This window comes from Heterocephalus glaber, unplaced genomic scaffold (assembly GCF_053883595.1).
Source record: "Heterocephalus glaber isolate CG9 unplaced genomic scaffold, H.glaber_assembly_v1.0 deba00001258, whole genome shotgun sequence".
NCBI lineage: Eukaryota > Metazoa > Chordata > Mammalia > Rodentia > Bathyergidae > Heterocephalus > Heterocephalus glaber.
Genome location: NW_028258228.1, coordinates 154,880 through 262,387, shown reverse-complemented (window position 1 = coordinate 262,387; position 107,508 = coordinate 154,880). Strand labels below are relative to the sequence as shown.

General features: G+C 46.1%; 1 protein-coding gene and 1 long non-coding RNA gene across 11 annotated transcripts; one reads left to right on the top strand and one right to left on the bottom strand.

The window, feature by feature from the left end:
- Positions 1 to 5,230: 5,230 nt before the first annotated feature.
- On the bottom strand, positions 5,231 to 97,849 carry Marchf8 (membrane associated ring-CH-type finger 8). 10 transcript variants are annotated; one of them, XM_021252460.2, is made up of 9 exons: positions 87,427 to 87,442; positions 52,048 to 52,277; positions 50,815 to 50,994; positions 22,093 to 22,143; positions 11,862 to 11,944; positions 10,791 to 11,639; positions 9,510 to 9,690; positions 8,001 to 8,148; positions 5,231 to 7,810 (listed from the first exon to the last, which is right to left on the bottom strand). In XM_021252460.2, exons 3-9 carry the CDS (start codon positions 50,914 to 50,916, stop codon positions 7,506 to 7,508), a joined length of 1,719 nt encoding a protein of 572 aa, XP_021108119.2. In that variant the 5' UTR covers positions 50,917 to 50,994; positions 52,048 to 52,277; positions 87,427 to 87,442; the 3' UTR covers positions 5,231 to 7,505. The 10 variants fall into 10 exon arrangements, with proteins under 10 accessions (XP_021108119.2, XP_012924914.2, XP_021108122.2 ...); XM_013069460.3 differs by lacking the exons at positions 52,048 to 52,277; positions 87,427 to 87,442 and adding an exon at positions 97,490 to 97,752; XM_021252463.2 differs by lacking the exons at positions 52,048 to 52,277; positions 87,427 to 87,442 and adding an exon at positions 87,711 to 91,404.
- LOC110347541 (uncharacterized) lies at positions 53,073 to 57,387 on the top strand. The gene is made up of 2 exons (XR_002392229.2): positions 53,073 to 53,281; positions 55,444 to 57,387. It is a non-coding gene; the product is annotated as an uncharacterized LOC110347541 (long non-coding RNA).
- Positions 97,850 to 107,508: the final 9,659 nt, after the last annotated feature.

Genomic DNA, 107,508 nt, shown 5'->3' with positions numbered 1-107,508 from the left:
GGGCACTTGTCTTCTTGTGAGGCAAGGATCACAGCTCCTACTCGGCCAACCTGGCGTAGGAGGAGGTATGATGGAGTCCTGGGGCACAAGCCCCTCGGTGCAGTCTTGACCCTGAGACATCTACAGGAGAGCCTGAGATCAGCTGCTTCCAGCCAGACTCCCTAGATCCAACCCTGGTGAGAACTTCTCATCACCCTGTGGACAACCTTCAGACACATGTTCTGAATGTCTGGCCATGTCAGAGGCGCTAAACTCCACATTCCACCTTCGGAAGCCATGAGGAGGGACAGGAAGGACAGGGAAAGAACAGGAGGAGATAAAGGCAGAGAGGTGGGTCTCCTGGCCAAGGAGAGGGGAGCCAGGGTTCCTGGGGAATAGGAGCTTAGCTAAGCCCCGCCCACACACAAGGCCTACAGCTGGTGGGGGTGACAACAAGGGTGTGGGCACAAGCAACACAGTGTATCCAAGGTATGCAGCTGAGGCCGCCCATCACTTGTTCCACCACTGGATATCTGAGTAGCAGAGCTCATTGCTGCCCCAGGAGAAAGAGTCCCAAATTCTGTCCATAAACTCTGCCCCAACTCCTGACCCTAAGCCATGATGCATGCATACAGTAAGCTACACACAATCCAACCTAGGATGCAATAACCTTAGTCCATCTGTACTGCTACAAAAAAAAAAACCAGACAGGCATGGTGGTACACACTGGTAATCCCAGCACCCAGGAGGTTGAGGTAGGAGGATTGCCATGAGTTCAAGGCCAGCCTGAACTACTCAGGGAGACCCTGTCTCAAAAAACAAAAACAAACAAAACCCTGCCATCTGGGTAATTTATAAAGAATAGAACTTTATTTATTACAGTTCTGGAGGCTAGAAGTCCATAAAAGTACTGGCAGGTCCAGTGACTGGTGAGGCCTGGTCTCTTCTTTCAACAGGGGACCTGGTATGCTGTGTCCTCACAGGTGGACACTCTCCCAAGCTTCTTCTCTAAAGGCGTTACTTCACTCACTCAGAGGGAGCCCTCGTAGTTTCCTCGTCTCCAAAGCCTCGCCTCCTACCATGCCTTTGGGCTGTAAGTTCCAATGTAATGACTTCTGGAGGGACACACACACACACACACACACACACACACACACACACACACAGACAAACCACAGTGCAACCAAACTGAGATGTGAGGTCTGAAACCATTTTCAGTTTAAATTCAACCAAGCTGACAGCCTTCTTGACAACAAAGTCAACACTCTGGAGAAAGGTAACAGAACTCAGAATCTCTACCAAACAACATTCAAAATAGCCAGGACACAATCCAAAATTACTCAACAATACTATGAGTTAGGAAAATGTGATCCACTCTCTCGAGAAAAGAGTTAAGACAGACTAATCCCAAGAAGGGCAGATGTCATCCGCAAGCATTTTTTAAAAAACAGCTTTTATGTTTGTGCTCAAATTGAGCACCATGAATTGAGCACAATGAATTCAGCAAAGAAAATGTGCTCCACTTTATGCAAAAATAGGATATATCAGCAATAAAACTGCATTATAAAAAATGGGGAAAGAACAAGAGGAGGAGTAAAGTGCATGCAAATTCTAAATCTTAAAATATACAAGGAAAAACAGCTGAAGGGCTGTAATAGCAGCAGAGATGACAGAGAACCTGAGCTAGAAGACAATCCACAGAAATGATTCAATCCAAAGTACAAGGAAGAAATTTAAGTAATAAAGCCTCAGAAATCTATGGGACACCCTTATCATTATCAGAGTCCCGGAAGAAGAAGGGAGATTAAAAAAAAAAAAAAAAGGCAGGGCTGGGGATTTAGCTCAGTGGCAGCATGCCTGCCTCACAACCAAAAGGTTGAGTTCGATCCCCGGTACCAAAAAAAAGAAAAAAGAAAAGAAAACAGGGCAAAAAGTTAGAGGAGATAAATATGGCCACAATTTCCCCAAATTTGGTGAAATGCATAAATCTAAAGCTGCCAGAAACTCAGCAAAGTCCAAGTAGAATGAATAGGAAACTACCTCATTCTGTGAAGGTTTTGTTAGAAGCACAATTAAACATTCTAAAATGGCTTTGTTGCCCAAAAGCCATCTGATGTGAAGAACTCTATATTTGTTTGTCTAAAGGGACCTGGAGTAATTATATTTTGCTGGCAACAGAAACATTCTTTATTCTTTGCAGGTTCCTCATCAAATCTGTAATTATGCAGTTTCTGTCATCAATAAAACAACTTAAAGAAAAAAAGAATGAATAGAAAGAAAACTACCTATATACTTCAGAATCAACCTGCTCAAAATCAGAGTCAAAGATAAAATCTTAAAAGCAATGACACAGAAAATATCAAGGAACAAAAATGAGTGACAGCCAACTTTTCATCTGAATCATCAGAAACAAAATACAATGGAATAGTATTATTTTAAAAGAAGTAAAAAGAGAGGGAAAAAACACTGACCAATACAATTCTGCCACCATCAAAAATATCCTTTGAGAATGCAAACAAAAAGTTCCAGTAAAATAAAATTAAGAGAACCTACTGCCAGTTGATCTACAGTACTAAAAATGCTAATGGAAATTGTCCAGGCTGATGGGAAATGACTCAAGGTGGGAACACGGGTCCTCAGAGGGAATTAACAGTCCAAAATGGGGAATGTAGGGTGAATGTAAAGGACTTTGCCCTTTTTAAAAATTTTGTGGTTTTTTTGCCCTTCTTAATCCCTCAAATTACACCTGCCCATTTAAACCAAATACTGTAGCACTGTTGTGTGGCACCTATAATGAATATAAATTCACTTTGTAGGAAGACAGCACAAGACAAGTGGGTATAAGCTTACTGAGCTACAGGGATTCTGAATTTTATGATTTTACATGTGTATCAATATACAGTAATAAGACTAAAAGTCTAACCTTCTCTATCACCCCTAACCAGCATTCCATTCCTAGGTATTTACTTGAGAGGGAAGAAAATAATCACAAAAATATCGGTACAAAACTGTTCTTAGCGTTTGTATTTGTGATAGCACCAAACTGTGAACAGCTCAAGTATCCAGCAATAAGAACATGGAAGAGAAGTATAGCCTACAGCAGAATACTACCCGACAGGAAAAAGTACAAGCCAACTCCAAGTCATTATGCTGACTGGTAAAACTCTCCATGAAAGACACTGTGTATTTCCGCAAAAGGTGCATATGCGGTAGGCTCTGTTAAAATTAGATTCTAGAACAGGCTAAAACTTATCTCAGAATGGGAGATGAAGGCAGGTGCAATTGAGAAGAAACAGCAAGGAATTCCCAGGACTGAGATAATGCACTATATTTTGATACCAGTTTGGGCTACATAAGTGTATATATTCATCCAACCCGCTAAGGTGGTACACTTAAGATTTAGGCATTTCAGGCTGGGGATTTAGCTCAGTGGTGCCACAGCCTGCCTCACAAGCACAAGGTCCTGAGCTCAATCCCCGGTACCAAAAAAACGGTTTATGCATTTCACTATACAATTACCTAAAAACAAAAAGCACAATTGGCAAATACTGAATTCTACCTACTGACATGGCTGGAGTGCGTTACAGCTGCAATTTACTCTGAAATGCAAAAACACAAGCTAATAGTGATGAACATGGAGGTGTATGGCAAACCATACAGAGGAAAATATTATTTGGGGAGCACAGGTTAGGGGTATGTGTATTCTCATTACACTATTTAAATGTTTTGTGTTTAAGAATCTTCATAAGATGTTGAAAAAAGTTACAAAGCCCTACCTAAGTGAACATGACAAGGAAACAAAAAGTATACATGAGAAGAAATAAAATATCAAAACAAAAAAATCTGCTAAAACTGCTCACTTTGGCAGCACATATACTAAAACTTATAAGCAAAACTTATAAGCAACTATAGCAGCAAGGCTACAGGATGCAAGGTTAATATACAAAATCAATCACTTTCCTATATTCCAGTAAGGAAGACATGGATGTACACTCTACACATACTCAACATGGATCACAGACCTAAATGGAAAATGGAAAACTATAAAATTTCTAAGAGATCGTAACACCAGGGGAAATCTAGGTAACTAAGGGGATAGATAGCTATGACAGGAGCAAGGACAAGAAGAAAGAGACCAGGTTCCCAGACTCCAGCAGGACAACCCAGTGGCCTCCCTCTGGGCCTACCCCAAGATCCACAGCTCCTCCTGATAGTGCCCTCCGGGGACCAAGCCCCACACACAGCCTTCAGGGGACTCAATCCACTGTCAAACCACAGCAATGGGCAAATGTCTCCTAGAAAGGGCCACACAGTAAACACTAGGCTCTGCAGACCACTCAATCGGCTCAACTCCTTCCTGACCTGTGCCAGGTGGCAGGAAATTAGTAGGAGGCCATGAGTGCCCACCATGCTTACTCACTGGACAGTGCATGACAGAAGAGCCACCCCTGGGCCCCGTGAAGCCTCGATCACCCAGCTGATATTAGGGCAGAAGGCCACCTGGAGTCTCTTCAGCCAAAGTCCTAATTTTTATCAGGTCCCCAAAGCATGGCCGCATCCTCACAGGACTGGGTTGCTCTGAGCCCGGGATATTCTGCTGGCCCTTCCTGGACAGACTCAGAGGCCCTGGAGCAGCCTCCCCTGAGCTCTGGGCTATAGCCACAGCTCCACAGAGCAGCCTGCAAGCCTCCCCCAGGCTCCACACAACCAGCCAGAGAGCAGCAGGGCAGAGGCACCAGTTCTTGGCACACCAGCCCGAGGACGAGAGCACTACCACACCTCAGGGAAGCCCACGCAGGCCAGGACACTCAGCCTGGCAGAGCAGAGCTGCTGCGGCAACCACGCTGCTGGGCATGGGCTGGGCCATGGTGCAGACACCCGGGTGTGGCAGCAACAACCATGCTTGGATGAAATGCCTCCCTCTTACTCCCCTCATGTCCTCCTGGCCCCCACAAACCCGGTTTGAGGAACAGGCCAAGGAAACTGGGCCGGGGATACGTGACATTCCTTCCTGGTGTTCAAGCAGGAGGAACTTGGCAAAGGGAAACACCCACAGCAAACTCCTTAGTGAAAAAGGCTTTATTGCTGCAGTCAGATGCACGGACTCCCTGCACAGAGGGTTACTCAGGTGATAATACTGAGAGACAGTGAAAATACATAAAGGATACAAAAGTAGACATTTAGATGGCGAGAAATTTCCTAAGAAAAATTTCCAAATGTGAAGTGCCTTTTAGAAAATACACCACACATGTCAGTGTAAATTTGGTTTTTATTAACAATCAAGTTTTTATAAACATTGCATCTAAATACGTACAGATCAGCTGCGCACCTCGAACAATTCCAGAAGAGATAAATGCTTCTATTTCCCTGTGTCTGGGTCCTTCCTTGGGCTAGACAGGAAAGTTGCATATTGGAAATCAGATCCAAAGGGAGGAGCAGCAGCTCCCAGGTGTCCGCCCAGCGGTGTCCACAGCACCAGGCAGACTCACCCACAGGCTTGGGTGAGGAGCCAAAGTCAGAAGTCTGCCAGTGGTGCTGGGGCTGCAGCGCTGAGTCGGACAGGGCCAGCAGTGACACCCTGAGCCTGTGGTCTCCACTTTCCTGGCCCCGAGACCCCCTGAGCTCAGCATTCAGTGTGGTTTAGCCAAATAGCATCCTCCACTGAATCCAGGTAGAAAGGAGGTGAGATCAAGGACAAATACCACACCCCAGCACTCAGGAGGGCAAAGGCACCCACAGGACATGGGCAGAGCCAGGCCCCACCCTAGTGGGCAGTGCAGAGGGCTCCATGGTCAGAAAAGACAGGGGTGGCCAAGGCCCTGGGGTCGGGGAGGATGTGGGCCCCCTTCGGCAGAGTGGCCAGAGAGGAGATGGCGCCGGTCTTCCTGACAAGGGAGAGGCGTTCTGGCTGGACACGGGCAGGTACACCTTTGCTGTTGGGGTGCCAGGCCCCTCACTGCACACGCTCCTGGTCCATGGGAGTCTCAGAGCTTTCCAGGGTCAGTGGATGGCGCACCAGGGGGCAGGGCTCACAAAGTCCCACTAGAGGGAGGCAGGGCAGACGTACGGGACTCAGGCTTTGCGGGGCAGTTCCTGGGGTCTGGGCAGGGCTGATAGGCTCAATGCCCTGAGTGGGCAGCCTGTAGCTGCCAGGTGTCCCCGGGCTGCGAGGGACGTGGTAATTGCACTTTGGGCACAGTGGGCACAGGCACAGGCTGGAGGTGGCCAGGGAGCTGAAGGCAGATGACCTCAGGAGCAGCTGTGGTCAGCACCTGCCAAGTAGGGGGCAGCTCACCCTGCAGGATCCCTCCCCGGGCAAGCCCGCCTGTTTGTGAGGTCCCTGCCGGGAGGCTGTGCAAACAGTAGTGCTGGCAGTGGCCATGGCCCAGAGTGCGTCCTGGGCCTCTTGCTCACGGTGCAGGCTCCTGGCTGCCTCCCCAGCTCACTGTCTGCCTGGCACTGGGACACCTCGCTCTGAGAACAGTCAGGCAGACTTTTTGAAAGGACAAGGCCACCTGAGGTGGTGGTTTTGGTTTTGTGTCATGAATGGTGCCAGAGGGAAACCTGATGATGGGTGAGGCTGAGCAGGCTCAGGCTCTGGAGGACCCTGTCTGCCCAGTCCCTTACGGCCATGCTGGGGGGGCGGGGGTGGTGATGCAGTGGCCCTGGGTAGTCTGTTAGCCCCTCTGGGCCCTGCAGCAACTCCACACTGCCCTGGGGCAGGTACCTGGACCACCGAGGCACACTGGCCCATCCTTTCCTGCAAAACCAGCAGCAGCCAGAGACCTCTGTCCCTAGTCTCAAGGACATGATTTAAACACTCAGCTGTGTTGAAGTATTCCCTTCCTCTCCTCCTATTCTGCCATCCAGAGCCTCTTTTGTCAGTGCCGACATAGAAAAAACACAGGTGGCCCTGGAAACAGATTCCAGGCTTTAGGAGCCCGGTCGCTGCCACTGAGCACCCCAGTGCCCACCAGCGCTGTCCACGTATCATGTGCCACAGGGAGGAGGTCCCCTTCTTAGAATAAATAAGGCAGAGGTTTTCGGATCTACTTCCACGTGAAAGATAACTAGAGTGATGAAGGGAAGATTTCTACATGTGATGCTTTTTAGTGTCAATCCCGCTAGACACATTATTAAAAAATAAAGACTCTTTTGTAAAGTGCTGCTTGTTCAGGGAATCAGGCGCTGTGGGCTCAGGGTGCGGCTGGGGCAGGGCAGGGCTGTCTCCCGCCGCACCCCACTCCAGCTTGCCCCTCGTGTTTGGCATTTTATTCTTCACCCTGTGGAGACCACAGGCAGAGCTGAGCCATTCCCCCATGGTGGCCCCTGGGGCCTGCCACTTTCCCACCCCCAGGCAAAGGGGATCCTGACACGCTGGTCACAGGACGGCTTCTGATCACTGAGGAGAGTCCACTGAGGCCAGCAGAGCTCATCGCCTGCCGACTCTGCTATTAGAGGACAGGAGAAAGGTACACAGTTGGCAGTAAACAGCATCCTTCAGCGTCCCGCAGACGTCCAGAACGTCAGACATGGATGATCTCTGCCCCGGTGTCCTCAGGATCTGTGCAGGAAGAGGAGTTTGTGTCGGAACGACAGAGTCCATGTCCATCTTTATTTCCAAAGCTGGCCTCTGTTAGTGCAGATTTTTCAAAAATATTCTTTTTGCTTGTTTCTGGACAGTTTTGAACATAGATCACTCTATTGTAGGCCTTGAGTCTCTTCCACAATTGCAGGTACACTTTGCACTGAACATACATAAAAAGAAGTCCTCCGGTGAAGCCAATGGCCACGACCACCAACTTAGTCCAAAAGGGCCACTCCAGGATGCCTGCAAGGGGGAGAGGCCATCAGCCGCCAGGAGACTGAAGCGGGTACAACCTGACCATCACTCTTCCCCACCACAGGCTCTCCCACCGTGAGTCCTGGGATCCCATCCTCTGACTGACTTTTTGAGACCTTTACCTCCAGCAGCACAGAGAAGCCCCTCCCAGCCCGTGAGCCACTCTCTGAGCACCTACCTGTTGCCTGCCCCTGCTTGATCTCCTCAGCGGTGCGGTCGATGAGCACATAGAGGGACCAGACCACGCAGGTGATGGCGATGACGTGGAAGGTCACCGAACACATGATCTTCCTACGCTCACTGGGCGACATCTGCAGCTTTTCCCACTGGAAAGAGGACATGTGAAGTGTAAGCCTGGGGCGCAGAGGGCAGGGCTGCCCGGGGGTGACGGGGCCACAGGTGACAACTGCTCCAGCTGGATGAATGTGCCCATTCCCCACAGCAGTCCTTGGAAAGCACTCACTGCAGCTGGGACCAAGCACTGCCAAGGCCCTGTGCGCTGGAACCCTGGGACCATGGAGCCAGCACTGAGCCATCTGTTCCTCCTGCTGTGACATTCAGCAGCTCAAAAGACACAAGACTTGGACCTCAGTCCTGACCCAGACCTGCATTTCAAGTCTCGAAGGCACACCAAGTGTCACGGCCAGGTGGGTGAGAGGCAGGGACATTTGCTGATCCTCCACGGCCCCAGCAGCACAGCTGGGAACCAGGCTGACTTCCTGGTGCAGCCAACTCTGCAAGGAGCAATTTCTGATTCCAAGTAGCGGAGTTTCTTTTTCACTGTTTCCCAGCCAAAAGAAAACACAGAAAAGTGAAGAGGACGGTTTGCGCACTCTGCAAAGCCCTGGCCAACACAGGCCATGGCACCTGTCCAGCTGTTTTGTGCAGATGAGCTGATGGCAATGCCTCAGGTTACCTGGATTGTCCAGGTAAACTCACCTGAGAGCCATTCCAGAGCAGGTACCTACCCAATACATTCCAGACCTTTACTGAGACAGAGCCTTTGTCTGTGCCTGTGTTCTCCAGCACTGCTGACTGCTTCCTGGGGGCTGACCCCAGCACAATCCCTGGCTTCCTCCCGAGACACAGGCTGTCCTGCATCCTGCTACTGCCCAGGACCCCAGCCTGGGCCTCACCCTGAGACCAGCCGTCCCCACATGGCTGGCAGAAGCTCTTCTCCATAGACACCTGTCTTCTCTAACTCTTTCACTTTGCCTACAGGGCCCACGCTCCTTCCAGAGCCACTCAAAACTGAGCATGTCTGCCCTGGCCCCCTCAGGCCCAGGTAGGGCTCTTCCCAATCCTCAGGCCCCACACTGTCAACTCCGACCCACTGCGCCGGCCTTGCTGTGGGCTGCTACTCCATCCTGTGAGTCCCGGCAAGTGGTTACTAAGTGCTCTGAGGCAGAACAATCTTTTATTTTTCAATGTGACCACGCTGGGCACTCAAGAGAGATTATTACCAGCATTTGGATGAACAGATACCACTGTTCTCCCCTCCAGGAGGGAAGCAGGGTCTGGGGCCCGAACACAGCTTCAGCCCCACCCCAGCAAATTCTCGTCCCGGTGTGGACAGACACAAGGTGTGCAGTGCCAGGCTGAGTGCTGGGGGAGACACTGGGCTCTGAGAGTCAGTCCTGGTAGGTGTGGCAGGACGAATACAGTTAAAGGCCCGGAGCCCTCCTACCTTCCGCAGTGGCTTCAGCCGGGTCTCCATGACAAACTCGTACTTGCACAGCTCACAGCAGCGCGCGTCAGAGCTCTTAATCCACTGCTGCAGGCAGGCCTGGTGCACGAAGTGCAGGCTGCCCGTGCAGCGGCACGGTGTGATCAGGGGGCTCTCGCCATCACCCTCGCAGTGGCAGATCCTGTAACAGGGGAGGGAATGGTGTCTCTGTGGGGAGGCCATGCCAGGCGGGGCTGCGGCCAGTGGCCAGTCCCCCAAGAAAACTGAGAAATAGCACAAAAATGACCATCAGCACGGACACACACAAATGAAAACAGCAACTAGAAACTAAAGCTTCTCGTTTACCGCACTGACACAGTAAGTCAGACAGGCAGTGTGACAGATGGGAAAGCAATGTGACAAATGGCAAAGCATTCACACTGAGAGCCCCCCAGAGATGAGTTCAGGCAGCAGAAGGCATCGTCTAGGACACAGGGGTCAATGAGAGGCAACTGTCTACGTAGCCAAACCCACGGCAAGCAGGAGGTGATAACACATGCTTCCCATGCAGCTGCCCGCACCCCACGGCGTGCCAGCCCTTCCTGCCCCTCTCCTCCGCCCAAAACTCGCCACGCAGTGCTGTGGTGCCACCAAGTGGGCATTAGCCTTAAAGTACAGCAGGCTGTCACTGAGGACCCCATGGAACTCAGGCCAGCTTCTGAGAACAGGGCCCTCTCCCTGCAGCCGGGACAGGTAGGGACACCCATGCTCACAGCAGCCGGGCTGGCCTGGCTGGGTCTGAGAAAAAAAAGTCACAGCTGCTACCAATGGGGGAGCAGGAAAACTGGCAAGTCTGGGGCCACATGAGGTGCTGAGTGGACAGGGTGGGTGCTGTGAGGGCCAGGAGCAGTTCATGGGGAGGGGGGACAGGGGATACTGGGGAGCAGCTGCTCCCCACTGATGGGGGCACAAAGCACAAACAGCATGGGGGTGGAGAGCACATGCTTGAAACAACCAGCAGGGCAGAAGACTAGAAATACTATCTTTTTCTTCCAATCTCTTTATGCAAAAGTCTACTTATTTTTAGATGCAATGAGTCATCTTGGCCTTTAATATGTGTAGCTTCTTCCTCGTTTAAAACGGGTTTTCTAAATGGCATCAGGGCTCTGCATCCTGGAGAAGACCAACGAGCCCACACCAGCTAAGCTGTTTCGGGCTCTGTTTTCTGGAAACTTCACATATTAAAGCCAGTGAGGCGGTGGTCCAAGCGGGGCTGGCTAGGTGCACTCCTTGCACACCCACCTGCAGGCGTCCCCAGAGGTGGACCCGGGGGAGGCTGGGGGCAGCTTTGCAGACTGGGGTGAGGGGCAATCCAGGTCACTGTCCTTTTCCACGGAGCAGAGGGGCGCCCGCAGGATGCTGTTCTTCAGCCTAGCGGAGGTGCTGTCCTCAAAGACATCGTCGTCGCCCATCTCAGCGGAGCAGAAGCCCGTGCTCCCCGCCAGCCCACTGGAGGAGGGGGTGGCGTGCAGGTGGGCAGCGTGGGCCTCCAGATCGTGGAACCGGTGCAGGCTGCTGGCGCTCGAACCCCGGGACAGCGAGAGCAGGTAGTGGAGCAGGCGCCGGCTCCCAGGCGTCATCGCCTCACCATCCGCCTCCTCCTCCCAACGGGGTCTGTGGTCACACCTCCTGCCAGCAGCTGCCTCCCAGACAGCTGGCCGGGGCCCAGCGAGGGGCGGGATGCACGCATATTTGGACCGGACAACAGGAGCACGGCTTGGCACTCTCCATCCCTGGAGGAGGAACCTGCTGGCCCTGAGACTGGGGCCTGGGGCCAGGGCCAGCTTCCCTTCCGAGCTGCTTCTTCCCACAACGCAGGCACTGTCCAGGCCGTCTTGGCCCTTCACCCCCACATCACTCAGGGACTTGGAGAACTTCAGGGCTCTTCTAGCCCTGGTGCTCTGGCCAGGCTTCCAGGCCTCAGCCCATTCCAGGCCTGAGGGGTTTCTCTTGGTTGCCTGCAGTATGTCTTTACAAACAACTGTCACAGTGAGCCCTGATGTCAGAGAACTCTGGCAGGGAGGAGCTTTCAAGACAACAGCAGACCGCACAGGACTATGGTGACAGAACTCAGAGAACACTGCGCTGGAACTGCATGCAGAACAGTGGGATAAAGCAGAGAGTGAGACCATTTCAGAGAGCAGTCACGGTGATGGCATGAGGCCTGTGTGGGGCACTGCGCAAACAACACACAAACTGGACCGACTGTGAGACCATGGGCAGAACCGCCTAGCACACAGAAAACCGAGAGCCTACCGACAGTGCTGATTTGGGACTACACGGACCGTGGTGGCATCTGAAGCCAAGTGTTACCTGCAGATGTCCTGGTTGGATGGTGTGACAGAAGTGTGAGAGAAGGCAGACACCAAAGCTGATGAGGACGGAGGACTCCCAGCCTGCAACAACATAGCTGGTCAGTGTTCAGGGAGGAACAGGGGCAGGAACCCCTCCTTCCGGGCAGCAGTGGGCAGGGAGTCACCCAGCACCCACGATCCCCTGCCCGGCTTGGAGGAGCTCACACCAGGGTCCTTGAGTCACTGAGAACAACCAGTCGAGCCTTTGCTCCTTATCTGGTGACATCTGGAGCCACAGGCATCACTCCAGGCTCCCACAGTGGCAGGGCAGGGCCATTTATTTCCTAAGCACCTAAGGCTAATTAATTAGACCACATGAAGTCAGGACAGCAAGCACACTCGGGCTCTGCCCGTGCCTGCAGGCACTGCCTCGAAGCCAATCTGCGTGTGCCCCGTCACAGCTCCCTCTCTACACGCCTCTAGACCACAGGGCACCAAGCCACATTCAGCCCTGTCCCAGAATGGCTGATCAAAGATGCTCCCAAGAGCGCCAACCTTGAGATCATGAATTAAGACAACTGAGATTTAGAACAACATGGAGAAAGAGCCTACAGGACAGAATGGGCCTCCGAGGGGTGGTGAATAAGCCAAAATTAGGAGATCTGAACGAAGAGGACAGCACAGTGATGGGGAGACAGAGAAAGACAGGAGCTGTGCACAGGCACAGCTGCGCAGGCCACCCAAGAGGCACCCAGTTCAGCCAACAGGCCTTGTTCTCTGGCTCTGGGACCTCACACCCTCCTAGGGTCACATATCAAGTGTGCAGCTGGGAGATCCTGTCTCTGTGCAAACACCACGCGCACCCCTGCACCAGCCGAGATGGCACAGGTGGGTCACGGGATGTGGAGGCTGCGAGAGGCATGGAGCAGTTGCCCACGAGACTCGGCAGAGCCCTGCGGCCATCTGTACACCAGTGAGCAGGAGCATGTCTGAAACCGTGATGCACGGCACAGCAGTCTACACACTGTGCTCACGGGCGTGTCGCTGCCTGTTCTGTGCTTCCGTAGGGTCCATAGTACAGAGGCTCACACCAGGCTCGCCACATTCGAGTGACAAGCTGCACGACAGCACAGGCGGCTGTGATGTCAACAGGCGACAGCAGTTTCCCAGCTCCATCAGAATCGTAATGGAGCTGCTGCTGTGCATGGGGTCAGTGGTTAACTCACATACTGTCACCCACCTTCGCTCAGGAAAGTTAGCCCATGGGACTCACTTCCCCCAGCCCTGCTGCCTGGTGAGGGTGCTCCACCTGGCCCACAGCTGCCCACCTCTCTCGGTGCCTCTCAGTTGTACACCTACGGACCTGTGGCTTTGGTCAGGTGGAACAGCCACCACCAGGAACCCCTGCCCCTGCAGGGTCCTTGCATCTGCTTCCTACTGCTCATGCCAAGTTAAATATCATTTAAACCCAAGCGATCCACAAAGTGCCTGTTAACACGCTGATGCATACACTGACATCACCTGGCACTATGTAATTAGAACATATCTGAGTCACTGAAGAATCCATGTTTATCTTCTAACTGCACATGCACATGGACACTGGGCATTTACAGTTAAGGGATTAACAGTCGAAAGTTCTTAAGAATCTAAAGTTATTCAGGGACATGAAAATGACATCCCTCAAATCACTATCACCAGCACTTCTGAAACAGAGGAGAGGGGTCTGGGCGAGGTGGGAAGGGTGCTGTGGCAGCATCTTTTCCTTGGGGCAGCCATCCCTGGCTTCTCCCGGGCACCCTGAGCAGAACACAAGGCCTCCTGGTATGGGGCTTTCCTGCTGACCTTTGCAGGGGTGCAGAAAGCAGGAAGCACCCCCAAAACCAGCCTTTCCATCCCAACACTTAGCGATGCTAAAAGCCTTCATCAGCTTCCTGCTCCCTCCTTCGCGTCTGACAGTAATTAGCTCTGCTCGGCACCCTCAGGCTGGTTTACAATGCACAGCAGAGAAGCCAAGGTTGCCATGGCCTCTCCACAGGCAGGATGGGAGGAAGGTGTGTCCAGCCTTGCTTGCCCTTGTCCCCCATCCCCGAGGAGCCGTGACACTAGTGACCTATCAACAAGATCCCAGAGACAGCCTGACCCACAGGAAAGGGAGCCCCACAGCTCCCCTTGGCCGTGGAAGCCAGAAGCAGCACAGCCCGAGGTCTGCGCCACCTTGGCTGATCCTGAGCACCTTGTTCCCCATGGGGTCAGATCTCACAGGACCTGATGGCCGTGGGCGTAAGGCAAGGCTGTTCCTGATGGGAAAACCCCAGTGTGCTGAGAAAACTGGCCCTATTCTGGGACCCTCCTGCTGACTCCCAAATGAGACTTTCTAGTCATACGGGGAAGGGAGCAATCTCATGGCCAAAAATGTGTGAAAATCCCATTTCCTTAAGATGTTGTAATGGATTCTGCCACAACAAGGCCCTGAGTGCTGTCCAAGCCCAGTCGCCTTTCTGGAGCTCTCAGGAATGGCATCATCAGACATCGGTGTGGTCGCACCGAACACTCCCAGGTCTTTCTCACTGGTTCACCATCCAAGATGTGGGGAAGATGTTTCCCACAGATCCTTGAGGGTCCTGTACCCCCTCCTCCCTCTGGGGTGGGGGCCTGCAGCCCTGGGAGTGGCGAAGGTGACATTCCTTGGGCCACGCCTTCCCTCAGTCATAGTCATCAGCCACAGTGACAGTTCCCACTGGGTGGCAGGAAACTCCCTCCCTTCACAGCCTCCTCCTCCACCCCAGCAGCCTCCCTTCCCTGGGCCAGCAGAGCTGGGTGTCAACAGTGGACTCAGGCCCCAGGCCCAGGACACTTGTGTGTGAGTTCCACCACCAGGTACAGGGCTGCGAAGAGCAGATCAGTGGGACTAGGGTTCAGGACATCAAGCTGATGACCTAACTAAGGAAAATGGAAGGGTGTACACAGGGCCTTCCCAACATGAAGAGACACTTCTCCCACAGTGAGAAAAGCAAATTAACCACAATGAGATACCATCATTAGCAAGAGAAAGTAAATAAAGTAATGGTGACATTGGCAGCAGTGTGGGCAAACAGGCAGGCTTATGCTCTGTAAGACCTCCACAGGTCAAGCAAGCAAGAGTCTCAGAATCAAAGGAATTCCTCCCTACCCGGCACCACCAGGTCTGCGTAGCCCAGGCTGAGGCCACACTGCAAGCTGGTGAGGCAGCGGCTACATCTACTGGATGGAGGAGCAGGCTATCAACAGAGAGGAGGGGCACAAGCAGGCAGAGGGTTCCACAATCAAGAGAGGAGGAGCCTTGGGGGTGGGGGTGGGGGCGGCCGACTACGTGCAGGGCCATTACCTGAGCTGAGCAATATTTCCTACACAGAAATTCACTTAAAGGACAGTAGGTGACTCGTAGTTTAAAAAGTAAGGCATGGTTCAAGACTGTAATCCTAGCACTCTAGGAAGCTGAGGCAGGAGGATCACAAGTTTGAACTCAGCTTGGGCAACTTTGCAAATCATGTCTCAAAAGTAAAAATTTTTTAAATTTTTAAATGGCCTGAGGATGTAGCTCAGTGTGAAGGCCCTGGGTTCATTCTCCAGTACTGGAAAAAAAAAAATTCCAGAAGCACTATCAGCTCCAACGACTGCTCAGGTCTGGGATAGCAGGTCAGGAAATCGGTCTTGGGTGTTATAACCTACTTACAAAAGGGAACAGAAGTCAGTAAAACAGAGGCGGCTGGACTGTGTGTGAGATAAGCACGAAATCTTCAGCGGGAGCTGGGTCTTCCAGCTTTGAGTGAGTGAGCTAGATTTCAAAAAAAACTGTCTTGGTTACCATGGATCATGGTCACTGCAAGCCAAGTCACCGCTGAGTCATTCTCCAAAGAAAACAAAGCATCACAGGAGCAACAGCAGCATCAGAAGGTGGGGTCCACATGGAGCTCCAGGACAAGAGGGCTCCCCTGTGTGAGCAGCGTCTGACACCTGCCTGCGATTGCCGTGGCTGCGTCACAACTCACACACTCTTAGTGGGTTAGAACTACACACATCAACCATGGCACAGGTTCCAGGGGCCAGGAGTCAGTCACAGTGTGCCAGCTTCTCTGCTCAGGGTCACCCTCTCCCAGGGTGCTGGGCACAGCGCATTGCCATACTCAGGATGGTGGCAGAGCACAGTCCCTGCAGTTTCGGGATAGAGGCCCTGTTGGCTGTGAACTTGTCCCATCACAGGAGCCTCCCCACCTCTGGCTGCTTGTGCTAGAATCCTCTCCCTTCCCCTTCTGCCACCAGCCAGAAAAGACTCTCTAAGTGTTGATTCTAGATGAGCTCTCTATTCCAAAGTCCACCAAGCTGTATACACAGCATGATCACAGAGTGACTCCAGGTTCCGGCTCACAGGACAGGAGATCTTGGAGGCCCACATTAGCAACCTGCTCACCAGACAACCTTTTACTTGTGCTTCCTGCTCAGGAGGTTGCTACCAGTCACTGTCCCCGAGCCAGCTGAGATCAGAGACCTGCACCTCCCAAGCATCAGCAGTGAATGACCTTGCCTGGGTGTCCGGCATAGGGACACATGTCTGAGGTGACGTCTCAGCACACTCTCTGCTCAGACAGAAGTCACTCCATCCAAACCAAGGCTCTATTATGAGAGCCTGATTTCTATAAATAAATACCCAATTGTACTCAACTTCAAAACTGAGCAACAATGAAAGGAGAGGCCATTCTGGGGCTGTGCTGATAAATACATGTTGACTCTTGCTGAAGGGCTGTGCCAAGAATGGGAGCCCACAAAGGCAATTAATTACGCTGACCATTAAAGACCCAAACAGGCACAATATAGGATTCATGGAGGAGAATGCACAATACTGCTAAGGCCCAAAGGATTTCCATTATAAATGAGCTCATTAGCATTTTAGCAAGTAGCACTAATGCTCAATTCTTTTCTTTTGTGGGTTTTTAGAGGGAGGTGGAATTACATGAATAGTGATATATGCCCAGCACAATGAGGGGTGCATGTCACATCATGCCAGACTCAAGGGTGGCAGCTGAAAGGACTTTCTCAGGGCTTGAATTCCCAAGCAGGGCTCCATGCTATAGCTGGAATCTTGAAAAATTGTGTTTTCAATAAATTACACAGAAGGCAACAATTTCTGAGCAAAGATGGTGTCACTTCATAGGGCCAGAAACTATGGAGGCAACCGTGGGAAAGTCCCAGACCCCACCAGCAATCCCAGCTTGTCAGGGAGTTCCCACTCTAAAGGATCGTTTCTTACTGTAATCTCCTTTCAATGTTTAACTTTTCAAATGTAACCAAAACACATCTTCATTGCCAAGAATTCTCCTCTGAGAGACTTCTGGGTTCAGGCAAAGCACTGGCTTTTGACCCCAAAGTCCTCGCTGTGCTCTGGGACCACGCCACCAAGCAGGGTTTAATCATTTAAAAGCTGGGTCACAGATCCACAGCCCCACTGCACCGACCGGATAAAATCTGAGGAGGTGGGAACACAAGCCAGGCCACGTGGGCCGTGACACAGAAAAAATAGGCTGTTCCCACCTGAGGCCACCACACCTCCAACTCACTCCCCTCACCTCTGTGGCACGAAAATGAGTCTCTTCTCTTCAGGATTTTGTTTTCAGTATGAATGAAGAAACACACACCCTGCCTTACATGTGAGCCACATAACACCTGTGTCTGGTCCACTGGGATTCAGAAGCAGAGTGCAAACCTGGCCCTGACCCCATGCAGGTCCAAAGGACCCTAGACAGGTTCAGCCATGTCTCATTCATGCCTCAAAGCAGCAAGAAATGTAAACTGTTCAAGGCCTCAAGGCAATGTGCCTGTCAGACAGAAGAGCAGGAGTGAAGTTCTGTGCTCCTTGAGCACGGCCAGTCTGGCTACACCTGGAGCAGCTCACGGACCCAGGTGCACAGATTTAATGATGCTGGCTCTGACATCATCATGGGGGCACTGCCCCACAGCTGCTGCCAAGCTAGGGCGCTCTTCGCCCCACCTTCTACAGGGCAGGTTCTGTGACCCTGGACCAGGTCCACTTCCAGGGCTGGAGGAGGCTTCCTGGGGTGGCACCTGCTGAGCACGACAGGCCTCCCTGAGCAGTTCACAAGGCAGCAGAAAGCTGGCCCTCAATCAGCTGCTGGCCACCAACAGGGCCCAAGGCAGTCCCAGCGGGAGGATGTGTTCAGTGTCCTTGGGGAATTGAAAGGTCCCCAAAGGACGTCAGGCCAAGAACTCACAGAGAGCTGTAGCCAACAGATCTCAGTCTCAGGCACCACAGTGGGGACTCCGACAGCCCTCAGCCTTTATTGGCCCCTGGGGCACTGAGTTCTCCAGGAGGTGACACCCACAGTGGAGATCAGGACAGCCCCAGCCCTCACTGTGACCACCATCTCCCTACTGTCCTCCTGTCCCACCACCCCAAGCAGCCCTTCTACTCTACCTCAGCCTGTCTGCTGGCCCCCCCATCCCATCTGTCCTCCATTCAGTTCGAAGCACCATGTCCAGCACAGTAGAGAGCTGGACAAAACCTGTACTCTTGTTGACCTTCATAAGGCCACGAGAACCACCCTTTCTCCACGCCACAGAGAGGGTACATCTTGCTGGGGAGAAGGCCAGGCCAGGGGCACAGGACACAGCACTCTGGGCAGGTGGCCACCTCGCCCATGCCTAAGCTCACTACCCTGCTGCACCCCTGCCACCCACAGTCTAAGATAGGAAGTGAACTGCCGGGACCCAGCTCCCCAAGTCCCCCTTGTCCCCAGAACTCTGGTCATGGGGTGGCATCGGGAGAGGGGTAAGCTTAGGTGATTACCAGAAGAATGATTTTGTAAAAGTTGTGTCTTAATTTGGAGACAGAATCTGTGGTGACAGCAAGGGGATCCAGGGGAGGGGGAGATGGGAGGAAGGGGAAACGGAAAGGGAGAAGGACCCAGAGGAGCATATTCACTAGTTATTGCAAACATACACTCATAAAAATTTAAACAAAGAGAACTAACCAAATATGTCCTTCCATATACAATGACATAAAATTCCAAGTTCTTCCAACTGGGCAGCGGCACAGGAAGCACGTGAGGAGGGTGGGTAAAGGCGGGGCAGGGCCACATTCCATACCCAGCCTTCCACAGGTACGTCCCTGCTGCCTTGAAACATTTTTCATTTTTCTACACAGGCCTCAGTATCGTTACAAACTGTGTAAGTGCTATAAAGAGAAAGAACACAATACCTTCGATTACAGAGAGGGCAAGGCCTGAGGGAGAAACAGGAAGTAGCCATTTGCTGGATAAGGGCTAGGGAAGGCCTCTTGCAAAGGGAAGGGTGTTATGTGGCTTGTGGGCAGGTGAGGAGGAAGGTGGTCTGGCCTGGGTCCTCCAGATCAGGGTGGCCAGGATGTGAACCCAGGGGCCAGGGCCTGAGACCAAGGCAGGGAGTTAGAAGGCTGTCAAGTAGAGGAGCACTGAGGATGGGCAGGAGAAGTATCAGGTTCCACTGCTTGCTGTGGGTGGAGGACTTCCTATACGTGGTCAGCTTCCTAGGAAGCTCCTGCACGAGCAGAGGCCTGGCCCGGCAGGGCTGGGGCAGCACAGGAGATATGGGGTTGGTGTCAAGGATTAGCCCAGCACCTCACAAGCTCGCACTGCACATACAGGGGTTGCTGATCCCCTGCTCTGAGGCTCAGGGGAACGAGACCTGGCTCTGTGTCCATGGAGCTTAGGCGTGGGGTGAACCCATCCGTTGAAAACCTAAGTGGCAGTGAGTGCTATGCTGAAAATACATGTATAATAGTGACTGGAGACTATTAGGGGTTAGGATGGACCACTAGGCAGAGGTGACAAATTTGATGAGATTCGGGCCCTTACACAGAGGCTCATCAACACCCAGTAACATTATTACTACTAACAATCAGCAGCGGGCAAAGAATGCAGCAGAGCAGTTTAAACATCGCGTGTGCTTCTCTCGATAGCGCTCTAGGGGGACTGACTGCAGCAGCCCACTTCACAGACAGGCGAGTCCCACAACCCCACACCCCCAACATCTGCCAACCAGCCTGCTGCCTCCTCTAAGAGCCACCTGGATCTCAAGGCCAACAGGGGCTTCCCCAGCACACATAGGACACTGGGAGCACATGGAGGGCTCACTGTCACCTCTTCTCACCTGTGACCTGAGGCCAGTAACACATGGCCGGCAGAAGCCCTGGGGGCTGAACCTGGCTGCAGGAGCCTCCTGACGGAGACCATGAGGATGGACGGATGCAGGGTACACTGGTCTGTCCTCTTTCCCTGACTTTTGCTCTTGAGGCTGTGGAGCATCTGCTGCAGTATGTCAGGACAGCAGGTGCATGTGATAAACGCTGAAGCAAGAACTGCTTCCCAGGGAAGTTGTCCCACACAGGACCCTGCCCTCCCCCAGGCCACCACACCTGCCTGGCAACTTCACACAGGGGACCACCCTCAGTGACATGTGCACATGGTGCACTAAAACAGCATGCTGTGGCTCCTGGGGAGTTCCCCAGGCACACACCACTCAGCAGGCACAGAAAATGTCCAGGCACAGAGAGCATGAGGAAGATGTATGGAAGGAAGAGGAAAAGGTTCCTGCTTTGGTGCTCCACCAGCACTAACAATGCTCCACTGAAGACAATGGGGCCAAACCACCAAAGGTGACTAGGACTTGACAAAGTGTGAGGTCTGGTTTATTGGCTCCCGCAGAGCAGGAACTGCCATGATTCTGGGCAAACATTATCTCCAAGACTCACACTACACTAAAGGCTGCATTACTCCCCTAACTTATCTCACCAGGAAACAACCTCCTGACATTTTAAGCCAGTGGTTTACCAATGATTTTTAATGTACAAGGAACTTTCCTTCCACACTTCCTTCAATGCTTCTAAGTGCATATATAAATATATAAGCAGACACTGTTTGAGGCCCAGAACAGTGACCTCCTTCAGAAACTGCCTCAGTCTCCAGATCAAGGCAGGGCCCTACTACTGTGTGCACCGAGTACCCATGGGCCACCTGCATCGGCACTGGCCACTCTGCCCAGGCTTCGGTGGCAGCCAGCTCCTCTGAAAGGTACAGGAAGAAACTGAACATTATCCAGAGAGCAGCGGCCTCCATGTTGGTTCCAATGTGCGGCATTCCTGGTGGCAGGCTGTTCTGGGAAGGGCAGATGTAAATGGATGGGGACACAGGCCCACACACACACACACACACACACCCCAGATCTGGAGGGAGTGGTCTGGGAGACGACGGTGGAGCCGGGAGCCCAGGACCATGCTGTAAATGACCTGCAAAGTCATCCACTACAGATTGGTCTTTCGATCCAAAACTAAGATTACATGTATGCTTAAGAACAGGTCAGTAAATGTCTTGTGGGATTTGCGAGATTCTTTTACTTTAAAAAATTAAGGTGCTCTTAGTGAAATATCTGCGTAGTTAGTAAATTAAAATGGTGCGTACAGTAGCTGTTTATCTCAGGACATCGAAGAGGACTGAGATAGTAGACAGGTCTGTCCACTGTTCCAGTCTTCCTGTGAGGATCTGTGTCCTGTCTGGCTATATGACAGAGACATGGGGGTGGAGAGAGGTCCACACCTGTAAGGAGTCTGCAGGGCTGGGGGTAGGCTGCAGGAGGAAGTGCCCAGGAGGCTGCCAGTGCTCCCCCAGGCCCAGCTGTGCGAGGTCAGCTGTGTCCCTCTCAGCCAACAGACCCCTTGGTCCTCACGCCTCATATTCCTGCCAAGGCCTCAGCCCTGGTGTCTGGAGGCCGCGCTTTCACCTGAGACCTGCGGTAAGCAGGAGGGTGGCAACATCCTAAGGGAGATGGCACAGAAAGAAGAGCCTGGTACTGGACAACTTCTGTGAGAACACAGCACAGGACCACTGGCCTCCAGACACCGTATAACCATAGAGATGATGTCTATGTCACCACAGCTGGCTCTGTGTCAAACACATTCCCAACTGTGGTGACAGACTCCCTGGTGACAGAGATTTCTCCTGTCACAAAGTACATGACTTCTTAGAAGAAAAGGAGTTTTCCCTGCAAGTCACTTCTCTTGATTCACTAGGAAAACATAAATGTCCCCCACCTCAGGTGGCCCCAGGGCAGACTACAGACCTGACCAAGAACCCTGCGTCTTTGGAAGACAGGAGTGGAACCCCATTCACAGTGTAAGGCGACAAAGACTCCCAGGTACCAACATGACAGCCGCCTGGTAACTCTACCTTAGAAATGTTGCTTGAATGACTCATGGAATGTCCCAAAGTCTTCTCATTCTGCAAGAAAGCCAAAAACAGGTGTTAAGTATGGAGCTTTAACTAAGATGTGGAATGAACAAGTACCTGACCACAAAGACCCCACAGACCAATCATGCTGTAACTATAGACTGTGCCTAGCACAAACCACCCTGCTGACACTGGAAAAAAAGCAATAAAGAGCCCCTCCCCTGAAGAACTCAACAGGACGAGAACAGGGGTTTGGAGCTAGCTGCAAAGCAAGGCAGTGGCAGCTGTTGTGATGCAAACTCAGGTGAGAATCACTGCAGGGCGGGGAACAGTGTGGGACACATGGGGCCGGTGCTGGACGCTCAGCGCGACATCACATTGCTTTCACCTCTCCCCTCCTCCCGGGCCCAGAAATCTGGGAGTCACTGCGCCCTCTCACACTCTCCACCCCATCACAGATCCCATCCCACTTCCCTCCTCTTTTGCTTTTACCATCAATGTCCTAGTCAGGCTTCTCCTCATTTCTCACCTGGAACTCTGAGTAACTTGCACCCCGCTCTTTCTACTGTCGGCGGACCTCCTGTTGCCTGCTAACCTGCAACCTCTCTTCACAGACTGACGCCCGGGCCCCAGTGCCTCAGAATGTGACTGAGACAGTAACATGGAGATGGGCTCCTTGCAGAGGTGATCACTGGGGGACCCCAATGCAGGTCAGCCGGTGTCCTTGCAGGATGCAGACACGCACAGAGGAAAGGCCGTATGAAGATACAGGGAGAAAACAGCTTCAGAGAGACTACCTTCACTGGGGAGTTCTTGGTGTGAATGCTCAATATTCCTACAATTCTGTGGAGAAACCAGCTCTCACGTAGTCTAGCGCTGGCACTACTACTGTAGCAACGAATGTCTTCTTTGTCTTTACAAAAATGTGTTGGTGCAACTAAAAAGTTTTAGCTTTATTATATTTTTAAATTGTATTTTATCTTATTTATTATATTCTTTCCTTATTTTATAAATCTGAATAGGAAGAGAGGTGCAGGTCTCTGCAAGTGTCTTAACACAGACCTTCTGTTAAGTGTTTGGCCCCAAAATCAGGTCTGTTGGTCTCAAGCCAGCCAAACAGGTACAGAGGGAAGAATACAACTCTAAAGTGCCTCAGGGTGCCAAGAGAGCGTCACCAAAGACCACAGACCACTCACCCTGCCACCCACACCCCCTCCCCGGGGTAGAGAGGCTCTGTCCACAGCACAGGTAAACTGGGCACCACTCAAGGCTCACTCGTGAGTTGAGAATGTGTTACAGATGAACAAAGGACACTGGCCAGATTTTAGCTGCATCTACTAAACTAAAGCAAGGACGCCAGTAGCCTCAAGTTATCAGTACAGAAAATGAAATTCGATGCCTCATCAGAGACCCTCCTGACATCTACCAGCCTACTAGCAACAGATGTGGGGCAGGGAGAGGCCTCACTACTGAGCTACATAACATTACAAATCCAGATTGAGAGCAGAAGTTGCTCTTTACCCACATGAACTTTAGAAATAAACGTGAGGATGCAAACTTTTATTCTGCTTTTTTCATTAGAAAAAAATCTGCTGGTAACATTAAAAGAAGTACCCAGCCCCAGAAGACACAGATGTTCTACAGCTGGAACCCTGCCCACATTTAGGGCTACTTCTCCGCTCTTAGGCACACCCAATACACGATCCTCTCGCCACTGCATCAACACTGCTATTTGTAGGGAACAGGGGAAGGGGACGTTACCAGAACCTCTGCAGTGAGTCCTGGTCTCCTGGGAGCCACGGCAGCACACAGCGAATTACAGGAAAGGTAGAACAATGAGACTGAGAAGAAGCTGAGCTTTGGGTCTGATCAGTGCTGCTCTGGGCAACAAAGACAAAAGCCCCTAGCTTACCACACCTTTTGTTCAGTACCTTGTAACAAATGACTTGCAGAGAATTCAGTACATCAGGAGAAACAAATGTAACAAATGACTTGCAGAGAGTTCAATAGTTCACATTGGGATAAACAAGGTGTAACAAAAGGCTTGCAGAGTTCAGTACATCTCGGGTAAACAAGATGTTAACAGTCCAAGAACAAGGAGGAACTGGGCAGATGTTTGTTCTCCCAGGATGTTTTCAGCTCCCAGGATGTTTCTTGTCCTGGAGAATCACAGCATCACTGGATCACTGAAGTCTCAGTTGTGACGGGAGGCCAAACTGGAGTTATTCTGTAGCTGGGCTGTAGGCAAGAGAACTAGGCTAACCAAATGATTTTTCCCTAGAATTATGTAGCATTGCTCCCAACAGCTATTGAATCTTCCTTTACTAGGAATCAACTGAAGAATCTAAGACGTTCAGGGCCACAACAGAGCTGTTCAGAAAGCAAATGTCAGACTTCATTCCAGTCAGTCATTTGCTCCCCATGTATTTACCATGCAACTACTCCGTGCAAATGCTCATGTCGAGCACAAAATATGACAATACCCAGTCTGCTCCCTGGCAACAGGCCCAGTGGTGGCCAAACAGCACTGCGCTGAAGCGGGTGTGGAGGAAGAAGGCACTCTCCTGTGGTCAGAACGGCTTACTTCTGATACAAAGAAGGAAAGTCTGCCCAATATATGGCAAGAACTGGAATCAGGCTCCCAAAGAGAAGAGTTCAGGTCTAAACTAAGCTTCAATGCCCAAACCCTAAAACCCTCTGCCAATTACTTCTATAAGCTCTTTCTTTAACACATTCATTTGCTGACTGGGGGAGGCACTCCCTGCTGTGTCATCCTCCATAGGAGGCACCAGGAGAGCCCCACTTCCCTGCTGCTTCTGAGCCCACATCTCTTTGGCAGCAAACATGAGAGCTCCCAGAATACAGCCCTGTGCATCCACTTCTCCCCGCTGTCTCCCTCAGGCTCATGTTTGCCCCACTCGTGCACATACTCACTCAGGCTCCTACTAAAATAGAGCCTGAGGGCCGTGGATTTAGCTCAGTGGTTTCCCCCCCTGCTGCGCAAGCGCAAGGACCGGAGCTTGATCCCCAGGACCAATCAATCAATCAATCAATCAACAAAATAGAGCCTGAGATACATCAGGTCTGGGGAGCACGGAGACTCTGACAGAACACGCTCCAGCCCCAGGGCCCCTTCAGAATAATCCAGAAGGGCTAGGACTCATTTTTTTCAAAATGATTGTGACTACTGTTAAAGTAAACTTCCAAGTAATGCTCACGAGTGAGCTAATACAATAAATCCATCAATCAGGAAGCAGATACACAGACTGGGAAAAATCAGTCAGAGGGTGAGAAACAGAGTTGTGCTAATGTAAGAAGTTACCAAATCACTTCAAAGAGAAAGAGAAGCTCCATGGGAGGGTGTGGGTGTTGCACAATGTGATCAATCCCACAACATTTTGCAAGTTCACACCTGGCTCCAACAGAACCTTGAGAGTAGAACCAGACACAGAACCCTGCATGGAACACAGACACCTCAAGCACGCCACAGAGCCGAGCCAAGAATGATAGAGGAGACAACACCGAAGCAAGCGCAGAAAGCCTGGTAAGAGTCACAGGACGGAACGTCACTCAGTGTCTCTGCCAGCAGCAGTCATTAAAACCAAGAAGCAAGCAAAGCAAACTCCACGGGCAATCAACATGACTACCTACCTCCCATACCCACCTCCCTTCCCACCAGCAGAACCCATTCTACCTTCTCGCTTTCCCACACTAATGGCAGGTGGGGGCTCGGGATTTAGCTCAGTGGTTTCGCCGCCTGCTGCGTAAGCGCAACGACATGAGTTCGATCCCCAGTACCAAAAGGACAAAACAAAACTAATAGCAGGTGAGGGGAACTATGTGAGAATATTCTTCCTAGAGAAATTAACTAGAGCCTTTCCAGGAAAACACTGTAGTTCCTCATACAGCACCATCCATTCATCTGGAATCGCTCCTCCCTCATCCAGCCTGGAGCTCAGCTGTGATGCCAGGAGGTGTGACAGGGACTTTGGAACCCTAGAAGGAATGTACATAGAAGTCTCCAACATTTTGGTCTCAGGGCCCCTCTATACCATAAAATCTTAAGGATCCTGCAACTCTTTGTTTAGGTTGTATTTATTGATACATGCCACATTAGAAGTTAAAACAGACAATTTCTTCAAGTGGGTTATCTCTTAGTTCACTCAGCATTAAAAATAATAAACTCAGTTAATATAAATAACACTGAAAAATATTTTCCCAAAGAAAACATTCTGAGGAAGCAGAGTGGCTCTATTTTATATTTTTGTAAATCTCCTTATCACCTAACAGAAAACAGCTGGACTCTCCTATCTGCCTGTGTACTTACTCTGCTGATCTGCTGCTTTTGTGGGGACCCATTCAGAACCGCAGAGATGAAATGAAGATTGTTTGAAACAGAAGACATTTGAGATTCTATAGATTAAAAAACTTTCTCCATGTTCCCTTATCCAACCAAAGGGAGAAGTTTCAGGCAAATGAAGATGCCATTAATTCCCTCTTCAAGGATTTACTAGTGTTACAGTTTGACTTAAAATGACCCCAAAAGGCTCTTGTGTTCCAAGGGGAGGCCTCTGAAAGCTGGGATTCACCCACTGACCAGTCACGGGTGAAGGTGCTACCGGGAGGTGGGGTTAGGTTAGGGGAGGTAGGTAGGTCACAGGGCATGACCCCGAAGATGGGTGCTTCTCCCTGGCCCCTTGCCGTCCCTGTCCCTGTCTGTCTGTCTGTCTGTCTCTCTCTCTCTTTTCCACCTGTCATGAGGTGAGTTTTTCTCTGCCAGGCCCCTCTGCCATGTTTCTGCCCTGGGGCCAGCTTACCACAGACTGAACCCTCAGACACCATGAGGCAAAATAAACTTTTCTCTTTTAAATTGTATATGTAAGGTATATAGTCCCATCAATGGAAAAGTAATACAGAAACACTGAATTTTATCCTTAACAACAAAAATTGTTACTTCCTCTTCTTGAGAACACCTGTCCGTGTCAGAACAACTATAGTTTGACTGCCAGTCACTCTTTCAAGTAAAAATTGTATTCTATTTTTCAGAAAGTGGCTAGTTCAGCTATTATTCAGTCATCAAGGGCTTTACTTTGAAGCAACCCATTCATCTATGTGGTGGAAATGCTTCTTACCAGATCTGCAAAGTGGTAACAGACTCCACACCGGAGACAATGGTCAAATGAAATGACACACATGGAACATGAGCTCCAGAGGACACAGCTTGTTACAACTGTCCTCCAAACATCCAACATGTTAAATAGAGATGTAAGACAGTAAAAATCCACCCAAACCAACCCTTTAGAAATGAGCAAGCATTAAACAAGTCCACAAAGAGATACACCACGGAGAAAAAGGAGTGCTAAGCATTTAGTGCTGGGCATCCCACATGGCAGCAGGAAAAAAATCAGGACAGACAGACACCATGAGGGCTGGAGAGGCGACGAGGGACAGGGAAGACGGGAACCAGCACAAACAGCAAACACAAAGTAACAAGGCACCTAAACCTGCCCTATGGAAGAAAACCTCATAAACCTAGGGAAGGACGGATAGAATCTGTGGCCCTGAGCTGCTCTCACTCTGCCAGAGGCTCTGCCATGGAAGACAACAGCAAGAGGAAGGGGCTGCGTGCCAGCTCCTTCTGAGCCAGACTGTATCTCCCACATTCCCTGCGCCTAGCTCCAAGATGCACAAACCTGAGCCTGGGTGTTCTTCTTCAGCCGGTGCCTACAAGGCTAAGGAGAACCCCTATGCCATGCACCAGCAGTCTGCAAATAATGGGGCCATGTCCTCAATACCAGCTGACAGAACAGGGGTCCCACTGGCTCCCGCCCTGTGTGAGGGCCACCTGTTCTCTGCCAACTGCAGCTGAGCCCAAGGCACAGGAAGGGCAGGCTGAGAGGAGCAAGCTTCTGCATCTTTCCAAGGGAAATAAAGCTGTTTGGAAGAGAGTAGGTGGAAGCTAAAGGCCAACAATGCTTCACTGGCGGAACAGCCACTGAAGAGCAGGGGCCAGGGCCCTGTGGCATCCCATTGCCACAGCACGTGCCTCACCAAGCACACCAGTTTGTGCAGGACAGGATCCAAGAGGTGTGGCTCTGACCTAGCCTGCACAACTGGTACAACATGAAGCTGCCCAAATTCCCCCACAACCAGCAGTCCTTTTATCACAGAAAGGGCGGGGACGTGCACTCACACCAAGAGGAAGCAGAAGGAGCAGAGCAGCATCCTGATTGCCACGGAGAAAGCATCTGTCAACAAGAACGGAGGGCCCTTTTCTTTTCTGTGTACAATAAAACCTTCCCAGAGTGAAAACACACTGTATTCAGTGAGGAGCAGTTAAGACAGGCCAGTTGCCCCATGAGGGCAGCAGACTAAGTACAAACCAAGCAGAGGTATACTAGAGAACACCAGGGAAAGGGGCAGCCACAAAAGCCTTCCTGAGTTCAGACAAAACTTCACCACTGGCCTCACAGACAGCAGAGGGATCCAAATTCAGGTACCTCAGACTCTGGGGTATTTTGTGCACCAAGAAACTGTCAAAAAAGAACAGACAGGGCTGGGGATTTAGCTCAGTGGCACTGCGCCTGCCTCAAAAGCGCAAGGTCCTGAGTTCAATCCTCAGTACTGGGGAAAAAAAAAGAATGGACATTTAAGCCAGCAATTATTAGACACTAAAAAGAAGGTGTGATACTGCAGGGACAGGGGTTTGTAGATGAGAAAATAAAACAGGGGCCTCCTTTGGTCTTCTATCTAATCCTGACTAGAAAGAGTTAAAAACAAACCTTACTACAGAGATTCCCCTAGGAAGCAAGTCAAAGACAGGGGTACAAAAAGAGAAAAACCAGAGAAAGGTACCAAAGATTCTGGGACTTCCACTAAGAGACGGCTCCCTCCAAAAAAATCTGACAGGCAGGTAACAGAGAAAAAACCAAGTACACAAATGTTAAGCTACCCCACCTCCAAAAGAATACAGGAGAAGCGGAGGGGGGTGGGGGTGGGGCTAAGGCAGTGAGTACTCACACCTATGCACTAACATATACACTTATATACATGTGTGTTCACTCTAGTGTCACTGTATTATTCACTCTAGGGTGTTCCAGAGCACAACAGACATTCACACGCCCCCTTAATAATTCTAAGCTAACCAGGAATAAGGTACCCCCCTGCCAAGTAGCCATCTACCTTTAAGATAAGATAAGGCCTTAAAAAGTAGGTCAAGGACAAGTAAAAAGATAGAAAACAGGCAGGGAATTTAGCTCCACGGCACCGTACCTACTTTGCAAGCACAAGGTCCTGAGTTCAATCCCCAGTACCAAAAAAAAAAAAAAAAAAAGACAGAAAGAAGCTGCACACAGACCACTGGAAGAAATGATGTTAGGCAGAGGTACCCTGTTATAGCTTGTGTCTAGATGCCCTCCCAAAGCCTCATGCAGTCATGGGGGGCGGGGGGGGGGTTGCTTTTCAGAGGTTGCTGGATCTAGAGTGTGGAGATGGGATCAAGGGCCTGTGATTACTAAATCAGTTCACTGATTGGTTTGGCTTAGTTCTGGCTAGGATTAAGGGTGTGAGTGCTACACCCACCCCTTGGGCAGGTAGTCTGCATAAAATATATGAGACAGAAAGAGGGTTAATGTCCTCTCGCCTGCCTGCCTGCCTGCTTGCCTTGGACTGTTTCTCTTCTGCGATGCCCCTCTGCCATGCCACTCTGCTCTGGAGCCAAATAAACCTGGACGGAAACCTCTACAAACTGTGAGCCAAATAAACCTGTCCTCCTTTACCTTGGGTGTTGGGTATTTTGTCTCAGCAATGACAAAAGTAACTAAGACATGCCCAGAAGCCAATCCAATTACGGCAAGTTCCAGGCTAAGGACAAAAAGTCCCTTACTCGCCTATAAAACAAGCTAAGAACAAAGACCTCACAGGTCCTTCATCTCAGCACCACTGAGCTACATCCCTGGCCCTACCCTGATTCTTTCTTAGCAGAGTAGCTATCTATCTTCTTCCACCCCCTTCCTTTTCCTCTTTACAAATAAAGTATCTTCCTTTCAGTTAAACCTTGTCCTTCTAATTTTTTAATGGGGTTGAGTTAGGGTTCCGGTGGGCTGCTTAGTCAACTGCAACAGTGCGCCTCTCAGAATTAACAATACCAACAGAGAAAGAAAGCATTACAGTGAGATAACAGAAAGAGTAAAAAAGGGGATTGCAGAAAGAAAAGTAGGGGGGAGGCAAGCACAGTCATCCCAACTGGGGCCTGTGCACACCTAAGACGGTCCTGCCCCTGGAGAAGCAGCCCTGGAGGCCATACCCTGTGCCCACACCCCAAGGGCAGTACTTAAATAAACAACAGTAACCCCCAGGATATGGGTGGGGGTAACTCAGAGATGCCAGAAACTGTTATCTGAAATGTTTAGTTTTTCCTTTTGTGGTGCTTAGGATCAAATATTTAATTTAGAACAAAAAGGGTAGCAAATTTTAACACATGCACAGATAGCAAAATTTGATCTAAACAGAAAAAACAGTAGATAACTGAAATTGCCCTTGAGAGGGCCTAGATAAGGAACTTCTTAGCACACAAAGGCTTCAAATTAGCTACTATAAATCCGTTCATAGAACTAAAGGAAGTCACACTAAAAAAGGAAAATATAACATATATCAATTAGAAACAGCAATAAAATGATAAAAATTATTAAAATGAACACAGAAAGAATGAAATTGAAAATTTTAAGAACTGAAAAAATTCACTACAGGCATTCACAGATTTGAGCTCGTAGAGGAAAAAAATCAGCTAAATTTCTACCTTGCCCTAATTTTGTTCCTCTCTGAGGACAGAATGCCTGTAGGCCTGAAGCTCCTTTTCAGGTGGACAGGCCAAAACTAGTTAGCTTTAAGGTGGCTGCCCGAGTCCTGACAGGTTGACCTCTACCTTCGTTCTAATCCACCTGGATGTTTATAATACACTCACCAGTGTCAGGATGGTTAACAGCTGCCACTGATAATGACCAGAAAGAACCATAAAAAGGGCAGAAAGAGGTGATACTCAAATTTCAAAAATAAGCTATGAATATTCCTTTCCTAGCCTATCCCTCCTCTCTATTTCTTTTACCATATATCTATAGCCTCCCAAACCCAACAGGTTGAGAAGTTGATATCCCATTTCCAAGTTTTATATCCCATTTCTCGTATGCTTGGCCTAGAAGAGAAGTCTCCTCTGCTGTCCAATCGGCACTCAGTCTTGTCACTGATTCCAGAATTGCAAGAGGAAGAAAGGAGCTTGAGGCAACTACCAAAAGGAAGGGAAAAAAGAAAGAGAAAAACAGCAAAGGGGACGACCTACATCCATATACATCAAATCAACACACTAAAAAACAAACAGAAAATACTGACAGCAAGAGAAATGATTCCTCATGTAGAAGGAAATCTGCAACCCCAAGTTAACAGCTGACTTTTCACCAGAAACTATGAAGGCCCAAAGACAAGAGGAAGCCACAAAAATCCTGAAAGAAAGAAATGTCAAGCCAAGTTTTATATCTAGCACAAGCAAGCTTCAAAAACAAAGAAACAGAGTCATGCCTAGAAAAACAAAAGCTGAGGAGAATACATTATGAGAAAATATACCTAAAAAGAATACTAAAGGATAGGGATTTAGCTCAGCAGTTCCGCTGCCTGCCTCACAACCGCAAGATCCCAAGTTTGATCCCCAGGACCAAAAAAAAAGACTACTAAAGGAGGTTCTTCGGGCTGAAAGCAAATAATGCCAATTAGTAATCAGAATGCACACAGAACAGCAAACAATGCCAGTAAAAGTAATTATGTAGCTATAAATGGCAATACCTTCCCTCATTTCTTCCCTTCAATGATTCAGAAAGGAACTGTATAAAATATGTATGCATTGTGTTGTTGGATCAATAAGACAGAAAAATATACTTGACAGTAAGGAGATGGATGAACTAGTTCACAGCTGTGTTGGTATAAGGAAGTCACACCACAGGGAGGGAACATCAATCCACAAAAATAAAGGAGGAGAATGAGAAATGATTAAAATAAACTATAAACATACACGTGCTCTCCTTTTTTACCCTTTTAAAGACAAAGTCATATAAAATAACTACTGCAATGTATTGTTAGGTTTGCAACATACATAAATATAAGGTGTGTGATATTAGCTAAGAAAGGGGAGGAAGACATAGAGGTACATAGAAGAATGACCCATATCTAACTGGTTCGTATCTTACTGGGATTAAATCAGTAAGAATCTGAGGTAATTTAGTAAGAGGAAAATGTATGTTGTAAACCTTTAGGCAATTTAGCAATCTAGTGGGCGGGCCCTTGTCTCAAAATAAAAGTCAAAACCATGTACTAAACTAAAATCAAAATGGGTCAACAATCTCAGTGTTAAAACAGAAACAATCTGATGGAAGATAAACTAGTTACAGCACTTGAAAACATAGGCATAGACAAAGACTTCCTGAAGAAAACCCTGATTACCCAAAAAATAACATCAAGAATCAAAATATGGGATCCTATCAAATTGAAATCTTCTGCAATGTAAAGAAAGCAACCAACGGATTTAAGAGACAATCTACAAAATGGAAAAAAATTCTGCCACCCATTTCTCAAGAGGACTAACATCTAGACTGTATAAAGAACTCAACAAAATTAGACTCCCCAATATAAAAGATCCAATAAAAAATGGGCAAATGAAATGAACAAACACTTCTTAGAAGTACAAACGGCCAATAAATACAAGAAAAAATGTTCAACATCCCTGATTAGAGATGTAAATTAATATTTAATAGATGTAAATGTAAATTAAAACAATGAGATTCTATCTTACTCTAAAAAGAATGACTATCATCAAGAAATCAGATAAAAACAAATGCTGATTAGTTGGGGGGAAGCCCTTCTACATTGTTGGTGGGAAAGTAAACTAGTACAACCAGTATGGAAATCAGTATGGGGATTCCTTAAAAAACTAAAAATACAAATTCCATTCAACCCAGCTATTCCCCTTCTAAGTATCTTCCTGAAAAAGTCAAAGACATCATTATTACAGAGATACATGCATACCCCTGTTTACAGCAACACAATTCACAATAGCTAAGAAGCAGCCTACATGCCCATTAACGGACGAAAGGATAAAGAAACTGTGGTATTTATGCATAACAGCATACTACTCTGTCATAAAGGATAAACTTGAGTCATTTGTAGGTACATCTGAAATGCACCTGGAGAGCAGAATGTTAATTGAAATAAATCAGACACATAAGCTTAAATGCCACATTTGGTTTCTCTCATATGAGAAACACAAAATATAAATAAAGAGCAGAGGAAAGGATAAATAATAGGAAATAGGGAGACAGAACTTTCTTAAATGGTAAAGGGATCAACACATGGAGGGTAGGGGGAAGGAGGAGAGAAATAAGATGTGTCATGTATGTGTGCCAACTCCCCACAAAGAATGTGGTCAGTATGTACTGCAAACATGTACTAATAAAACATAAAAATTTTAAAAAATAAGCTAAATGGTAGACAAATCACATCAAAGCATGAAATGTGAACAGATTAATAATCAAAAGAAGAGTTATTAGAGTGGATAAAAACAAAATTTTGTTGCTAAGTATAAGACACACTGTAGATTCAAAATTATAAAAAGAATTAGAGTAAAAGTAAAGAAAATGATATGTAGCACAAAAAACAAACCATGAAAAACTGTAATGAATAAATTATTGTCAGAAAGAAAGACAAGGAGGTATTACAGAGTTTGAGGGAAACTTTTACTATCAGGTCAATACATGATGCAGCTAAGAATTCTAAGCAGGGGTGCACCTGCTACAAGAAGCCCCGGGCTGAGTGAGATGAGTGAGGACAGACACACGACACTCGGATAACAGAATCCCATGCCAGCAACAGACAGACTAGGCAGAGGGACCCACAGGAGACCTGGGCAGCACCACGGAGCAGCCTGACCTCAGGGAATCCGACTGCAACAGCAGACAGGCCCCCAGGGTGGGCCTCCTCGGGACACAGGCAGGGCACAGCCCTCCCAGACCTCATGAACATCTATGGAGGGCCCAGTCTGACCACAGCAGGTCAAGAGAGCCTTCTCAAGTGCAGGTGGACTGACCCAGGGGAGGCCATAAAACAAACCTCAACAAACTTATGACTGATTTCTGAGTAGAAGAGAGTTAAATTTGTGTTACTGTTATGTTAATAAAAATTAACACATACACAACTTGTAGAAATTAATGAATTCTACAAGAATGGTCACATTCAGAAGAACTTACAAGAAAACCTAGAAAACTGGGGCTGGGGATTTAGCTCAGTGGTTCCACTGCTTGCCTCACAAGCACAAGGTCCTAAGTTCGATCCCTGGTACCAAAAAATAAAAAAATTTAAAAAATGAAAAACAGAACAACTTAAAATAAATCTGTATCAAAAAATAAAATAAATTAAATTTTAAAAAAGAAAGAAAACCTAGAAAACTTACTTGAGATGAATAAATGTCCATATCAGTAAGGGAAGGCCCAGAGAAGGCAGTCAATGTGCAAGCTCTGAAGAGGGACCTCATCAGAAACTATTTTCTGGCAATGTGACTTCAGGCTTCTTGCCTCCAAAACGGTAAGAAAATAAGTTTCTGCTATTTAAGCCACCAGCCTGCAGTCCTGTGTTACAGCAACCTGAACAACTGACACAGACACCTTCAAAGGAAACTGCAGGTGACAATGTACAATAGCTGGTGATGCCAACTGAATGATTCCTTCCTAAATTACGTAACATGCCAGGGATGTCTGTGCTCACCAACTTGTAAAGTTTGAAGGGGGTAGAATAAAGCACATAAAATTCACTACTTTAACCACTTTCAGGTGTACAGTTCGGTACTGTTAAGTATATTCACACCGTTGTGGTACTAATTCCACGTTTTCTCAGGTATTCTGTCACAGCCACAAAGAGCTAATGCAATATTCCTGACACATTCTTGCTATGTTCATGGCACATTACATCTAGCTGTGTCAAGATTTTTTTCTGTGTAAAGTTTATGCTCGCTTGCTTTTACAAATCTGGTTATTTTTAGTAAGTGTTCATTATGATGTTTGTGATTATTCTGTCTACAAGTTTTAGGGCTGACTTTCTTTACTGCATGCCACAGAAGCATGCAGATTTCCCTGTTGGTTTTATTTTTCTTGAAATAAACTCTCATCAGATTTTTCATTTTTGAAAATTATCAGTAATAAATGAACTGTTGCCATATTAGGTCTTCTCTCATCCACAGATACTCTGTCTACTTTAAATGCTCTCAGGGCCCTCGCACTCAATTACAAACCACAAAAGTGTGTCACAGCCCCAGGGAAAAGACCAGGCCAGGGATTTGGAGGCAAAGGCTTCAGTTGACATTACTCAAGCAACTGTGAGGCTACCCATACACTGAGGCAGGCTTCCAGCCTCCTACCAAGAAGAGGGTGGGTGTGTGAGAAATGCTCACTCTGACCCAGTGTGTCTAAACTAATTATATACAGCTGAATGTACTGAGGAGGGATGACTGTCATTTTTATTTGGAATATTGCTGATGCTGTTTCAATGTTCTATTACTTTTTAGACATATAAAGAAGCCCTTTTCTCTTCCTTCTTAAAGCTATCAATCACGCATAACAACTCAGTAAACTCCACCTTGGTAAACTGAGATGTAACACTTGTAAATATCTTATCCTCCCTGCTTGAGCCCTCTGGAACCCAGCAACTTACTGAATATTCTTACTTTCATGGCAATACAGTTATCTGCATAAGCTCAATAGGTTCAATACATCTTCACTAGTTCATAACTGAAAACAAGTTTTCCAACGAAACTCACATTTGCAAACAACCCTCATCCAGTCCGATATAGGCAGATACATGGCAAGCACTTAGGCTTACTTTGCAGGTTATGCCTGCCACGGTTCTGTGGAAAAACAGGGGCAAAGGCACATGGCTGCCACCTTACAGAGTAAGGAAAGCCACTTCCTGGGAGGTTCAGGAACCTTCGGTATTGGGAGACCTCAACAAACAAGTAGTTCATATAGGTACTACAGGTCAACCTGGTAACAAGTCCTTAGCTGCCTAGCCTCAAGACCACAAGCAAACTTAAGAAGCCCCTGCCCCACCCCCTGCCCTTGGCAACAGACAGGCCAAATCTGATGCTATTTTGTGGTCAAGAGTAACTTTTGCATAGCATTACTTTTTATCAAAAGACCCTGTAGGAAAAAAAAATAATGTTTCAATGGAAAATTATTTGCAAGTCTTTGTAAACTGTAGATACTTGACAGATAGATAAATTCTGAGTGATGTTAACTGACTTTAGGCCCACATGGAAAAACCAGTTTTGCCTCTATTTGTAATTCATTTCAACATTTCTTTACTCACCCTAACTGGTACTGTTTTCACTTTCTCCTTTGTATTTGTGGGTCTCTCCCATCATATGAGTAAAATTAATTCTTTAATATGTTCATGACAATCCTGATTTTTCCTTTTCCTGAAAAAATCTTAACTTTTCTCTAGTTGTGAGCTCATCTTTTTGTTGTTGTTGTTTTGGGGTTTGGGGGGGGCAAACACCCATAATAAATTTTAAAATGTACAATTTGGTGGTATTTAGTACACAATGTTATGCAACCATCATCACAATCTAGTTACAGAAGAGTTTCATCCTCCTAAAATGAAACCACAAGCCCTTGCATTAGCCGCCTCTCTGCATGCCCCTCTCCCCAGGCCTGGAAGTTGCTAACATGTTCTATGAACTTGTCTGTTCTGGATATTTTAAATAAACAGAGCCATGCGCTACATGGTCTTTTCTTTTGTGACTCCTTCTTTCATTTGGCCAATGTATTCAAGGTTCATCAATGTTTTAACATAAATCAACACTTTGCTTCTCTTTGTGGCTGATATTCTGCTGTACAGATGTAACACACAGTGTTCATCCATTCAGTCACTGACAGGTACTGGGTAGTGTCCACCTTTTGGCTACTGTGAACAGTGTTCCTACAAACATCAATATACATGTTTCTGCTTGAACGTCTGTTACAGTTCAGGGTATGAATGCAGAAGTGGGATTTTGGGTCATGTGGTAGGCACTCCTATTCAGCTGTCAAGAAACCACCAAACCCTTTCCCATGGCAGATGTACTATTTTACATCTTCACTGGCAACATATGAGGGTCTCAAGTTTTCCAAATCCTCACCAACACTTGTTATTTTAATTACAGCCACCTCAGTGGGGATGAATTGGTAAGTCTTTATGATTGCTTCTGTTTCCTTAAAGAGTACTGACATTGAGCCTGTTGTGTGCTGGTGATGAAAATTATCTTTTGACACTCTGATGCTAAGGAGCCAGAGGCCATGCCCCTGCAGGGATGCGATCTTCACTTGTAAAATGGAGGCCCAGACTGCAGAAACAGTAAAGTCCTGAGCTTCTGGCTCAGCAGCTACCAGGGCCTGGGGAGTAAACAATGGAACCGGAACTCAAATACAGCTCTGTCATGTTGGGGACTAGGCTACGTAACTCAGATCTCACAGTCTCCGGTGTTATCTTGCCTCTGGAATACAGAAGTATGTGGAAGGCTGCATGCTCCCTGGTAATGGGTGAAATCACGGTAACCCTAAACTCCTGAGGCCAGACATCATCTGCTGACAGCTGTCAATATACAAGCATTTGGGTATACAGAAAACCTGGTTCCTCATTATATTAATGCTTATCCACTTATTCTCGATAGTTGCTGTTTCATGAAACTGCGTGTTAGCCCTCCCCTGTGCTTCGCACTGGCTTATAAAAGCGGGCCAACCTCTGACTATCTCCTCCCAGTCCACCCTTTATATCTTGAAAATTGTCTCTGTCTCTTTATATTCCTCATCATTGCCCCCAAATAGCAGCTGAGGGTTTGATCAGCCCTAGGTACTGTCAGGATTCAAACCTATACTTTTTCCTGGCACAGCAGTAACTGAACCCTACCTGTGACCACTGACTGAGAAGGTCAGGCTGACTTCGTCCTTAAATACTGACCTGAAAGACTGCAGGGAGAAGATGGAGTGGCAGGCGGGACTATCTTCTCCCAAATTTTAAAATAATTCTAGAGGCCGGGGATTTAGCTCAGTGGCACTGCACCTGCCTTGTAAGCACAAGGTCCTGAGTTTGATCCCTGGTACGAAAAAAACAAAACAAAAAACAAACAATTCTAATGTGGGAAGGTTGGAAACTAGAATTACTCTGTTCGCAGATGTTTTATATGGCTTACAGCTTTGGTTTATATGAGTTACAACTTTATTACACTGAAAAAGAAGAAACAAAGAAAGTATTAGAAATCTTACATTTAAAAAATCACTGTAGCAGCACAGTACTCCATTGTGTATAAACACACAATTCTTTATCCATTCATCTGTTGATGGACATACGCTATTTTCAAGATCTGGCTATTATGAATTGTGCTGCTATAAACATGGGTGTACATGTATTACTCTATATGATGTCTTTAACTCTTCTGGGAAGGTCTCTTGGGCATAGCTCAGGTGAGAGCTGGGTCACACGGAATTTCTCTTTTTAGTTTTTTGAGGAGTCTCTATTTTCCACAGTGCTTGTGCAAATGTTTACAACTTGAGAACATAATGTTAAGTGAAATAAGTCGGACACACAAGCTTAAATATGGCATGGTTTCTCTTCTATGAGAAACTCAAAAATATACATACAAATAAAGAACAAACTAGAAGACAGATAAAGAGGAAATAGGGAGAAGTCCAAATAATTTCTCAAATTACCTATTCAGTTGTTTCCACAATATTTTAATATACATGCTAATTTGTTTCATTTTTACTGCTAGTATCTCTTAGTTCATTGGAAAGAAAATTTTGTGCTAATGTTTCTTCTTTGTAAGAGAATCTTTTTTTATCTTATACTCTAACTACACTTAAGACCTGTGATACACAGTGCAGTATAGTAACTATTTATTATTCTCTTATTATTTTATGAAATTTAATTTGTTCATAATAAAACCATCACTGTGGCTGTTGCAGTGAGCAGAACTGTGTGCCTTCCAAGTTTGCCTGCTGAAGCCCAAACCCTCATGTGACTGTATTTACAGAGAGCTTCAGGAGGGCTCAGGTTAAATCCCCCTGGTGCTGGGGAACCCACTCAACAGGCCTGGTGTTCTTCAGAGAGGAGGCCACAGCAAGGAGGGAGGAAGATGGTCATGTACGGCCAGAAACAGTCATGCCACACCTTCACCCTAGACATCCCAGCCTCCAGAAATCTGGGAAAATAAATCTCTCTTGCTACAGCCACATGGTCTGTGGGATGTTGTTATGGCCGCCCTGGTGCACAAGCAGAGTCAGCAAAGCACAGACAGGAAAACTATGGCATAATCTGCACCTCAAAAATTAAGGAAAAAGCCAAGTCGCTGTCAGGAAAAATAAGTGGTTAAAAAAATCATTCTACAAAACTAAGCCAGGTATGGGGCACATGCCTGTAATCCCAGCACTCGGGAAACTGAGGAAGGAGGATTGAGAATTTGAGGACAAGCTGGGCTGTGTGGCAAGACCCTATGTCAACAACAGCATACGTTCAAACTTCAAATAGAATTCAGGAGGCATTCTATCATTAGGGTTTTAATTACAGACTTAATTTAAAAGAAACAAGTCACAAAAAGAGGAACCTACAATTTATAAAGCTGTATTTCCACAAATGGACTAAGGGCATTTATTTCAAATATGAAAAAATGCCTCAGTCACTTGTCTTAAGCAAAAGAGTCAACCCAAGTTTATAGCAGTGCGGTTACTGGCCCCAGACTTGCATTTTAAAGCTTTAATTAAGCAGTAATAAACTCACAGCAACTAGGAAGCACCTGAGAGGACCACGCACAGGACCGTGTCAGCACCTTGCTTCGGTCTTCCCCTCCCAGCACTGGCCCACTCTGGTCTCCTGTGCCGGCTGGCAGCCACAGGGATGGTCCCCAGGGCTCTCCAGTGCAGTGTCACACGATGTGCTACCTGCTGAGGGGTACTGGCACCACACACCTCAGCTTAGTCCTGAAACCGTGAATAAATGGATTTCTGGTTCCATTCTGACATGGACCCATGCTTTTTCAAATCAACATGGTCTGATTAGAATCCTGATCTTCCTACCAATGTAAGAATACAATCTTTTTCAGACGTATTTTCCACTTTTCTTTTTTTGAGTATTAAAATAGGTTTTGCTAAAAGGCAAGGGTCATTGCATCATTGTTGTTGTTGTTGAAGTTAAACATTAAAAACAGATTTCTGGCACTCAGAACAAGCATCCTTTGTCCGCAGACTGTTCAGATCCTGAGCACAGCCTGGGCTCACTAAAGAGCACCTAGAACAGCCAGGTGCTGCTCCAGCCCTCAGACAGGACAGGCAGACAAACACCACCACACCCCTGCAGGGTTCAAGAACAAAAACAATGGAGGCGGAGATGGGCAACCCTCCTCAGACCTCAGAGTGCGCTTGGTCAGGGATGTTTGCGAGACTTTAAAACCAAACATGACATTTACTGAAAAACTAGTGTCCACTTCGGCCCCGTTTCCTTGAGGCTCTGCTCCTTTTCATCTTTACTATTTCTGTGTCCCCACAGCTCAAGGCATCTCACAATTTCAGTCAAGTTAACAGAGACAGCATCCATACAAAATCAGAGACACAAAGCAAACGACAACAGTATACCCGCCTTGCCAAATGCAATTACATGTCCTTGTGGGCACACATACACATACACACACACACAGGATAAATAAGACCAACAAACAGAACAAAGACCCTTTGTTCCATCGTCCATACATTTCTCCATCTAGGAGAAGCCAAAAGGCTTCCCAGAATGAATGCTCTGGCAGAGAACTAGAGGCTTCTCAAATAATACTTCCTCTAGAAAGCGGCAAGTGCTGCAGCTGTCCACATGCAGACTGTGAACTATGCCGTAATTTCTCAGGGTTTTCTAAACCACTATCTCTGTGGTCAAAATTTAACTGGCAACATTATAGCAATAAAAAAGATTCCTTTAGGCCAAAAGTAAGATGACATCATTAAAAAATGCTACAACATGCACATTTGCTCATTGGCTTAAGAATGCTTTCCATGATTTCAAGGAGCTGTTTTGTTAGAAACAATATATACCCTTGGACAAGATGAGCTAAGCACCCCTCCTGGGCACCTGGGCAGGCCGGCCACACAGAGCAGTTCCAAGGGTCCTCGGCATCCCCAAGATCAGAGGGAGCGCGGGCACTGCACAGAGCCATCCTCCTACCTGTAACTTCATCCTGCAGCAGGACTGCACCCGTGTGCCCAGGGCGTCTCTGCCTACAGCACGGTGCCCTGTTGGGCCCATGCGTCAGGCCTTGCCACGCAGGACTGCTGTCTTGGACTTGTGGGGGCTTGTCAAGCCCTCTGTGCAATGTACACTCCTGTGATTCAACTGGACTGACTACTTCCTCCAGCTGATTTCCAAAGAAGAGGGAGTGAATGCATAATTCATGACAAGTCCATTCCAGCAACGATCCGGCTTCTCTAGACATCTGCCCGGCAGCAGCCACCCTTACTGGTGCGCAAGTAGAGCCAAGTTCGGTTTCTCAGTCAATTGCAGTAAACGTTCCCAGGTCTGTTGCTCTATTACCCAGACTTACTTGAGATTTTTTTTTTTTAATGTAGAAAAGGTAAATGCCTAACCACAAATGTCTAAAAGGACAAAAAAAGATACTTTTCCCCCATAAACCTGTCAAGCTCAGAGGCTCTGGCTGCAGGAAGTGGCCCAGAGCATCTAAGGCAAGCAGGACTACCTCCTGGTACTGGCGAAAACCCCTGTGTGGGCCAGGGGAGGGGAGCTGCGACTGAGTCAGGAAGCTTGGCTTCAAGGGGAATCTCCTGCTCTGGTCAATAAACCTTTCATGAACATTCATCACTCCAATCTGTTAAAGCTGTATTTCTACGGGCTGACTGTGAGGCAGTCAGTTCCCTGCCCCTAAGACAGACTTCAAGAGCAACCTGGACTTTGACCCTGCCTCCTCCTCGGGGAGGACTGGCACTTTGCTGCTCTCTGCCTCTCCACATCCTGCACTGGACCTAACTGCTTTGCTTCTCTTTCTCCTTCTAGAAACATTTCCAGCTCCTGCTCTCCATCAGCTAGCTGTGTGGCCATGAGCACTATGTTCCTGCTGCTTCTAACAGATTTCTTTCTCTGTCCCCTTGGCCCTGCTTCCCTCCTTTTGCCTCATTCTTGTTTTGTCATTGTGTAACTTGTGAGTTTATGCTTTATAAAATTCAAGTTTGTATTCAGCTGTTCCACATACCCAGGAATTATCCTCTCTTGGGATGGGGACAAGGCTCAGGCTGGCCTTCAACTTGCGATCCTCCTGCCTCAGTCTGCCAAGGAGCTAGGATTACAGGCAGGTCCTGGCTCTGCAACTCAATAATCTCTTCTGGGGCAGACCCTGCATTCTCCTTCCATATCCCATGCCTTTCTGACTTGCCCTGCCATATATGCAGAGGCCTGGCTCGTGTTTCACAGGAAAGTGCTGTGTGATGCCCTTCCCTCTGGCTGGTCTGGGGGAGCCCAGCCCCTCCAGCCACATCAGGAGCTGCTGCAGGGGCTGCATTCTTGTGCAGATGTCAGAAGGGGGCTCCTGGAGTGTGATAAAGGGAACAGGAACCTGCTCAGTTGGAGCAAGGACTGTACAAAGTCCTGCCTTGCAGGGCTCAGGGGACACCAGAAGCGTGGTGCTTTCCACACGGAGCCCTCCAACCTGAGCACAGGGGGCTGCAGAAGCAGAGTCTCTTGCTGACCTCTTCCTGCCCCCTTTCTCCTGCTCCCTTCTTCCCCAGCCAGGTCACAAGAGCTAGAGTTCCCCTTTTCCCAGCAGTTCATAGAAACCAGAACCCTGTTCTGCAGAAGCCAGCCATAAACCCTAGATAGCACTTGGACTTCCTCTGCCTTGGTATGCAGAGCAGGCTACAACGAAGCTCTCTGACCTGCCTGACAGATCCAGAGATCCTGGGCCAACAGGCATCTGTAACTCTGAGGCAAGAGGAATCTATAACAGCTCCAACTGGGTCCCATACTGGTCCCCTTCTCTGTCCAATCTCACTTCCACACAGGCGCTCCTACTTCACGGAGCCTTAGTCTTTGGGGCTTCATTCTGAAGGCTCCTCTGATGAGATAAATCTCCGACGCCTTCCTCTTGTTCAGCTGTCCTGTGATAGGGTGGGGTCCTGCCATCCCCCTCCTGGCTCCAGGGCTCCCCCATTTTTTGATGCCTCGTGAAGAATCCCCTGGCTGGTCTCTTTCTTCTCGAAGTCACCCCTCTTTCTCCAACCACAGCCATCCTCGCTCCCCACCCACAGCAGGAGAGACCAGGAGCCCTGTCCCTGGCTCACAGTGCAACTCTTCATCCCCCTCCTCAGCTTTACTTTCTTTTTTGACTGGAAGTAACAATACGCACTTATAGGGCACAATGTGATATTTCAATACATGTGTACACTGTGAACTGTCAAATCAGGCTAATAGCAAATTCACCACCTCAGGGCCTCATTATTCCCCCATGGCGAGGACATTTATGTCACAGTTTGACTTGGTCACCAGCTGGTGGCATCATATACTCAGAAGTGGAAGTGCCGAGTTGTCTGGTATTTCTGTGTTTAGTTTCATAAGGAACCGCCACTGTCTTCCGAAAGCCTGTAAGTCATTTATAGCACCACCGTCAGTACAAGGTTCCCTTTCTTCACTCCCTCACCTGCGATGACCTCTGATAACAGTCAGTTTAGTACGTGTGAGGTGACATCTCATGGTGGTTTTAATTGAGAAATGTCTATTCTAGTCCTTCGCCCATTTTGAAGAAGATTGACGCCTTGTTACTGAGCACTTGAATGTTTTGTATGTTTTGGGTATCAGTCTCTTATCTGACCTAAAATTTACAAACATCTTCTCTCAAACTGAGTTGTAACTTCACTATATTGTTTCCTTTGCTGTGCAGAAGCATTTTAGCTTGATACAATCTCATCTGTCTGTATTTTTGTGCTTTTGAAGTTATTACATTGAAGAAGTTACTGCCAAGACCAATGTCATACACTTTCCTCATTTTCTCCTAGTAATTCTACAGTTTCAGGCCCTAGACTATGTCTCCAACGAATCCTGAGTTGGTCTTGCAGAAGGAGTGAGAAAAGGGTGCCCCGTCTCAGAGCTGTGCCTAAAATTTTTAGTGCTATATAATTTTATCTACTGTGCTTATGCTTTCAAAACCCCACCCAAACAAAAGAAAATACCACTTCAAACTCATCAACTTGGATCCCAATGTGTGACAACAGCCTTACTTTTTATCTCTAGAAAAACAAACATATTTCTCTCTCCAGTGTCCAGAGTAAGGAGCCTCCATGGCAGAAGCCACTTTTCAGGACAGGAGGAACCATCTTAGATTAAGTGGCTGTGCTCTATGCCTTCCCACACACTTGAGCAAACAGGAGAGGCCCCAGGGCGGGCATCACCATGAGGACGTGATTACCAGACGGGAAAACATCCTTGGAAGCAGACCTGAAAGGATTGCTCCCAGGACGAAGGAAAGCTACAGGTGATAAACAAACACCTGGTTTCCAGGTGTGGTGTGAATATTGTTTGTTCCCAGCAAAACTCACATCGAGGCATGGTGCCCATGGTATGGCACTAAGAGATGGCAGGGCTTTGAGAGGTCTTTTGGGTCTTGAGGGATCTGCCATCATAAGAGGACTAGAGTGGTTCCCAAGAGAGTGGACCAGTTACCAGAGTATGGGCTGTTACAGTGGTGGCCCACTTATCCCCTCTTCTCTTTGCTCTCACCCATTTGTCCTTCTACTCTTCTACTGTCCATGGAGCAGCACAAAGTCTTCACCAGGACGTTCCGGCCTCCAGAACTATGAGCTTATTAAATAAGACTCTTTTCTAATGACTGACGTCATTTCAGCTGTCCTGTCACAGCAACAGAAAATGGCCTAAGACAATACTAACATCTTGAGGCTCAGGCAGGTAAGGCAGATGGATAACTCAGAAAGCTATGCAGATGATCTACCAGGCAGCAATTTGCAAGTATTTCTAAAGATACATGCTCATCTTTTCACGTAAACACACTTCTATACGAAGCCAGCAATGACCTAGAACAATAACCAGAATGTTGAGGCTCAACAAAGTAATTCATGAAACAAAAGGATTTTTATCTCAAGAGTAAGACCATGGTTCCTGGGGGCAAAAAGTAGAAATATTAGCAAAAGAAAGATAGAGGCAGTTTGTTTTTTGCAGGATCTCATATCTCTTGTAGCCAAAATAACAGGACAAACTCCCTTTGGAAGTGGTGGTGAGCACCGTAGGAAATACAGTATCCCAGTGGCCCCCTCCCCCCAAAAAACTAGCCAATAACACAGAGGAAGTCCAAACACTACACTGGGAGTGGCTAGGTGCACCTGAGATGCTGGGATTCCGAACTCAGTCTCCTTACATTAGATTTCTATTACTTAAAAGAGAATAACTTACCTAGTAGAAAAAGAAATAATGTTTGTTAAGATGTAAACCACACTTTTCACAGTGCCCTTACCACTTGAACACAGCAAGGCCCTCTTCTCATGGGTGTCAGGTCCAGATGAGAATATATTGGCTGCCAACGAGCACACATCTGCAGAGCAAATCTAAACACATTCAGATGACCATCGCCCTGCTGATGCCAGAAGCAAGACAGTGAGGCCAGAGTGGCTGGAAGCACTTGTAAACGTGCAAGAAAATACCCATTTCCCTTCCAATATAAGCTAACCACTGAATCACCTTTCAGGGTACCTGATACAGATCAGTCCTTTCAGAGTCTCCTGTTGAAGGGCAGAGAGCCCAAAATTTTAAGTGTATTCTCCAGACAACCTTTCAGCTTGGGTTCCAGACCCACCTGGGTTCCACTAATCCAATGACCCAAGCCAAGGTGCTGATGTTCCACAGAGATACGCTGGAGGTCCACTCAGCTAATCCAGCCCATGGCAAAGATGATGTGCTTCCAGAGCTGGCAGCCTGGCAATCTCTTCAGTCATGGTAAGTAAGACAGTGAGGTGTTTTTCACCAGAAGCAGCAATAGCAACTTTCTGACTCCTCAGCTCCTAATCTTGGTAGAGTGGTCCTGGGCGTTGGGAGTCACTGTTCTGGAATCCAGAGAAGGCACTACCCTACCAGCACCAGCTTCTTTGCACCAAAGCCCTCTCCGTAAATGAACTAGAAAGGATGTTGTTGCTCACAGTGTACCCTAAGCCCTGGGCTATTACCAGGTGGGTGGTATAGGCATTTTTCTAAGATAGCATGTAACTGAGACTACGCAATGACACAAGTACTTCCAAACACTGACTTCATGGCCAAAGGGTAAAACTATCTTTCAGACATTTAAAAATACACATTATCAATCCTATACTTAAGTGTGCAGAGAATGTTTTCAGTTAGACCTATAACAAGATATTAAGACAATGTACCTCAGTACTTCTTTGGTTCTGGGAGCTGCAATGAGTACCAAACACATTACTTTGGCTGGAAAAGATAACCAGGCACAGGCAATCAACACCAACAAATTCTAGCTTGCTCATCAAGTACCAAATACAACAAGTTTCAAAGCAGGTGAGTACCAAGGTACGACTGTAACTTTAAACTGTAGGAAAAAAATTCTCCAAGCAAAAAAGAATATATTGCTTTTGAAACAATACAAATGTAACAGGTTCCCAAACAAAGACAGCCTAAAAAGCAATCCCTCATTATCTATAAAACCCTAAAAACATGTACCAATTTCTAAGTGAAGGCCCTAGGTGTCCTTTCAGACTATAGAACCCTCCTCTGAGCCTGCAGAAGTCACAAACTCTCTGAAGAAGGGTAGACACAGGCTCGGGCAGAGGGTGCTACACAGAATCAGGCACCAATGCACCCTCAGTGAGATGAAAGCCACCTCTGCAGTTGATGAGCATGGTTTTGGGGACAGAGAGGGGCCTCTGCAGAGCTGCTCGGCCTCTTAGTACTTCTCTGAGCACAAGAGGATCGAGACCATATCTGAGTGTGCCAGGTTCAATGTGTGCCAGGGGAGCTCCACAAAGCAAAATGGGCCCCTGTGCACACAAATTCACTTTCCAACCCATCCAGATGCACGTCAGGCCCTGGAAACTTAAAGATGCCCCACTCAGCTTGGTGCAGGCACTGGGATGATTTCAGAGGTCCTGCCAGTACGCCTTGGTGCCAGGACTCCTGGAAATGTTAGACTGCCACCAAGTGTTCAACAGTACTGTCCTGCTAAGGTGGGGCAAGATAGATCCTCTTCTCAATACCAATCTAAATCCTTATGCTTTTTATTCGAATCGGTAAACCCCTGCCAATTAATTAATTCAGTAAGCATTTACTGAATATCCATGTACAGTGGCATTTGCAGAGGGGTGTGTGTAAAGAAGAATCCCCTTTCCTGGCCTAAAATGCTGGACATCTTCCTTTCTCTATTCCATGTGCAGACTGCTACAGACTAAATGTCCACACCGATCCCCAAGTTCCTGTCTGAATCCTAATCCCCGGTGCTCTGCAATCTGGAGATGAGGTGTCAGGGAACAGAGCCCTAGCAACAGGTTTGTGCACTTAGATGAAGGTATTGTAGACAGATAAATTAATTAGATACCTTGTAGGCAGTTAGACAGGGGCCCCCTCGAGGTGCCAGCCCTCCAGGAGCCAACACAGTGAGGAGCCAACATGGAGAACAACTGAGGCACATTCACTGGTTAGCATTATAAAAAAAAAGAGGTGCTACTTCCCCTAGAGATAGCAGTGATTGATATTCTAAATGGGAAATTCCTTGCATGTGACTTGTTTTCCCCCTTGATCCCCATTTAATCAATATTACCTGGGTGACTATATTTATAATCTTATTGGTTGGTCATGGTTTTGTCCCCCCTCGTACCCACCTTGTAAATTTCCATTGGGTCTTATAGTTTTGTTCCACTTTGTACCCACCTCACCACATGGCTTTGCTGTATAAAACACCTTTGAAAAGCGGGGCGGGCAGGCAACCCACCTTCTGGTCCCCCTTCTGTCTCTCTCTCTCTTAGACAGAAGCTATCTTTCTCCTACTCTTTTTTTTTGGTACCAGGGATCACACTTGGGACATTGTGCTTGTGAGGTAGGTGGTGGCACCACTGAGCTAAATCCCTGGCCCTTTCTCCTACTCTTAACCTCTGTTGTTCCTAAAATTCATTCTTTGATCTTAGAAAACATGAACTCACATTTCAGATATCTAACAAGTTTGGGAGTTACACCTATTTCCCCTATATCAAAGGGACATGAGACAGCCTGCACCCTCTTTCCCCAGACCAGGGGAGGACTGCAGGAAGGCAAATGAACGTGATCTCAGGCAAGCGGGACATTCCAGCCACACTGAAGAGGGAGCTTGGCGTGGTTCGGGTGAGCACCTATTTAATCAAATTTAAAAATCCATGTAGGCCAAGGAGGGTTCCAAGAAAAGACTATTAATTTACATAAACCCCTCACTGACAGAACATGGAAAAGACCTTAAGGTATTTCCCCATGCCCAGGAAGTTAAGAGAAAAACTAAAATATTGAAAGCAATATTACATCCACCAGCTCTCTACCCCACTGCTACCTCAGCTGACATCTCAACCAAAACTGGCCACCTCTTGGGAAAACTCAGCAAAACAGAGTATAAGAAAAGATAAAGTAAGAACACAGAAACTTCTGGTTATTTATATGGAGCTTTTCATTTTCTGTAGTTCATAAAGTTCAAACACTATGATATGATTTGTTTTTTAAAAATTCTTGATAGAGGGCCCAGGGATTTAGCTCAGTGGTTTCGCGCCTGCTGCGCAAGAGGAAGGACCTGAGTTTGATCCTCAGTACCAAAAAAAAAAAAAAAAATTCTTGATAGAATAATGGAAAGAATGGCATCACATCAACCATAATGATCCCAAGTCAAGAAAGACTTATTAATTATTGATCCTATAAGGATTCTTCACAGTCTTAGGCAAAGAGTAAGTCTGCCCAAAGTTGGGCGTGGTAATGCATGCCTGTAATCCAGGCACTCAGGAAGCTGTCAGGAGAATCACTGCAAGTTCAAGGCAAGCCTGAGACCTTGTCTCAAAAAAAAAAAAAAAAACTAACTAAAAGAATTAAAATAAAATAGGAATGCTATGGAATCGAAGAACACCCATTTCTACAGAAGCCTGTAAAGGACAGGAAGAAAGCAGGAGGCTGTCCTTGGCTCCCCTGCCCCTGCCATGTGCACTCCCATATCCAATGGATGAATCAACTGACATATCTCTTGTCTCTGTCACCCAGTCCTAGATGAAGCCACCATTGCCTTTGCCCTCAGCCAAGGATCTGCAGGGACTGGAAGGATGCCAAATTCAGCCTCTGCCTGCCTATAAACAACACCGTCCTGGGAGAGTCAGGTCCACATGTTACACGCTGTCTCTGAGGGTCCGCACACTGTTATGGCAGAGAGAAGTTGGGGAGACCAGGCTGCAGAGTCTGAGACACAGTCACGCCCCACAGGAAGCAACAATGTCTGCACAGAGAAGAGATGCCGAAGGGTCTGCTTTGCACAGGGTGGTCCACTGGGAGGCAGCACATTCTTATATCTATTTTCTAGCCCTTCACAGATCGAGTTCACAAACCTACGCTAAGTAAGTTAGTAAATAACCCTAGTTAGTCTCTCTCCAAAGTGCAGGCTGCAGGAAGTGTTAAGAACAAAATTCTGATCCTTCATTCTGTGCACAGAGAAATCCAAACTCCTTAAGGAAACTTCCTAATTTGTGGAACCTCCTACCATGCCCTACCCAGTCCAACTTTTATGTCTGGGTGACACTATCTTAACCTCTTCAGACTCGCCTTGAGCCAACCTCTGGGCACGTGGGGCATGTAGCGTCCCAAACCGGGACACGCCCTTCTCCCTCTCTAACCAGTTCCAGGTCACTGCTGAGCTCTCCACACCAACAGCTCCTCTCCAGGAGCCTCACTGGACCCCATAGGCGGGGATGAGGCTGCTGTGAGTCCCGCTGCTAAAGGTGCACATTCAGCTGTGGCCAGAGCTGGGCAGACATACGTTGTGGTGTGAACTATGGTACCCCGGCACCAAGCAGAGCACAGGGCCTTCACACTGAGCTATATCTCCAGACATTTTCTTTTTTTAATTTTGACATGGGATTTTGTTAGGTCACTAAGTTGCCCAGGCTGGGCTTGAACTTGTGATCCTTCTGTCGCAGCCTCCCCAGAGTGCTGGATTACAGGTCTGTACCACACGCTCAGCTCTTAACTTTTACTTCACATAAATTTATACTTTGCGTCTTGTTCTAAGAATTCAAACAACTTTCAGGCCAGGGATTTAGCTCAGTGGTGCCGCTGCCTGTCTCACAAGCACAAGGTTGCAAGTTCGATCCCCAGTACCAAAAAAACATAATTCAAACAACTTTGTCTTAGTGATTTACCAGAAATAATCAGGCAGACTTAATCGTTGAAAACAAATTAGGCCTTTAAGTAACCATTTATTCACAAGCAAAGTGAGTTTCCTCCTATATTTGAAAATCTAAAAACCAATCAAAAGACAGTCTCCTTGAGTACACTCTGTATGTGCTTTTTAGTACAAGATCAGAGAAAACCCTGATCTTTGGAGCTTAAGTATTAGTCTGGATCAATGTAAGGAAATTTTAATAATAATAATAAAAGCTTGTCTCCCATTACCTGTTCTTCTCTCTCCTTTTCTTTGGTCTTGCTCCTGTAAACTCTACCAGAAGCAGCATCCTGGGCTGGAATGGCAGAGACCTGGTGCAGCGGCATGTTCATCCCAGCCTGTGATCCGGTCCCCCTCTCTACAGAAGACAGGCTCCACCGCTAGAGTCATCTTGGGCCATGGACCTCGAGCTAAAAGGAGAGAACACAACCCAGCTCACACACTCGGCAGGTTTCCAAGAGTCAGATTAGCATTCTGCATATTTAGGGTCACAAATAAGTCACAATGACAAATGCTTCCTCTTTAAAAATGACAGGAGAGGGCCGGGATTTAGCTCAGTGGTTCTGCCACCTGCCTCACAATCACAAGGTCCTGAGTTCAATCCCCAGTACCGAAAAAAAAAAAAAGACACATGCCTTTTCGATGGAAACTAATTATTTCCTTCTTGTAATAAATGACAGCACCTGAAAGAGGCTGGTGGATCAGGGGTATGTAATCAGAGATCAATTTTCTATTGTCTACTCAAGTTTAAAACATACCAGGGCCTGCATTCCTTGTACTATTTTTGAAGTTGGTTTTTTTTTATAATCAAAGACTCATCCTAACATAAGTCATGATCTTTCCTTAAAACTTCTGCCATAAATCTACAGAATACTAGGATCAGAGATTAAGAAGCCTAAAATAAATTCACAGTATCTACGATCCATGCTCGTGGTGGCAAACTTTTCCTATGAAGCACAAGATATACATTCCCCGTGTGTGGGTCACATTGTGCCTGCTACCTACTCTGGCTGGCAGTGTGAGGACAGCCACACATGTGGGTGAATGCGTGGCCAAGGAGTTCAATTCCACCGGCTTGTCCCCCACAGGCTCATGTCCCAGAGTTTATGTGGTAGGGCCCGAAAGAGATGGGCATCAAGTCTCAAAGGGGTTGACTGCTTTTCTTACGGGAATGAGGCCTTAATTAGCTACCTCAAGAGTAGGTTGTGACCAGGCACTCTCCTCCTCTTGCCATGTGAAGCACCTCCTCTCCCCTGCTTCCCCTATTTCTGGTCTGTCTCCCATCCACCTTGAGGCCCACCAAGGGGCCCTCCCCAGAGGCCAACCTGACCCCATGCTCTCGGACCGCCACAAGTATGAGCTTATTAAACCTCTTTCCTCTGTAAAGGAAGCAGCCTCTGTATTTTGTTCACCAACACAAAATGGACTGAGACATTCTGTTCCAGTAGAGCATTGATACTCACGCGGGTGGTGTCTGTATTTGGGCCCTGGCTGCAGTCTGCCGAGTGCTGCTCTAAGAAGAGCCCAGGGAAGACGGAGCAGTGGGCACTGGGAGCCCTGACCTGGCTGCCATGGGTGAAGCAGTGTGTGCCCACGCTGTCTCCAGGGACTCCAGGCACCCTCTGCATCCCCGAGTGGTCAGTAAATGAATGCATGTTCTCTTCTCCATTCTCTCCCCATGAACACCAGAGAACTATCAGATTATACAAAACCAACAAATATCAACTATTCATAAGATTCAGACAGCTCTGTGCTTTGACTCCTAACAAAGGACAGACCCCTTAAGCCCAAAGGAGGGTACTCTCATTTGAGAGCCTTTATGTATGAACCCTGCCCGGGGGATGGGTGCTAGGCAGGGAAGGCAAATAGCAGAACCCACACCCCTCAGGCCACACGATGCAAGTGGACATTTCTGCCTACTGGGTGATTGTGAGGCTGGTCCCACTCTGACAGTGTCACTGACCATGCAGCAGAGCCCCAGGACTCACAGGAGGATCCTTCCTACTGCTCAGATCAACACAGGAAGAAAGGGACCAACACACAGGAACATGAGCTAAAAAAATGCTGTTTTAAAAAATAATTGTATAACAGGTACCTAATAAACAAAAATACCAAGGAAGCAGAGTAGGTGATGTTAGTGTCTTGATGTTCCCTAGAGCCTGCTCCACTCCAGCCTTGATGAAGCAGGAACAGGGGGCCTGGGCCCTGCAGGTGGTGTGAACGCCGGTGTCCACACACATCACACAGACACACACTTCCTGCTGACCTGCCTGACAGTCCACAGGACACACAGTGCTCCTCAGTGAGCCGCTTCTTCATCACAACCTTGCTGCTGTGCTCTGTCACAGATAACCTTCATGCGCCCTCCTGGAGACCCCCAGGCCCACCAGGTGCCAGCACTGCTGTGGTGCTTCTGCTATAGTCCTCATTGTTACATCACTGCACAGCCGTGACCAGCCTGGGAGGCAAGTCACATCACAAAAACAAGCATAAGAGGCATTTACAGTTTTTACAGTGTTGAAGGACCTCCTTCCTGACAGCCAAGTGAGCTGCTCTTCCACTGTGCACCCTGACCTCCAAGCCAGAGAAGAGACCCCTCTCATGTCAGATACATTCACAGCATAAACACAAGGCAACAAACAAAGTACAAACAGACCCTGTCCCTTCGCAGTGTGACAGCTCATGTGAACACCTAAGGTAGGTGCGCACACCATGGAGTGGTCATGTTTGGTAAGCTTGGCACACAAAACCCACAAGGTGCAGGATTTTTATCCTGAGTAACCCATATGTAAACTGAGGTAAAACTAAAGGAAGAGTGTGTAATCATTACAGCAACGGAGAAGCACAGATGTGATACGCAGATGATAAAATGACACACACATGCACAGTAACAAGCCAGCTAAATAGACACACAAGCAAAAATCCTCAAAGGGAAGTCACAAAAATGCCAACAGCAATTTAGTGGTAGAGCAATATAAACGATTTTTTATTTCTCTGCCTTCCAAAATTTAATGATGTATTAGTTCCACAGTTAAATGTATGCCTTCAAAGAGTTAAAATAAAAAGGCATGCCGCTCCACATGGGTTGACAATTGTCAGAATGAACAACCTAAAAGGGCTGATTTTCCATGAGGATGAATTTGTGACAGCCTCGCAGAAAGAAAGTCTAACTTGACATAAAGTAGGCCACACTCTCAGGATGCCTATGCGTACAGGCACTCCAGGGTCTGCCTTCCTCTCCTTTTCTGTGTTTTCAGTACTTCCTCGAACACTTCTGCAGAGCCCTTCCCTTTCAAATCCAGCCCTGTGCACCATGGCAGCAGTCTGCCTTTTTTCATGGGGCGATTACTTCTGACTTTCCTTCCAAGAGTTACTGATTGTGGAGACCGCAGTATTTCACATTTGACACATAGGCCCATTTTATTATCATGTTCACATCACACTATTTCCCCTGGGCACACTTCCCACAGGACAGGATCCCCATGGAATGGCCTTTGGTCACAAGAGGACGGGAGCTTGGAATGAGGACTGCACAGTGGGACACAGTGTTGGCCAGGGCAGGCAGACCAGGGAGGTGGTCCCTTGGCCCTGGTCATAACAAAGTGCATGGCAGCACTCATAGGCAGCTTGTCAGCATGAGCACCACTGTGCCAGGCTAGAAACCTGTCTGTGTGGCAAGAACAATCGTCTTTCCCCGGAGAGAATAAGCAATGGCATTAGTAAAGGTGTTTTTCTCTTAGTCCTGGCTACAAAGAAGCCTCCTGATCCAAAGTAGTGCAACAGCCTCCTTTCCACAAGGGAAAACCAATTTCCCTGTGCAGGAGGCCACGTGCTCCCAGTCTGACCAGGAGATCAGGCTTTCTCCAGAACAGTGTTTACTGTACACTCCCTCGGCTCCCTCTCTCAGTCTCACAGACTCACTCAGGGCCTCCACCCTCTCAAGAAGAGAGTAAGTCACACTAGGTGGTCCCAAGGGAGAGGCCCCCAGAGGCCCTGCCCTGCACCCTGGGGTTCCACAGGGGCTCACCCTTCCCCTGCACACTACTGTTCTCATCCACTGCCTTGGCCCTGAAGTCCCTGGCACACCACTTCCCAAGGAAGATGCACAGCAAGTGGCTTTCATCACTTCATGCTGGCACAGGTAATACAATCCGGTGTCCAGACAGAACTGTAAGTGTTCCGTGCATCGCTTACCCTTAACAACAAAACTGAACAGGCCAGCTGGGCATGGTGGCACACACTTATAATCCCAGCACTTGGGAGGCAGAGGCAGGAGGATCCTCATGAGTTTGAAGCCAGCTTGGGCTACATAATGAGTTCAAGGCCAGCCTGGACTACACAGTGAGACCCTGTCTCAAGAAAACAAAAAACAAAAACTGAACAGGCCAGGGGGCATCCACCCTTGCCCTCGGGTCTAAAGTGGCCTCCACTGTTTCACCTTGTATGGTTCTGCCCACTGCAAGCTACCTCTGTGTCCCCAGGTCCCAGCAACTGTGCTAGACTTTTCTTATTAACCAGAGGAGAGCTCCAGAAGAGATGAGCCAAAATACACACACTTTAACACTCACTCTGGAGAAAAATAAATAAATAAAGTTTTTAAATCCCATTACACACACAATCAATACGCTCCTGGAGGTACAGATGAGGTTGCACCCAAAAAGCTAAAACTTGATCATATGAATGAGGAAGAGAATAAAGAAGCACTTGTGAAAATTAAGAATGACAAGAAAACCGAAAATTCAATCCAAAGGTTCAAAATTAAATCACAAAAATTGCCAGGAAAGGAATTTTTTAAAATACATGAAAGAAAATAAGAGAGAAGACAGAAGGGTGTGTGACATTAAGAATATCTCTTCTAGGAACTCCAATATCTGGCTCAGAAGGAATTCCAGAGAGCAGCAGAGAACACAGAGGGAAGGAAAAACCAGGAATAATGCAAGCATCCAGGACAGAAAGAGAGATGCATCTCCAGACGACTGGCCACTCAAGAAGTCCCTGGTACAACGAAATTTTTTTTGAAAGTCCGAAGCAAAGCTGTTATCTGTTATTATATAGCTCTTTATCATCATAAAGTTCTAAGACTCCAAAGATAAAGGAAACTTCCTTGCAGGGTAGGGAGATGGGTGTTGCATTCCCAAGGGATAAAAATCAAATGAACTCAGACCTTTCAACAGCACCACAGGGGCAAGAGTCACAAGGCATGGCGTCCTCAAAGCTGTGAAAGAGCCACACAGAACTCCACACAGCCCAACTATAGACAGGCACAAATGCGAGGGCCAATGGTACATGGGGTGTGGGTGCTGGAAAATACAATTCCCAAGGACTTTTTAAAGGGAACTCCTGGAACATAAGCTCTCACCTAGAGCAGAAGAAACAAATTCAAGCAACAGAAAAGCACAGGACAGGTGGGAGAGGACACAGACTTGGGGATACTTCTGGGCAGGTCTTCAGCAGGAGGGGGGTGGGACAGAGAACATCCTAGAGGGTGAAGCCCACCCTGCTCCTGCTCCTGTACCACTGAGACGGAGACCAAGTCAAGCTGCACAGTCCTGGGAAGCTTCAGGACAGCAAAATGACATGGCAAGGACAAGCAAACACCCACTAACATGGGACCAGTTTAAAACCTCACAGCACTTACACACAGCGGGACGGAATAGCCCTGCAAAATGCCATGGAGACTATCTCTACGCATCTCTATGGAGCTCACCAGGAGCTAACAGAAAAACAAAAGAAGGCAATCAGTAAGCTACCTGCCACTCAGCTAAAGCAGGCCAGCAGGAATGCATGCACACAAGAAGGCACTTGTGTGCATGCCTGTCATGTTTTAAGTGGAATGGGGAGGACGTGGGACTCAGAGCTGGGCTTCTCCAATTCTGCCTTGTCCTGCATAGCTAGTCTTGGAACTCTGTAAATGTTGTTCATAATTATTTCCTGAAAAAAATCAAAATCCATTTATCTCTAAAATTCAAAAGCAAAATGAAACAAACCTAAATTTTCCTCAAATTGGTGGTGTAATCAGACAAAAAGGTATTATTTCAAATGACTTAAAGCACAATTTTATCTTACATCCTAGAGAAATCCACCCTAAGAATAAAAAGAATTGAGATTACACAATGTATTCTTGTACCAAAACATCACACTGTAACCCCTCAAAATATACAATTTTTGTGTGCCAAATAAATATTTTTTGTAAAGACTGACAGAAATGCTTTTAATTCTAAAACTATTTTTAGTAATTACTTGATCATAATATCATTAATAATGTATCAGAATTATTAGGAACCAGGATTATCGGCATATGATACAAACACGAAATCAAAGTTCAGTAACATCCTTTGCTCCTCACTTTGTGAAGTACCAGCATGAAATGCCAAGGTTTGCTCTTCAAAGAATAACCACACAGTTCTGGCTGTCCACAGAAAGCCTGGGAACCTGGCCATGAACGTGGGTGCAGTCTTTAAACTCAGCCTCCCAGGGGGAGCCAGGCAGGGCCAGCAGCTGGATCACCTATCACCACGTGGCCAGCAAGCTCTGACCAGGGTCTGAACCCAGCAGTTCCCAGGTCCAGATCCAGTGTGTAACTAATTCAGGGAGCTAGGAGGGCTTTCAGGCAACTGCCTGGCAGGAAGTGAGGGGGCAAGAAGGAAACAAGGCAAGTACTTCCTGAGACAAAAGCAGGATGCATGGGAAACCAGGATGGGCCCCATAAAGGCAAGCAGTGCCTCCTGTCCAGGGCGACTGCTTGCAGCAGCTGTTTCTACCTCATGTGTTTTGCTTCCTGTAATAAGCTTTATTTTACTTTAGCCCTAAGCTGGCCTGTGTGTGATTTGTATCTCATGTGCAACAAAGAAGCCAGGGCAGCCAGCCAGTGAGAAAGGAACCAGGGCTGAGAGAAGGGCTGGGTGAGCATGATGAGTCTGGATTCCTAGTCACACAAGAAGGCAGAAAGCCTCTAAGGCACTGTCAGAAGCTGGGGACCAACCTGCAGCCATCCCAACCAGGGAAAAGGTAACCTGGACATCAGCAGGAACAATGGCAATGAACTCCAGACATCACCAAATGGCAGAAATCCATGCATTCACACAAACATTTGGGGGGGGGGGTGCGCATCACGGGCCATGTGTGGCCCTGCTAAGGACCCTCCAAGAGTTTGAATAAAGAGAAGTTACTTACACAGCCTGACTTCCTGGGATGCATTCTATCTTTGTGTGACAGTCTGTTGTGACAAACCTCTGCAGAAGCACTCCAGCTAATAAGGAAGGGATGACAAGACAGGAACAGTGGCATCATGCACACCATGATCAAAGAATGAATCAATGAAAATGACACATAGCCCCTCAGCCACAAAAAGAAAATCACCAGACACTATGAGCTACTGGAAACACAGACTACTGGGCGGGGGATCCTTCAAGAGACAGGGTCTTGTTATATTGTCCTGGCTGGCCCCAAACTCCTGGGCACAAGTAATCCTCCTGCCTCAGTCTCCCAAAAAGCTTGGAACTAAAGGTGTGCACCACTATGCATTGCTTAAGAAATATCCCTGCAACAAAAATGGAACTTAATCAGATCAAATGTCTAAAGTTAAAATTCTGTTTTTCAAACAACTTTTAGCAAAATTCTTGAGGGTGAACTCAAAAACACCCCAAAACATTATGCTCAGAATGGTAACTAGATATTTATCTCCTGACTCAAAGATAATCTCACTTATTTGTCATTTAGATCTGGTTCACATGGTTAAAGGTGACAGATTAATAGCTACCCCAAATTGTCATCTTCTAAGCTGTGTTTGATGCTACTGTTGATGCTGATTGTATCACTTAGGCTAAGGTATTGTGACTGATCTAATCAGTTATCCTTCCTTTACACTGAGAACTAGACTGCCTAAGAGTCATAGAGATTCAAAACCTAATGACCAGCTATACCTGGAAGAGAAGCAATCATTACATAAAGGTTATAAATACAAGCAATAAAGATACTCACATAAGCAATATTGAAGTATCAACCCAGGAATTAAACCAAAAACAGCACCAACAACAAAAAAAAGAAATGAGAAGACACCTAAACAGGGTGCAAAGCCAGACTTCCAGCTCACCAAAGGCAAATTCTGGGGGCAAAGACGTGGAAAAATCCGATAAACTACCACCTGGACACCTTGAACTGATAGCACAGAAAGTAACAAAACAGATGAAGGAGGCCCTAGAAAAATTCAAAACAAATAATATTCCAGATAACGGCAGAGATGGTGAACGGAATAAAAGACATGATTAGACTCTGGAACAGAAACAGACAAAAAAATAGATGAACTCAGGACCATGACAGAAGCCATGAATGCCCAGCATAGGAAAAATAAAGATTAAGAAAGACTGAAGAAAGCATTCAAGATCTTTGAGATCTTAAAATATAAAAATCCACATCACTGGCATACCTGAAGGAGAAGAAATAAAGATTACAAGCATAAAAAAACCTATTCAATGAAATAATAGCAAAAACTTCCCCAATCTTGTCTCTCGGTCTAATGGTCTTCTAACTTTTTTTAAATGAAGATTCTGTTTACATGAACATAAAGGTGGGAAATATTAAATTATATCACTGGGATAAATTCAGCAAGATTCAAAGTAAAAGAACAACTATGCCAGATAAACGACATGATTTCTCCAATAAATATGCTTCCAGAACAACAACCAAAAAAAATAAGAAAGGAAAGTAACAGGTTAACAGACATTAAAAGGAACATATCAGCTGAATGTAATGTGCAGACTTCATTTAAATCCTGACAAATGAATCAACAGCAAAATAAATAAAAGTGTAAAATAATCTTGGGGTGACAGTGGTATGGTGATTAGTTCTAGGAAAACAGCCTTGCTGGGTGCTGTGACACACACTTGTGTTCTTAGCTACTCAGGAGGCTGAAGCAGGAAAATGATGAGTTTGATGCCATCTGAAGCAATTAAATAAGTTCCTGTCTCAAAAATAAAAAAAAAATAAAAGGGACTAGGAGCATATTAAATGCACAGCCCTGGGTTCACATCCCAGGACTGAAAAGAAAACCAAAACAGCAGCCTTTATCTTTCAGTGAAAGGACTGAAATGTTTATAAATAAATGACACAACAAAAGGGCAGTGAGGCCAGGGATTTAGCTCAGTGGTGCCACTGCCTGTCTGGAAAGCACAATGTCCTGAGTTCGATCCCCATACCAAAAAAAAAAAAAAAAATCCAGTGAGACAGGGATAAAAGGCAACAACAGAGGCATGAGGGGTACCAGCTGGTGCCAGATCATATTCCTCCTCTACTTTCCTGTAAGCTGGAAATCCTCCACTTACTTTGAAAACCAGATGAATGACTGCACATGTGCGCACACGGGGCACACACGGGGCACCCAGCTTTCCAGGACTTCCCACTTTGTGGCACGGGGCTTCTTCAGCTCTGTCAGCAGAGGCACTGGATGGATTCCTCAGCCACCTGCCCCTGCACTTATGCCCTCAGTGCTCTACTCATAACTGAGGTTACACTGTCCTGACTGGTCCCAAACTCCTGGGCACTAGTGATCTTCCTGCCTCAGTCTCCCAAGAAGCTTGGAACTACAGGTATACACCCCTCATGTGCTCGGGTGCATAGAGCCAACTATATGAGAGGTGCCTGACGAATGCCAAGCCCCCACAGCTCTGATTTACTGGTCCAATTCACAGCAAAGAAAGAGCTAGTATGGTGCTGGAGCCTAGAACGAGGCCTGGGTTCAATCCCCAGCACCACAAAGGAAGGAAAGGGAAACAGAACCAAGTACAAAACAATAAAGCAAAAAATCCAAAATCCTGAGCGTCATCTTTTACATCTATATTCCACCAGAAGACCCTTATTTTTCTTGCAATAACAAAAACATATTGAATAAAATTTATCAAATAACTGAATCTGTTTAAATCTCAAGAGTTCAATAGTGTAAGGTATATTCACACTGTTGTGAAATGAATCCCCAGAACTTTTTCATCTTAAAAAACTGAAATGATGAGATGTGGCTGAAAAATTCGGTGAATGTTTAAATTTTTAAAAAATTGATTACAGTAAAAATAGCATATTGCTATCAATCCCCTTCAAAACATTCCCCTGTTGCTTCGAACATACTCATCTCATCACTCTTGCCACCTTTCTGCAGGAGCTCTGTAGTCCTCTTTCATGAGTGTCTTTAGTTATGCTGTCCTGGCTGCCTTGATGTCCTGAACGGATTCAAATTATTGACCATTCACAGTCACTCTGACTATGAGGAAGAGTCAGAAGTTGCCAGAAAGTGGCAAGAACAATGGGATAAGTATGTTGTAAGTGAGAGGGAGAATTCTTTTATCTTGCTTTTTTTTTTTTTTTTTTTTTTTTTGGTGCTGGGGATCAAACTCAGGATCTTGCGCTTGCAAGGCAGGCGCCGGAAGAGGGAGAATTCTGAGCAGGATTAATGACAGTGTCTTTCACTGTAAGGATTTTTTTTTTTAATGTGAACATTTACCATTCTGATCACCCCCTGTATACTTACTAAACATCCAAAGATGCTACCTCTTTTTCCCTTCCTTCTTGCAGTTTTGGGGATGGAACCCAGGGCCACCACATAGTAGGCAAGCACTCTGCCACCAAGCCAAACCACAGCCCTGTGATGTTTATTCTTAGTATTTCTCACCTTTGCCTAGCCTATTCTGCACATGCTTCTGGCTACCACTGCCGCACTCAAAGCATCATCCTGCTGATCATCTGCTTAAGATCAGCACAATGACAGCGGGTAAGAAACGCAGCTAGTCTCCAGTGTCTACAGTGTGACCGTGGGCTGGGGTGTAGCTCAGCAGTAGAGTGCGTGCTCTGCACAGGCAAGGTCCAAGGTTTGACCCCCAGCCCTGAAAGGAAAAAAAGGTAGAAGGAAAAAAAGGTATCCTGGTGCACAGAAGGCAAGAAAGGCCTTGAATGCAGTGAGGGTCCAAGAGATGGAAAGGTGTGTCTGCAGCTAGGATGACACAGTACCGGCTCCTGATACTGACCTCTCATGGTCACATTCAATGGAGGCTGACTGGACTGCCCCCTTTGGTGCCTGTGACAGGATGACCCCGGTAAGCACCAGTGTCAAAGAACCAGATACCTTGGATCAAGTACCTAGGAACACCATGTTTCATACAACAGACTTAGTTTAAATTGCCTATGCATGCCTACAAAATAATAAAGATCAGTTAGCCGTCAATTTGCTGACAATAACTTAGCTGGATATGTGAGAAAAACGATTAATGATACTGTTCTGTTACTGTAGTTCTAACTAACTTTGGTATTAGCTGAACCCTTAATCACTCCTTTTTCAAATCACTTTCACACAACAGTATTCTTCCTTAGTGTAACTCCCAGCAGGAGCCCATGCTGAGACCATTCAAGACAGACACAGAGATTATGCACATAGCTGGGGAAATGGCACTACACCAGCCAAGCACCTGTCTACAAAGAGGACCTAGAACTCTTGGAGGGCTGAGGGGTGAAGGGACACTCACTCTAAAGCAGGAATCCAGGCATGAACCAAAGACAGGCACAGAACAGAGTGGCAGGGTTCCCCTCCCCCACCCCTGCACAAAGCAGGGAGCTGCAGATCAGGCTTAAGACACTTCCCCAAGAGGCCCTGCCGAGCAGTACCATTTCCCCAGCTCAGCAGCACAGGAAGCAGCAGCTACACAAGCCTGACAGCAGCCAAGAGATAACGGCCACCATGGCGGCTATGGCCATGACAGTTGCCTGGTTAACACAGGAAGTGAAGCGTGCACTGACAACGGAGGCTGCACTGCTGGTGCCAGGCACAGGGTGGCCCCTCTCAGGTCTCACACCTGCTTCAGCACAGCAGGCTGGGATCTGGGCACACACACATATGTGTGTGCAACAGCCGACTATCCAGTGAGGCTGGAGGGATCACCAGAAACTCACTTTTGCTACATTAACTGGTTTTCTTCTTTTACAATTATACAGGACTACAAATAAAACTTCTAGTTTGAAGAAATAAAATATAAGTGAGGTATAACGGACTGAGGCCTAAAGGGAAGAAGTATGTAGTAATATTTGTAAGACTTAATGCAGAATTTATAATAAAGTCGAATTTGCTCCTTCTTTAAATCAAATAAATATTCCAAATGGGTTTCACAAAAGGTGTGGCTTAATGTAATAATTTCAAGGCAATGTAAGCCACTCAGAAAGAATGTCCATTAGAGAATGATGAGTGTCAGTGGCCCTGTTCTAGGCGGCCTTGCCCTAGTGGCCTAGAAGGCAGAAGCTAGTGAGCTCCCCATGACTGGAACAGGCCAGGGACAGCACAGCACACAGACAGAACAGGATTGAGAGGCAGGGACCTGGTCTGAGACCTGTGATGGACACCAAGCCAGTGAGTCTACACAGGGACATACCACAGGCAACTTCTACCTGTACACTTCCACCAACTAAAGCATTCTAGCAAGCTGTGGGGTGGTACTCTAGGGAGGCAGAGGTGGATGACCACAGCAAGCCCAGCATCAGGCTGTCCGGCCTGACTCAGGCGGTTCTCTGGGTCTCTCCCAGCAGCCCCTGCCTGTTGTGCATCTCCACTGACACGAATGACAGACATGGAGAGCACTGTGCAGGTGACGGCTCAGTGTGCGCCATCCACAGGCTCCCTATGATTCTTCAGCAGATCTCTCAGTGTAGGGTACAGTACAATGAACTTTTAATGAACAGTCCCTAAAGCCATGTCTTGTACTGCTAATTCATACACCTGAAAGTTTGATTTCACATAGTTTAAAATGGTCATATGGATACTGATGTTTCAATGAACATGAGCATCAAATCTCTAAGAGCAAAACCTCTATCATTACGACTGCAAACTTCATTTCTTCCTTGGCTAGACTCCAAGAACCAAAGAAATTCCAAGCATGCAACAGACTCAACGGTTTCTGCACAAGAATAAACAGTATAAAAATCTGTAATTCACTGAACTTACTTCTTTAACAGTTCTCTAGATTAGAGGGCTATTTAAAATGTTATTTTATTTTATTTCTGCAGTACCTTTCGTGGCTCTGAAAAGATCTGTAACAGCTTAAAATTTTCAACCTATCATCGTGGCACCCAACCCAGGCAGGCCTTCAGAGACAGGGTGACACCCAGCACTCTGCCTGTCACTAGCACTCATAGACAGGCGGCTCCACTGAGGACAGGCCACTGGCTCAGCACAGGCTGGCTGGGCGGGTGGGCATGTGGAATGTGGACACATTGGCCGGGACCCGGGTGTGTGTTCATGGGAAGGAGCAGCTGCAAAGGTCCGCTCAGGAAGCAGCATTCACCAAGACCACTGGGAAGGCCATGGCCGTGGGAGCTGGAACCAAGAACAGAAGATACAAAATCCAGAAAAGATAACGTAAGGATGAGGAAGCCTTGGGCCTCAATCAGAACATAGGGAAGATGGGAGAGAACAGCAGAAAGGCAACCAGCAGCATAGCTGGTCGCACAGTTGGTCAGTCCTGACAGCCATGCACTCATTTCCTGGGGCCCTGAAACACAATCTCTTCTCTTCAAGAACAATGAAGTGAATGCCTTCATGTGTAGGGCTGGGGTAAAATACACACAGATCATCATTTTAAAATGAAAACATTGACTATTTTGTTACATAGTTAGCTGTGTGTCACAGGTGCTGAGCAGGGGGAATGTAGGAAGGAGTCTTTGTGTTTGCCCTCTTGTGTGACGAACGAATAAAGGTATGCATGTGTGACACATTTTCAATGGGTGGGCTCTACTCACCTTATGCTCCGTGTTACATTTTTGTGTATTTGTGATTTGTATTAAATGTTTTGCTTTCGTTTTTCTTGTAGAATTAGCCCAATTCAGTACAATGTCGCATGAAAATCTGCTTTTACAACTTGGGCGGAAGGTTGAAAGTGATTCATCAGGTGACTCAGCTACCAATGATGATGATGATAATGATATACCGTTCTTAGGACCTGGCAATTCCACTCCTAGGTACACATTTGAGAGAAATGAAAACATACACCCCAACAAAGCTCAGCTGGTAGAGCAAAGGACCGCAGACCTGATAAAGATCTGTTCTAGGCCAGGGATTTAGCTCAGTGGTTTCACTGCCTGCTGCGCAAGCGCAAGGACTGGAGTTCGAGCCCCAGTACCAAAAAAAAAAAAAAAAAAAAAAAAAAAAATCTGTTCTAAAATATTCTCAGCAGCTATATTTATGATAGGCAAGAACTAGAAACAGTGTAGATCTCTACCAACAGAAGGACTGAAAACATAATGATGTATTTATGTAATGGAATCTACTACTCGCTACAGATACACCAAAGACATAGATGAATTTCAAAATACTGTACTGAATGAAAGGACCCTTAAGAAAAACAGGACACACTGTATGACTGCATTTCTACGTTCCTAGGTCTACTTCTTTGCTCCTTTTGCAGATATAGTTCTGGGCTGCTCCACAGACGCGAATCTGGCTAAGAGTCTGGGATAGAACAGCTCCCAGTTATGATAATCACTATCATTACTAAGTGCTTAAGGGTCTGACATTACCTTGAAAGCTGAGTGTCATTCCTGTTTTATGGATGGGAAAACTGGGCTTTCGGCAAAGCATATGACTTCCCCATAGCTATATAAAAAATAAGTGCTCAGGGCCAGGGATTTAGCTCAGTGGTTCTGCCACCTGCCTCGCAAGTGCAAGGTCCCAAGTTCAATTCCCGGTACCAAAAAAAGAAGTGCTCTAGCTGGGTCTGTATCTAAAGACTGTCTTCTTTCCAGAAGAGCACATGGTGTCTCACCCCAAGGGTGCTTCTCTCAAGAGGAAGGGGGTAGAGGGCTGAATGGCAGAGAAAGTAAACTACTGTCTTGCAGATCTTTTTTAAGTTAGAGACTACCTTCTCTCTCCTCCTAACCAGAGTTACATCCTCAATCCTTTTTATTTTGAGATAGTCTCACTAAGTTTCCTAGGCTGGCCTTAAACTTAAAAATCTCTTGCCTCAGCCTCCCAAATAACTGAGATTATAGGCATGTGCCCCACTATACCTGGTTTGTAACAGGATTTTGAAGACAAGTCTGCAGAGCCTATTCTGAACTCCCTAGTAGACAAGGTTACTATGCAGGACAAAGATGCAAACTGCTTTACGGATTATTTTTATGACGTAGAGCATATAAGCCAAAGAAGTTGTGACAGTAAGAGCAAGAGATGACAGAGAAGTAGAGACTGAAGATCTTGAATCAGATGAAAAAGGCAATAATGTTAATAAATATTTGACTAGTCAAAATGCCTCAAAATGGTCATGTTCTAACTAGGTCGGCAAATATCCTTTGGGTCTTGCCAGGGGTGAACCCTACTGGACAGAATGCCAACATTGCGATTCAATGCTAGAAATTTTTTCTAACAGACAAGTTGCTACTGGAATTGATAAAAATCAATTAAAACAGAGAAAGAACAATATGTATCTGCCCAAAGAACTCTGCAAAAGAATTCTGGACCAGACCAGTGAATAGACAGGTAAAACATCACAAGAACCTCCTTATCAAAATAGCAAGACTAGTGAGATGTCAAGTATGCCCTACAAAAAAAGACACAAAACAAACACATGTGCTGTCACTGTAAGCAATACTTCAGTATGGAACATGTTGTTTGTACAGGCGAAGACTGCCTTAGATGTCATAACTGAAATAAAGATTACTTTTTTGTCAAGTTTTATTTTTATTTTCATCTTAGTTCATATAGGAATTTATTTGTGCTGTTTTTTAGATTTTTGTAAACAAAAAATTGATGTTGAAAATGCTGATTCTAAGCACTAAATATTAACAATTTAATACTTTATTTGATTGTTAATTTATTTTCCTGGTAGTTAAGAATGCTTGCTGCCCCTTGCCTTGCAAGCGCAAGGTCCCGAGTTCGATCCCTGATACCAAAAAAAAAAAAGAATGCTTAGAAGGTTCTTCTTTTCACTTTTGGTAGCCTGAGATCTCATGTAGGAAGGCCAAAAGGACAATCATAGAGGAGGTGGCCCTGAGACAGACAGACACACACACAGACACACAGAGAGGCAGAGACAGAGAGATGGGGGGAGATAGACAGATATTCAGTCATTTCAGCAACCCTACTGAGCCTAGCTTCTCAGTGGGACCAAGGAGGCATCAGACATATAAGTGGTAATTTTGTATGTTCCAACTCAGTTGAACCCTCCGATAACCCCCTGGCCAACATCCTAGGGTGTGGAAGAATTATTTAGCTGGGTGCAGTCACTTACAGAATTGTAAGCAATAAGTTGCTCATTGTCTTAAGCCATTAAATTTTAGGGTGACTGTTACATAGCAATAAATAACAAAACAGTGAGGGAAGGGACCTTGGGCTATATCACATGATGTAAACTGCAGTTTCACTCAGTACCCTGATTTTGAAATGACTGAGTGATCAATCAGTCCCCCTATCCTGTGTGTGTGTGTGCCTCAGGGAGCAAACCCAGGGCCTTGTGCATGCTAGGCAAGTAGCTACACTTCTAGCCCACTGCTATTCTCTATGTACTTAGATTCAGGAGTCCCTGTAGTTTAGAAATTTATTAGCTCAAATTTATCAACTGATATTGAGTGTACATCCCAAGTGTAACATTCAAGATCTCTATCGATAGAGTTCTAAAGCAGGACTTACTAAAAAAACTTTTTAAAAAAAGGAAAAATAAGTTTTATCAACCTAAGCGAATTTCCATTTAAACTTCTTTGTTCTATTTACAAACAAAATTAATAACTTTGTCCCTGTAAGTAAGGTATCACAATCTCTTGTTTTCATAAGATCCTGTTTTTACCCAACCAAGGCCACCAAGATTTGCTAAGTTACAAAACTGTTGTGAGCTTGACTGCCTTTGTTCTGTTTCTGTCCACAGGTTTCACATCTTTAGGTAGACCAACCCCTTCCTAGACAACATGTATAAAACTAGAGCTCTTCCTTTGTTGTGGGCCCAGCCTTAGACACAGGTATGCTGAGCTGGTGTACACCTAAATAAATCTTCCTGTTTCACTTGTTGGTCTCTCTGGTCTCTTAAAATCCTGCAACATTTCCCGGAAACCCAGATGGGACTGGAGACAACAGGCTTGCTATCTCCTTTGCCCACAGGGATGGGGGCCCCAAGCTGAGGGAAACCCAAAACCCCTGGCACCACTGGGTGAGGCTTAAGCTTGCAGAGGGAATCCACCTTCCCATAGCCCAGAGCTCTCCCATATCAGTACAACGGAACATGAGAGGCTACCAGACAATTCTAAAACACTGCACTACAGACTGTGGTAAAGTTTGGGACCTGGAAAGAAGAAGACCCACCCCGTAAGGACAGAAGGGGAGACTGATCACCTCCTGGGGTGTAACAAGCAATGTGACCCAGATTTAGTCAGATGAAACCTACAACCACAAGGTGGAAACCCAGAGTTGCCCACAGCAAGAGTGACTTGCAAAACATGTCTTTTACTTACTCTTGAATCAATGTTCTTATCTTAAACCAGTGGAGAGCAAAGAGTAAATTAACCCTATAATTGTAATTTAAGAATTTACAATGCCCAAGAAATGTTTGAAGCACATCAATTAAATAATTCCAACTTGAATTGGAAAGCAACATATATTTATCAGTTAGCTAAGATTTATAACCTGATTCTTCCCCTATCCGGGGGAACTTTCCTCAAGGGACAGAGGGCTTTAGCCCTCTTTGGTCTCCTTTTTTTTGGTTTTGGGGGAAATGAATGATTCTGAACATCTCTTTGGCACCTTTTATTTATTTATTTATTTTTGGAACCAAAGATAATGTTGGTCTTTAACAGTGGGTTTCGACATTTTCCCTCCCATTTCCTCCTGTCACTGTGCAAATCACTCTCTCAATTACTTCTGCTTTGAACTAACTAGACTGCCTCCCCTGCAGGAGTTTTCAGGTGCCGCTTAGCAGTTGGAGGGTTCATATAAGCCCAAACTTATCTGCCATTTGTGGTGTGCCTTCATTAAGAAGTATGCAGATCACCACTAGTCCTGGGCCTATCCCTCACTTGCTCGAAGTGTGTAGCACATGCTAAGAGACCTGCATCCCACATACCTTACTCTGCTCACTCACACCCTCATACACCTTCCCCACACCCTCAGCGAGCTCCTCCCGCTGTGGGCCACTCCCGAGGTTCCAGCTTGGGGTTGTGTATTTAGGTTTTGGAAACATACACAGAAGAGGAATAGCTGGGTCAAATAGGACCTCTAATCCTAGTTTTTTGAGGAATCTCCACACTAATTTCCACAGTGGTTGCACCAGTCTGCACTCCCACCAACAATGGAGAAGGGCTCCTTTTTCCCCACAGCTCCTACAGGATGCTATTGATTTCTTGATAGCAGCCATTCTTTCTGGAGTGAGGTGGAATCTCAGCGTTGTTTTCATTTGCATTTCACAGATGACCAATGACGTTGAACACTTTTTTCATATATCTATTTGCTGTTTCTAATTCTTCATCTGAGAAGTGTCTTTTCATTTCAGATGACCATTTTTGGATTGGGTCTTTAAATGTGAGGGATCTTCTTTATATATTCTAGATAATAGCCTGTTTTTCAGTTTTTAATATTTATTACAGTAAAAGACATAGCTTTGCTGCAAACACACTTAGCCCATTACACTTCACTTTCTGCAGTAGTTCCCAAGTCCTCTGTCACCAGTGTCTCTTCGAGGTGTGATCTGAGGCAAGCGCCATCAGTGGGAAGGAAAGGGGAGCTCCGAAAGACATCCTGCTGTCCTCATGGTGAGTCCTCCGAGCCTCTGGCTCTCCAAGTCCTGGTGACCACAGAAGGGAGCATTTCCAGTGGATTCGGGATGTGGGGCCAGGGCCGGTCTGCAGAGGGAAGTGCCATCTCTATTGAGGTTCTGGGGCTTGGAGGAGCCAGAGTGGCTGTGGTGCCCCTGAGAAGTGGAGACTCCCCAGTCCGCCATCGGTGCCCCTGACCCAGAGTGCAGTGGCAAGGCCTCACTGGCCGAGGTTCGTTAAGGAGCAAGGTCCAGGTGCCCAGGGAGCATCCTCACACACATGGGGACTCTGATCTAAAGTCCATCACCACACTACAGGGGAAACCCTGGGTCATGGAACATGGACTTCACCCCTTCAGAGCATGGCCCGAGCTCACTCCATGGTGGATGGCCTGTCACTGTTCTGGCCCCAGGTGCCTCTGCGCCACCCAGGGATGTGTGGCTTGGGCTGCAGGTCCAGGCCAAGAAAAGCCAGCCTCCAAGTCACTTCCTGAGCTGTTACCATGCAGAAGGTGAGGGGTCCTCCCCAGCAGGTGAGGCCTAGGAATTAGGACCGTGGCACCTGATGGCCAAATGCCTGATGACCAAACGCAGCTTTACTTATAAGTGAGTCATACAGCTTTTGCACAGAAATGGCCATGAGACTAATATAATTCGCCTACCTCAGTTTCACTTACTGAAAATGAAGTGTACTTTGGCAACACCATCTTTTTTTTTGCAGAACCAGGGATAGAACTCAGGACTTTGTGCTTGCCAGGATGGCACTGGCACCACTGAGATGAACCTCTGGCCCTCATCTTTGTTTTCTTCAGACAGGGTCTCCCTACACAGTTCAGGCCGGACTCAACTCACTATGCACCCCAGGCTGGGCCCAAACTTGTCATCATCCTCCCACCTCAGCCTCAAGTGCTGGGACTCTAGGCATGCAGCACCAGGCCTGGCTGACATCACCATCTTTTTGTACAGATTAAAGTAGGCCTTTTAGAATGAAAGACAATGGACCCTTGAGTTACAACTGGCCTGACATACGAACCTTGTTTATGACTGGAGGTTTGGTTTTAACTTACAATCAAACCCAAGTTACAACCCGAATGCCGGCCACTTGTGCTTTCAGATGGTCTCAGATATAGATTTAACCCCTAAAGAGTTCTGAAAGGAACATTACCACATCCTTTCCTGTGTGGGGTTGAGAAGTCCTACGCCAAGGTCTTTCTAAGGACAGAGATCTGCCTGTGTGCAGGAGAGAGACTGAAGGCTATGTAGAGGAGCCTGAGCCTTCAACTGACCAACTTGGGTTACAACCAGCCCTTGTGTGTTGGGAGCAATGCTACATAATTCTAGGGAAAAATCATTTGGTTAGCCTAGTTCTCTTGCCTACAGCCCAGCTACAGAGTAACTCCAGTTTGGCCTCCGGTCACAACTGAGACTTCAGTAATCCAGCGATGCTGTGATTCTCCAGGACAAGAAACATCGTGGGAGAACAAACATCTGCTCAGTTCCTAGTTGTTCTTGGACTGTTAACATCTTGTTTACCCGAGATGTACTGAACTCTCTGCAAGCCTTTTGTTACACCTTGTTTATCCCAATGTGAACGACTGAACTCTCTGCAAGTCATTTGTTACATTTGCTTCTCCCGATGTACTGAACTCTCTGCAAGTCATTTGTTACGAGGTACTGAATAAAAGGTGTGGTAAGCTGAGGGCTTTTGTCTTTGCTGCCCTGAGCAGCACTGATCAGACCCAAAGCTCAGCTTCTTCTCAGTCTCATTTTTCTACCTTTCCTGTAATTCGCCGTGTGCTGCCGTGGCTCGCAGGAGACCAGGACTCACTGCAGAGGTTCTGGTAACGTCCCCTTCCCCTGTTCCCTACACTTGTGAATGAACTGAGTTCTTAAATCAATGGTCCACCATAGCTGTGAGCTTTTATAAACACTGGAAATCCCGTCTTTTGCAGGCCTGGGAAACCAGGTCCTCACGTGTGCTAGGCAACTGCTCTGGCACCCCAAGCCTGCAGGCCAGGAAATCTTCCTTTTAAATGAGTGTCACATCGGTGAGCATTGGGGAAAACTGTTACTACTCTGCTTGCCTTGTTACCAGCAACAAAGGAAATGAGCTTTTCCACAATTCTGTACACAGGCTCCCTGCAATGCAGTGTCACTGGATTTCATCACAGCTGGGGTCGGCAGCTTCGAAGGCAATTCCCTCACCTGAGTTAGGGGTGCAGCTTTGGCTGTTTTGGAGTCTGGAGTCCCAGGGCCACATGACTGTAGTTCCCAAGTCTGGATCCGTACCTGCAAGGTCCTCCTAACCTGTCCATGCTCACATTCACATTTCAGGCACATTTTTAAAACTCGAGGGCAGGGATAAATATGGCTCAGTCATGAGTCCTCGCCTGGCTTACACAGGACTCAGGGCAGGGGAGGAAACCCCATCATGCTACCAGCACTTATATTAAAATATATACACCATAAAGCCTAGCATGGTGGTGCACGTCTGTAGTCCCAGCAGGCTGAGGCAGGAGGATCACCACAAGCCCGAGGCCAGCTTGGACCACGCAGCAAGCTCAAGGCCAGCCTGAACTACACAGAAAAAGCCTGTCTCAAAACAGAACAAAACAAAAAAAAAAAACCATAATTTATCTAAGTTTCATAGTCTTATGTAGTTAAAATATATACACATCCACTGGACAGACATGAAGGATTCTAGGAAGAATACTGGGTGCTGTTGACTGTAGTGGAGTTTCCCCCAGGATGCAGGCCCTGAAGTCGGTTGCTCCGGATTGCAGTCCTGTTCCTCAATGGAGGAGGCACGGGCCTGGAGACAGCAACCTGCAGGTCAGCATACAAGGCCAGCAGTGGGGACAGGGGGCTCTGCATGCCACAGCTGTCCCCTACATGTGGCTTCGAGTAGAACAGAGACGCCCTCGGTCCTTCCTTGGTCCCGAGGCCACCCACTGATGTCACCCCCCACTCCCGGCCAGGGCCACGCCACATGGGAGACACGGGGAAAGGGCCTGATAGGACAGAAAGAGCAGGTGACCTTAGCCGAGTGGAGGGTCTGGGGAGGAACCTGTTTGGGAGCTTAGGTCCTAACTGAGCAGAGAGCCAGAGTTCTAGAAGTCTGTGCTTGGATTACCTTTTCATTCAGGCAGGGGGTGTTTTTAAGGGCAGGCTACCTTGAGCTCACTGCACAGCCCAGTCAGGCCTGGAACGCATGTCACCACTCCTGCCTCAGCCTCCTGCGGGCTGGGATGACTGGTGTGCGCACCTGCTTGGGTTACTTGGGCCATCAGGGACCCCCTTGGTGCCCGGGCAGAGCAAGGGGCCTTGGGTCCTGAACTCGGGTCCCTGAGCAACTATGGAGAGGAAAGGAGAGAAAGTTACTGCAGCAGCAGAAGGAACAGGATGGCTGGACCCTGGGGACCCCAGGATTCATAGGACAGGCGGGACACAGCTCGAAGGGTCCTGCAGAGCTGCCGAACAGGCAAGGTGGCACCACCCGTGCCCGAGGGCAAGGACGCCGCCCAGGGAGCTGCACCTCCCCACCAAGCTACATCCTGACACTTCCTTCTTCAAACAGGGTCCCCGCAGCTTCTGGGGCACTGTGGTCTTTGCCAGACTCCCTGATCACCCTCACCGCCAAGGCCTCAGCTCCAAACTCCATCACCCCGGAGCTGGGGCTGCAACGCGTGCTGGGCCCAAACACCACAGGCCACCTCAAGGTTGCAGCAAACTCACTTTCCCCAGGAACTGGGGACCAAATCCACGGCTTCCGCACTGAGTCACACCCCAGCCCCCACCTCCTACTATTTATTGAGACACAGGGTCTCCCCACATGGCCCAGAGAACTCATCCCTCCCATGTGCAGGGACGGCAGGCGTGCACCACCACACCCGGCAATGACGCTGAGCTCTAAGCTGCACCTGTCTCCTCATCAGGGGAGTGAGGGTGCAGGAGTCCCTGGGGCACCGCCCCTTACCTGGGTTCTAGGGTGCTGTGGGCTCTATTCAGAAACGGTTCCAGGTTCTCGGAGTCCTGAACAAAGAACTGGACAAAACAGGCAAAGAAGGTAGCCAGGTTTTACACTTAACTGAAAGGAGGAAGAGGACAGACAGCTGGAGCCAGCAAAAAAATAGATAATAGTCCTTTATCTGAACAGCTGGTAAAAAATGTTTTTTCCCATGCTGTGGGTTGTCTCTTCACTCTGTTGGTGGTTTCTTTTGCTGTCCAAAAGCTTTTTAATAAGATGAGGTCCCAGATTCTTTGTAGTATTTCCCATGCAGTCTGGATTTTGTTCATGAAGTCTTTGCCTATTCCTATATCCTCAAGAATTCTATTTATTCTCTTTTCCAGCAGATTTAGCGTTTCCATTTTAATATTCAGATCTTTGATCCATTTTGATTTTAGGTTAGTGTGTGGTGAAAGATACGGGTCTACTTTCAATATTCAGCATGTGGAAAACCAATTTTTCCAGCACCATTCATTGAAGAGGCTATCTTTGTTCCAGTGAAGGCATCTGGCTCCTTTGTCAAAGATAAGGTGGCTGAATATGTCTGAAGTTGTTTCTGCATCCTCCAGTCTGTTCCACTGATCTTCAGGTCTGTTCTTTTCCCAGTGCTATTTTTATCACAGTAGCTTTGTAGTATAATTTAAAGTCAGGGACTGTGATACCCCCTGCTGTGTCTTTGTGGCCCAGAATTGCCTTTGCTATTCTAGGTAAAAGACATAGTTGGGTTTTTTTTGGTACCAGGGATCAAACTCAAGACCTTGCACTTGCGAGGAAGGTGGCGGAACCACAGAGCTAAATCCCTGGCCCAACATACTTTTGATATATGAGGATTTTGTATGATAGAAGTTTTGCCTTGCTAGAAAGATAAAAGATCCTGACAATACTGGCAAAACTGAAAAGGTCATGTATGTCAAAGAAAACCTTGTGGAATAATTTATTTAAAAATATGTATGTCTGTTTGTTGGGTCGGTTGCGCCCAGGCTGCTCCTTCTAAAAACTCTTGTTGCTCAAAAGGACTAGGGGAGCTATTACTCTGACTCTATCAGTCACTCCTTCTCAGGTCTCAACTCTCCCCTCTGTTTGACTTGGTCTTTAACACCCCAGAAAAAATAAAACCATCTGTTGGCTTTGATGAAATAAACATCTTATTACATAAATGATATACACTTAAACGGGGTAAAGCTGTCCCCCCAACTTTGTGAAGTTGACTGGCACTCCTTTGATGTGGGATGGCCAGCCAAGGTGACAATAGATAGGGGAACAACTGAACGAGTACATCGGGTGTTAACTGGAGATGGATGATAGCCAGAGCACTGAGATCAATTTCCTTACATCCACTCATGGCTGAATATAGTCCAAACCTGACCCACATGGTTACAGCCCTGTCCAGCAGCATACTGGAAAACACTTGTGGCCCAGTCTGAGCCTAAAACAAAAGGCAAACATCAATCAATCAATCAATCAACCCTGACAGTAACTTAGAAAGAAAGGACAACAAAAAGAGCAAGTGAAAACAATACCACAATAGCTGCCAGGGGAGGTGGAAACCACCCTCCTTACACCCCAGTCTACCTCCCTTTACCAAGGCCATCCTATAGGGAAACAGGATCAAATGACAGTGTGTCCCAGGCATCACACCAGAGGGAAAAGTCAGAACCATAAGCCAGGGAGAAAAATGGGGAAGGCCTGAGCGGTCAAAGAAGCCACCTCTGATGGGGTCACATGAGGGCCTTACAGATGTCTCTTAGGGAAACTAGGAGGCCCATTTATTATGATATAGATGGCCAAATCCAAGGAAGACAATGGAGCTTTATCAGCCCTTGTCAACCACTGACCTCCTTAACTGGAAACACCATACTTCCTCCTACATGGAGAAGTCCTGAGCCCTTATAGATTTGATGCAATCTGTTTTCCAGACCCATAATCCAATGCCAAATTACAAACAGCTTCTCCTGACACTGTTTAACACTGAGGAGTACTGAAGAGTGATTCAAGCAGCCCTCTACACCACTTCCCAGTATGCCTTTGCTATGCTGCACGTACATGGAGCTATATATAAAAAGAGAGAGCACTTAACAGCTGAGGGGGAAGGAGATAAAACACAAAGAAGAAATTTTACAACTTCTAGATGCTGTATGGGTTCCAAAAGAGGTGGCTGTTACACACTGTAGGGGACATCAAAGGACTGGAATGCTAGAAGCCAGAGAAAATAAAAGACCAGACAGAGAAGATAAGTGGGTGGCTATGATAACCCCACAAACTAAAACCAAGACCATGGCAATTTCCCTCATTTCAGAGTCTCTTCTCCCAGAGATCTTGAGCTACTCTCAGATGAAAAAGCCTGGTTTGCCCAAGAAGCTGGAAATTATGTAAAAGGGGGATAGTGGAAGTTTTCAGATGGGAGTCATCCTTGAAGTATTGAGCCCCAAGTTTATAAAAAATTCCATCAAGGATCTCACACAGGAAAAACAGCACTAAAGGCATTGTTATGCCATCATTTCTATGTGCCACAGCTCACTGCCATCAACTGAGCTGTTTGGGAGTAATGCCTAACCTGTACTCAAAATCCAAGACAAGGGTCCACCTGGTCCCCAGGTATTCAAAAAATGGGTGCTACCACTTGAAAAAACATCCTTACAGACGTCACTAAACTGCCTCAAGCAGGAGGCTATCAGTATTGTTAGTGCTTGTCTGCACCTCCTCAGGATGGGTTGAGGCCTTCCCCACCCAAATAGAAAAGGCACAAGAGGTGACAAACGTACTGTTAAGAAACATCATCCCGAGATTCAGACCACCCCTGACCTTAGGGTCAGACAATGAACTGGCATTCATAGTCAAGATAGTCCAGAGACTCACACAGATGTTAAAAATAAAATGAAAACTACACACAGCCTACCGACCACGAAGCTCAAGAAAGGTGGAGCACATGAACCAGCACTCAAATAATTTTTGAAAAAACACTGCCAAGAAACTCACCTGAAATGGGATCAAGTCCTGCCCATGGTCCTCCTCTGAGTCAGGTATACCCCCACCAAACAAACTCTCTATTCCCCTTATGAGGTCTTATTTGGCTGGCCACTCCCAACCTTGGGTCAAATTAAAGGTTATCTCTGCAAACTAGGGAAATTAACCCTAAGAAGGCAGATGCAGACATTAAAAATAGTCATGTAGAGTATTCATGGCTGGGTACAAGAGAAAATGCCCATAAGCCCAACAGACCCAATACACCCCTTCAAGGCCGGGGACTTTGTTTGGGTCAAGAAATGGAATCCAACCACCCCTGGACCCATAATGTAATCTTGCCCACCCCCACTGCTGTTAAAATTACAGGAAGTGTGCCTTGGATCCACCACAGTCAGCTAAAACTGGAAGCCCAAGACAAGTGGATCAGCCAACAGACCATCCAAACTGGCTGATCCTATGCTGTGATGGAGCCACCACCAGGAACAGCAGCCCCTGCTCTAGTCACCCCAGGAGCTGACTAGTCTATGCATGGGTGAAGCCTGAAGAAACAACAGCCCTGCTCTGGTCACTATGGAAGCTGACCAGTCCATGTAGGGCCAAAGCTGGAGAATCAACAGAGTTACAATGACAGCGTAAGTCTCTTTTCCTTCTTGTTATAATTCTCCCTTCCCCCAACAGGGAGCCACACCCCCATCACAGGGTAAATGATAATTACAATGATGCTCTGGTCAAACTCAATTTATAGAAAGCATCAAAGGGGGGAAATGAAGCAGGGCTTACAAAAAACAAAAAGGAAAAACAAGTTTCCCCAACCTAAGCACATTTCCCTTTAGACTTCCCCCTCCCTAAGGTTGTTCTTTGTTCTACTACAAATAAAATTAATAACTTTGTCCCTGAAAATAAGGTTTCACAATCTCCTGTTCATAAAATCCTGTTTTTACCCAACCAAGGCCAAGATATGCTAAGTTACAAAACTATCACAAGCTTGACTAACTGTCTTTGTTCTGCTTCTGTCCACAAATTTTACATCGTTAGGGAGACCAATCCCCCTCAACAACATGTATAAAACTAGAGCCTTCCTTTGTTCTGGGCTCAGCCTTTAGAAAGGAGTTCGTGGACCCAGTGTACACCTAAGTAAGTCCTCCTGTTTCATCAGTTGGTCTCTCTGGTCTCTTAAAATCCCACAACTATAAAATTTGGCACTATGCTGACTCATAATGCCCTGGTTTAATATCTTGACTCCAGTTAGAAAATTTTTCCATCAAGCCTCTGTCTTAGCTAGGAAATTTTCTTTCTTATCTTTTTCTGTAAAGTTTGTTTGCAGTTTTTAAGAAGTGGAATTACAATTCCTTCTGAACAATTCTTCCAGCAGATATAATATGGAGCACTATTGAAGTCATTCTTGTCTGCTAAAGATTTTGACAAGACTTTAATGTTCCCGGCAACTCTTCCATGGAGCCAAAATCAATACCACCATGCCATGAAAGCAATCAGTGTCATCACAGATCCACTCCTGATGTCTTCAGAAGCTCTGTACAGTGCAACACCGATCCTTGCTCCTCATGCTCTAGGATGGCACGCCTGGGTCACCGGAAGTCTCTGGGGCAAGCTCCACTAGCACTGACTCTGGAAGATGCCTTCCTTCTCCTTGGTGAGCAGCAGGCTCAGCCCAGCAGGATCATGAAGCTGTTCCTGGCACCTGTGGACCTAGAACTCCCCATGGGCCACACCCTGACATCCCTGTACCCAAGCACAATTCCTCCACCTTCATCGCTCTTCTAGATGGCTGGCCCTTCTAGACGTCTCCTCAGTGCCACAGACATCCCAAAGGAGGCTGACATGCTGTTTCACATCACTGCATGAGCAGGGAAGCCAGATGACATGGACCTGAGCCTGACAGCAAGCCTGGACAGTGGTGTGACCAGACTCGCTGGTCAAGCAGCACCAGCAGCAGGTGCAGTGGCCTGACTCAGAGCCTTCTTTCCTCCCAATTAGCCAAGACTCCGTTCTCACTGACCCTCACTCCTGAGCCTGCATTACAGGATGGCTTACTCTCAGCAAAGAGCTGAGCTGTCCACAATGCTGGGCAGCTCTCCAAGGGCTGTAGATCACAAGAAGCCAAGATAGGAGGACAAGTGGGGGCTGAGCACTTGTAAGACCCTGGCCTGGGTTTGATCCCTAGTACCACCAAAAACCCACAAAGATAACTGGTAAGCGGACCAAGAAGTGTTTAGATCCCTTCTCATCACCAGGCAGGCAGTTGGCAAGCTGTGCTAAGGACTGGCTGGAGTTACTCAGGACAAGGTGCTCCCTCATCCTAAAGAAGTCCTGCTCAGGCTCCTGAGGGGAATATCTGTATAGGAGGTCTGCTAGCCTATCACAAACTAATTCTAAAAACAGATCTGCACAGTAAAAAATGACCACATACATGTAAAAGTTTCTGTTGAGAATCAGGAGAAAAAACAAACCAGGTCCTCTCCTTACCTTCGCTGCAGATAGCATAATTACCAAACCCAGAATATTAAATGACACATAAAGCATTAAAATTAAAGAAATTTTAACTTTTTTTTGTACGGGGGATCGAACACAGGACCTTGCACTTGTGAGGCAAGCACAGTGCCACTGAGCTAAATCCCCACCCCTAAAGGAATTTTACAATGATAAAGGAATAACAAAAAGAGTACCCAAAATGGTCAGTTTGAAAAAAAAAAAAGCACTGCTTTTAGAAATTAAAAATATAATGAATAAAAACAGATGAGTTCATTAAACAGCAGATTAGATACAGCTAAAGAAAGATGTCTAAGCTAGATGCTAGATTTGAAGAAAATACTCAGCATTAGGCAGTGAAAACATTTTAAAAGATTAACAGAGACCAAGAGCAGACTGATGTGCAATTGTCTGAGGCTGAGTCCCAGGTGGACACAGACAGTGGACAGGATCTGTGTGTGGAGAGATGCACTCTGGGAATTCTCAGAAACAGACAAAAGACTTTAGTCTATTTCCAAGAAACACAATATATATCAACCATGACAAGTAACAACTCTACACGTAGACACACTGGAGTAAAGTACAAAGCAAAGATCTTAAATTGACCAGAGAGGAAAGGCAGATACCTCAATGAGCACTCACTGTAAGAATCCTCCCCAGCAAGAAAAAACCCCAGATGACAGCAGAGTATTTGAAGAAAACCTGTCAACTACCAGTGTCACCCACACAGCTACTATCCTTCAAGAATGAAGATGAACTACAGATACCTCCAGCTAAACAGTAAGAGTTTGGGACTGGCAAATCATCACTAGATAAGCTTCCAAAGAACATAAAGCAGAAAAGAAGGGAAATCCTCAGACTAGAGATTGGAGACCCAGGAGGAACAGTAACACATACCGAAAAGCATGCAAGCAAAGGAAGCAACATTTTCCATGCTAAAAGCAGTAACAGCAGTTTGCAACAGGGAGAAAATAAAAATCTGAAAAACCAGGATTTAAGTAAAGGGCATAAGGAAGGGGAGGTCATTAGAGTTGAGGCACTTCAAAAAGTCTCTGTATTTCCTTGGAAAGAAGTAAAAGATGGATAATTTTCAACTGTTAATTTTTAAAGTCTATGGTAATATCATACCATGAGAAAGTTTCTAAGCCAATAAAGAAGAAAAATACCCTAAGAAAACTAGAAGCATGAACATCTTGTTTTTCACAAAGGAGAAAAGGCATTCAGTGTAGCTTCATGGCAGAGCACAGTACAGTACTTGCCTAGGGTATGCAAGGCCTTGGGCTCCATCCCCAGAACAGCAAAAGAAAGAAAAATAAAATATTAGTCAAAACAATGTTTTGACTAATATTATTATTAGACAATAATATTATTATATTTGTCAAAAGAAAATGAAGGAAATAAAGCCTTTCTTCAGCTGTTACCAACTACAACTGAGGGAAAGTTGAGAAAACATGGTCTTAATGAGTGAACAGGTTGGAAAGCTCAACTGAGAAATGAAAATTATAAGCTACTCAGGAAGCTGAGGCAGGAGGATCACAAATTCAAGACCAGCCTGGCAACTCAGCCAGACCATGTCTCAAAATAAAATTTTTTGAAAGGGGTAGGGGTATCATTCAGTGGTAGAGCTCTTGCCTAGCACATGCAAGGCCCTAGGTTCAAGCCCCAGTACTGGGGGGAAGAAAAGAGGAAAAAAAGGAAATGAAAATTATATAAAATAGAACCAAATGGAAATTTAAGAATGAGAAATTCTCTGTATGACCTTAACAGAAGATTGCAGATGACAAAGAGTCAGTGAATAGGAAAAGAGACCAACAGAAATTATCCAAACTGAAAAATGAGGGGGAAAAGAGAAAAACAAAACCCACTCCCAAACCCCTGGGTTAATATCAAGGAATATATGTATATAATTGGAGATGGGGAAGGGAATTAAGACAGGAACAGAAAATATTTGATGATAAAATAAACTTCCCAAATTTAATTTTAAAATACTGATTTATCAACCCCAAAAATTTAGTAAATAGTAAGTAGGATCAGTAAAGTCAGAACTTCTCTGTGCATATCCTAGATAAACTGCTGACAACAAGAGAAAAGTCTAGAAAGTACCTAAGAGGAAAAATAGCAACAGGAACAACAACATGAATGACAGCTGGTTTTTTAATAAGGGAAACATAAAAAGGAGTCAGGAAACAATGTAATGATATCTGTAATGATAAAGAAAACTGTTAGCTGAAAACATGTAAAACATCCTTCAAAAATAAGAACTAAGAAAACTAATCACCAGCATGACACCAGATAAAAACCAAGATCTACCAAAGTCATGAAATGCACCGGAAGTGGTAAATATGTGGATAAATGTCCACAGCTGGGGCCAGGAAAGCTCAGTGGTGGAGCACTTGCTAGCATGACCCCCTGTGTTCCATGCTCAGCACAGGAAAGGCAAAAGCACAATCTTTTATTCTTTCTCCTAGACTCTTTAGAAGACACGTTCTGTTTAACACATGAATTAACAGTTACCATGAGGCTTATAAGGTAGGCATATAAAAAAAAATGTAGGGCCAGGGATTTAGCTCAGTGGTTTCACTGCCTGCCTCGCAAGTACAAGGTGCGAGTTCAATCCCCAGTAGCAAAAAAAATATATAGAGATAGATAGATAGATAGATAGATAGATAGATGTAAACAATAGTACAGTGAACAGGGTGGGAATAGTTCTACATCAGTGCAGAGTTCTTGCATTTTAGAAGAAGTGGTATAATCTTTAAGTAGACAGGGACACATTAAGGACGCATGTTCTCACTGCAAATACAACCATTTAAAAATTCACTGAATAGAATAATAAAAATATCAAATTAGCCCTAAAGAGCTGATTAAAAGAGCAGCAGAAACATACACACACAACACAAACAGCAAACCAGTAGGTCTCAAGTCTCACTCACAGCAGTTATGAACACTGAATTAGCAAATGTGGTTCGTGCTCCTCAGGGACGTACAGGGCCAGGTTCCTGCAAACTATCTTGTTTGCACATTGTTAATTTATTTACACTGCACTCAATGCCAACGGTGAGGCTCTGGTCAGGGTGCAGCTTACTTCACAGAGGTGTTTCCTCCAGTGGGCAAAGCTCAGCCTCTTGCACTCAGCAATGCTGGCCAGCTCACTGTCCAAGAGCAGGCCACCAAAGAAAAGGTATAAACTGGGAAGAAAGTGGCACCAGCAGCCTGGGAAAAGCACCCTGTGGACAGAGCCAGAACTGAACCAGGAAGGTAGAGAGGCCCTTTCCCCAACCCCAGCAGGGAACATGCATGCCCAAAGCACTCAAGTATTGATTTTGAGGGTACGAATCAATTTTGTAATTTTTATGAATATGGAACCCTCCAAAATTAGATCAACTGCGTAATCATTAAGAATATTAAATATAAAGCAACTAAATCAAATTAGATTTAGAAGGAAAAATGGCTCAACTGTATTACATGTACGAGTGTACTTGAATATAAAGAAACAGGTTGAAAAGAAGAGGGTGGAAAAAGATGCTGACAAACATTAATGTAGTGCAGTAAACACAACCCTTTCCACAGCTGACACTGATAAGATGGAATTCTTGAACTGGAATAACCACAGAGGTATTCTGTAAGTTAGCCTACCCTTTTAGAAAAAGAAAATGCACAGCTCAGATGGCTTCCCTGGTGAAATCTACCAAACATATAAGGAAGGCAATACAAAGAGAATGGAAAAATCAAAATCGGTAACTTATAAAAATAGTAACATATCACAACCATGGCAGGTGGGGGAATCCCAGGAATACAAAGTTTGGAGTAACACATTCACAATGGACTATAATTTGTATGTCTTTCTGCCAGGTGGCTTGAACCACTGGTAGTACCTGCACGACTGTCTCATGCATGACTGTAAAACTTCTACCACACCACTGGGTACAAGCCACCTGATGGGACAATCATGCATGTACCACTGGAGTGGTACAGTTACCACATGAGACAGTCATGCAGGTTGAGAGTCAATGTCACTTACGACAACACAGGCCACAAAAACATTTGACCAAAGTTCAACGTTCATTATGGGTTTAAAATAAGATAAAACCAAACAAAAACACCTCAGCTCACTAAAAAGAGAAATTTCCTCAATTGCATCCACCAAAAGCAAGGCTGAGAGTGTGGCTTAGTGGCAGACCACTCTGAGTCTGATCCCCAGCACTGCAAAACAAAAAGACAACAGCAGATGGTGTGCATGCTTGACAATATCTTGAGGGCTTTCTCTCAAGCACTGCTAACCAGGCAAAGATGTGCACTGCTCACCAATTCCACCCTAACTGTGCCACTGGTCCTAGCAATGCAACCTGGTAAGGAAAAGACATCAAAGGCAGGGCTAGAGAGGTCACTCAGAGGCAAAAGAATGAGGCCCTGAGTCAATTCTCAGCATCATGCTAGATGAATAAGCAAAGATCAGGGAAAGAAAGAGGTAAAAACCTCCTTTTCCACAGGCTACATAATTGTCAGCCAAGGGTATTCCTAAGATGTCTAAGCAGTTTAGCAAGATTCACTAAGTCAATTTACAAGGTCACAGGATGTGAGCACAAAATATGAAACTTCATTATATTTCTATCAAAAGCAGGGAAAGGAAAGAAAATTTAAAATTCATTTCTTAAAATAATGTCTAAAAGCAGAGTATTCAGAAATAAACTTAAAAGGTATGCATGCCCCATCTACTGAAAACTACACAACAGGGCTGAGGGTGTGGGTCCTGAGTTGTCCAGCATACAGAGGCCCCAGGTTCCATCCTCAGCACCAAAATACAAACACACACACACACACACGAAACCAAAAAAAGCCAAAACACTATAAAACACTGCAGAGAATAATTAAATAGCTAAATTAGTATAGACATACAGCTAAATTAGTATAGATATACAGCATGTTTATAATTTGAAAATTAAATATTGTAGCACTGTTGACTTTACTCAAATCACATTCCAACCATATTCTCACCAGGTGTTTTAGTAGATACTGGCCATTGATTCTAAAATTCAGGAGGAAATATAAATGACCTAGAACAAACAAACCAATCTTAAAAAAGAACAAAGTTGAAGGGCATACTATCTGACTTGGAAACTTCTTAAAAACTACATTAATCAAGCCAGGCACTGTGCTTCTGTCATCCCAGGTACTTGGGAGGCAGAAGTGGGAGATCACTTGAGCCCAAGAGTTCCAAGACAGCCTTGGCAGCAACAGTGAGACCCCACCACAATAAAAAACAAAAAGAAAGTTAGAAAGGAAGGCAGGCAAGCAGGCAGAAAATGAGCAAGGTGAGCGAGGTCAATCAATCACGCTGGCCTAAGGATAGACAAATAAAACAAGAAACAGAACAAGGAGGGCAGAAATAGACCTCACACAGTCAACTGATCTTCAAAAGAGGCACCAAAGCAACTCAAAAGAGGAATGGAAAGCTTCCTCAACCAATGGTGCTAGAGCAAGTGGATATCCACATAGGAGAAAAATGAACCCCAACCCCTACCTCACACCATAATAAAAAGTAATGCAAGGGGCCGGGGATTTAGCTCAGTGTTGCCAGCACCTGCCTCAAAAGGGCAAGGTCCCAAGTTCGATTCCCGGAACCATAATAATAATAATAATAATAATACAAGACTCATCAGAGATTTAAACAGAAAAGCCTAAACTATAAAACTTGTACAAAAAAGATGAAATATCTTCACACCCTGTGTGTGGGCCAAATACAAGAAAAGCATGTGACAAAATGCAAGACAAGGGGACACTAGAAGTATCTTCCACCTAGTGTCTGAAAACATTGGCAGTATCAAGATGAACTTGGAACATTTAATATACGAATGTGTCTATGCAGAAATGCACCCAGGGTTTGAATGTCTTCACAATTCCTACACTAAAAACTGATCCCAAATAGGACAACGTTAAGAGGTAAGGACTTTAAGAGGTGAATGAATCATGAAGGTAGAGCCTTGGTGAGGGGCACTGGGGACCTTACAAAGGGACAGAGGGAACTAGCCAGGGGCTTTTGCCCTTCTGCTCTTCTACCACATAGGATAGAGCCAGAAGATCCCTGCCAAACACCAGACACAGGTGCCTTGATCTGGGACTTCCCAGGCTCCAAGACTGTGAAAAATGCATTTCATCTTTTCACAAACTGTCCAGTCTCAGGTATTTTATTATAATAGCAATAATGGACTACGACAGATGTATAAAACTGCACATGCATGTGCATAAACACACACACACACACACGCACGCACACACTTCCTAGTTTTGTCCTCTGAGAAGGCCTCAAAGTAATGACACAGATGTAGTGAGCAATCACATAACGAGGTCTTGATTTCCAAATACCACCTTCTGATAACCACAGGGCTGCTGTGAGAGCAGCTGACTCGCGGGGTGCACCCAGGAGCCCAGAGTTTAGTGCCATACCAGCAAGCACACAGGAGAGCTCAGGGGATGGAGGAGGCACAGGAGCAGGGAACAAGAGGTGGCTGAAAGTGCTCAGAGGGCCACAGCTTTGATAAACGGGATGCAAATGGTTCAGATAATGAAATATAGACCACTAAATAATATATAATTCAAATAAATGATTGTATAAATAAACAGGAGGTGGGAGGAGGAAGGAAAACTCTTCCTTGAGTGACAATTAAGAAAAACATCAGGACAAGTTTGAAAAATCATCACCAGATGCTAAAGCTACTGGGTGACAGTTTGATGACGAACAGGATGTTTACATAGGGTTAATACACATTATCTTTGAGGAGAAAAATAGGATTTGCTAGGTGAGAAATCTGGCAGATACCAACTCAGTCAAGTGTCCAATGTCATCACCAATATTAAATAAACAGCATGTGGCTCCTAACAGGCTGTTCCGGGAATAAAAACTCCTTCTATTATCCCTGCTTAAAATGCATGACCTGCATCTAACCATGAGGGCATGTCAAAAAAGCACAAATTGAGGGATACTATAGAAAATAACTGGTTTGTACTCTTCAAAAACATTGATGTCAAGAACAAAGAGAGGTTAAGGAACTATTCCAAGTTAAAGGAGACTAAATAAACCTAACAGCTACATGCAGGGTGAGTCTGGATTCTACTGGGAACAAAAGAGCCGGCAGGGACATCACAGTCTTGAGTGCTGAACCTGCAGTATAGATGGGGATTAGGCAGCAACACTGTATCAGTTTATTCAGTTTCCTGTGATAATTTTACTGTGGTTATATAAGCAAATTCCCTGGCTCTCTGAAAATACATACTGACATGTCCTCAGGAAGATACATGTTAGACCCAAGGGAATCAGAAAAAGACGCCCTTATTCATATATGCAGATAGGGAGAGGGAAAGAACAACAGAGCAGTGGATGGGGTAAAATACTAGCAGTGAATTCTCGTAACGGGGATGCAGCAATTTGTCCACTCATACTTGTTCTGTAAGTTTGAAATCAGGAAGCAAAACTTCATTGAAAAACTAGAAAAGATCACTACTCTCAACAGAAAAACAAGCTGGGGGGATATGGCTAGTGATGGGGCAACATGCACAAGGCCCTAGGCTCAATCTCCAGAACTGCTGCAAGAAGGGAGGGAGGGAGGGCAGATGGACAGACAAGGAGAAAGATTTTATTAAAAGCAAACTTTTAGTCACAAAACAAGCAAATGAACTTTTACAGGGAAAAGGAAAACAAACAACAAAAAGTCAGCCTCACTAATAGCCAGGCAAAGCAAGACAACAATGAAATGTTTTTCCACCTGTTAACTAGTAATTTGGGGGGGGGGGGTACCAGGGATAGAACTCAGAACCTTGAGCTTTTGAGGCAGGTGCCAGAACCACTGAGCTAAATCCCCAGCCCATAATTTAATTTTCTTTATTAAAAAACATCAACATTGGCAAGGATCCTCTAAAGAGGCCTCAACACCTCCCTAGAGTGAGTACAATCAGGAGCTTTCAGGAAGGCAGATGGGCGAAGGCTATCAGGACCCTTAACACAGCTCCACTCTTCTAAGTTCATACCATCCGAAAGAAGTAATCTCAACTGCGAACTGGAATTTAGGCCCAAATGTATCCTCACGGGCTATTTATACCAGCAAAATTCTTCAACTCACATGTTAAACAACAGGCAAGTACATCAGAATCACTGCGAAATGCAGTGTTCAATCATTAAGAGAATAAAAAAATGGGAAGATGATGCAATCAATGTTAGGAGAATAAAGTTTACCAGAAAGGGCATTCAGGATGATCCTAACTAAGAAGAAATCAATTCATAAAGCCCAGAAGAGAAGTCCTAAAACCAAACAGGACCAAAAGTAAACGTAAACAGGAACCATGTCCCTGTCACTCTCCAGCAAACCACCAACCAGGACAGTGCCAGTCCCTGCTCCTTCACCTGGCATGTAAGTCACCAGCCCAGCTGTACTTCACATAAAAGCTCCTGGGTTTCCTACAGGGGGAAGAAATGGACTCTGGCTATTAAAGCTACCTCAAAATTGAAACCCAAGTTGAATAAGGAAGTTCACCAGGAAGCAGTTTCACTTTGCTTCTTTCAACTACAATGTTCTGAAGAAACATTCCTGACCCCAGACTCCCAAGGCAGTCTTGGGATGACACAAAGACCCACATACCTGATTCATCACTGGGGCTGAGACCACAAGTGACATTGTCCACTCACCCTCATGGCAAAAGACATTTACTGAACAGTCTAATCGCAGGCTACCACCCCCACACACCCATCTGGCGCTGCAGCGCTGGCACGATGCACAGCCACACCTGCCTGCAGCTCTGCCCTATTCCCCGATGATTCCCCTCCCACTTGGAAACCTGCCACCTAATTAGCCAAGCAGAGCTGGTAGGTCCAGGGGGTTGTGAGCTACGCTGGGGAAAAAGAGCCAGACAGGAGCGGGATTACCTGAGCCCACCAGGGGCCAGCTGCCAGGCATCTGTAAGCCAGTGGGTGGCTCTTTCCCCAGGGGCTTTCCCAGGGTCCTGGAGACATTCTGGGTGGCCACCACGGTGAGAGAAAAAATCCAGGGGTGCGGCAAACACCCCACAGTGCACAGGAGGCTCCCCGCACCACAGAACTATGCAACCCCCACTGTGAAGAATGCTCGGCCCGGAAACCCTGCCATCGCTGATGTCACCACCAAGCAAAGAGGACTCTGGTCCCGGCTCGGCAGGAAGGGGACTCTGGGGGCAGGGGATGTATACCCACCCAGACAGTCTTCTCAACCAGGAGCTGCGGCAGGTAGGGACTGCTCCTCCCATGGCCAAGACGCTGGGAACTGGAGCTTATAATTTAAGAAAGGTAGAAAAACACCTTTCCCCCAAAGTCTGATTCCTCTGAACATCTTGTGTTTTTTCCAAGACTGTTTTGCAGCACCAACTCTAAGAAGATAGCACTATCAGACCCGTGCAGACCCATAAACACCTCCAGAGACACTGCCTATGCAGCCAGGGAGCTGATGACAAACCGAGCTGTGTATCTCAACCCATTCACAGCGCCCAAAGAAGTGGCCAGCATTCAAAGATCACTCAAGGAGAAAATACTAGCGCTGCTTTCCCAGGCGAATCATCAAAACTACACAAAGCCTTGAGAAACAACATTGTTTTCAAAACTGAAAATAGTACTTAGCCCACATTTCAACCAGAAAAAAAAAAAGTGCAGATAAAACAGAACTGAGTATACAGGTCCTCACTACATATTACAGAGCATTGAAGTCATGACCACAGAGTCACAGCACAATAGGGTTCTCTTGATGACTGTAACAGCATTATCATGCCATCCTTTCCACCCAGGGGAAGAAGTCTGGGGAAATCACCCAACACCACCCCGGCCAAGGTGTAAACAACATCAGTCTGTCTCTGAGGCGTCATCTGCCTGTCTGGCCCTGTCCTCTGTCCTCTAAGTGTGAAGGAGTGCCTACCACTACAGGTGACCAACACATTTGGGGTAACCTCAAGGCCATACAAAGCACCCCAACTGCTCTAGGATCCTGCCCTCCCTACCCAGCCTCTTTCTTCTACAAACGGTACACACATGCCCCACCTGGACTGTGGTACAATTAGGATTCAGAAGGAGACACAACTCAAAAAGGCAGAAGATCACAGGTTCTCAAATGAGTAAACAGAGAAGCTAGGCCCCCAGGGTTGACAAGGAAAAAGCACTAAGCTTTGCATAGAGATGCCGGGTAACAGGGCTGACTTGTTAAAAAAAAGTTTTATGAGAAACCAGAAAAACGTTTTGCTGTGAGAAGTTAAAATCTCATCTTGTAAATATTCGTGTTTAGAATTACTCTTGATTGCAATGAAAATCAAAGGCCAATGTCAATGGAGCTCTGTGCTCAGGACCTTCACCAAGTGCCTGGCCTAGAATATCTCATTTAATCTTCAGGGCCAAGGTCCTAGAGCAGGATGGCAGGCTGTAACTCACTCTACAGTCACATCCTTATTTAGGCCAAACTTTCCAAAAATCATCACAGCTAACTAACAAACTGAAGACTTCCAGGGATTCTTTAAAACACTTATGCTTGGATGGAATCTAACATAAAAGATATCCTTCCTTGACACTTACTGAACATGTTTTTTTAACAAATCAAAATAAATTTAAAAGCTTATAGTAAGCAGCCTGCTAGCATAAAATGAAAGGTTATTTCACCTTGAAAGTCAGGTTATGGTATTAAACCATCAACTTCTATATTAAGCACTCCGCAGAGATTCACTGAAAAGCAACCAGCCTTTCTGGAGCGTAAGACTGACGGACAAGGCGGGAGCTTCCAGCTTCTACCGGGCCCAGGAGCTTCACTCTGCACTGAGGTGTCACCTGCAAGGAACAGTGCTCCACAGGTGCAAAGAGTTAACCACATCCAGGCCACTTACTCCCCACAGTTTCCTGTTCCCAGACCTACTGAGACGACATCCTCCACATCCTCTGGGTGCTACCAGGTATGTGGAGTCGCATGTGACAGTTCTAGCCAATAGCATCCATGAGAGCCAGGCCAACCACATCCAGGCCTGGCCTTCAAGAACATGTGAGGAGACCGTCCAGGTCCCCACTGCCATCCCGGGGTCCAGACAGCATGGCTACAAATGGAGGTGTCATGGCCAACTCGAATCAGGTTTACGTGGCAGGAATACATACTTATTGCTGCTCAAAGCACGGTGTAGCCTGTGCATTCTAAGAATTCAGGTGTTCTGATCTTGTAGGTCTGGGGTGGGGTCTGAAAGCCCAAACCCCTCCCAGACATGAGGATGGCACAAATGTGGCTCTCTGTGGAGCAATGTGGAGGAACAAAAGCCTGAGCCTCCACGGCTAACATGTAGTGGTGGGGGACTCGATTCTCTGGGCAAACTGAGGCCCAGAGCAGACACCTACCTCTCACTGATGGGAGACAGGGAGAAAAAGGCCATCAGAAACTCTCTCCTCCTTCACGTCTCCGGAGTAGAATCTGAATTACCAGCTCTTCTGGTTAGGCCACAAACCGGTGCAGGTTAAAGTAGAAGGAGGAAAGGCCCTACATGGAAAGATCTCCAGAAAGGTACAGAGACACAAGCTACAACAGACATGCTATAACATCCGGCGAACACAAAGAGTTTGTATGGAAAAGTTATGCAGGTGAAAATTGAGGTAATTTAATTTCTGAAAAACATAGGAAACAGAAATATTGACCTCTGTAGTTGAACAACAGTTTAGTAGTTACTGATTAAAACATTGATTTCACTAAAAATAGGGCTGTAACTATTGAGAATAGACAAAGATAAACAAAGAGTTTAAGAAGCCCCAATCCTACAGTATCAAAATCAAAGGCAATGCACAGTATCTCAAGCTAGAGAATCTCAGGGATATAAGCATTGCATAAGAAAATACGACGGTAACTACCATAGGAAAGAGGCAAATACACTTTGCCTCTTTTTCCTTATAAGCCTTTATGCTTACTATTAAAAAATGTCCTGTGTACTTCTTTTAAAGATGATCAAAGACATCTGTTCATCAAAGTGCATTATAAAGTAGTAACAAAGAAAAGCAAAGGACAGAGAGCAAGCCTACTTTTTGCAAAATGAAGGAAGACGCCCTCCATTCTCATGTCTAGATTTTACCTAAGTATAGGCAATCTCATTGGCGGGATGGTTTCTTCACAACTTCTCCACCATAATCACCAGGAGAACTAAGTAACAAACCTAAATGTCCATCAATGAAAGAATGAACCAATTATGATAGAAGATAAATATTTATTCCTATCTTAGAGGCTTTAGGACAAAAAGTGTTTCAGATACCTGAATTTATTTTGGCATGTTTGCATAAAGTTCACCAGTTGAGCATCCTTTATCCAAAACTCTTAAACCTGAAACGCTGCAAAATTCAGAACTTTTGGCTTCACACAACACTCAGAAAGTTTCAGGTTTTGGGGGTTTTTTTGCATTACCGGGGATCGATCTTGGGACCTTGTGCTTGCGAGGCAGGTGGCGGAACCACTGAGCTAAATCCCTGGCCCATAAAGTTTCAGCTTTTACTGCACTTCAGGTTTCGATTTTTAGGCTGAGAGTCCAATATGTACGGTTACTCATACACTAAAATACTATACAATAGTTATAAAAACCTGAAAATAAACCACAAAAGCACAATTCTGGGGGAAAACCTCCGAATTGAGAATAGGATACACACACACACACACACACACACACACACACTATAAAATTATTTCTGTAGAAGTTTTGGGGGGTTTTTTTGGCACTGGGAATTGAACTCAGGACCTTGTGCTTGTGAGGCAGGCGGCAGAATCACTGAGCTAAATCCCCTGCCTCTTGTAGAAGTTTTTCTAAAGCAACAACATAAGCTTTATGGATAAATATGGACCCATAAACACAGATTAAAAACACCAAAAGGAATGGGGGTTGTAACTTGGTGGTAGAGTGTGCTTAGCATGTATGAGGCCCTGGGATCTATTGGAGAGGGAAGGGGAGAGGGGGGGAAAGGGAGGGGAAGGGGAGGTAAGGAGGAGAAAAGGGGACTCGAGGAGGAAGAGGAGGGAAGGGAAGGGAAGGGGAAGGAAGGGAGGAGGGAGAGAGCAGAAAGGAAAGGAAGGAAAAAAGTGGAAAGGAAAAGGAGGGCAGAGGAGAGAAGAGGCCACCGGATGAAGGAAAACTTAACTGACAATAGCAAGTGTCAGCAATACCATGAACAAAAACACTTCCATACTACAGGTTAAATCCACATCAGCACAGCCACAGTGGAAAACAAGTTATTCCACACACGCTGCAGGAGACAGAAATCTAGACACCCACCAAGGTACCTGCCCTGTGTATCCACCCAAACCTACCTTGGCTATGGCCAGGAAGGGGGAAGGGGCTGTGCAGATGAAACAGGAAGAGCAGCCCGGACTGTCAGGGTGGCCCACTCTGCTCTTATAAGCCCTGAGGGGCAGAGGACTGTCCCCACCTGAGAAGAAGATCTCCAGCTGCTGGCCTTGAAGATGAATTAGTGCAGGGCTAGGAGGCAAGGATGAGTGGACTCCAGAAGCCAAGAGTGACCATGCCCTGCCACCCAACAAGAACACAGGCCCAGTCCCACGACTGCACCAAACGGGCTCTGCCACCACCTAAATGAGCCAGGAGGGGTTCACCTGCAGGGCTCCAGCAAAGAATGCAGTCCTGCCATGAACCTGACTTCGGCCTGGACCTGGGCAGACAGCCCAGCCAAGCTTTCCACACTTCTTCCAACCTGAGAAGAACAAAGTAAAAAATCTATGCTGTTCAAAGCCTGCAAGTTCTTGTAATTTGTTACACAGCAGTAGGTAACTACAGCAAGCCATAGTGACTCAGACTGTAGTCCCAGATACATGGGAGGCTGAGGAGGACTGCTTTAGCCTAGTTCAGGGCCAGCCTGGACAACAGTAAGTCCCCATCCTTACCCCCCCAAAAAGAGAGCAATAATAGTAGGAAAATTGAAGATGCATCACCCTACAGCCTAGAAGGTAGACCTCTGACTACACACTCTGGGAAACACTTGCCTGTAGTATACCAGAATGTTCTGAGTGTTCACATCACCACAGCTAGTGATAGAAAAAAAAAAAAAAAGACACCTTCATAATCAGAGGACAAAGGACAATTGCAGACATAATATTCACAAAACGTAATACAGTATGTACAGTAATGAAACACCAACAAATGACAGCTGGTCCCCAGAACAGGGCTGAGGCACATCAAGTCCTCAGGGTCCTGTGTGGCTGCTGCCTGTGGTCCCAGGCCATGCAAATACTGCACACATTCAACCCTGCAGCAAGTTACATGAGCAGCACTTACATAAAGAATCTACGCGTGCAAAGGCAAAGTTTTATCAGCACCAGGGCTCTTGAAAAATAGATATGATATTAACAAAAAACACATGAGTAAAAAGGTGAGAGAAGGAAAGGGAGAAGGCATGCTCAGCACCCCAAACATGTGGCTATACAGGGCACCAAAGTTCAGGTTAGGGTGATTTTTGTAAACACTATAATGTCTACTCAAAATCTAAAAGTCAAAAACATCTGGAAAACCAAACTGCTAACTAATCAGGGGGGAAAAAAAACGCAACATACTGTAATAACCTTTTTGGGGGGGGGGCACCAGGGATCAAACTCAGCACCTTGTGCTTGTGAGGCAGGTGGCAGAACCACTGAGCTAAATCCCCGGCCCTGTAATAACTTTTTTTCTTCTGCCAAGATCTGTTCATTGATAAAAGTAATTCAAATAATTTAACAGTACAATACTTTTTTTAATCGCACATAGTGTGGCCTTTTCTGCCCACCTTTTATCACTGAGCAGAACATTTTTCAAGTTCATCTGTAATGCATCAGGCAGTACTCCTCTCTTTTCATGCCTAAATAGTGTTCCACTGTACAGATGGCCCACATCTTAGTCAACCTCTCATCAGCTGACACCCGTGAGTTCAGTGATTTTGAACACTGCTCTCTGAACTCTTATGTATTTTGGTGTGCACATGGTTTGCTTTCCTTGGGCACACACCCAGGAGTGGCACTGCTCTGTCGTGTGGCATCCTCAGCATGGCTACTTGAGAAACTGCCAAGCTGTTACTCAAAGCAGCTGCACCACTGTGCAACCCTCAAACCGTGGAGGAAGATTCCAGTTTCCCACAAGCTCACCAGCACTTGTTATTACTTTCCAGTTGCAGCCATCCTAGTGGGTGTGATAAGGTTTTTCATTCTAATTTTGACTTGCATTTCCCAGGTGACTAAGCATGTAGAGTATCTTTTTGTGTGTTTTTTGGTCATTTACAAATCTTGTCTGAAGAAATCCAGGTTCAAAACCTTTATTCACTTTAATTTTCAGTTATTGCTTCATACTGTTGAAGTGTAAGAGTTCTTCATTCTCTGGATACCATACTTTATTAGACACATGATTCTCTCCAACATAGGGAAGGATATACACAGAGTAGCAAGAGCAACTCTCTTACTCTGCTGGTAGGAGGGCAAAACAGTACAACAAACATGAGAAAGCAACTCAGTAATACTCAGCAAAATTACCAATATGTACACTCTACAAGCACCAGCTGCATTTCTAGATGTATACCCCAGGGAAATTCTTATATTTTGGGGAAAAAAACATGGATGAAACTTAGGAACCTAACTGAAAATGAAAAGAATCACAGTAAAATCCCACATAGCACAAAGCCAATGTCATCTATAAAATATTCAATAATATGCAAAAACAGGGGTTAAGGGCAATGCTCAGAGGTGAATGCTCAGCCTGAGAAAGGCCCTGGGTTCAACTCCTAGCTCCAAAACATAAAGAAAAAAAGGGAATATATGCAAAAGCAATCAATGTTTTGGAAGGCAATACTTACAGAAATATTATCAAGAAAAGCAGAGAAATGACAGGCATAAAAGACAGTGCTCTGGCCACCTTCAACAGAAAGGGGCACGGGAGGTAAGGCGATACTCTGATTTCTGAATGCGTATTTTGTGTGTGTGACAAATTCCATAAATATTTTCTGAGTCTCACAGACAAATGAAGGACTTGCAGATACAGAAAGACACAAAAGCAGTTTGATCTCAATATAGAAAAGGCAGTTTTGGGCACCACAGTGAACCACACACAAAAAAACAGTATCACCAGTGATTCTTAGCCCAACAAAGCAGAAGCTTTGTGGAACTCAGAAGACAAGGTTTCCTGCTCTCACCTGCTTCTTTCCTCCCATCTGGTTGGCTGACTGTCTGCCTCCCTGGTCCCCCTTCCCTCCATCACCCCCTCCAAGGAGCTTCGACATTCAACTAACAACCTGAGGGCCACTCACCTCCCTCCAGTTCCACATCATCAATGCCACTGCAAGGCTCTCCTCACAATGACTCTCCTCAGATCACACCTGATCTACTCCTCTATCAGAGACATACTCTGGGAGAGCCAGGACACTGCTCACGTCTGCCTGGCTCACTACAGGTACCCAGTTTACTGCTGACTACTGAAAGAATAAATGAATTAGAAAATTCAGACATTTGAAATATACGAAAGTAAATCTGGGCTATTTTTTAAAATAAAAACCAAAACAAAAAACCTTGCCAGCTGGGCATGGTGCTGCATGCCTATAATCTCAGCACTTGGAAGGCTGAGGATGGCTTCAGTCCAGAAGCTTAAGGCCAGCCTGGGCAACATGGCAATACCATGTCTCAGAAACAAAACAAAAAACTAAAAAACACAAGGAATTAAAAATCATAGTCCTTGAAAAAGAATTTCCATGTCGAAACTCTCACTACAGTAAAATCAAGTCAGGCTACCAAAAGCTAGGTAAAATATAAAATGTTTCTAATGCCCATCCTGATCATCTTCCATATTTACAGAGGGGAGAATCAGAAGAGTAAGAACTTTCTCAAAGATTGTTTATCATCCAAACAGCACACCGCTTTAGAGAATGTCTTTAAATCAGTCACATAACTGAAGACCAGGTAAGGTTAGAAAGAATATTTTACAAGAAAAAATAGTAATATGACATTTTAAGACTACACTTTATTTCCTTTCAAATCTTTTAAACTATTTTCCATCAAGAGTATAAACCCAAACATTATGTAGTTATGGAAAAATGGAACACCTACTGCAGTGGCAAAGTGTCCCTCAAGAACTAGACATTACCATACTCTGGTTTCTCTTCAAATCACATAAATTTTTCACCTTTTACTAAAGAACTAGACATTACTACTGATAATAAATAGGGCTTCTTCGCTCTTTGAGTTTTTGATGCTAGACATTGAACACAGAGCCTCATAAATGCTAAGTATACTCTGAGCAAAATCCCCAGCCCCAAATAGGGGTTCTCGACAGTTGAATCAATCCATTCCTGTCTATGCTTTGAGTTAATTTCTTCCTGATGCTAGTAAAACAAAAATGTTGGCGCTAAGGATGCCAGACATAACAAAAAAAATTTTTATAAGAGACAAACCCAATTAAATTTTGTTTTCAGATAAATGACAAATAATTTTTAATGTTTATTTTAAAAACATACTCGTTGGTTATCTAAAATTCACATTCAACTGAGCATCCTCTATTTTATCTGGCAACCCTATTCACAGCCAAAATATGGAGCACTCAATCCAGGTTCCACACTTTATATCAGAAACTGAGAACCAAGGAAAGGAAGTGGCTTGCCTAAGGTTAAATCAAAGAGCAAGGAAAAGAGAACACATATGGCACTAGGTCATCAACTGAGGTTCCATTCAGGTTAAACCACCATATCCTGCTCAGCTCACAGAAGCACTTAACAGACACACTGTAAAACGGGTTTCTGCCTTTTAACACAGAACTTCAACTTCCAGTAAATCTCTTATCAACTCTAGCATCTGAAGACAACAAATTAGGAAACGATGTGTTGGATGCATTGCTCTTAATTTTTAAAAAAGCCTGGCAATTGCTTCTCCCTGCACACCACCACCTCATACTGTTTGTATGTTCACTCACTATACGAAAGGCAGAATTTCTCCGAAACCTGTTTCTCTCAAAAGTCCAAATTTCTCTTCCTCCAAGGTTTCACAATTTAGTAAAAGAGCATGTTCACATTTGTCCATGAATCTAACGATTTTACTCATATCCTCTTTCAGTTTTTATATTTTTTTCACAGGATCTATCCTAAGCCATTTATCTAGCCTCAAAATAAGGCTGCTGCTCCCAGTCTGTGCCTGAGCAGCGAAGGTAGCAATGGGCTGAAGTCTTGCTGTATAAACACACTCACTTCCTCTGGGATTGCAACACAAGGATGGGAAGAGAAAGGTCTTTATGGGAAATGATGGGGCTTTTTCCAGTATATACTAATTGCCTAACTGCATGGCGTACAATCAAACAAAACGTGAAGAAAAATAGAAAACTGCAAAGCGATTCATCTTAACATCGCATACAACTAATTAATACACATGAAAGTCAACTCCATAAAGCAGTCTCTGAACCTGTGGTCAAGGAAAGCGGGTGGGGAGCAGAACAAGGTTTTGTTTTCATCTTTTCTGCAAACTGGGCTTTTCCAATATAGGTCTGTAATGGGGGGTGGGGGTGGGGGCTCGCTGCATTAAGCAAACATAAAAACAAAAAGGTAAGGTACTATTCGTCTTCCTAGTAAGTTTCCTTTTAACAACTTCACCCAAGTGAAGGAGAACCTAAACCGTTTCAGGTAGATTTAAACACAAACCCAAATGAGCCACTGAGACGCAATATGCCCACCTCCGCTTCTCTCCGCAGCGCCGGCGTCCGCAGCTCACTGGAGACCTCCAGTCGGGACAGCAAGAGACGAGCCAGGGTTGGCAGGGGACAGCCCGGGGCCACCAGGGGTCAGGCCGGGCCGCACCCCTGCCTGGTCGCGCTCGCGCCCGGAACCCAGCCGGCCTGGGCCCACGCGGGTGGCCAGCTTCTGCCCCACCGGCCACCTGTCGCAGGCCGCAATTCGAGCCACACCCCCTGAGAGGCGGCGCGGGGCGGGCCTGGGCCTCGGGGGGGGGGGGGGGCGTGGGGACGCGGTCCGGCGGGCGCCCAGATAGCAGCCTGCGGCGCCTGCGGCCCAGAGCGGTAGCCACCAGCCAACTCCGCTGGGCCGAGGCCCAGCCCGCTGACCCGTCACGTGATGCACGCATCACGTGTCCACGCGGGGCGGGGCCGATGAGGCGTTGCCACAGCGACGGCGGCTGGGGCAGGTGGAGAACCTGCGGAGAGCGCATCCGCAGCTCCAGATGCTGGAGACAGAACTGTGCAAGGAGCCGTGCCGTCGCACTGCTGCCCACCCCTGCCAGCTGAAAAGGGTATTTTGAAGGCATATCGGGCTTACAATGTTTATTTTAATTTATGTTTACTTTTCACGAAGAGTAATCTTCCTATGTATAAATACAGATATGTCCAGATCCGCACTAGATTCAGCTTCTGTACATGTGAGGTTTTCTGGATTATACCTCTCATTTGTTTTAATGACTTTTTCTATCAACTCCAGTACGTCTAGATCAAACTTTGTACGAATGTTAACCAAGGCCGTTTTTATTTCTCCCATCACAGCCTTGTGAATTGCATAAAAGACGACAAAATATCTGTATCACCTCAGCAAGTTGATGAGTGAAAGTAAAGCAAATCCCCGCAAATATTCCAGAACTATTTCGTGGTCTGTAAGTGATCTGTTGTGTGGCTTATGAGGTTCCTCCAGACAGTTCTGATTACTCGGAGTACTTGGCTGAGTAAAGAACAAATTGTCAGGGTCAAAGCAGTGAACTCAAAATATCCTCCAAATCAAAACAGCAAGGTCAAGATATCATCTTCATTCCTGTGACACACTCAGAAAGTGTGATGATGAATTTCCACCAGTAATTACAAGGCCACTTGCCACCACCTGGCCAACCTTTCCTACTGCTCTTGCAGCAGGTGTCTCTCATAGGTATACTGTACACTATGCCATAGCTGATGGTCACTGGCTGGTTGGCCAGTGCATGGGTGTGGAGTCCTGCTGTCCTTCCTCAGGAAGTGGCAGTGCTTTTCTCCTTTTAGAAGTATGTCAGTCTTGCAGAAGATCTCAGGAGCATTGCTCCAGCAGGCAAAGCTACAGCAAGTCCTAGCTTTGCCATTACTATCTAGGCAATTCCCTAACCTTTCTGAGCCTCTCTTCATCTATCTAAAAGAAAAGTGCTGTCTACTGGACAGAGTGGTTATCTTAGTCACTTTCCTGGTTGCTGAGACACAATACCCAACACCCATAATTTAAAAGAGGAAAGGTTTATTTTGGCTCACCGTTTGTAGATTTTTCAGTCCATAGTCCCTGTCTCCAAGGCAGGGACGAATGGCAGAGGGGCCTGGGAAAGGAGTAGCTGCACATGGCATGGAATTGATGAAGCAGAAAGAAGAGGAAAGGAGATAAACTCTTCCAACCCATGCCCCCTGTGACCTGCCTCTTCCCAGCAAACCCAACCTAATAACACTAAGTCAATTGTAAACCTGAGACAGAAAACCACCCCTCCATATGGAATTGGTCAACTGTGTTGTTGGACAACTATGGGTTAACTGGGCAACTATGCTGTTTATGAATGCACCTGAGTAATCGTGACAACTTCTGTAATCTGTCACCAAAGGAGCATAACAGACTCAAAAAGTCCTGCCAGAATTCTTTGCTCCCCCTCCCCTGCTCTGCTTTGTGTAAATCCGGCTCACTATAGTCCCAGAGAAACTCCAATGAAATTAAGCCTCAAATGTAAAAAGAAGTATATAAAGAAGAGCAAACTTCTATTTGGGGCTCTTGAGATTGATGAGTCACTTGCTGAGCGATTGGCCTTAAAGCCAATTTGCTCCCATTTTGTGTGTCAGGGTGTTCTGTCGGGTATCCCAGCTTTTCTCCTGCTGCAAACCAGCATAATCTATTCACCTTCCACAAGCCCTGCCCATACACACCTGAGGCTTGGGGGAGATCTAATTGTAGATCAGAACAGTGGTGAGATAAAAGAGATGTGCCTGCACAATACTTTAAAGGGCCCAGCATATACAGTGCTCAGTAAATGTTCACTTTTCAGCCTCTGGCAAGAGGTTATTGGTGTAGAAGCTGAGTCCAGAGGAAAGGGGACTGACAATTGAGTGTGTCAAGTCCTGGGTTCAGATGTGTGGCATCTGCCCCACAGTTGAGGAAGTGATTGTTAGCAAGGGCACAAAGTGAATGGGAAGAAGGCTTTGTACTTTGAAAGCAAGGCTGATGGGAAGGGGATTGCTCATAAGTGACCAGGTGCACATCCAGGAGGAGTGCTGTTGGGAGCCATTCTGCATAATTTGGGGAAAAATCATTTCATAATTAAAGTAAAATGTAGCTGTCTAAGGCCCAAGACTTGTCCAAGAGCATGCTATGGCATGTGGAAACCTAACTCCGCTTTGCCTCCATCACAAGTGGAGTCCTCAGTGGTCCCATGATACTGTGACACTCATGGGCAAGAATACATCAGCTGAAGACATCCTGGTTCTTTAAGAGAGTAGTAATAAAAAAAGAAAAAGAAAGGTTTCACCTGGGGAAGGACAAATTCTTTACTAGCCTTCTCTCTTGTCCCACATACTATTGTAAGAATGCTCTCATCAACATAAGATCCTCAGCAATCTAAGATCTTCATCAACATAGGATTACTGCTGCCCTCTAAGTCATCTGATACTCCCTCTGAGTATTGTGTGCACCCAGTAAATAGTGGCTAGCTCGGAGAGTCTTTTTCTTTGCCCATTCTGAGGCACTGACCTCCCAGCCCACCCTGTACTATGAAATTACGTCAGAGTCTATTGTTCTTTCTTTAGCCCTTGGGGTCCCCCTTTCTAGGCAGTCAGAGGCTCCATCGCCCTCCGATAGAGTGCTGGCCTTGGGGCAACAGAGTAATTCCACACCTTTTCTACTTGCACTATTGAAGACTCTAATATGCTGTCTTTCCACAGCCTTTGCCACACAAAGAAATTGCTCACCCTTTCCTAAGGTGTCTGGGACATGAGATGTTACTCAAGAAAGAAGTCAAGCTTTAAACCAGCAGCCAGTGCTACCTAAGAATCATCACATCCAAATCTGCACCAATAGTGTATAAAGCATGTTCTACTTTTTTAATTAGGGTTTCATTGCAAGCAAAATGTGTTGCTGTGTATGACAAATGTATGTCTGTAATAGCACCTCATCTAACACAATGAGCAGTATTCCCACTAAGCTGATGCATGTAATGATGGAGAACTTGCAAAGAAAGAGATGATTAATAACCTACTAAGGTGTTTCACAGCTATGATGTGGTAAAGCCAGGCCTGAATTCAAGTTTCCTGATTCCAAGTTTGCATTAGTCAGCTTTCTGTCACCATAACAAAAGATGGAGATAATTAACTTACCAAGAGAAAAGGTCTATTCAGTTCATGGCTGTGGAGATCTGAAACACTAGGCCTCTGATGAGGCCACATATCACAGCGGCGTATGTGGCACAGCAAAACCATTTCCATCAGGAACCTAAGAGCAAAGGGAGAAGTCCCCAGGGTGGAGTCCCCAGTCCCCTTCAGGGTTAGCCTCCAGGAACCTAGAGAGCTTCCAAAGGCTCCAACTCTCAGGGGTTTCACACCCCTCAGTGGTACCACCCACCGTCCAAGCCTTTGACACAGACCTTCGGGGAACACCTATCCAAACCACGGTACAGCCTAAATGCCTTTTCCTTTAATCAATAACCATAAAAAGGTGTCTTATTGTCTTTTTAAAAAGTTCTTTGTTCTGGTCCTCCTATGCTAAATAGTGTTTGGTATATTTTTTTTTCAGTCAAAAGAATTATTATTGTAAAGAGATACCAAAATGCAAGTTCATGTTCTCTAAAATCAAAGAATGAATTTTAGGAGCAATAGAGGTTAAGAGTAGGAAGAGAGACAGAAGGGGGACCAGAAAATGGGTTGCCCCTGTCTTTGGTATATTTCAAAGGTAGAACAAATAGGATTTGCAGATTAGAACACAGTTAAGGTTGACTCCAAAGTTTGGGACCTGTACAAAGTGGATGCCATAAGGTAATGAGGGATGGGGGACAGGTTCAAGGATCTTACTGGGGGCACGTTAAATTTGACATGCCACTCGGTAATCCAAATGGAGATGTACAGATGGTAGTTGGCTAGGAATAACTGCAATTTGGGTAGAAATTTAGATATAAATTATGTCAATGGTTTTTAAATCCCAGGATAGAATGAGATCACACAAAACTCAACCCAAGATACAAAACACCTTTTATATATTGACCAAATACATGTATATAACTAAAAGTTTCCAGAAGCTAACTTACCTTTCTCATACAGGATTCACAGTTCTCTTTCTCTTTCATTTATTTCTTTACAATTTTTGCTCCCAACTCAATTGTTTTTTTTAAATCAGTAAAAACTGTGGTTTGTAGTTTGAAAATCACTGATAGTTGCAAACCATAGACATTAATTGTATAATTGCAACAAGAGACCCAAAGGGTAATCATGTAGAATAAGGAAACCACTAGCAAAGGAAACTTAGAAGGAGAATCCAGAGGTAGAAGAACCAGAAGAGGAGAGCCCCAAAGGCTAAGTGGAGAAAATGTTTCTGAAAAGAAGTGCCTCAGTTTGTTGTTTGCTACTGTGAGGTTGAGTAAGGTGAGATTTGACCTTTGGATTTGGCAGCATAGGGATCATTGAGACCCTGAGCAGAGTAATTAAGATAAAGTGCATGGGTTAAAGGTCTTATTGTCTCTATTAGATGGTAACAAGAAGGAGTTACATTTTCTTTTTGCTGTAAAAGGGAAACAGGAGTACAAGAGATATGGGGAGTAAGGTTTTCTGTTTAATTATTTACCTACTAATACAAATGGTTTACCATCAAGTAAACCTAGATCAGAAGATGGTGACAATGACAGAAAGGAAATCCTTGTGTCAGCTGGGGGGAATAACCTTTACATAAGATGAACAAGAAAAGGGGAGTAAGTGTTGGTGAGTAAAATGCATCAGAGGCCATGGATGAGCTCCAAGCTCCTGCCCGAGGCCAGCAACACCAAACCAAAATGGAGCTACTTATGCTGTAGTTCCACATGACCAAGCCAAAACTAAGATTTAGCTCAGCCTTCCAAAACTCAAGATCGACACCTCAAACCAGGCTAGTTTTAGCCCAATGATATGGAAGTTCCCTGTGTTAGTTTTCCATCACTGTGACAAAATACCTAAGAATAACAACTCAGAGGAGAGGGAGTTATTTTGGCCCACAGTTTCGGAAAGTTCAGTCCATGGTCAGCTGGCTCCATTGCTGTCAGGCCTGGGGCAGGGCAGAAACATGGCAGAGGGTGTGCAGAAGAAAGCCACTCTCCTTATGGTGGCTGGCATGCAGGATGAGACAGGGCCACCAATAAAACATGGTCCCCAAGGCCATGGCCTCATTTATTCTCCCTTCAAGTATATATTACAGGTATAGTCGCTTAGGTAATAGTGACCCAATGAGGAAACAAGACACATAACAAACAAGTGCATATGGAAAGAACAAAGACTCTTTTTTAGGCCCATGGGGTGAGTGATGTCTATCTAGACTTCATCAGGCCACGTATTACCGCTTAGCTTATCCTTTGGGGAAGTATACAGGCCTGGCCATTTCATCCTTATCTTGAGGCCTGGTCTCCAACAGATGTGTATCCAGCCATAGCTGTAATGATTTTATCTTTTGTGCTGACTCTGGCAAGGGTCCAGGCCTATCTGACTCTCTATAATGTCTCTACCTAACTTTGCTGTCTATAATACTGTTTCTGTTTTCTTTGGCCTGTTTCTGTCTATGAAGCCAACCCCCTCCACTCAGCTCATGAGAACTCCCATTCTGTCTTATAGAATGAGGTGTTGCTCAATTCTAGAATCAAAAATAAAAGCCAAACACAGGTGTAGGTCACACATCTATAGTCCAGCTACATGACAGGCTGAGGCAGAAGGATTGCTTGAGCACAGGAGTGCAAGGCTAGCCTGGGCAGAAGAGAAAGACCCAGGTTCAGAAAACTAAAAATAAAGCCAAATTATACCATTAAATTTGGTGTAATTGTGTTGTTTGATGTGAGCACAGGTACAGACAGCTTGGTAGGTTATTTGTTTGAACGAATGTGACATTTCTGTTCTGCTTATTTATGGTTTGATAAAATAAGAAACTGTGTGCAAGGGGGTTGGGAGAGAGATGCTGTGGTTTTACCTGCCACGAAGGTCCTTCCCACTTGCTGCTGCCCAAACACACATGGTGAAAAGGAAGCTGGCTGTTCAAACCCAGCTCAGAGAAGCTGGAGGGGCTTGTGGATCCTGCAGTTGCTTCTTGTTTTTTTGGTTTTTTTTTTTTTGGCACCAGGGATCAAACTTGGGTCCTTGTGCTTGCACAGCAGGCAGTGAAACCACTGAGCTAAATCCCCAGCCTTGCAGTTGCTTCTTGATGTGTGCACACAGGAAAGGCCAAGAGGAAACATAGTGAGATCATGACACTCCCACCTAGCTTCATCCCCTCCCTAGGGAAAGGAAGCTAGGCTTTAACCTCTGGGTCAGCATTTTCACCTTCTGTCCATTTAGGGGTGCTGGAGAGGAGGTGACAGCTTACTCCCCTGGCTTTAGATGTTTAGAAAAACCACTTGTCTTTAAAGAAAAAAAATTAGCTTTTAAAGTTGCATTTTACCATGCTGGTTTCAGTGGATTTAGGAGAGGAGAGGACAATGCACAAGACTTGCCTTTGAATCTCCTTTGCTGCAATCATTTAATTAAGACTACAGTGATGCAATCAATCCTGGAGAGTGGCTGTTTCCAGCCACAGCCCTTGAGTTCCCACCTGCACACTCCCTGTGTCTTCTTGAAGCCAGGAGATAGGGTAAGTTTGACAGATAGGGCTCAGGTCTTAAATAGTTAAAATAAACTTAAAATGGGGGCCTAAGTGATTGAGTTAGCAAAGCAAAAAGGCCTAATAAAATGCAAGAGGCAAAGAATAGACTCTTAAACAAGTAAGAGACCTTAAAGGAAGTAAAATGCAAATGAAACAGCTTGCTTTCCAGATACCAAAGGGCTACCTGCAACCGGGAGCAGCCTTGCTTTCCTTCAGGTACACCCATCCCAGATAATGTCTGAGGCTCCAGGCCAGAGCAAGTGCTTGTTAGATTTGTTGGCCTGACCTTCAGTGATCTATTTATTAGTCATTTGAACCTCCATAAATGTTCATACATATGGGCCGCATCTCATACAGAGTGTATTCTGGGACAGGCATGTTTGTTGAGAGACCCTGGGATGACTCAGCACTCTGTCAGTTTTACTCAGAGACCCAGTGAGAGGCACCTGGGCTGGGGCGCACAGCTTTTAAAATCTGAAAGCCAGTTCCAGCAGAGTGCAGTGAGATACAGAGCACATCCTGCTTCCCCAGGGTCCTCCAGGCCCTCCCGCCTATGGCGGTGGGTGACCTGAGGTGCCTGAGGATGGGCCGTGCCTCTGCCCTGCAGCCTCTTAGATCCCTCGCTGTGACTGCCCACTGGCTGGGCCCAGGCTTTGAAGAGCAGGTAGACTGCTCCCCCACTCCACTTCAGTGACCTGATGGCAGCGGTGGCGTTGGAGCCAGAACCCCTCAGACCGAAGGGTCTCCCGGTCCAGGCTTGCTGGCCTTGGCAAAGCCCCCTCCAGCAGTCGAGGATGTGGCGGCTGCAGCAAGGCATGGTAAGAAGAATAGCGGCTTCTGAACAGCAGCAGAATGCCGTTACATCAAGGGCCGGAGAAGGTGGGTCAGAAAGCTTGGCTACTTCTTGTTATGCCAAGCAAGCCAGGAAATCACCAAACACCGGGACATAGACTAAAAGGAGTTTATTCATGTGCATGGACTCCACCTGCTAGGAGAAGTGAAGCCCAGAAGCAGGGCACAGCACAGTTTTTATAGGTAACTGAAACAAAGAAGCTCAAGGAGAGGCCAATGTGTCCTTCAGCCAGCTGCGAAATATCTTTCACAACCCAGTTTGTTCAACCCACCTAGCTTGTCAAGATAGGACATTCTGTGGCTACAGGGTTTGGTGGTTACAGAGAGGCACCAGACACCATCTGTTCCCGGGGAGCAATAAAGCGTGTTTACAGAAGCAGAGTGAGTGGTCAGAAAAACAGCTGTCTTGTGGGGAATTCTAGCACTCTATAAGGGGAGGGGTATGAGGGGAGTTTATTTACAGGCCAAGATGGCATTTCTTAGGTTTGCTTTGGTCTCACACTTCTGGCCATAGAACTCCACAGATCCAGGTCCTGAGGTGACTGCTGTGTTCCAGTTGTGGAGGAGACCGCACCCCTTTGTGACAAGGACGAATAAAGGCCTCACCCACCTTGGAGGGTGAGGGAGCTCAGGCCGAGGATGGGTGGAAAGGCTGGTGGGCCATGGGCAATTGCCAAAGAGAAACTTAAAGTAACATTCCACGTTTGGCTAATTGGAAATGCCCACTACCTTTTAGGAAGATTTACTGGCCATTTTCAGAAGGCCTGTGTATATAATATGAAAAAGCTGCTCTCAACATTCCCCTAGCCTTTTAAAAGAAAACTTGCTGCATGTGGACAATATAGATGTAAAGAAGAGGCCAACATGTGATATTGTTAGAAAAACCACACGTCTTGGAAATGTCCATTTATTTTTAAAAATGACAGAAAAGAAACGTTTTCTGAAAGTGACTTTGAAATGAAGTTGCATAGACCACCTGGAGAAGCGACACTAGGAGTGATTCTTGTCTCCATTTGTTCTGTGAGTCAGAGGACTTGGAAAAGACAGAAGAGAAGAATGTTCAGTACCAGACTGGTTACATGTAGAAGACGTTGTTTGTATTGTAACCATTGTTTTGTGTGTGCATTTTGGTCCTCATTAGTATATATATAATTGGCAGTGCTAAGTGTTAGGTATTCCAAAGCCCCCACAGAACAAGCTCCCTCCCCCTTCTCCCTGTCCTCCTCCCTGAGGGGCAAACAGGGACTTTCTACATAACTAAGGCTTGACCCCTCCTAGTTAATGACCTCCTACTGAGTTAGGGGCTTTACTGCCCTACAGGTTTCCGGACCAAATGTTCCCTTAAGATAGAGACCTCCTGGAGCTTGTCACTCCGTCCCACCAAATGTCCCCATAAGACAGGGACTTCCTGGAGCCCGTACTCCATCCCACCAGATATTCCCATGAGAAGGGACTTCCTGGAGCTTGTTTCTCCATCCCTCAACCAGAATGTGTTGCTATATGCCCTAACTGCAATCACCCACCCCCGTCAAAGGAATACATGCTCTCCCACATGCAAAGACCCCATATAAGCCTCCAGCTCAGCTCATGCGATGGCTGGTCTCCATTTTGTGAGTCAGTCCCGGCAGGGTGCAGACTGCCGCCCCAATAAAGCTTGCTTGAACATATGTGTGCTCCTTCCTTTTGGCGACTCTTTCATTTTGGTGCCGAAACCTGGGAGGCAGTGCTATCAGGACCTGCGGGCTCGCCCCACCCGGGCCCAGAGCTGCACTCCTGATTGCCCCTTCCTGGACCTGCAGCTGCCAAACTGGGTCACACACCTACGGGCTTTCAGTCCTTTGCGATTGCAGGTGCCACATTCAACACTGGCCTCATTCTCTCAGGTGAGTCAAGGGTCTCTCTGTTGGGTCTCCTGTCTGTGGGGCTCTGGGAGCCCCACAGAAATCCTAGCACTAGGTCAGGGGCACCCCCTAGCCTTTCGGAAAGGCCGAACCCTCGCCACCTCAGAGACATCTGACTGGCAAATGGTTCACCCCCGGGC

What these genes read in the sequence shown, in the direction of transcription:
- Marchf8 (XM_013069460.3), bottom strand. Translation starts at nt 50,916, where the DNA reads ATGAACATGCCGCTGCACCAGGTCTCTGCCATTCCAGCCCAGGATGCT. An exon ending in GGCTGAAGCCACTGCGGAAG is followed by an intron (nt 8,149 to 9,509) that starts GTAGGAGGGCTC and finishes TCCTCTTTCCAG; the next exon opens with TGGGAAAAGCTGCAGATGTC. An exon ending in CAAGCAGGGGCAGGCAACAG is followed by an intron (nt 7,811 to 8,000) that starts GTAGGTGCTCAG and finishes TCCCCCTTGCAG; the next exon opens with GCATCCTGGAGTGGCCCTTT.